The sequence below is a fragment of the Pleurodeles waltl genome, chromosome 8 (assembly GCF_031143425.1).
Source record: "Pleurodeles waltl isolate 20211129_DDA chromosome 8, aPleWal1.hap1.20221129, whole genome shotgun sequence".
NCBI lineage: Eukaryota > Metazoa > Chordata > Amphibia > Caudata > Salamandridae > Pleurodeles > Pleurodeles waltl.
In genome coordinates this window covers 11704926-11828979 of record NC_090447.1, presented here as the reverse complement: position 1 = coordinate 11828979, position 124054 = coordinate 11704926, and the positions used below count along the sequence as shown (strand labels likewise).

Sequence of the window (124054 nt, the reverse complement as noted above, 5' to 3'; positions counted from 1 at the left end):
CCGTTTTCTTCTCCTGTTTCCCCACCACTGCGTCCCCTGCAGCCCCTCCCGCCTCCGCCTCCTTCTCACTGTCCTTTCTGCCTTTTTTCACAGCCGCTGCATCCCCTGCAGCCCCTCCTGCCTCCCCCCCTCCTTCTCACTGTCCTTTCTGACTTTTTTCCCCGCCGCTGCATCCCCTGCACCCCTTCTGCCTCCCCCTCCTTCTCACCGTCCTTTCTGCCTTTTTTCCCCACCGCTGCGTCCCCTGCGGCCCCTCCCGCCTCCCCCTCCTTCTCACCATCCTTTCTGCCTTTTTTCCTGCCGCTGCGTCCCCTGCGGCCCCTCCCGCCTCCCTCCACCCCACCAGCCCTCTCATTCATCAAGCCCTCCCTCCTCCCAGTTGGCACTCCCACCCTCCCCTCCTCTCATGGCAGCCGCGCGCAGCAGGTGTGCCGCTGGCGCGCCAAAGGCAAGCCCGTACGCACCCGTCTGTGCCAAGACCGTGCCCAGCGCCAGTCCCCCTAGCCCCCTCAGACACACCTACTCCCCCCTCACCCTCTACTCTCTCAACCCAGGACCCCGCCCCACATGCACCCCATCTAGCTCCACACACACTCATGGCCCCTTCACCTGCCACACCTGTCACTTCTCCTGCTCCTCATCCCTCACACCACACACCAACCATAGCGACCCCACCTTCAACAAACACAACATTCCCAACACAAGTCTCACCCACCCTGCACCCACCAACCAACCCCGCAGCACACCAGCCCACAACCAGAACACACCCCACAACAACACCCTCACGCACCACACCAGCGCCACCCACCACAACTACCTCAACTGCCTGCTCCTCAACATCCGCTCCCTTCACAAACATGCCATAGAACTCTGGGACCTCATCACATAACAATACCTGACATCGCCTTCCTCACGGAAACCTGGACCAACCCCTCCTCAGAACCGACATAGCCATAGCCAATCCCAAGGGATACAAACTCCAATGCAAAGACCGCCCCAACAGGCCAGGCAATGGCATCACCATCCTACACCGAGACACCATCAAAGTCACCACCAGCTCCCAAGACACTATCGACAACACTGAACACATGCACTTCCTCATCCACATTAACAACAACTCCACCCTCGGAGGTACACTAATCTACAGACCACCCAGACCACGCCCCACCTTCTGCGACACCGTCGCAGACTGCATCAGCTTGCACGCTCTCACCTCCACAGACTACATCATCCTCGGTGACTTCAACTTTCACTTAGAAAACCTACAAGACCACAACACTACCTCCCTCATAGACAACCTCACCAACCTCGGACTCAAACAACTGGTCACCGCACCCACCCACTCAGCAGGACACACGCTCGACGCAATTTTCACCACAAGCCAACACATAGCCTACACCCACACCACCAAACTCTTCTGGACTGACCACCACTGCGTCCAATTCTCCTTCACCAAACCCCCCACACACTACCATCAACACACCTCACCCTACCGCATGTGGGACAAGATCCACACAGAACGACTAAACTCCCAACTGGCCCATAACCCCCCCCCACACCAACGACCCCAACACAGGAGCACACAACCTCTCCAAGTAGATCACTACCTCCGCAGACACACTAGCTACCCTCAGAAAACAAATCGCCACCCGCAACATCAAGAACGCCTCATGGTTCACCCCTGAACTCCAAGACTCTAAGCGCAAATGCCGCCAAACTGAGAAAATATGGCGACTAGAAACTTCCACAACCAACTTCTCCACCCTCAAAACCACCATTCGCACCCATCACCAACTCATACGCACCGCCAAAAGAGATCACTACAAGTCATGCCTTGACAACAACTCTCAAAACAGCAAAGAGCTCATCACCATCATCAATGAACTTGCCAAACCCAAAGCCAGCAACATAGACCCCCCACACACACAGCCCCTATGTGATGCCCTTTCCAACCACTTCCTCCACAAAATCCTGGACATCCACAACAGCTTCATACCACACACACCCACCACACACACCCCTCACTCACCCAACCCAACCCCCACTCATGACCCCCACCACACTCTCCACATAGACCCCCACCACATACGAAGAAACCGAAAAAACCATGAACTCCATCCACTCCGGCTCCCCCTCTGACCCCTGCCCACACCGCATCTACAACAAAGCTAGCCCAACCATCGCCCCCATACTCTACAACATAGTCAACTCCTCTTTTGACTCCACCACCTACCCAGATCTCTGGAAGCACACGGAAATCACCACTCTCCTAAAAAAAAACAAGCCGACCTGGAGTTCCTCTCCAACTACCTCACCATCTCCCTCCTCCCTTTCCCTGCCACGGTTGCAGAGAAATGAGTCAACGCCCGCCTATCCCAATTCCTCGAAGCAAACAACACTCTTGACCCCTCACAATCCGGGTTTCGCAAAAACCACAGCACGGAAACCGCCCTCATTGCATGCACTGACGACATCAGGACCAAAGTCGACAAAGGCGAGACCGTTTCACTCATCCTCCTAGACCTCTCTGCAGCCTTTGACACCGTCTGCCACCACACACTCCGCACACGCCTCCACAAGATAGGAATTCGTCACAAAGCCTTAGACTGGCTCACCTCCTTCCTCACCGACCGGACCCAGAGAGTCCGCCTTCCACCCTTCCACTCCAACACTACCAAGATCACCTGCGGAGTCCCCCAAGGGTCCTCCTTCAGCCCCACACTCTTCAACATCTACATGATCCCCCTAGCCAACATCCTCCGAGCACACGGAATCACTATCCTCTCCTATGCAGATGACACCCAACTCATCCTCTCTCACCCGCAACCCCACCACCACCAAAACCAACCTACACGCCACTCTCCTCGACACCGCCAACTGGATGACCACTAACCACCTCAAGCTCAACTCAAATAAAACCGAGATCATCATCTTCGGCCCCAACAAAACTACATGGGACGACTCTAGGTGGCCCACCGCCCTAGGCCCGCACCCACCCCGCAAACCACGCACGCAACCTCGGCATCATCCTTGACCCCTCCCTCTCCCTGACACAGCAAATCAATGCTCTAACCTCCTCCTGCTTCCACACACTCCGCACTCTAAAAAAATCCTTCAAATGGATTCCCCCAGAAACCAGAAAGACAGCCACCCACGCACTCATCGGCAGCACACTGGACTATGGTAACACTCTCTAAGCCGGCACCACACTCAAACTCAAACGCAAACTCCAGAGAATCCAGAACACAGCCGCACGCCTTGTCCTTGGCCTCCCCTGCCACGAACGAATCTCACCACACCTCAAATCCTTTCACTGGCTCCCCATAGACAAGAAAATCACATTCAAGATCCTCACCACGCACACAAATCCCTCTACAACACCGGCCCAACCTACCTCAACTAAAGAGTTAACTTCCATACTCCCACACACAACCTCCGATCAGCCGATCTCACCCTAGCCACAGTCCCCTGCATCCAACGCACCCTCACAGGAGGCAGGTCTTTCTCCTACCTCGCCCCCAAAACCTGGAACTCCCTCCCCACTGACCTTCGCAAAACCAAAGACCTCCTGGTCTTCAGAAAGAACCTCAAGACATGGTTGTTCGATCAGTGACCCTACCTGCCCCCTCCTGATCTCCCCTCCCCCTCCCCCCAGCACCTTGCGACCCTCACGTGTGAGTAGCGCGCTCTAAAAAAATTTTGATTGATTGATTGATTGATTGAGGTGAAAACCATTTTGAAAACATGACATGGTACACACCATGTATGCAATGGCCATACCCCTGCATATCATATATGTAAGTCACCCCTATAGCAGTCCTTAGGAGCCCTAAGGCAGGGTGCATTAATTCCATGTGAAGGTACATCTGCGTGAGCAGAGATGCCTCTGTAATGTCTAGTTCCATTACTAAATATTGCAAGTTACCAGGCAACCATCTTAAGGACATCTAGTGGGCACTCGTCCACAAGAATTACTCAGCTACATCTTGGCTGAATGGAAACCATTGGAGTTTGGTATCAAACACCTCGTCTTAATAAATGCATACTGATTCCAATACTGTTATTATTATGGCATCCACCTTAGAGGTGTCCCCTGAAACCTACTAGTCTTCTAGTGTGCAGACTGACTGGTATCATCCATCCTGCCACCACAGACAAGTTGTTGACCCCCTGCAGGTAAGAGCCAGCGCTCTTGGAGGTCACCACCCCCACTACCATTCACACGTCCCCTGTGTCCTCTCCCAGTGTGTCTGTGACGCCATCTCCCAAGATAGACAAACTACAGGCACACACCCACCCAACAGCCATCCACCTCACGACAGCCTCCAGCGCATGCACCTTCACCCAAAGTCAGCAAACGAACACCTCCTACAACCACAACTTCTTCCTCCACTCCCAAACCCCCTCCAGCTACCCATCCCAGTGTCTCCAAAAAACGTTTCCTGTCCAACCTTGACCTCTTTCCCACACCTCCCCCACCCCGTCCGTCTCCTAGGTCCCGAACTAGCACCTCAGCCACAACATCTCCGGGACCAGTGGTGCCTGTAGTCACCGGAATCTGGAGTGCACCGGCCACCAGGGCAGCCAGTGTGGCACGGAGCCACAGCACGGACAGACCCCCACCTGCCAAGCATCAAAAGTTGGCCAGTGCCCGGCGGGAGAGGGGGAAGACTCCAGCCACCAAAGCCGCTCCCAGGGTTCCCGGTGGGAGTGTGGAGTCAGCTGCGACACCTTCCAAGGTGGGGAAGGGCCACAAGAAACCAGGAAAGTCTGGGAAGAGCAGCAGGGCGGAGGAGACAGCCGTCATCCCCGCTGGCCAGGAGGCCACAGCCGTCATCCCCGCTGGCCAGGAGGCCACCGCCATCATCCCCACTGCCCAGGAGGCCACCGCCATCATACCCGCTGGGCCAGAGAGGAGCGCCAGCACAAGCCCCGCTGGGCTAGAGAGGACTGCCAGCACAAGCCCCGCTGGGCTAGAGAGGACCGCCAGCCCAAGCCCCGCTGGGCTAGAGAGGACCGCCAGCACAAGCCCCGCTGGGACAGAGAGGACCGTCAGCAGCTGAGTCACTGCAAAGGAGCCCGCCACTCCAAGCACCGCTGAACAGGGCACCGCCGCCTCAAGCACCGCTGAACAGGGCACTGCTGCTCCAAGCACCGCTGAACAGGGCACCGCCGCCTCACGTACCGCTGAACAGGGCACTGCCACCTCAAGCACCGCTGAACAGGGCACCGCTGACTCAAGCACCGCTGAACAGGGCACCGTCGCTCCAAGCACTGCTGAACAGGGCACCGTCGCTCCAAGCACCGCTGAACAGGGCACCACCGCCTCAAGCACCGCTGAACAGGGCACCGCCGCTCCAAGCACCGCTGAACAGGGCACCGCCACCTCAAGCACCGCTGGCCCATGAGCGCCAAGCGCACTGACGCTACTGAGTCCGTCACGATGAAGCACTCTGGGCACCATGCCCCCTCCAGAACCAGTGGAGAGATACATGCACTACCTCTGTCCTTAGCAGGATGAAGCACACTGGGCACAATGCCCCCTCCAGAACCAGTGGAGGGATACATCCACTACCTCTGTCCTTAGCAGGATGAAGCACTATGGACACAATGCCCTCTCCAGAACCAGTAGAGAGATACATCCACTACCTCTGTCCTTAGCAGGATGAATCACTCTGGGCACAATGCCCCCTCCAGAACCAGTGGAGAGATACATCCACTACCTCTGTCCTTAGCAGGATGAAGCACTCTGGGCACAGAGCCCCCTCCAGAACCAGTGGAGAAAGGCATCCACTACCTATGTCCTTGGCAGGATGAAGCACTCTGGGCATAAAGCCCCCTCCAGAACCAGTGGAGACTGTTATTCACTTGAGAGACTGTGGCTTTGCACTCCCCAGGATTGAACAGTGGGCAAACCACCCACTGTAGAGACTTGAGAGACTGTGGCTTTGCACTCCCCAGGATGGAACAGTGGGCAACCCACCCACTGTAGAGACTTGAGAGACTGTGGCTTTGCACTCCCCAGGATGGAACAGTGGGCAACCCACCCACTGTATAGACTTGAGAGACTGTGGCTTTGCACTCCCCAGGATGAAGCAGTGGGCAACCCACCCACTGTATAGACTTGAGAGACTGTAGCTTTCCACTACCCAGGATTGGACAGTGGGCATGTGGCCCTCTCGTGGATTTGGCATCGTGCACTCAACCGGCTGAGGTGCCCCCCCTTTCCCACCCCCTGAGGTGCCTGTTTTCTTGCTCTCTGATGCCCCTGCAGTGTTCTCTCCATCATGGTCGGGGATCTTGTGTGGGCCTCGCCCATACCGTGTGGGCCCAGTGTTCCACGGACTTAATTGGAGCACTACCTGGACTACTATGCTTGGTGTTTATTTTGTTTATGGTGTATATATATATATATATATTTGCCTACTTGATTTTAATATATTACAATGGTTACACTCATTTTCTTTTGTCTTTGCATTCTTCCTGGGGTGTTGGGGGGTGTAACAATCATGTATAAATATGTATTAGTGTGTGTGTTGTAGTGGGTGAGGGTGGGGGTGGGGGTGTTGCATGTGTGTGTCCCTGTTCTTTCCCTCCCTCCTCCCCTGTGTCGTATGTGCAGTACTCACCGTGGTCTTCGCTGCCGGCGTTCGTGCTCCTGGTAGAGGAGCAGGAAGACTATTGCAGGGAGAATTTGGAGTTCCTGCTCCATGGTGTCCTGGTTCCTCTTGGGGCGTGTAGAGGTGAGCGTTTTCCCTTTGAAATCCTGTTTCCGTCATGTTTTATCCACGGTGAATGCGCCCCGGAAAAGGTGGCGGATTGGCCTGTTGTGATACTGTGGGCGTTACTTTGTCTTCCGCCTGTCTGTTGGCCGTGACCGCTAAGCTGTTTGTTTGTACCGCCGTGGCGGTCGGAGTGTTAAAGTGGCTGTCTTTGTTGGCGGTTTCCGCCATAGTCGGAATTGCAAATTTTTTACCGCAGGCCTGTTGGCGGTCTTACCGCCGCTTTAACACCGACCGCCAGGGTTGCAATGACCGCCAAAGTGTCTTAAGGCTTTTAAAAACAAGTAATTGGGGGTCATTACGACCTCAGTGGTCTTTTTGCAAGACCGCCGAGGGACCGCCGTGCGGAAGACCGCCTGTGCAGGAGGTTTGCCGCTCAGCGTATTATGACTGTAGGCTGCTCTCCGTCGTTATTCCGACGGAGAGCCGCCAACAGCCATACTTGCGGGCGGCGGGGAAGTGGAGGTTGCTCCACCTCCACCGCCACGCCAACAGAACACCGCCCAGCGAATCACGTACTGTGATTCGCCGTGGCGGTGTTCTGTTGGTGGTGTGGTGTCGGCGGAGCTGCCCCCATGGCTCCCGTCCCCCCCCGGAGGATCGACGGACCAGGTAAGTCGATCGTCCGTTAGGGGAGGGGGTTGGGGGGGTGTTGTGTGTTGTGTGCGTGCATGGGGGTGTGCGTGTGTGTAAGTAGAGGGGGTGTGTGAGTGCGTGTATGCTTGTGGGGGTGTTGTGTGTATGGGAATGAGTGCGTGTATGGCTGTGGGTACGTCTGTATGTATGTGTGCGTGTATGTTTGAATGTGGGTGTGCGTGTCTGACTGTGTGTGTGGATGTAGGCATGTATGTCGGGGTGTGTGCGTGTGTGTGTTGGTGGTGCCTGCATGCGTGTCGGTGTGCGTGAGAAATATTATGTTGGGGGTCGGGGTGGGGAGGGGGGCCTTGCCACCTTTGGGGGGTGGCAGGGGTGGTAGGGGGTGTAGGGGAGGGAGTCGGGTGGGGGGTGGGGGAGACCCCTATCAGTGCCAGGGAAGGAATTCCCTGGCACTGATATTGCTTACCGCCATGGATTTCATGGCGGTTGAAACCGCTGGAAATCCACGGCGGTAAGCCGGGTCCAAATACCGCTGGCGGTATACTGACAGCCTCCGGGCTGGAGACCCAGGTCTCCAGCCCGGCGGTCGTCTCCGGCCTGGCGGGCGGGACGGAGAACCGGCGGGTCATAATACACCAAGGTAAGACCGCCAGCCTGTTGGCGGTCTTACCGCCAGTTCTCCATCATCCGCCAGGGTTGTAATGACACCCATTGTCTCTTAAAAACAATAAAGGTCTCTTGCAAGCACAAAGTACCTGGTTCGTGTGCAAAATCTCCACAAGTGACTGCAGAGGAGGCAATGCGTAGAAAAAGGGGAGGTGTGCATCAGTTTCACCCCTTCGTACACTGACTTCGTCGTTATTTTCCTCGCAGGGGAAGGCTTTACGTCGTTTTCTGGCACGTGGACTTGTTTCCTCTTCGGGTTGTGGGGGTTTCTGGTGCCCCAGGGACTGTGTGTGGAATCCTGGGCGTGCGGCGAGAAGTCAGAAGCGCGGCATTGAACCAGTGGGCGTTGCGTGGAAATTTCTCCCGCACAGCAGGCATTGCGTCGAGTCCTCTCTGGAAGTCAGGCTGCGTTGTCCCGGTTTGGCTGTGAATCGATCCGGTGGGCTGTGTGTCGAAGTTCCGGTCGCAACGCAGGTTCTGCGTCGATCTTTTCCTTGCAAAGTCACGCTGCGTCATTCCGGTTTGGCATGCAGTGAATTTCTCACCGCGGGGCAGGCTGTGCGTCGTTCTTAGCAGGCTGTGCGTCGAATTTTCACCGCACATGGAGTGCAGTTGCAGGAGTGAAGTCTTTTTGGTCCTGAGACTTCAGGGAACAGGAGGCAAGCTCTATCCAAGCCCTTGGAGAGCACTTCTCAGCACAGCCAGGGAGCAGCAACGCAGCAGGACAACAGCAAGGCAGCAGTCCTTCACAGAAAGCAGTCAGGTGAGTCCTTTAGGCAGCCAGGCAGTTCTTCTTGGCAGGATGCGGGTTCTGGTTACAAGTTTCTTCTACAGGAAGTGTCTGTGAGGTAGAGTGTCTGCCCCAAGAAGTGTCTAAAGTCTGTGGTTTTCGTTCCTCTTCTTAAACCCATTTCGGCCTTTGAAGTAGGCTTACTTCAAAGGAAAATCTCATTTGATTCTGAAATCCTGCCTTGCCCAGGCACGGCCTCAGATACATACCAGGGGGTATGAGTCTGCATTGTGTGAGGGCAGGCACAAGCAAAGCAAAACACAAACACTGTGGGATATCGTAACTGGATGGACGGAATGCGGAACCAATCAAACATTCACCCCCAGTCACAGATCTGGGTTTAATCCATCTATTATTTTGCTCACCATGCCACCCCAGTTTGAACCCAGCCATATGCAAATCAGTCTTGACCCTGTTCCTCATGGGAACAGTCCAGCCCGAACTGCCAGGCCAGGTTCTCCCTGGACCGGAAACAAGCATCCTGGGACCGGTTTCGGGGTTTCACCCCTCATCAGCCAGGCTAGCTTGAATCCAGTGGCACAGTGAGCCCGGGACCCACATCTGGGCATACCCGGCGCACTTAGGGCGGCAAAAGCAAAGCAAAACACAAACGCTGTGGGATAGCGTAACTGGATGGACAGAATGCGGAACCAATCAAACATTCACCCCCAGTCACAGATCTGGGTTTAATCCATCCATTATTTTGCTCACCATGCCACCCCAGTTTGAACCCAGCCATATGCAAATCAGTCTTGACCCTGTTCCTCATGGGAACAGTCCAGCCCAAACTGCCAGGCCAGGTTCTCCCTGGACCGGAAACAAGCATTCTGGGACCTTTTTTTTTTTAATGTTTCAAAACCTTTATTCAACCATTAAAAGACAGAATACATGGTAGCCAATCCATGTTTCAGGTGGCACGACATTTGACCAGGTGAAAAACCGCACACAGTGCCAAGGCCAACACCAGGTTAACATCTAGATGTTAATGCATTCCGAAGTAAAAGAAACTAAAAGCAGGAATGTTTAAAAGCAATGGGATAAAAGAAAAAAACAAAACAAAAAAAAACAAAGATCAATCCCAAGAAACACAGCAACTCTTGTGTTAGAAAAAAGCCCAAACTAAAAAATAAACAATCCATCACCCATGACCACTCCGACACCATTCCAAATAGGTAGGCACCTTACCCTTCAGACATATATCTTTACACAAGTAATCAGGGACCAAGGAACAACCAAGAGCATAGACCACTTGTGGGGAGAGATCAACACCTTTGAAAAGTAGAAGATTTCTAGCCCTCCACAAACCATCCTTCAAGCAATTCACCACTATCCAATACTTCTGACATGGGGATCTGGAAACGAACAGGCCAAAGATCACACCCTCTCTAGACAAAACCACATCAGAATTCAGGGAAGAAAGCCATACTTCCGCCAAAGCCCACACCTGTTGTGCCATGGGGCAGTACCAAAAGAGGTGGTCACAAGATTCTTCTGCCAAACAACCCTTCCTGACACAAAAGGGTGCCCTAGAACATCGTCTCCTAAACAAAAAAAGGCGGAGAGGCAGGCAACCATGTTCTGTGGACCATGCCAGGTCACAATGAATATTTCGAAGGTACCGTACAGAAACATTTGCCCAAATAGCCTTAGAAGCCAGGTCTGAAAACCCCCTGACTGGTACCTGCTGCTGGTCCCCAGTAACCGATTTGCGAATGAGCCTAGGTGAGATCAAGCCCAAAGGAATTGCGTCTAAATTGTGAGTCCTAATGAATTTCCTGGCATAAAAGTAAGCAAATGGGCAGGATTCTGAATGAGGCATGCTATTTGAGACAACCATGCCCCATGTTCTGCACACCAGAAAATTCAGCCAGAAACTGGCAAAAAAAGACCACTTCCTCTCTTCCTTATCCAGAAAAATACTCCCTCTGATCATGGTGCAAATAAACAAAGATTGCAAAGCGCGACCAATGTTTGGAGCACTCTTGCCACCCAAAACCACAGGCTTTAACATGGTCACGCGAGCCACTCGTTCTTGCTTTCCTCCCCAAATGAACTGAAAAACCCACCTCTGTAGTAGTGTAAGGCAGTGTCGGGGGACGGGGTAAACCACTGCAATATACAGAAGGCACAATAGAAAATCTGCCTTTGCAACAAGTATTTTACCAGACATAGTAAGTGACTGCAAACCCCAAAGTGCAATCTTCTGCTTTACCTTGGACATGCATTCTGACCAGCTCTGCAAGCTACCACCCTCACCAAAAAACAGACCAAGAACTTTGACGCGATCTTGCACTACCTTAAGGCCCCAGTCCATCTTATCTTCCTTCCACTTGACGTACAAACACTCACTCTTTGACAGGTTAATCCTCGATGACGAAGCAAAGGAAAACCTACTACAATGCTATAAAACCTGGCGGATGGAAATATTATCTGTACAAAAAACAGATACATCGTCCATATAAGCAGAGGCAATGACAGAAACCCCCCTACCTCCAGGGTCAAAGATCCCTTTAATCAGTTTATCAGCCCTCAGAGTTGCAAGAAAAGGTTCGATGGCCAAAATGAACAAGAGGGGGGACAAAGGACATCCCTGCCGTACCCCTGACAAAACAGGAAAAGAGGCAGTCAACGTGCCATTGACCATGACCCTGCTGTAACAATTGGTATACAATAAAGAAATCCAGGACCTAAAAGTTGGACCAAAATTCAAATGTTTAAAAACCTGAAACTTAAAAGAGTGGTTTAGCCGATCGAAAGCCTTTTCCTGATCCAGGTTCAGCAAACACATAGATAACCCACGGTCTTTGACATACGATAACACATCCCTAACCAAACATAAATTGTCAGATATCTTACGCCCAGGTATGCCACCCGTTTGGTCCGATTCAACGACTGTGGAAACAACAGGCCGCAACCGAAGGAACAAAGTTTTAGACAATATTTTAAAGTCTACATTGAGAAGGCTGATTGGACGCCAGTTCTTTACATCGGCTCTATCACCTTTCTTCTTGTAGATAAGTCTTATGCAACCACCTCTCAAGGAATTGGGGAGCAATCCTTCCCTCATAGAACAACGAAAGACTTCAAGCAAGTCGGAGCCCACTAAGTCCCAAAATGTAGCATAGAACTCTACAGGTATGCCATCAGAACCGGGGGATCTCCCCTTAGGCAAGCTGAGCATGGCCCTTTTGAGGTCTGCAAGCACCAAGTCCCCTTCAAGAACTTCCTTATCCTCTTCAGACAAAGACAACTGCAGATGTTGCATGAAAAAATTCCCAGTTGCGTTGTCTGAAACTTTGGGCCCATATAAGTCGCTATAAAAAGCATGCACACTGTCTTGGATTCCCTCAGTAGTGGTATGAGTGGTACCGTTGTAGTCCATCATGGCATCTATAATTCTCCCAGTAGCCCTCGCTTTTAGAAAGAAAAACCTAGAGCACGTCTCATTGTTCTCCAGGAACTGAACCCTACTGCGGAGAATCAACCCTTTAGTAAATTCATGGTACAAGGAGGATAACTCCTGCTTGCACAATAGAATGTCTGCCTGTACATCAAAACCGTGCTCCAATTGCTTTGACAAATTCTGGAGCCGGATTTGCAAATGGTTGATTCTACACCGCCTGTCTCTAGCCACTCTAGTTCCCTCCCGAATAAAGAAGGACCGTATACAGATCATAATGTCCTCCCACCATTCACTGACTGAGGGGAAAATAATTTTCAAGGACTGCCAATTTTGGTAATGGTAACTAAACTTATCCTGGGTAGCCTTGTCATTGAGCAAAAGAATATTGAGTCTCCACAGACCCTTCCCTCTAAGAGGTATATCTGCTATGGAGACGTCAACTGAAATGAGGTGATGATTGGAAAAGAAAACCGGAATGAGAGTGGCTGAAACTATCTTCTCTGAGGGACTTGCAAAGATAAAATCTATGCGTGACTTAGTGGGAGAGTTGGAACTAACCCAAGTGTAACCTGGATCATTAGGATGCAACAATCTGTAAGAATCCTGCAATTGAAAATCAGAAATAATACTTTTCAGTGAGGTAGAGCTACCGTCCAGGTGTACTGCAGAAGAAGAGGCTCTGTCTTCCACAGCAAATAAACAGTTGAAATCACCACCTAGAAAAACATTCCTGTTGCATAAAAGGAGCTGAGGCAGGAAGCTCAAAACATTATTTCTGCAGGACAATGATGTAGGGCAGTACACATTAATAAGGCGTAAATCATGGCCATTCCAAGTAACATCCACACATAGTAATCGCCCTTTAACCACATGTTGAATGTTCTGAACAACAAAGTCATTACTACAAAATAAAATGCCTATCCCCGCATTTCGGTCAGAATTACAGCCTGACCAGATGGAAGGGCCACAAGTCCACATTTGTTGCAATTTTGTGTCCTTAGATAGTTCCTGGATAGCACATTCCTGTAAGAAAATCATGTCCAATTTTTGCAAGCTCAAAAAGTCAAAAATTGATGAGCTTTTCACATCATCACCCAAGCACCTAACATTAATACTCCCCAAGAGAAGCATCAGGAAATATCTGAAAAACATAGACATTGTAAAATGGTACTTTCAGTCCAATTTCCTATTCCTCTTCTTAGTCTTCCGCTTTATCACAGGGGTAAAAGCATCCTCCCCTGTCACCGCCTGGGAATTACGCCTTACATCCTGTGTGCACAAATCTCTAGAGTCATTGCTCTCAAACTCAGTCTCTTCTGTGTCATCACCCTTTTTCTCCTTCCTTTTTAATGAGGTTGAGACATCCATGGCAGATTCAACCTCTTCCTCACCAAAAATGTCATCCTTGCCCCACTCAACTACCTCACCAGCAACCGCAGTGTCAGAGAAAGAAGAGTGTTCCAGGGCTGTACAGGCATACTCAATCTGACTGCAAGAGTCTGTAGAGTAAATTGTAGACACTGTATCCTGAGTACCAACCGCATTTGCAGTACCAGATGAAGCAGGTTCTAGGGAGTGCTGGCTTGGAGTGGAAAATACCTTAGGCGTAACATACAGACTGTCATCCATAACAGTGCCATGTGGCTGTGGAGCAGAAAGTGGAACAGGTTGCACCTGGGGTGCGTCAAGAGCTGCACCTGTGGTGGAAATCAGAGAAGAGCCTCCAGCACTGATGATACCATTCCTTTCAGTAGCACCCAGGTGATGTTGGGCACCACCCCCCCCAGTGGTTTTGGAGGACGTCTGCTGTGATTGGACAGCCAAATTTAAATCCAGTGTGGGAGCCATGATTGGTTGATCAGGGGCACCTGGTGAATCACCCTCATTAGGTTCCATGCAGTTCCCAGCCTCATCAACTGCACCTGCTTGTTTTCCCGCTTAAACTGAAGCACCTTCCCCAGAGGAGTCTTGCTTCACAGTTAAATCCACCTTTGCCTCAGACAAGGATAAACCAGGTTGGAGAACCAATCTTTCCTCCTCCACACCAAGCCTGGTTAATTCTTCCTCCTCCACATCTTCCCTTGACCTCCCTCCACTCTGGTGGGGAGTGAAAGGTGGCTCCAGTCGCGCAGCTTTGATTTTAAAGGCATAGGAGGAGGGGCAGCTTCTAAACTCATGCTCAGTTGAGTCACAAAGATTGCACGTTTTTTCAGCCACACAATCCTCAGCTTCATGTCCAGTGTTTCTACACTTAGTGCAGAAAGGTGCAGTACAGTCCTTAGCCAAGTGCCCCTCCAAATTACATTTCCTGCATCTCCTAGGCTGACCCACATAGAAGAAAACTTGTGTTATTTTTCTGAATTGGTCTGGGATCTCTCATTGAGTTTGTGTCTCATTTATTGACTGACAGTGCACAACAAATGCTAAACTCTGCCGTCTAATAAGCCTAAACTGCTCAACCATACTACCACATGTAGAGCTCTTGGGATTAGCAAAGTAAGCCCCTGCAAACCAATAAGAGTCGCCTGGACTATTTGCATACTGTTCCTCTACATTTGTACACTACATAAACAGCCAGCTTCCTACACATCGCTAGCACAAAAAGATAAGAGGAGAGAGGGCAACATTGTCTGGTGTCTCTCCCAACCAGAATGGCTGGGGAGCTTCAACCCCCAGAGCAGACTTTGACATTGGGGTTGGCGTACAACAATGGATCAACTTAATAGTGCGAGATCCAAATCTCAGCCAACGGAGTCAACTGCGTTCTCCAAATCTAAAATGAGGGTAGCAGCTCGAGGCCAGTGAGCCTATGTAGCTTCCATAGTTCTATAGAATCATCACATATTTGAGGAGTTATTGCGGCCAGGGACAAACAAGCATTGGTCACTGTGCGGATCAACTGAGGAAGTACTTACTGGACGCGACTGGCCAAAATCTTACTCAAAATTGTATAGTCTTCATTCACAATAGCAATAGGGAGGTAGGATGCTGGGTTCATGGGATCCCTTCTGGCTTTTAGAAAGAAGACCAATAAGGCTTCATGGAGAGTGGTGGGCAGGCGTCTAGTGTCAAGTGTAGCTTTGTGTAGTTTGACTAGCTTCAGAGTCAAAGAGCTTGGGAAAGTGTAATATTCTGCTGAAAGGCCATCAGTTCCAGGGATATCCCCAGCGGCCAGCCCAGAAATAACTTCTGTGACATTTTGGACAGTGATAAGCGCATAATCTTCCGCATGTTCCAATGAGTTTAATTTAGGAAGAGGGATGATGTCCAGGAAAGCCTTGATCTTATTTAAGAACACAGAAGCATCCGGGGGGTGAAGTGATAGAACTGGGGCCTATGAGACTCCTTTTCTGACCAACCAGGCCAGGTGGTGGCCAGATTTAGTACCCCCCGAATGTGCTCCGACAGCATAGGCTGATTAAACTTGGCAATGTCTTTGTTCCATCAGCCAGGCCATCTCTTTGCGTAACTGAGATGAGTAGGGTGCTAATGTTTGGTTACCAACAGTTTGTCTTTCAGTGTCTAAAAAGGCCTCTTCTTCCCTGTCTAGCGCCTGGGGGAGGGCTTTCCACTCCCAAATACATGACTTACTGATGACCATTTTGAAGGCTTCTGTTTCTGTAGCTGGGGTAGTGGCAGATCCCTCATTGTGCTAAAAACAAAGTAGAAATATGGTAGGCCCATGTGTCCTGAGGAGTCCTCCAAAGCTAAGGGTTGTGGGCGCCAGGTGGGAGATGGGGGTGTATGGCCTGGGAGACCTACCCCATGACAGACCCATCAGTATGGGGTTGTGGCCCCACAGTTTCCTACCCAGGTAGCCAGGGAAGGAAACAGGGGACATAGCACATTTACGCATACACTCTATCTAACTGGACATACAAATTGGGGACTGGGGAGTAAAAGGAGTAGAGTTTAACTCAGGGATTATGGTATCTCCAAGCATCTTGTAGGGACCGTTGATGAAGCCACAAGATCAGGCTGCAGGCATTAAGCATGGGGGAGAACTGGAATGAGGGTGTGTGAGAGGTCAGAGAGACATCCATAACACAATTGAAATTACACCCAATAATCCAATGAATACGCACCCATTTGGGCATGAGATGTGATGTAGGAAGTGGGGCTGGTCCATGTTAGGGGCATATATACTGTCTATGATAAGAGTGGAGCTGTCCAACCGAGTCTCAAGGAAAACAAACTAACCTTCAGGGTTGACCTAATGTGATAGGACACTGAGAGGAGTTCTCATCCTCACCCACATCAAGGTCTAAGTAGCATAATCCCAGTCATTGGTGGTATAACCCTGACCTAAACATGACCTCACCACCTCTTCTGGAGTCTATCTCCTTTAGGCTTATTGATGTGAAATTCCTTCAGTCCCAATATGAACCTGTTTGAGAACACAGTGGATTTTATAAAGTTTGGATGGTGTCTGCATTGCTCTAATATTCCAGACCTCTGGGAGATCCACAACCTCTATTTTGCTGCATTGGAAGTCTAAAAGATTTCCTTAAGTCATTTATTTCAGCACTTTTAACACCTGCTCAGAGCAGGTGTTAAAAGGAGGCATGTCATTGTTTTCAATAGGCCTCAAATGGGATTAGCTTCAACATTTTTGACACTAATCATGCAAAGCTCTGAACTACCATCAAAAATCTTGATGCTAGTTCCCCTAACTACTGCCATGGTGCACCATATCTTAGATACGGTGCGCACATGGTGGCATTTGGGGAGCGCTAAGGGGTGAAAGAAAGTGGTTCTGCACTGGGTGCAGAGCAACTTTTCCCAAAGCAGGGCCAGACTCTCAGTAAGGTCTCCAAGGTGCCTCTAGAGGTTAGTCATTTTGGGTCTAAGCCTCCAAGGTCTTTCCTCAAAGGAAGTTTGTACAGGGTATCTTAGAAAACGAAAACTCTGGAGACACAAGTCTGGTGTCCCCCTGGAGGCCAAGGGCCATGTAAAACAGGCAGCCAGGAGCTCAGTGGCAGATGCAGTGAGTTCAGGTGAGTTATGGGGGGCACCGACTATCCTTGCTAGGCTCTCCAGGGGGCCAGAGTAAGGCATGAACACAGGCCACAACTGTGAGCCGAGTGTCAGCCGAGCTGTTATCCAACAGTCACAAACCAGCAACAGTGAGGCAGGGCCATGGGACCATTGCTGTGAGGGAGAGGAGGGCGAGACCCCCGGCTGATATCAGGCGGCAGTATCAGGGAGCAGGACCCCAGGCCAACAGCAGGTTCCACCGCTCACCTATCCAGCTGTCGATGCTGTCCTGGTCTGATATCAGGCCCACAGTGGCCAGGAAAGTGTCCAGCCTGCATCTGGGCACACCCACATGGCCTGCAGGCCCTGCTCCTAAGGGAACACAAGCTGGGAGACAGCCCACGCAGAGCAGCCTCCTGCTGTCACACAACAGTTTCCCCCCTCCACTGAGTGATGATTATGTGACAAGCTCCCAATGCAGGAAGACAGAGGTAGATTTGAGAACAGCAGGCCAGAAGAGCTCAGCTCACACGTCTGCCATTGTGGCTATCCAAGCCATGCCCCCATTTTCATTTAGTGTCTTCCTAACATCAGTGTGATTGGTGCTTACGGATCAGTCCTTAAGTAATGAGGCTTGCAGAGGCTGCTTGCCTGTAGTTCTGTTTAGGAAACTTACCTCTAGTTTTAATGATGCTCACCAGCTGCATTGTCTTGGTCCCTTACACCAGACTCCAACACATCTCAGCAGCCACACATAGTGCATTCTTCAGATCTCTAGTATATAGTCAAAAGACTGACAACAGAACTCCGCAAACGCAACAGAAACCACACCCTTTGTTGACCCCACCAACCTAAAAAATGACCGACCTTCTTCCTGCTCCCCTACCCGGTAAAAGTACTAGAGAAAGCCATAAACCAACAGCTTGCCACATGCCTCAAAATAAAATACCTCCTTGACTCCACACAATCAGGATTTTGGGCCAACCACAGTAATTAAACCGCTCTGATTGCTGCCACGGACGACACCAGGATCCTTCTAGACCGATGAGAAACAGCGCCTCTCACCCTCCTAGACCTCTCCACTGCGTTCGACACAGTCTCCCACCACACTCTCCTCAACAGACTCCACAACATAGGCATTTAACAGAACAACCTCAAACGGATCTTCTCTTTCCTCACTGCAGAACCTAGAGCACTCGCCTCCTCCCTTTCACCTCTGTACCCAAGAGCACCACTTGCAGCGTACCCCAAGGATCTTCCCTCAGCCTCACCCTCTTTAACATCTACATGACCCCCTTGCGGACATCGTCAGATCCCAGGTACCCAACATAGTCTCCTATGCAGATGACACTCAACTCATCCTCCGTATTTCCAAGGACCCCCACAATGCAACTTCCGCAACGCCATGACCAACATAGCAACATAGATAAAACACAGCTGCCTCAAACTGAACACAGACAATATGGAAGACCTGGTCTTTGGGACAAATGCCTCAGTATGGAATCATAGCTGGTAGCCAACTGAACTCATACCTCATCAGACCATGCACGAAACCTCGCCATCAATCTCAACAGTCAACTGGCCATGAACCAACAAGTTAACTAAATCACCTAATCCTGCTTCCACATCCTCAGAATGCTCCACTGAATTTTCAAATGGATACCTTCTGACACCAGGAAAATCGGCACACACACACACTGATCACCAGCCACCTAGTATACTCAAAAGACTCCAAACACTATAGAACACCAGAGCCAATCTAATAGTAAACCTCCCCAAAAGCTCCAGCATCACCACACACCTCAAAAGCCTCCACTGGCTCCCGAATCAGAAAAGCTGCCAGTTTAAGATCCTCTAACTTGCATGCAAAGCCCTGCACAATCTAGGACCATCCTACATCAACCACTGTCTCAGATTCCATCTCCCCTCAAGACTCCTGTGCTCCTCCATTCTCAACCTCGCCCTCACCCCCACATCCACTCACCAGCAGCAGGGGCCCCTCCTTTGCTCTTTTCCTTACACTGCTGCCAAGTCCTGGAACGCACTGCCCCTTCATCTCCGAACATCTCCATCCCTGGCAGATTTCAGAAGCAAACTCAAGACACAGCTGTTTGATGGAGACACAGCACAAGGCAGCACCCAAATACCTTTAGGAGTGATAGTGTTGTGCTTTATGATTAACATGATTGATTGATTGATTGAACGCTCTTCTCCCACTGGTTATCCTTGGTACAGATGCCTCCCTCCCCCCAAATGAAGAGAATGGACAGGTCTGGTTTCACAAAGATTCTTTATTCACCATACATTGCTACATTTACCATGCCCTAAAAAGGCACACTCCAGCATTGGCATATTCCATTTATATCTAAAAATGTTGCAAAATCATGTGTTGATTAGAGGTAAACATTGTGAACTGGTCATCTTCACGCAATGGGAGCAAGGCCGAGCTGATTGTTTGCTCTGTCGAACACAACGTAATATTCCCGGATGAAGACGTCACCCAGGATCCAGAGACCAGGGGAGGACGCCTGTAGGTTGCTGGTGCAGGAGGCCTAAAGAAAGGTAAAAATAAAAGAAGGACTCAGCATGGCTCCAGGTGCATCTTTCACTGACCTTTTATTTAGCCATAATTAAAGGCTTTCAAGGTGGATTTCCCAGAAATCAAATGCCAAGTGGGCAAACCCCAGTGCTGCTCAGGCACATTTCCCTCATGTCTGTAATATAAGTGAAGATTAGCACTAGGTCAAGAAGGACTGTATTTAGAGTTTGGCAGACTGGTTACTCCATCTTAACTTGACAGATATCACATCTGCCTTATTACACGTGGATTATATTCTAATCCACTTCTAAAAGGGTGGGTAGAGAATCCACCACCGGGGTGGTAGCTACCACTGGTGAAGCGGGTGAGGTGGCACAGAGGCTCAGAGCTCTGAGGGGCCCATTGAACGCTGACAATGCTCTATTTTACTTCCCCAACGGCAGCCAAAAAGGCAGTTTTCCTTGCTTGTACAACGGCCCATGGCATCCTTCCTATGCTGCTGATGCTCACTTTGTGACGGTGTACCTTTCTGCCAAACTATATATCAGACGCTCAGATCCTGATTCCCAAGCCCTCTTGTAGAAAACCCTGAGCACTACTACTGCCCTATGAATGAATTATACTTGATCTGCAAGTGAGGCGTTGTGTCATACTACAGCTTATCCGAGACCTACACATGGAGCAGTTGGCAATGCCAGAACCTTGAGAGCCTCACAGGTGATTGGCAGTGCTTATCTACTAGAGTAAGGCTGACCGCTTGAGTACAGTGTACCTCCTCATAGGAGAAAACTCACAGCAGAAGAATTAGGCCCATCACCCTTACTGGTTGGCACTCTGGGTCCATGTGCATGGACTGTGGGTGACTCTGTACATACTACTAATGTGTAGAAGGTGTATCTCACCTGGGCGATGTAGGCCTTCTCAGAGAGTGGGTACTGCACCCCGTTGATGGTGAAGATGATCTCTGGTAGGGAACCCATCGTTTTACTGTTCACAGCGTACTAGGAGGACAACAAGGGAGGGTTATTAGAGCCGGCAAAAACCTTTGGCAACCAAGAGGCTATCCCAAAGCAGCTATTCAACATTGTGTATTATTTATCATAATATACATTACAAATCATTGTATCTACGAAACTGTATATATGGTCAACCAGTAGGAGGCTCATGCCCTGTGGGAATGTAGGTGTTGAGATCAAGAGAGCAGAATTTACATCAGGGTAACCTAGTTTCTGAAAATAAAATGGATACAAGGAGGCTGAAGAAGAGCAGTATGTAGCAAATCTGGAAGTTATGGTTGCTAGTGAGCCAATCAATTTAATAAGAGGTCCTTTTCCTTATCATACCGAAGGATCTGGTATGGTGTAGTCAATCATCCATCACCAAAGTAAGCAGATGGTGGGGACCCCATCTATGTGCTCTGCTAATGGTGACTTACCTCGCTGTCTCACCTCTGCCATGATCCGGCTCCTGTCCATGAAGGCAGATGCTGCTGTGATCCTTGGGAAGCTAGGTGAATAGTCACATTCTCCATCTGATGGGTGACATTAGGCAAAGAAGCAGAAACTGCACCTGTCTCACTGCCTAGTGTCACACATTCAAGTTCAACACAAGTCTGGAGAGCACTGCAGCCTGCTGGCTCACTACAACCCCTTTTCAGCCTCCCCTTATGGGAAGGGACTACTAGCTGAGGTTGGGGGTGTGAAACACATATGGGTCCCTCCTCATGTAAATGTTACAAACTGATACCTTGCAATGGCCCTTAGTACCCCTCCCATATCTTTGCACTGTTCCTAAGTGGCTGTTTGTACCTGGGTGTGTTTTTTTTATCTCTTGAGTCAACCTCCTGACCCTCACTTGCAATGGTGGAAGACACTGGTAAACTGTTTTGTTGGTTTTGCCCCTGGCATGTTGCCTGAACTCTCTGGTGCCCTCTTATGGCAATGCTTGACTGATGTTTGCTTGTTGTGACACCTGTCCTTTCAGCACTGCTCTTGTAGAAGTGCTGTGTCCATAAGTACCCCTCCCAGAGCTCCACTACTGAAGCCTCTGCCACTTCAAACTCTGCTTACCCGTAAACCACCTGACAAATGCTTTGATGTGGTCTACACTGGTCATGCTGTTTCAGGTACCTGACCATGTCAGGTATTGCCATCACTCCCCATCCGCTCCCCTGTAGCAACCTCTCTCATTACAACCATATATCTTAGCCTGCAGTGGTCCTCTGCACCACACATTATGACTATCAACCCAAGTTCTGTTTCCTTCATGAAAATCTGGCTGCATTAGAAAATAACCTTCTTGGAAAAGAATCACAGACATGGTGCCCTCCTGACCCCTGCAGACCTCAATCACTGTGATTGTTGCCAATCCGACTGAGTCACAATTTGTAACTTACCTAATGAATTTTAGTTAGGTAGGTCAGATTACAACTCAATCCAATTCAGTTTTTTACGAAAGAACCTAATGTTACATAGGTCAGTTCATAAAAAATGCTTACTGGTTGCAAAATACTCATCGTAAATGGTAACCAGTATTTTCTGACCACTAAATATTCATTTTTGGCACCGTCCACAACTTTGTTGCACACTTAAGTGGGGTAATTCCAACGTCATATGGTGCATATGGAAGATTTGCAATATTTGCAAGTCTACTATCAATGGTTGATGGTGAGTGTGATGTTAGAGCGGCACTGGTGAACTTCCAAAAACTCAGAACATTTTGGGTTTGACTTCGAAAGTAGGCACTTTGGAGGTGAGAAAATGGAACATCTCCTCCCACCAGTGGGCAGTGGCATTGCAGCAAAAGAAGTTTCTCCAGAGGGATAATATCCCACCTGCCAATAACCAGATTATTTATCAGAAATCACTGAGGTTTCTCAAATCCTTTGAATCCTTACTCAGCTTGAAGTGATTTGTCCTCTTAAAAACTTCCTACATCATCAGTCATCCTCTGCAGGCCCCAGGTTTGAGTTCAGCAAGGCAGACTCTGCCTTCATCACTTCGAGGTCAAGAAACAGAGTATCATTAATTTAAACAATAGTGAGATATATTACTTCCAGTGCTTGGAAAAAGCAGAAGTGTGATATAAAATATAGCATAAGAGAACAAATGTTACTGGGCTTCACAGCTACCTAGTTTCTCTTTTGGTCAGGCCTTTGTAGGTCTGGGCTCTATATGGCGCGCATGTACTGTCTGGAACTGAGACATGCAGTACCTACTTTGTGAGCTTACAGCACACCCATAGGCTTCCTATTTGCTGACACCATTGTTGCACCATTTTTCATTCTCCTCATTTGTCAAGGACATGCATAAGTCATGCCTCTTCTGCTATGTAGCAGGCATTTTAATCCATTGTTTCTGGACTACTTTTTTATTTTTCTTAAATGGGTGACTACGTGTGCATCTTGAAGCTCGTGCCGTGGACGCAGGACTCGCTAGCTTTCTCTTGACTTTAAATATTGAGGTTTATTTGAGTAGTGCAGTGACAGGTGAAATGAGCTTATCCTTGCAAATAGTCGTGTTATGGAAGTGTTAATACAGTGCAGCATTGCCAGGTATTGGAATTTGTGGTGCTCATTAGTCTTAATTACAAGCCTCTAACTGTTCATGCGAAGAGTGTGCCCTGTTTGGTATGTGGTGGTATTTGAGGGTCTGATTCATTACTCCCTCGCTCTTGCGCCCAGGGTCAGGGCGTGCCGCTAGCTCTAGGAGTTCCACTCCTGGTCCTCCCCTCCTAAGATGGTAGGCCCCATCGTCTCAAGTACCTTTTGCTTCCTTATTTGGTGCAGAAGGACGCAGCCCTGGTGGGGTTTGAGCATTCCTTTCTGGGAGAGAGGGCCCACACAGGTGGGGGTGCCCCTCCTGCACAGGCCTGTTTCTGCCCTACCTGTCTGTCATTAGCATTGACAATACCTATAGCTCTCTGATTGCTAAGACCTATTTGCTTCGCCAATGTTTGTCTTCTACTGTTTTTACAACTGGGAAACTTTTGGGGTGATGGGAATAAAATGGGAGGAAGAAGGCTGCGCTCCCGCAAGACACAACGTTGGGACTAATTTCAGATCATGTGACACTTACTCCTACACAGGCTTTTGTGGACAACTTCAATGCCAGGGGAGATGCCTATCCCTACACTACCTAAAGCAGTCACATAGAGGGGCAGGTTCACAAAGGTAATCTTAGACCTGTGGAGGATGTTTGACTCTTCCCCCAGAGCATTCTCTTTCTTTGACATCTGTATTCATGAACTTGTTCCATGTTACGTGAGGCCTTCTACAGGGCAGTGGTCAGTGCTATGCGGGTTATAGTAGAAGAATGTCACCTCTCACCAGTCAGAACTAACACCTCTTAGTTCACTTGTTAGCTACCCTAAAAAGACTGCATTCTGTGATTAAGGGTTCTTTTAGTTCATGTGTGTCAGTCCAGCACGGCTCTTTATATGTATGACAAATGTAATTGTGTGGTTTTGACTAACAAAACAATCAAGATTGTTTTTAATTTCTAATAGCCCATCTTGGTTTTATCAAAAGCACATTGAGCCTGATGTATCATGGCCAGATCGAAAACTAGGACATGCAAACTGCACACCTGTTGGTTGCCACATGTGACTGATGTGCTAAACTGGATATTCACAGGATGCTGCAGAACCCGCTGTCTCATGAATTATAGTGAGGCAGTAGGTAATTTTCAAGCAGCAGCATACCTCGAGCCCTGCATGTATGTTATGTCAATGTGAATCCTTCACACTGAAGGAGAGACATTGGGGGGCACACAGTGGGAACACCTTAGATATTACTGATGAATGGATTTCAACCTCAACCACAAATGCCATCAAGAACCATTATTAAAACACATTCTGACTAAAAATTGAAGGGGGTTGCCCCTCTCAGTTGTTATCTGCAGTGGTCACAGAACACTTTTACAAACCAGAAGATATTGTTTATCCACAAAATAGCTTTTGTACATCACACAGACTTGTTTGGAAGTAAAATGTCCTGTATTGCCTTCAAATTGCAGGCTTTGGGACAACAAAACACCTTTCTACATTGGCCCCTTGTTCCTAACTGACAACACATGCATGTAATAGTATCTCAGGCATTGTTTGAACTTGAGGTTTTCCCTTTTCAACCTTCATGGGGACAGCACTTTATTTCAGAGACCTGTAGTCTTCAAAGATAAAAGCACAACTACCGAACTGTGCCCTCCTCTGCCATGACACAAACAGCACACCTGCATCAGATGTTTGATGGGCTCCCTCCCCATCCTGCCAGTGATGGCCCATCCAGGTAGACCTAATCCCTCTACTGGATACAGCATACAGTCTCAGCTCTATGCAATTTGACATTCTTTTCTAATGACAGGCAATGAATATTCTTTATTTGACCCTTTCATGCAGGATCAGTTAGAAGCTACAGATTACATACGAGAAAGATCAACGAACATGTGGGATGAAATAGCTTCTTCCATATACTAAAAAGATATTGTAAGTCTCAGAGGAGTTGTGTGACCATATACAGGAATGTGGCTCAAAGCAGAGGTATTTTAAAAGATTATGACAATCCGAGCCAGCTTGCCATAAGCTTTTAAATATACAGCAGAGGGTATTTTGGGCTTCATGTATAAAGCTATTGAGCGATTGCAAAGCGTGCAATTTCCAAAATCTTAAGGTTTATAACCCCATCGTTCTGATACTGACACCTAAAATGGGGTGGTATCTGATTCGTAAAGGGGGAGGCGTCCCTTTCGGAGATCTTTCTCTAAATGGACCCCTTCCCCTTGGTCCTGAAAAACTTTCAGAGATGATGACCAACTCTCAGTGAAGCTTCTCAAAAAAAGAAAGTTTTTTTTTCAATGCAATCCTCTTTCCTTTAAGTTTTCTTTATTAAACACAATCGCAGACATGGTGGTCTGCTGAGCCTTGATGACACCATCCATGTGATTGGGGCCGCAAATCAAAAACATCCATTTTGATATTAGTTAAGCATGCTTCTCTGCAAACCTCCTGCGATCTAGCATTCTGTGACCTGATCTATTTGTGCACAGGCCAATTAGCGAATACTCTTTTTGAAAATGGAATAATAGCACATGAGGCCCTTTATTTCTTAAAATTCTCAGATCATCAAAACTCCACCAACCAATTTAAATCCTAAATTGCTTGCTCCTCATGGGGGAAAATATAGGGCCTGATCACGACTTCGGCGGAGGGGATTATTCCGTCCAAGTGTGACGGATATACCACCCATTGAATTACAAGTCCATTATATCCTATGGAACTTGTAATGTGGCGGGCGGGTCACGACTTCGGCGGAGGGGATTACTCCATCCCAAGTGTGACGGATATACCGCCCATTGAATTACAAATCCATTATATCCTATGGAATTTGTAATGTGGCGGGCGGGTCACGACTTCGGCGGAGGGGATTACTCCATCCCAAGTGTGACGGATATACCGCCCATTGAATTACAAATCCATTATATCCTATGGAACTTGTAATGTGGCGGGCGGGTCACGACTTCGGCGGAGGGGATTACTCCATCCCAAGTGTGACAGATATACCGCCCATTGAATTACAAGTCCATTATATCCTATGGAACTTGTAATGTGGCGGGCGGGTCACGACTTCGGCGGAGGGGATTACTCCATTCCAAGTGTGACGGATATACCGCCCATTGAATTACAAATCCATTATATCCTATGGAATTTGTAATGTGGCGGGCGGGTCACGACTTCGGCGGAGGGGATTATTCCGCCCAAGTGTGACGGATATACCGCCCATTGAATTACAAGCCCATTATATCCTATGGAACTTGTAATGTGGCGGGCGGGTCACGACTTCTGCGGAGGGGATTATTCCATCCCAAGTGTGACGGATATACCGCCCATTGAATTACAAGTCCATTATATCCTATGGAACTTGTAATGTGGCGGGCGGGTCACGACTTCGGCGGAGGGGATTACTCCATCCCAAGTGTGACGGATATACCGCCCACTGAATTACAAGTCCATTATATCCTATGGAACTTGTAATGTGGCGGGCGGGTCACGACTTCGGCGGAGGGGATTACTCCATCCCAAGTGTGACGGATATACCGCCCACTGAATTACAAGTCCATTATCTCCTATGGAACTTGTAATATGGCGGGCGGGTCACGACTTCGGCGGAGGGGATTACTCCATTCCAAGTGTGACGGATATACCGCCCATTGAATTACAAATCCATTATATCCTATGGAATTTGTAATGTGGCGGGCGGGTCACGACTTCGGCGGAGGGGATTATTCCGCCCAAGTGTGACGGATATACCGCCCATTGAATTACAAGCCCATTATATCCTATGGAACTTGTAATGTGGCGGGCGGGTCACGACTTCTGCGGAGGGGATTATTCCATCCCAAGTGTGACGGATATACCGCCCATTGAATTACAAGTCCATTATATCCTATGGAACTTGTAATGTGGCGGGCGGGTCACGACTTCGGCGGAGGGGATTACTCCATCCCAAGTGTGACGGATATACCGCCCACTGAATTACAAGTCCATTATATCCTATGGAACTTGTAATGTGGCGGGCGGGTCACGACTTCGGCGGAGGGGATTACTCCATCCCAAGTGTGACGGATATACCGCCCACTGAATTACAAGTCCATTATCTCCTATGGAACTTGTAATATGGCGGGCGGGTCACAACTTCGGCGGAGGGGATTACTCCATCCCAAGTGTGACGGATATACCGCCCACTGAATTACAAGTCCATTATATCCTATGGAACTTGTAATGTGGCGGGCGGGATATCCGTCACATTTGGGACGGAGTGATCCCCTCCGTAGAACTCCTAGTCAGGCCCATAATAATAATGTAACTGTGCAGAATGCACGATTTATGTGCAGAGAAGCAACTTGTTGCAATATTATGTAAAACATTGTCATGTTATCTCTTTAAAGACTGTAAATCAGGGTAAGTGGCAACCTGTAAGTAGAAACAAAGCAATAGAAATAAAAGCTCTGCTATAAATCTCTCTGAGTCTACCAAGGTCTACTCACTTTCATGGAGAATCATTCAGAAGAGTCAGAAAACTAGTTTAATTGTGTTAGCAGCAGTTGTTATTCAGCTTTGTGACCTACATTTCACACTGTCACACTAGGATGTCATAAACCAATATTAATACATTATTACAATTGAGAAGTTTCTTCATTTCATATTACTGGTGACTAGTGAAACCATATCTGCATGACAATCAGAAAGGTAGAGATAGGTTTATGTATGTGTACTGCAGATGTAGTTGTATGTCAGAATATCATTGGTACAAACATAGGCCCTCATTTTAACCCTGCCTGTCTTTTGACCGCCAGGGTTAGTGTGGCAGTATCACCGCCAACAGGCTGACAGTGTATACCACCACATTATGAGTGTGTCGGGTTGGTGCTGCCAACCCGCCACATTACCACTCATACCACCATGGCGGTATGAACCGCCGGGCCAGAGATGTTCATCTCCGACCTGGCGGCCCAGAGAGTACCGCCAGCGGTATTATGAGCCTGCCTACCACCATGGTTTCTGCGGCAGTAGCCATGCCACCAAAACCATGGTGGTAGGGCCTACCAGTGACAGGGAATTCCTTCCCTGTCACTGGTAGACAGCTCCCCCCCAGCAAGCACCTAACACCCCCCACCTACCCCCTTGCAAACTCACCCTCCCTCGATCAATTCACACCCACTCCCTTCAATCCATCTCACCCCCTCTGATCCATTCACATCCCCCCTGATCCATTCTCACACAACCCCATTCACGCACACACTCGTAGACACGCATATACTCATTCTCATCCATACACGCATTCACTCATACATACTCACATGTATTCAGGCATGCATACACACAGACATCCAAACATACATACTCACAGGCATACATACGGACATGCAGACACGCACTCACTTCACATTCAGACATGCATTGACACACACATACAACTACGCATATACCTTAACACTCACATTCATACACGCACACACATTCATACACACACGCAGACACCACACACTTACAAAGAACACCTTCCCACCCGCCTCCCCTGTCAGACGATCACCTTACCTGTTCCAGGGAGAAGGTCGTCCAGCAGGGAACGGGAAGGGGCGCTGCTACCGCCAGCAGCGTCCCACCAGCACTACACTGCCAGGCTGTATTAAAGGTCTTAATACGGCTGGCGGCGTCCAACTGATGGGGCAGTGCAGGTGGTAGCACCGCCAGGACACCACCTCCGCCAGCATGGCTACTGCCAGATTTCCATCCTAAGTGTGGCAGAAGTCGGGCAGTGTCCATAATCCTGCGAACGGATGGCCGCAGTGGTATGTTGGCACCCGTGGCATCCCGATGTCATAATGAGGACCGTTGTGTCCTAAATATTGGGTGTAGATTTTCCATTTTTAAGTGAAATGGGGTGGTGTATTTAGGACATGATATTTATGCCAGGTGACATCCTGACAATGTCATTCTAGTGCCACACCAATGCACTAATCTTGATGTGTTTGTGAATATCTTTTCACTGGGGATTATTCATGTACTAACTAATGTTATGGTGAAAAGCAGTGTCTTCCTGGATGACTATTGTCAATACTTGAGAAGATATTAGTCACATTCTTTGGGTGGGCCTCTTTGACCCTTGCAGTGGGAATTAGATGAGGTTATATATGGGAAATATTGTATCCTAACTATGGTTTACAAATGTATTACCCCATTGACAGTGCATTTTATTTTATTAACTAATACGTGGCAATCTTTTTGTAAACAATATTTGAGATAAAATATTCTATCAGTCGTTATTTTGGTACAATGTTCTGGTTAAATCTCTATGGGGGATTATACAGATGAAGTATGAGACAGAGTTAATGAGGCCTCTGTTGAGTCATAGAATATTATTCACAACCTACAGTCACCCACTCTCTGCTGTAATTTACAATATCACACAGAGAAGCTTAACATACATACCTCCCCATCAGCATTCAGGGTTGCTCCAATATCTTTCTGGATGTTTGCAATGTCCGTGTCGGGTCCAGCAATCAGAGACGTCCCTGTGTCCACTATGGCCTGGCAGCCCCCACTGCAGGCAACAACATTTCCATTTATGGTGATACTGAGGAAGAGAGAGAGAGGGGAGAGAGATAAAGAGAGAGAGTGGGGAGATGTCAGCCTCTACCTTCAGTGATACAAGCATCCTGTAGGACCTGTAATCAAGGCATCTCTTACTGTCACTGATTCAAGCATCCTGTGGGAACTGTGATGCAAGCATCTCTCAGCTTCAGTGATACAAGCATCATTCAGGACCAGTGATGCAAGCATCTCTCACCTTCAGTAATACAAACATCCTACAGGGCCTACGGGACAAGCATCTCTCAGCTTCAGCGATACAGCAATCCTGTAGAACCTCTGATGCAAGCATCTCTCAGCTTCAGCGATGCAAGCTAGGACCTGACATGCAATCATCTTTCAGTTTCAACAATACTAGAATCCGGCAGGACCTATGGTGCAAGTATCTCTCAACATCAGCGATACAAGTCGGAACCTGTGATGCAAGCATCTCTCAGCTTCAGTAATACAAACATCCTGCAGGGCCTGCGATATAAGCATCTCTCAGCTTCAGTGATACAAGCCAGGACCTGCGATGCAATTATCTTTCAGCTTCAGTAATACAAACATCCTGAAGGGCCTGCTATGTAAGCATCTCTCAGCTTCAGTGACACCCCCAAGACCTGTGAAACAAGTATTTCTCAACTTCAGTGACAGCCAAGACCTGCGATGCGAGCATCTCTCAGCTTCAGTGATACAAGCATCATGCAGGACCTGCGATACAAGCTTCGCTCAGCTTCAGTAATACAAGCGTTCTACAGGACCTGTGATGCAAGCATCTCTATGCTTCAGTGATACAGGCAAGGACCTGCAATGCAAGTATCTCAAAGCCTCAGTAATACAAGCATCCTATAGGACCTGTGATGCAAGTATCTCTTACCGTCAGAGATAAAAGCATCCTGAAGGACCTGTGATGCAATAATCTCTAAACTTCAGTAATACAAGCATCCTACAAGACCCATGATGCAAGCATCTCTAAACTACAGTAATTCTAGCATCCTGTGGAACCTGTGATGCAAGCATCTCTCAGCTTCAGTGATACAAGCATCCGCCAGAACCTGTGATTCAAACATCTCTCCGCTTCAACGACACAAGCATCCTGTAGAACCTGTGATGCAAGCAGCTCTCAGCTTCAGCGATGCAAGAATCCGGCAGGACCTGTGATGCAAGCATCTCTCAACATTTTTCAGCTTCAGTGACACCAGCTAGGCCCTGCGATCCAAGCATCTCTAAGCTTTAGTAATATAAGTATCCTGCAGGACCTGTGATGCAAGCATCTTTCAGCTTCAGCGATACAAGCCAGGACCTGCGATGCAAGCATCTCTCAGCTTCTGCAGTTACAGTCAGGACCTGTGATGCAAGTATCTCTCAGCTTCAGCGACACAGCCAGGATCTGCGATGCAAGCATCTGTCAGCTTCAGTTATACAAGTATCCTGAGGGGACTGTAACGCAAGCATCTCTCAGCTTCTGCAGTTACAGTCAGGACCTGCGATGCAAGTATCTCTCAGCTTCAGCGACACAGCCAGGATCTGCGATGCAAGCATCTGTCAGCTTCAGTAATACAAGTATCCTGAGGGGACTGTAATGCAAGCATCTCTCAGCTCTAGTGACACAGCCAACACCTGAGATGCAGGAATCTCTCAGGTTCAGTGTTACAAGCATCAGGAACATTTCACAAAGGTGATGAGACTTAGTGGTCTGTATGGAAACACAATATCTGTCCAGGTGTATCTACCAGTATGGGCTGGATGTAAGCACAGCACCTGACTAGGCTGCCCTGCCAATATGGGCTGGGTGGGAACACAATATCTGTTCTGTCAGTATGAGCTGGATGGAAACACAATACTTGTCCAGGCAGCTTTGTCAGTATGGTCGATAGAAACACAATGCTGTTCTAGGTTGATTTCTCAGTGTGGGATGATAAAGACACATTACCTGTTCAGCTTGATTTGTCAGTGTGAGATGATAGAAACCGAGCACTTGTCCAGGTTGTTCTGTTAGTATGGGAATGATAGAAACACAACACCTGCCCGGGTTGATTTGTCAGTGTGGGATGATAGAAACACAATACCTGTCTAGGTTGATTTGTCAGTGTGGGATAACAGAAACATACCTGCCCAGGTTGAATTGCCGGTATGGGATGATAGACACACAATACCTGTCCAGGTTGATTTGGCGGTATGGGATGATAGAAACACAACACCTGTCCAGGTTGATTTTTCAGTGTGGGATGATAGAAACACAATACCTGTCCAGGGTGATTGTCATTGGGGGATGATAGAAACACAACACTTGCCCAGGTTGATTTGTCAGTTTGGGATGATAGAAACACAATACCTGTCTAGGTTGATTTGTCAGTGTGGGATAACAGAAACACACCTGCCCAGGTTGAAATGACGGTATGGAATGATAGACACACAATGCCTGTCCAGGTTGATTTGCCGGTATGGGATGATAGACACACAATACCTGTCCAGGTTGATTTGGCGGTATGGAATGATAGAAACACAATACCTGTCCAGGTTGATTTTTCAGTGTAGGACGATAGAAGCACAATACCTGTCCAGGGTGAATGTCATTGTGGGATGATAGAAACACAATACCTGTCTAGGCTGATTTGGCGGTATGGGATGATAGAAATACAACACCTGTCCAGATTAGTTTGTCAGTATGGAATGATACAAACACAACACCTGTCCAGGTTCATTTGTCACTGTGGAACAATAGAAACATACTACCTGTCCAGGTTCATTTGTCAACATGGAATGATAAAAACCCAACACCTGTCTAGGTATATTTACCAGTATGGTACAATAGAAACACAATACCTGTCCTGATTGATCTGTCAGTACCAGCTAGATAGAAACACAACACCTATCCAAGCTGATTTGTCAGTATGGGGTGATAGAAACACAGTACCTGCTCAGGTTGTTCTGTCAGTACTGGCTACATGCAAACACACTACTTGTCCTGAATGGTCAGTCACCAGGGATTGGATAGAAACACCTGTCCAGGTTCATTTGTCAGTATAAGAAGCATGGAAACACAATACCTGTCCAGGTTGATTTGTTAGTATGGCTGAATGGGAACACAACACCTGTCCAGGTTGATTCGTCAGTATGGCTGAATGGGAACACAACACCTGTCCAGGTTGATTTGTCAGTATGGCTGAATGGGAACACAATACCTACCCATGTTGATTTGTCAGTATGGCTGAATGGGAACACAATACCTGTCCAGGTTGATCTGCCAGTATCCTTCGTCAGAGACCGGAACCCAGTTCAGGCTTCCAGAGTAGTATGAAGATTCGTATCCTCCAAATGTCACCACACTTCCAACAGCTGAATTCCTGAGTAAGTAAAAGAGGGAGTATTACTTGGGTATTCCAAGGCCAGTGGATAGCCGGGGATGGACGGAAATGCAAAGGGGCAGAAAAAAACACTTGGTTTCCAGGGAGCACTTACTTCTGTGCAGCTCATAGATCGAGTCAATGATTCAGCTAAAGTCATCCAGTTTCTGATTGTGAGCTGACCTTTGAGGGTCAGATATATGACTGTGGTCACCATCTTTTCTGTTCATCTATCCTTAGAATAACACTGTGGAGTATCTCAGTTGGTTATTAACTGGGAACCTCCTGCCACTGCTTACACTGTCACTAGACACTGATTCAGTTCAACTATCTTTTTCAAGGCGACTGTTCAGACTCTGATGCGAGGGGTGTAAGCAACAGGGTAGTCAATATTAGGCTCCCTTCAGAGGTCCCTTACACCAAACTGGGAATTATTTTAACTTACAACCCCAAAATCAGATTTGGAAAAACATTAGTTGAGAAATTAAGTATTGTAACTCTCGGTGGAAGCCAAGAAGGTTCTTTATATTTCTCTAATTATGATAAATGCTGCAGATGCTGGGGCCTTGCGAAGAACTAGGAGACTGTCTTAGATTTCGGTGGGCAGGCTACTCCATCACCACAGTGATGGATATCTTTTCAGCTGAAACATAAATCCAATAGGAAACAATGGGATTTATATTTTGGTGGTCGGGATATCCATCATTGTTGCGACAGAATAACCCGTCCGCCAAAATCTAAATCAGGCCCTAGGGCTTTGAGATTCATAGTCAGGGCCAGGATCTCTAGAAGGTCCCAGCCTCCTAGAGTGCCAGAGAAAGTAGCCTTCCTTCATGCTCGAGACGTAGAAGGTCTGGCACAATGGCATGAGAGCTTGACCAACACTCTCCAGAACTATATCCACTCTCGAGGTCACCCTGAACTGAATATCGAACCAATCACATTAGTAAGATGGGCCCACACTATGAGTTACATTAGTGGTGGTACAAACCTCTCCTAACTGATACATGAGAAGCTAGTGATCGATAGTGGTGAACACTGTCTGCATTTGTCTACACAATGTAGGAACGAAGGAATCACTGCAAGCCTCCTGAAGAGACAATACAAAACTCAGCTACAAGACTCATCCTTGTGTTCCCCAGATGGACTCTCATCACCCACCACACCTCAAGAAGCTACACTGGCTCCAGATCCAGAGGAGATGCCAGTTCAAGACATTGACACAAACATACAAAGTCCTGCACAAAAAAGGGCCAGCAAATGAATGACCTTCCACCAAGCGACCAGAGAGGTGCAATCTGCCTTCTTCCTCGCAGACACCTCCTGGACCCACCAATCCAACAGTAGAGGATGCTCCTTCCCTTACCTAGCGGCCAACACCTGTAACAACCTTCTCCTGCACCCCAGGAATGCTACATCGCTCTGCAAATTCAGGAAAGGACTCAAGACATGACTGTTTGAATGAACAGGGCACCACGAAGCAGCAAGCAACTCCAGTGCCTTGAGTCCCTAACAGGTGATTTGCCATGCTTTATAAATCCTGATTGATTGACAAAAGAAAACAAACTCCTGGAGACTGTAATTTTCACCTGTGGTTTCTGACGTAGCTCTGCCCTCACTAACAGGTGATTTGCCGTGCTTTATAAATCCTGATTGACTGATTGACAAAAGAAAGCAAACTCCCGGAGACTGTCATTTTCACTTGTGGTTTCTGGCGTAGCTCTTCCCTCCTGCCTGTGGAACAGGAATCTCAGTTCCATACATTCATTTACAAGTGGTGAGATTCAGTTTTGGGAACAATGAATCTGTTATCCAACGATCACTTCATTCTCTCTCAATAACACACCAATTTGCTGATATCACAGGAGAATTAAGGTGACTTACGAACTGAGGAAGACAGAGAAGAGGTTCTGGGGGATCAGCTGCTCGCTCCACATGTTGTCAAAGACTGGGGTGACTCCATCTGATGAAATGCTGGGGTACCCCAGACCCAAGATCCCATCAAACTGCATGTAGTAGAAGAAGTCGGCTTCTGTCTCACTGAGGCCGAAGACCTGGTTAGTAACTGTAATGCCCTCAACCTGCAGGAAGGAGAGAGATGAGAAGTGGGCACAGTCCAGGCAATGACACAGGGCTTGAGTCATGAACAAGGGAACTGTTTCAAATGTGATGTTAACAGGGAGAGAAAGAACAGAGTTTTGAGAAGGGCTTAAAGTTTAATGTTGCCTTTAAGTTGGCTGCAAATGACTATCTGTGCAAACACAGTATGGGGCTGCTTCATAAAGGTACACTTTAGTTTTGTGTAACCTTACAATTGTTTGCTGTTCACAAAAGCACTTTACTAGAAGTATCTTTATGAGTGTGGAGTCTCTGAACATAAAAATGTAGGACTATCCTATCTTTCTACGTGTGGAGAGTCCGCCCTCATTAAAATACTACTCATAAATCCCTTTGGGAATTTACAAAAAGGCTTACGAAAATAATCTTAATTTTAGCTAAAAGGGTGACTTTACCTTTGTGAATCAGGTCCTACGAGTGCCACCTTCCACAACAATCAGAGAAATGTGGTTAAATGTGGAGGTAGTAGTAGCAGTAGCAGCTGACTTTAATACAAAAACATTCTTAGACTAAATATATTATTACAAATGCCTACCAGCATGGAGATCAGTATTCTCATCAATCAATCAATTTGTAAAGTGCTTATCATCCCGGGGGATATCCAAGTGCTAAGGGATGTCCCTGTGATTAGGTTGCTAACCTCGACGAGGTATAGCTTAAGTTTCCACCTGAAGTCGAGGAGGGTGTGCGAGGTGCGTAGGTGGAGAGGGGGGTCATTCCAGATCTTGGCCACGAGGTAGGAAAACGAGCAACCTCTGATGCGGCTGCATCAAATTCTAGCAACTCTGTGCGAGGGAGCGGGTAGTTGAGCGGAGCTCCCTGGTAGGCTGGTGGAAGGTGAGTTTCTGGTTGATTAGATTGGGTCTGATGTTGTTTAGCGCCTTGTATGCAATAGTGAAGGCCTTGAATTTGCACCTCTTGTGCACCGGTGACCAGTGGAGATCTCTGTGAAGGGGGATGGTGTGGGACTGTCTTGGGAGCTCCAGGATGCGTCTTGCTGCACCATTCTGAATAGTATGGAGGCGGTGTAGTAGCTGAGAGGTGAGTCCGATGTAGAGGGCATTTCTGTAGTCAATTCTGCTCATGATGATGTCTTGGGTGACCGTCTTTCTGGTTTGAATGAGGATCCATCTGAAGATCTTCCATAGTATGTGAAGGTTTTGCAAGCAGGAGGAGGCTACCGCATTTATCTGCTGTTTGAAAGTGAGCTTGCAGTCGATAATGATACAGAGATTGTGGGTGTGGTCAACTGGGGTCGGGGGTTGTCTGAAAGTGGGGGGGCCAGGGGAAGGGGTTGCATCCGAAGATGATCACCTCAGTCTTGCCCTTGTTTAGTTTCAAGCATTAAGATTTCATCCATTTCTCAACGTGTCATGGAACTGCTGAAGTTGTCACTGGGGGTGGTGTTGTCTTCTGAGAAGAAGAGTATGAATTGGGTGTTGTCAGCGAATGAGATGATGTTGAGTCCATGGGAATGAATGATCTCGGGCAGCGGTGTAACATAGATGTTGAAAAGGGTGGGGCTGACAGAGGATACCTGGGGGATGCCGCATATGATGCTCTTAGGTTCTGAGATGAAGGGAGGGAGGTGGATCCTCTAGGTGTGGCCTGTGATGAAGGTGTGGATCCATTTGAGGGCATTGCTTTGAATCCCGATGTGGCGGAGCCTGGAGGTAAGGGTGTATTGGGAGATTGTGTGAAACATGGCAGAAAGGTCATGGAGGATCAAGGGCGCTTTCTTACTGTGGTCGAGAAGGGATCTGATGTCATCTTTTTCTGTGATCAGGGCTGTCTCAGTGCTGTGTTTGGAGCAGAAACCACATTTGGAGGAGTCAAGTAGGTTGTCTTTCCAGATGTTCAAAGAGTTGCTTGTTGATGACTTTTTTCAGGACTTTGGCAGGGAATGGGAGCAGAGAGATGGGGTGGTAATTTTTGAGTTGGCTGAGGTTGGCAGAAGATTTCTTCAAGAGTGGCTTGATCTCTGCTTGTTTCCATGTTTCGGGGTTGGTGTCAGTCGTGATGAAGGTGTTGAGGATGGGAGAGAGGATACTGCTTATTTTCTTCCGGCCCAAGTTGAAGATGTGATGTGGGCATGGGTCGTTGGGTGAGCCAGAGTGGGTCGTATTCATGAGGGTGGCTGTTTCCTGGATGGATAGTGGTTTCCAGTCGGTGATGAAGTGGCTAGGTGAGTCCTCAGAAGGAGTCAGTAGGTGTACGCTGCTGGCGGGTTGGGGGTGGAAGTTCCTGTAGATGGCTTTAATTTTGTTGTGGAAGTAGTCAGCTATTTAGTCTCCAGGCTCTGGGTGGGTTGGAGTCTGGGGGAGGGGGAGTGCTAGACAGCTCCTGTTTGCTGGTTATGGTGAAGTGTACCAGGTGGTGGTCTGTCCATGCAAGCTCTGTTGTGTGGCCAAACTTGACTTTTTCGGTGGCTTCTGGGCAGGAGAACTCTTTGACGTTCTTGAAGAGTTCCTTCAGGCAGTTGGTGCTCTCCTTTATGCGGCTGAGTAGAGGTCGAGATGGTATTTGTTCAGTGCAACTTTGAAGGTGGTTCGGTCTGCCGGGTTCCTGCTACCTTGCCACTTCCATTCTAGCCTTTTGCATTCTCTCTTGAGTGTGTGTAGTTAGGGGGTGAACAGCCATGCAGGCTTCCTAGCTCTTCTGGGGGCTGAGCTTCTTGCTGGGTCCACTTTGTTGGCACTGTTGATGGTCCACTCAGAGAGGTTGCAGTCGTGTTGCACAAGGTTGGCGGAAAGGATGGGTTTGCTGGCCTCCAGGGCGGTGGTCCATTGGGTTTCTGTGACTTTTCCCCATATGTGGAGAGGGGGAGGATTGGTAGTGTTGGACAGCTCCGGTCTGGTGGACTTTTTCGCAGGCTGTGAAGATGGGGTCCAGGGTGTGGCCCACAGGGTGTGTGGGGCTGGTGACTAGTTGTTGGGTTCATCTAAATGGAAATTCAGGTCTCCTAAGAGTAAGTAGTCTGTTGAGTCAATGGCTAGGGGGCGATGAGGTTGGGGATGACAGTCTTGCAGAACATGGAGAAGGGTTTAGGGGTCTGTACGGGAGGATTCCTCTAATAGTTGTTTTGGCATCAGTTTGGATTCTGATGTTTAGGCGTTCCAGGAGGTGGGACACCTCTCCTTCGAAGGTGGTGCACAGGAGATTGTACTAATGCATGATGGCAATGCCTCATCCATGCTTTTGTGGCTGTCTTTGTGGAGCAGTTTGTATCCTTGTAGGGTGGTGCCGGTAATGTCAGGAGCCGAGGCGGGCATGAGCCACGTCTCGGTGATGAACATCCGGTCTGGTCTGAGTGTGGGTATTGTGTCCCAGATTTCCATGGAGTGTATGCAGAGGGATCATGCATTGAGCAGCAGGCATTGGAGTTGGTGCATAGGCCAGAGAAACCAAAAAGAAAGGCAGCAACTTTTCTGGGGCAGAGAGCAGTAACAGGCAGCAAAAATACCCTGCACCTACCCAGAGGAGTGGACAGAGGCTGGCAGAGGCTACGGGCAGCAGGGGGAGCTGGCCCAGGACCTGCTCAGAGGGGTTGCGCAGGGGCGCAGAGGGAGGAGCACAGTGCGCAGGCTAGAGAGGCCAAAAAGATAGGCATCTACTCTTGTGGGGTCACGCTGCTACTGCTATTAAGTAGGTCCTGAGGTGGGAGAGGGCAGTGGGAGGTGAGCGGGCAGGGAAATCGCTGGAAGAGAAATGGCGGAAAAGGCAGCAGGGGTGGGGGAGCAAGAGAACGGTGCACAGGACAGAGAGGCCAAAAAGAAAGGCAGCAAGTCGTCTGGGGCAGACAGCAGCAACAGGCAGGCAGCAAAAATGCCCTGCAGCATCCCTGCACCTACTCAGAGGAGGGTGGCAGAGGGTGAAAGAGGCTCCGGGCAGCGGGGGAGAGCTGGCAGAGGACCTGCTCAGTCAGTGGGGTTGATCTGCAACCACCATTAAGTTGGTCCTGGGGTGGGATGGGGCAGTGGGAGGTGGGTGGGGGCGGTCAGGTGCATGGTGCACAGGCCAGAGGGGCCAAAAAGAAGGGGAGCAAGTCTTTTGGGGAAGAGAGCATCAATAGACAGGCAACAAAAATGCCCTGCACCTACTCAGAAGTGTGGGCAGAGGCTGGCAGAGGCTGCGGGCAGCAAGAGGAGCCCATAGATGATGTATGATTAATCTCTACGCTACACATATTTTACTTGTCCAGGAAACAGACCTTTAGAATGGAAGGCACAAATACGTAAACACATCTCTGCTTAGGCTCCTGGAACCAACCAAGCCACATATAAATCCCTGTGTCTGGTCTTTAAGACACAAATACTAAGCACATCTCTGCTTAGGGCTTCTGGGACCAATGAAGCCACATAAAAATCCCTGTGTCTGGTTTTTTAATACCACAAAGTCATTGGGCAGATTTCTTTTCAGACATTTGAGATTAGCTTCTCCAGCTCTCTTTCAAATTTGCAGAATCCCCCTTAGCCAACTCAGAGGAGGACCATTCTCCTAACTGATTGGAAATGTCTCCCATCCTCCCTACAAAAAGTAGTTACTTGAGTGTGCAGGTTTCGTGAAGAGTTTAAAGACATTGGTGCAGATTTAAGAGCCTTAAACGCCTCCTTGGCATCATTTATTTTTACCCTAATGTGGCCCAACAAGGCCAAAATCGACCCAGCAAATTTACAAAGAGACGCGATGTATGCATTGCACCATTTTGAATCCATTTGGGGCTACATTATGCCTGCATCTAAGAGATTTCATTGCGACATTTTTTTTGTCACTTTTAAAGCCTACTTGGATCTTTGACCCTAATCCTGCAAAGCTCCGAACTAGCGCGAAAAATGTTGATGCTAGTTCCCCTAACTACTGACAGGGTGCCCCCACACTCATGGTGGCGTTAGGGGATGCAAAGGAGCGCAAGAAAAGTGGGCCACTTTTCATAAATCAGGACCATTGATTCTCCGCACATAGGCTATCTGTTGTGCTTAATGACTGGCTGTATGTTTAGAGCTAGGAAACTGGTTTTATTTGGTTCCTAGAAAACAATTCAAAAGCATGTGATTGGAAGTGGGATATTACCAATGCAATCAATATTGAAATAATATATTATGGGCGATTAATTATGGGTGAGTCAAAACATCCGCCTACTACTAAACCTAGGTCTTCTACAGGGTCTACGTTGGAGGATGTTGGCCCACCTTGAGTTTTCATCAGGCATTGCCCCTCCCTGTGACAGGCTCACACCCTCTTACCTGGACGGTGTCGGAGGCCAGGACCCCAGTCATACTCCCGGTGCCATAGGCAATGGAGAGGCTCTCGTTGATTGACTTGAAGGTGGAAGATGCCGCAGGGTTGAACATGTTGTGATTTGCTGTGGGTAGAAGACATATCCCCATGAAGCAGAGCACTAAACAAGTCACATCATTCCATGGCATCCTTAGGGTGAACTGGACCAGACTCATTAGAAAGATGTACCCATACAATGTGATGGAACATAGGATGCTTATGTGTCTAGGCTTTTAAAGCAGCACCTTTCTGTAAGATGTGCCAGCAACACCATGAACACTGCGCATGGTTTCCTGCTTGAGTGCTTGGGAGGAGAATATGAGACATGTAATGCTGTGTAAACAGGATTTCTGAAGTGAGCATCCTCTCAAAGTGACATATGATGGCTTATATCTTAGTGTCTTATACACCCCCTGTGATAAATGCAAACGATTTCTAACATATTATCAGTAACTGAAATAATCTTTCAACATTTTGAAATGTATAATGTGTTGGCTGCTATAGGCAGTGTTTTTGTTCTTTTTTATTAAACTCATTTTTATTGTAGTTTGTTCCTCAACTGACACTGTTGCTAATAATATTATCTGATTAAAAGTTAATTGCACAACTGTCAGGACAAAGCGGTTCACAAGGTGTAGGCAACAGTGCCTCCTGGCCCTTTAGATATGTTTAACTGACCCTGTGTGTGTTGATCTTTGGTCCCAGTATCTTAAATCTCAATGCTGTTGGGGTTGTTTGCCCTGCACATCACTCTGCTGAGGAAGCTCCACAATTACATATGGTCCCCACTTTGTGGAGATTGGTGCTGGTGTCCATTGATTGGATGAGGGGGCACAGGACTTTTCATTTGCAACTTGATATCCTTGGAAGAGGTGTCTACTGATCATCTTAAATTGTGTAAAAGGTGTTCCGCCCCTCATCACGGAGGTCCCCCATTCGCCAGTGAGTGTCTGGAGTGTGTCTGTATTACATGGGGCATGTATGAGACCTGTGGAGTGTATGTAGGGTCCTCTTTAAGGACCCGCTGCACGTAACACAAGATGAAGGCCATCTGCATGGAGGGTTAAAGCCAGCCTGTCTACCCTGGCGTTTGAGCAAAGACTGTCCTGTGTACATCAGTGGTGTTAGCAGTACCAGGTTTCGGGGATGCAATGCATGTGCACTTTACACATCTGTTCAGTAAACACAACTGGATAAAAGTGATTTGGCTTACCCCCTCTACAACCTTTATCTTCCCAGCAACATTTTCCCATAGTTGGAGAAGCATGACCTGTGATTTGGAAATGCATGTGGCTGTGAATATTACTATCCCCAACTTGAGGTGGGCAGTCTGGGGGGAGGTATGCAAAGCTTTCTTTAATGGTTCTCTGGGTAACACAAATGTCTGATTGGGCCCCAGCTTCCCAGCGGTGCCCCCAGTTTGCATGAATACTGGCTGAGAGGCGATGCCTCTTTTTGCATTATCCCCCCACATTTTCGGATTGATGCTCCTGGTTTTTCAACTCTGTAAGTGCACTGAGTTCTGCCAACCAGGCTTCATTGCCAGTGCTCTGACCCTTTCAAAGTATATGTATGATTAGTCCATGCATAAGTGGCATAAGATAAGCTACTTATATGTCCATAGTATCTGGTACCCGGAGTACTCAGGGTCTGTATTAAAAATTGTTCCTTGCAGACGGCACCTCTGATTGTGCCACCACCAGTGTGACAAAGCAAAGCACAAATCCCAGTCCGCCAATGCCGGCTAGCAAAGCAGACTTTAGGGTTCGTTTAGAGTTTGGCAGAGAGGTTACTCTGTCACAACTGTGGGGGATATCCTGTCCGCTGAAATATAAATCCTATAGGATACAATGGGATTTTTACTTTGGAAGGCAGGATATCCGTCACTGTTGGGATGGAGTAACCCTCCACCAAACTTTAAATCAGGCTGTTAGCCTTTTAAACTGATGACAAAGACCAAACCTTTCTTTTTAATCTTTATAAGTCACCCCTAAGGTATGCCTTTTGGGCCCTGAAGGCTGTGCTCATTACATTTAAAAGATGGACATGTGTTTTAGAACCTTTACGTGTCCGGACAGTAAAAACCCTGCATTGTCATTTTTACTGTGGTAAAGCTAGTAACACCATTGGGGAGTACATAGTTACACACGATCCCCTTAGAAATGCTGTCTTCTGAATGAGATACTCAGGGACATATTTACACATAAGTGGTGCAGTGTGAGGATGCGCCAAAATTGGCAGCACCGCGCCACTCCAGAAATGCGGGGATGCACCATATTTACACAAATACAGAGCACCCCTGTGTTTCTGCTAGTCGTGACGCTAAAGTTAGCTGTCAGCACCAACGCAGGCATCCTTGCACCATCGTGCAAGGGTGTCTGCGTTGAAGGGAACGATTGTTTATGTGCAGGAAGGTGTCCATTCTCAAGCATTAACAATTTACAATGGCAATTCGGCACTTCTATGTGTGCAGCTGAATGCAGCACACATAGCAGTAGCGAATCGTCATTATTGAATGATTGTTTATGTGCAAGAAGGAACACCTTCCTGCACATAAACAATCAATCGTGGTGGTTTGCTCCTTCTAGGTGTGCTGCAGGATCCCCAAGTGAAGAGATTCTGCACCGAGAGTGGACATAAAGATAATACTCCTAACTTACCTTTGTGAATACGGAAAAGTAGTAAAGTAGACTTTTGGTCTAAACTTACACCAAAAGTCTAACTTTATCTTCATAAATTCAGGCCTTACTATTCAAATTAGGCAGACACGTACTGTCTGTGATTATGGGAGTTTAGGATTAAGAATGTGTCATTCGGCATCCCTTTTATACGGTATTGCTGTTGACACAGTTGTGCAAATACTGATTAATAGAACAGGTGTGATGACTGATAAGGTACTTACAGCAGGAATCGCTGTTGCAGGTGTTTGACGGGACCCACAGGTTGGACGAACCTGTGTCGAAGATGACGTTGAATTGCTGGGCTGGGGTCCCAATAGAAATAGCTCCGTAGTATGATGCCTGTGGATAGGGAAGACAAATGTAGACAAGATATTGTATTCAGCTACTTGTTCGAGTGGTATAAGGAGATGCCTACATGTGAGCACTCAAAGGATATCCCTATAGCTACTCCCTTATCTAACTGGGGTGGAAGTAAGACGTCTTTCCAGCTGTAGGTAACACAAGGGCGAAGGGACTACATTCAAACACTAGAACCCAGCAGCTGTGAGGATGTTGTCCTGCTACGGCTCTCAACATCCGATGAGGGAGATCGGCTAGATTTATCAATAAGGATATTTAGATTAAGGTCCTTGCTTCAATAAATCGATCAGGATTTAGACAGCGCTGTTAATCGCCCTTGAGGGTATCCAGGTGCTAAGGGTTGTGCCGTTTTGGTGGGTTCAGTTGAACATCCAGGCCTTGAGTACCTTCCAGAATCCTGGGAGCGAGTTGGAGGTCCGGAGGTGAAAGGGGAGGTCATTCCAGGATTCAGCCATGAGGTAGTGTCCTCCGCTGTTGCTTTGGTGTACGCAAGGGGTGTGCATGAGGCAGTGAGGCCTTAGAGCTATATATTGGACAGTCTTGAAAACTATTCTTAGGTTGGGTCCTCGTCTTATGGAAAGCAGAGGTTTCATCTTCTGATGGTTATTAGAACCGCCAGAGATGGGATCAAATTTTCTAAAAGTACCTTTAAGAATCTGAGGCAAGAAGAGTAGGAAGCAAACAATTGACGTTCCACTATGGACCGGCCTGAGCAATGGCAACATCTGGGAGGCAGGCTAATTGCTAACTTTTACATCTGTGTTGATGCATTTCTTAAAGAACTATTCAAACATGGGAGCCTTTATGTTTACTATGCTCAAAGTCAATAACAACATTAATTGTATTCAAATATATTTAACAGAAAGCAGAGAAGTACAGCTTTGGGGCATTTGTACAGATTTTATGGATATTGATTTCCTAATTGCGATTCTCTGTGAATCACAATTAGGAAATTGCCATCCCTATTGTATGAAACTCTTGTTTCTTTTAGCGACTCCTAGTGGTCGCAAATCGACCTACCTCATAAATATTAATGGGTTAGGTTGCAGTTTGCGACCCATTAGGAATCACAGCCATCACAGGGATGGTGGCCTGCAGACCACCATGTCTGTGATTGTTTTTTTAAAAAGCTATTTTTTTTAAACACAGCTCGTTTTCCTTAAAGGAAAATGTCATGCATTTAAAAAGAAAAAAATGAAACTTTGAAGTTTCATTTTTTAAAATTTGAACATGGTCTGAAGGACCACTGCCCGCTCTCAAAAAATATTATTATTTACATTCTCAAAGTAGAAGGGGTCCCTTGGGGACCGCATTTCATATGCAACTGGGTGGCCATCTCCTTCAACAAGTCAGTAAAATATTAATGTTTTTCATTCAGTCGCAAAACATGTATACATCCCATTCACATTCAGTATTTGGTAGGGACGCCCTAAACACAGCCCTTCCGAATAGCAACTCACAAACATAAATTGCGATTCGGTAACATGTTACTGAATCACAATGTGTGTTTTGTACATATGTAAACACATTTTTGCAGTGTTTCCTACCACAGAAATGGTTCACAAATATGGTCCTTCGTTCCAAGAACAAAGAAGTGTTTTCATTGTTCTGTACTTGACACTGCTGTGGCTGCCCTCAGCTAGGATCACACCTTCATTCTTCAGGTTTCTGATCTGAAGGGGTGAAGCAGAAACCAGCCATGTGGAATCGAAGCCTGCCCCGGTGTACATATGAGCACGAAAGAGCCAATCACCTTCAGGCAGCACTGCAACTGGAACCACAGCCGAGCGCGCGCTACTGGGGGGCGGGCACTGTGGGTCATGTAATGACGTCAGTAGACACATCATGCAGACTGTGCACTGCAGTATCAGGTCCAGCCTGTGGCCACCAATGGCTGCTCCACCTGGACTGTGTTGGAGTGGAGTCCTTGAATTGGAAATCAGCAGTGATCAGCGATGGCTCTCAGCCTTCCAAAGGGTATTGTGGGTATATGTACAGCCTTATAGCGCATTGCCCAGGGTTATACCGGTTGTTAAAGACCCTTAACTCGAGTTACAGCCCCGAGCCTCAGGCGAGGACCTATAAAAAGGGACAGGGCCTTTAACAACCGGTATAGCCAGAGGCTGACAGGCTATAAGGCCATTAGAACATTCCACCTACTGAGGACTGAGTGCATAAAGACAAACATAAGCCATTATAAGCCCAAAGCCACTCCATTGTCCCCAGGGGAGCTCTCAACATTTCAATGTTTTAATACAGGGTAGAGGTGGGCAAGCAGAGAACTTAACAATGGTCTGTCCACATTCCAAGAGCCCATGCACAAGTAGAGCCATGAAAATATTCGGCTTGTAACTCATGCAATTAAAATCGTGCAAAAACATGAGGAAATCTCTTCAAAATTCAAACAACTACATTTCTTTAACCTTAGTACTTTAGATTATATCACTCGAGTGTGAGTGATTTAGTAAAAGTGATGGTTTTTAAATGTGAGAGGAAAAACATTAATGTGCCCCTCCTGGCTACTATACCACTAGGGCACAAGCAGGTGCGGTGGGTAAGGTAAAGAATGCCAGCTCACTGTCCTCACCTTTCAAGTGCCAAGAAACTTTAAAATATCAAAAAAGTTACTATTTAGCACTCAGAAAAAGCAAACTGCAGAACTTGCGCTATAATGAGACAAGTTATTATCAACTGCTGAGAGAAAGGGAGAACAAAAAAAGTTTAATTCCCTTTGCCTTTGAGACCTCTGAAGAACAGAGTTCAAAGTAAATGACTTCGACAACAGTAATGGAGTGTAGGAAGGTGGATGATTAGTAGCTGTAGGTAGGTAACTTCAGGTAGTACTAATGCCACAATCACTAATAAGGTCCAGCCAAGTCTCAATACATCATCCTTGCTCAACCCTCGGTACCTTGGCAATGAGAAGTCAGACTTAACTCAGGAGACAGGTAAGTGTAAAGCATCTAAGATCACCAAAACAGTGAATACGTAAAAGGCAAAACCCAAAAAAAGTCAACACCAATTTATAAAATAGAGAATACGTTTATTTTAAAAAAGACACCAAAATGACAAAATTCCAATGAAGAGACCTGGAGATACTCATTTTTAAAGATGAAATAGTCGTGCTGGAATGGGACAATGTCAACATTTTCGGCTGACTGCAGTGGGGCCAGGGCGGATAGGGGAAGCGGTAGGTCCCGGTCAAGATTTTACCTGTGCACTTAGTCACTGTCATGGAGCTTTTCCTCTTGTCGTGGAGAGATCAGGTCCTCAGATCTGGATTTCGATTAGACATTTCTCTTCTTTTTATTACAAGGCTCCCCACCTTTGGGCCACCTAGGGCAGTTCTTAGAGGAGACACATGCAATAAAAAGGTAGTTTTGGACTTTGGAAGTACTTTTAACTCCAAAATTGAATGTGGACATAGTTTTATTTTTGCCTTCAAAACACTAGACACGACAGCAGTGCAGACTTAAGTGCATTAAGTCCCCTCGGTCTTTAAACCTCCCTGCCCTATTATATAAAGTAGAGTGTCTTGGCCAATTGTAATTATAGCAAACACCATATACCTTTAGGCACTGTCACTGGGCCTTGTTAGCAGAGTCTTGGGCACTTTCAGAGTCAGTAACCACCAGTATCACTCAAACAAATGGGGGTGAACAGAGCAAAAAGGATGACTTTCCTACATGGAGTTTTATCCTTGACACCATGTTGGTGCAGTGCTCCTGCCAAAGACGCGCTGTGTGGGTTTTGCAGAGTGACCGCTCTAGTACAGGGATTAAAAAAATGTGCCCTCTATTAGTCCCCAGGGTCTATGTTTACAAAAATACAGCTCTGTAGATGACTTCTCACCTAGGCCCAGGATGCTAGCTTCTGAGGGGCACCCAGGGACTTCTGCTTTTAATTCTTTATTTTTACTTCACCACACTGGCACATGTTTGGTATTTCCAGTCGCTGCGTACTTGATCTTGCTGTCCCTTCACTTAATCTTCCTTCGTTTCCTTCACCCTATTTCTGTTGCTTCCCTTTGCTGCCCCTTCACCTCTGATTTAGCACCTGAACAGGTGATTCAGGTGAGTGGGAGAAAGGGACCTGACCTGTGACACAGAATGCCCCACCAAACTTGCCACACTTTAATATAGCCCATGCCGCAATTTGAACACAGGACAGCCCTGCATGTAATCGCCCAGTACTCGGTGTACCATACCTGATGCCACACACTGGCACAGTCCAAAGATAAGTATGAGGGAAGCAACTGCAGCAAGGTGCGCACATGCTGCAGCATTTATTTTATTACTGGACACCATGCTTCTGTACTAATAAACAATAGGGCAGACAGCACCACCTTTTGGTGGTCTCTTGTAAATAACTGCTAAAGTCGTCAGGAAATAACTAATGGAACTGAGCACCTGCAAACACCGGTACAAATTAAGGACTGTCAGGAAGGCCTCAATTGCCCTGCACTGACCTAAGACCTGCAAGTAAGCTTCTGAAGCAAAGACCATTGGGGTAGGGGGCTGAGGCTGCATGTTTGCCTATGGTTCTCTAATCATATATTCAATGTTTGCACAGTTAACCTCTACTGTTTCCATAAGGCCTTTTGGTAGGCCTGCTCTTAATGCATAAAATAAATAACTAGATTTAACAACTTCTTCAATCAATAGAGCATCATCACCTCCATCTGCTGCCCCTGTGCCAAAACCATTGGAGTCACAGGTTATTGCGACCACTCCCAGGTGTAAACTCACACCATTCTCTCAGAGTAGCACACACAGCATTACCCATCATGCACTGTGGTCCTCGGTTCTGCTGGAAAGGTACTCACGTCCATGTAGTTTGTCATTGGCTCACTGGACACCTGCGCAGCCAGGATAGCAGAGTACTTGCTAGCTGGATTAATCGTGTGCTTCTTCAGGAAGTCGCCCAGCTTGCCTTGTTCCCTGAGGCTCTCCCTCAGAGACTTTTTTTTCTGAAGAGTGACCCTGAAGGAGAGAGTAAAAGAGAAAGGTAAGAGGTAAAGGGAAGGGAGAAAAAGTACAGATAGGAGAATAACTGCACAAAATGGAGGAGGGAAACAGGAGTATGGGGGAGAAAGGCAAAATGTGAGATGGAAAGTGGAACAGAAAGGCAAACTGGGTTAGATAGACTGGAATGTGCAGACAAATACAAAGAAAAAGAAAAAACAGACAAAAGTGTAGCATGCGAGAAAGGCTGTGACACTTAGAGAGAGAACTTTTGAATTTGTGTGCAGTAAAGAAAAATATATTGGTGGAGAGACATAGACAAGGAAAACAGAAAGAGAGGGGAGAGCTAGAAACCAGGGAGAGGCAAGCCAAGAGGGAGACATACATAGGCTGAAATAATAGGACTCAAGATTGACAAACAGGGAAAACACATACAAAAAGAGAGATGTGGAGAGTAAGAGAGAGCGAGAAGGTGTGTGAGAGACAGACAACATCCAAACATAGAGGCAGAACAAGAGAAAGAGAGAAAGAGAGTGAATGACAGCGACAGGCAGAAAGACTGAAACAAACAGCCACACATAGGGAGGAGAACAGCGAGAAAAGGAGGGAGTGTGTGATGGGCTCAAAGAGAAGCAAAAAGAGACACAGACAAACAAGCAATGGAGAGGGGGCGAGGAAGCAAGACACGTGGAGACAGAAAGAAAAAGAAAGAGAAAAAAGAGCAGTAATATTCAGGCCGTGGTGCTGGAACACTCGTCGGAGTGGGGTGCGGCCACCAATGTGGGGTCACTGAAGTCAATCCAAGCATCACACTAAGAACGAGTGCAACACATGAGCCACGCCCATTCTGCAGAAGAGTGCTGCGGGTGTGGTGTATAACTGTTAGGGTGGTGTGGAGCACATGGTCACCCATGTATTACTGAAGTACTGCGTTGTAACACACAATCAGTTTTACCGATAAACACAATACAGCACACAAACAGCAATATCCATCACTGAATAAACTGTTTTGATTTACATTGATCCCCCTATAATGTATGTTTCCATCATATTAAGGAATTACAAAAAAGTGCCTAATGTGTGCTTGCCTAGCCTCTGATATAATTTGAATAATCTGTACAGTTTGTTTACAGGTATTTAATGTGTTAGAAACAAATTGATATCCCACAGCCTTTCCTTTCTTGCTCCCTGTATCCCAAGGTTGTTACATAGTTCGCTTTACAAAATACTCTCATTTTAGAGTCAGAAAGATTTAACTATCAATCTCCATGTTAAAAGAATAAGCAGCAACTTGACAGAAGACACAGCCTGACATTCAAACTCTGTATTTGAACAGACAATAGATGTGACAAGATGAAAACAAAATGTAAAGGCATCTTTATCGCTCATTCACCTCCTGAACTCCAGCATGATTATTCTGGGGTGCTGCAGCATTCCCCACACTGAATCTGAGTGTCTTTCACGGGACTCTGTATAGCACCTTCTGGGCCCCGAGCACTACGAGCCAGGCTTGTACACAGCCGCCACTTCAGCATCTCTTCCCCTAGGACATGTGACTTATGAATGGCAAAACCATTGTAGTTCCTGATGGACTTCATAGAACTGTGACGTATGTGTTAGAGTGTGATGAAGTGAATGCAGAATATAATGCGGAGTTCACAGCTACACGGAGATGAATAAAGACATGTAATACCCAGCTCTGTGTGTGGTGTAGACATTGGCTGGTACCCAGGCCGGGAAGACACTAGAGACCTCCTACAGGCACTTTACATCAATGGATCATGCAGCATCTCGAGGACAGAATCAGAACCACTTTTGAGGCCTCTGGGACCTTGAAGGCAGGTCTAGCCACTTCATGGCACGCAGGGTCGCAAAACAACAGCCATTCGTATTCAAGGGTACAATAGCAGGAGTCTTGGGGCTCAGAGTATGCGGAGTCGCTCCCCCTAAATGTGGATCACAGCAGAGTCCTGGATACCAGATAAAGGAGGGTCCTCTACCGAGCTCACACACAAGAGGGAACCCAAAAACAGGAGGGCGGATACATCAGAGACTGCAGTGGAGACCTTGCAACGGTAGATGAACCAGATACTCTCTGGAGTGAATGGATGCCAGGGGTGGGTTCAGGGTGATGGAGACCTAGAATTACATAATGGCAAACATAAGTGTGAGGGTGACAGAGGGCTGGCCTGACCTGATACAGACCAGCAACATGGGGGTTCATGTCTGAAGACAAGCGGGTAGATGGCTCACTAGAGGAGAAGGCAAGCTGGAAGATGGCTCACTAGGGGGGAACGCAAGATTGAAGATGGCACACTGGGCGAGAGGGCAGCTGGTATATGGTACACTGGGGGAGTAGGAAAGCTGGAAAATGGCACACTAGGGGGGAAGGCAAGATGGAATATGACAGACTAGGGGAGAAGGCAACCTGGAACTTGGCACACTAGGGTACAAGGCAACCTGGAAAATGGCATATTAGGGTAGAAGGCAAGTCGTAAAATGACACACTAGCGGAGAAGGCTGCCTGGAAAATGGCACACTAAGAGAGAAGGCAATAAGGAAAATGTCACGCTATGAGAGGAGGCAACCAGAAAAATGCTGCACTAGGGGAGAAAGCAACCTGGAAAATGGCACACTAGGGGAGAAGGCAACCTGGGAAATGGCACACTAGGGAAGAAGGCAACCTGGAAAATGGCACACTGGGGGAGAAAGCAAGCTGAAGCCAACCTGGGAAATGGCACACTAGGGGAGAAGGCAACCTGGAAAATGCCATACTAGGGGAGAAGGCAACCTGGGAAATGGCACACTAGGGGAGAAGGCAACCTGGAAAATGGCACACTAGGGGAGAAGGCAACCTGGGAAATGGCACACTAGGGGAGAAGGCAACCTGGAAATGGCATACTAGGGGAGAAGGCCAGCTGAAGGATGACACAATAGGGGAGAAGGCAACCTGGGAATTTGCACACTAGGGGAGAAGGCAAATTGGAAAATGGTACGCTAGGATAGAAGGCAACCTGGAAAATGGCATACTAGGGGAGACTGCAAATTGGAAGATGACACACTAGGGGAGAAGGCTACCTGGAAAATGACACACTAGGGGAGAAGGCAGGCTGGAAAATGGCACACTAGGGAGACGGCAATCTGGAAAAGGGCACATTAGGAGAAAAGGCAGTCTGGAAAATCGCACACTAGGGGAGAAGGCAGGCTGGAAAATGGCACACTAGGGGAGAAGGCAATCTGGAAGATTGCACACTCGTGGAGAAAGAAAGCTGGAAGATGACACTGGTGGAGAAGGCAAGCTGGAAGATGGCACACTTGGGGCTAAGGCAAGTTGGAAAATGACACACTAGTGGGATAAGGCAACCTGGAAAATAGCACACAAGAGAGAAGTCAACCTGGAAAATGGCACACTAGGAGAGAAGGCAAGCTAGAAGATGGCACACTTGGGGAGACAACAGCCTGGAAAATGGCACACTAGGGCAGAAGGCAATCTGGAAGATGACACACTAGGGGAGAGAGCAAGCTAGAAGATGACACACTATGTGAGAAGGAAGCTGGAAGATGGCTCGCTGGGGGAGAAGGCAGCCTGGAAAATGGCACACTAGTTGAGAAGGCAAACTGGAAGATGACACACTGGGGGAGAAGGCAGCCTGGAAAATGGCACACTAGGAGAGAAGGTAATCTGGAAGGTGACACACTAGGGGAGAGTGCAAGCTGGAAGATGACCCACTATGTGAGAAGGGAAGCTGGAAGATGGCTGGCTGGGGGAGAAGGTGAAATCAGAGTTCATCTCTTTGAGGTACTTATAACTGGGTGGTGTGGTCTGCTGACATCCCTCCTCTGTTCCCCGAGTACCCTGAGTGATTGATTGGAGAGTGGACCTGTGTTTACATTGAAAACAGCTTTAAAATGTGCATGTGTGTTACACAAGGGCCAGTGATTAATTTGTGAAAGAATGAGTGCCAGTGCTTGAAGCTCTGTGCAGATGTCTGCGGCCGGGGCACATAAACTTTGGCCCTACATATACCAGAGCTAGTTATTTTAAGACCACCGCATACCACTTTAATTCACTAATGAGACATCCCTTGCCCCCTTTTCTCATTCTTGCAGGTTTCTGCTTTCTCTCTTTGTGACGGGTTTCTGTCTTTCTCTTCCTCTTCCTGTGTTTTCCCGATCAGTGTGTTTTCCCTCTCTTGATCTCAGTAAATGTCTGATGTGGGGAAATAAGTGTCAGTGGCACCAGGGCTTTCGGTGTGCCAGGTCTGTCCGGGACTCAGACCCAGCAGTGATTCCAAATGAACATTGAAGCGGGTCCCTTTGGAGCCCTGCATTCACGCCTGTTACTTCACAGGGAAAACAACTGATTGATTTCTGAGCTATGAATGTAAAAATGGTAAAATAATCCATGGCATTCCTGTTCACATTTCACATCCTTCACTCGATCTTGCATTTCCTAGGCATGTTTGCTTTTCTCAGGATGTTGTGTGAGCAGCATGTCACTCTTGTATAGTGCAAAGTTTGAACTGAGCCGCCACCAGGTGTTTATAAAGGGCCATGATTGAGAGCTCTGGATCTCAGGCAAAAGGTGGCGCGAGTTCCTCTCAGTGCAGTCAGTGGGCCACAATGGTGTTCAGAAAACATGGCCATCAATCCCTGACCCTCTGCAGAGTGCACAGATCAATGGTTACATACACCAGTTGCAGCTTTGAGACACATGTGCCTGAAGGAAGTACACAGGTGGCAAAATACTGAAAAAGCTAAATTTTAATGAAATGCAGCGCGCACTGGTGAGTGTGTGCGTTGTGTGTTTGTAGGTGGTGAAGTGGAGGAGAGGCGAGGAAGTTCATGCCAGACAGAGTTAAAACAGAGTGCTGAAGAGGGAAGAGATGAGATGTGAGATCGGCAGATGAAGGATTTCAGAAAGATGTGGAGAGAAAAAGGGCGTCCACGTCTAACACAGACTGCTGAGGAAGGCGGTGTGAAGGGACCAATAGGGGTGACTGAGACTCTGAAGATCACTACCCATTCCACAGACCCTAGTAACGTGTCATTCACAGGCTCATCATTTTAGAAATGAAACCATTTTGACATTATTTCATTTACAACAACATCATTGTTGTTACTCCTTCATCTCCAACAGCTAACAACCACCTGCAAAGCCAAAACTCCTGCCTTGTTTTAAGTGGGTGTCATTCAGGTTATACATCTGGATGAAATAACAGAAAGTTCAGAAAGGCATCAAAATACCGGTTGGTAGCACTCCAAGGGAAGCCCTGAATTTTAGTTGACATTTTTATTTACATAAGCCACGCCCCTTCTAGCCCCCCCCTTTAAAAAAAAATCCACTTAAAGGCCTAGGTGGCCCCCACACACAACTATCGGCTCAAATTAAGCACTGCCAGGGATTGTTACTAAGCAGCCTGAGTGTGAGCAAACACAGCACTGGGCGGGTTATCAGTTGACACCAGGATCACGTGCAGAAGTCCGGTTTCCAGGCACTAGTTCCTGCAGAGGCTAGTGGCCACGCACTGGCCAGGAGCCATAGACTGGTATCTTCTAGCCCAAGACATGGGACCAGGAAGCCCTGGACTATCTCTGTGCTCATCTGCCACCAGAGAGGCTGGATAACAATCCTGAAGTCTAGAAAATATTTAAAAAGTATTACTTCATTACTCCAGAAAACATGATCTTTTCTGCAGTTTCAGAGAGCTCATCCTTGATCCGAGGGCATTGCAGCTCCAGATTACATTGCACAACGTCAGATTGTGTTTTTTGATTTTGAAAAGGGCAAATTAAGGACCTGATGGAGATCTCGGTGGACGGAATACTTCGTCACAAACGTGACAGATTTCCATCCGCTGCATTACAATGTCCATAGGATATAATGGGATCCTAATATCGCTGGCAGGATATCTGTCACGCTTCTGATAGAGTATCCCTTCCGCCAAGATCTAAATCAGGTCCGAAGTGATCTGCCCAGAAAACAAGGAAATTGAAACAACACCAGGACCCAAACTCAAGGCCCCAGTTTCCAAGCCGACAGCTCCTACCAGTAGCCAGGGGTGTGGAGGTACCACGATCCTTCCATATCTCTGGGCGCCACAGACACAGCTCGGAATTTGTGTTTAGGTTTGTTTGTGGGTGAGAGAGACAGAAAGCGAGAGGGAGAGAGGGAAGAGAAGCAGAGAGGAGAGAGAGGCAGCAGGAGAGGGAGACAAAGGAAGAGAGGGCAAAGAAGGGGGGCCATGGTGTTGTGTACACCGTGTGTGAGAGAGAGAGAAAGTGGGAGAGAGAGAGTGTGAGAAGGAGAAAGAGGGAGAAGAGAAACAGAGAGAGAGAGAGAGAGAGAGAGAGAGAGAGAGAGTGGAACATGGTGGGAGACGGAGAATGGGGAGTGGGATAGAGGGAAAAAGGAAGAGGGAGAGAGGGCAAAGAAGGGGGGAGCCATGGTGTTGTGTACACCGTGTGCGAGAGAGAGAGAGACAGAGAGAGAGTGTGAGAGGGAGTGAGAGGGAGAAGAAAAACAGAGAGAGAGAGTGGAAGAGGGTGAGAGACAGAGTATGGGGAAGAGGGAGAGGGAGAGATGGAAAAAAGAAGAGGGAGAGAGAGTGCGAGAGAGAGAGCAGGAGAGGGAGACAAAGGATGAGGGAGTAAAGAAGAGAGAGGGGTCATGGTGTTGTGTACATTGTGTGAGAGAGAGAGAAAGTGAGAGGGAGAAAGAGGTGAAGAGAGAGAGCAGAAGAGGATGAGAGCAGGTAAGGAAGAAGAGAAAAAGAGAGGGTCAGAGAGATCAGTAGAGTGAGGCGAAGCAAGAGGAAGACTGAGTGCGAAAGAGAGAGAACAGAAGAGGAGGGAGAGAGAGGGGGTTTGTGGTGTTCAGTACACCATGTGTGAGAGAGAAAGAGAGAGGGAGAGAGAGGAGAGAGAAGATGGGGAGAGAGCGACAGAGAGAGACAAGAAGAGGGAGGGAGAGAGAGGAAGGCAGAGACAGAGCGTGAGAGAGGGGGAGTGAGGAGAGTACAAGTGGGCGAGAGAAGGAGAGAGAGGGGAGCATGGCCTTCAGAACCTTGGCCCAGATTTACGAGCCCCCAGCGCCTCCTTGCCCCACTGCAGCGACATTTATTACGCTAATGTGGCCCAACGAGACTAAAATCGCTGCGTCAGATTTACAGAGTGGGGCAATGTATGCATTTTCGCCACTTTATAATCCCTGCGCCACAGTATACCTGCACCAGGCATAATGTATTCGAGGGGGGGTTACCCTGTTAGGGGGGGCCCAAACAATGGCGCAAACAAATCTAAAAGGTTTCTTTGCACCATTTCTTTCAGCATTTCTAATGACTGCTCAAAACATGTGTTAAAAGGGGCACCCCATTATTTACAATGGGCCCCCATGTACTGTTACAAGTTAGCACCAAAATGTTGGCGCTAACCCCGAACAGTACATCAAATGCCCCCCATCGGTCGCCATGGTGCGTCGTCATGGGAGGCGTTAGGGGTGCATGGAAAGTGGTGCTGCTCACTTTTCCTAAATCTGCCCCACTGTGTGCCAGCCTGTGTGTGACGTTTGGAAACCATTGCTGTGGCTCGAGGCTGGAAGCGTGCGGGCTGCTTTTGGTACTTGGGGCCGGTTTTATAGCAGCGCAGCAGTTTTAAAAGCACTGCAGAGTTCCTTGTATATCCAGCGGTTTTCTGGCAACAATAACAGCGACAGAATAACTCTGGTGATTAATGTACCGGCTGGAGAGAGATCGGGGTGTTGTCTAGTAGCAGGTTTGGCTCACCTAAGGTAGCAGAAAGGGTTAATACGCCTGCTGCAAAGAACGTGTACTGTGCAGATCACAGAACAGTATTTTATGCGCAATGCCCAGCGGGATGCTGCTTTTGTCACAGAGATCATTGTGTTACTGTGCAGTTCATAAGTTACAATCACAGTCTAGCACAGTGAGCTATGAGCTGCCACCAAGGAGCTGCAAGGAAACTGCAAGGCACAGGCTACAAAGTTATGTTTTTTCGAGTCTTTGATTATCCTAATTTAGCTAAAAAGGGTTTGTTTGATAGAAATAAATTATTAGTAAACTCAACCCTAACCACTGTGTTAGGTTCTGATCTTGATTTTGTGCTTCCCAAGCATTCCCTTTCCTAATGTAACATTTTCTATAAACTAATGTACTCACCTACGAGTCATTGTCTCTGTAAGTGTGCGGGATTTAAAGTGCTCCAAGACCCTACGCTGGTAAGTGAGGCGCTATAAAACAAATGGAATACACGTGAGAGGAGCTATGGATAGATGAGGGGCCCTTTTAGAGGGTGATGTTGAGGGAATCATTGAAGAACCCCAATAAAGATTGCTGTATCCTGGTGCTCTGTGACGTCATCGTTTACTATGCTTTAAAACCGAATACAATCGAATATATAATGACAAATGCGTGTGGAATGTACCCCATTTGCCATTTTCCCCAGATGTTCTTGGATGGGCCCGAGCATGCCACGTGTGCCCCTGGTTCCCCGCAGATGACCTGTCACGGGACATCTGGAGCCGGAAGAGGGAATACCAGGTGTTTAGTCACGAATGATGGTAAATACTCACTTGACCAGGGCCTCGGTCGCCGCCACCAGCGCCAGAAGAAGGAACCACCTCATGTTTCTTGTGCTTGGCTCAAGGTCCAGGAGATGAAGGGAGGTGGTGTCAGGGGCTCCTTGTATACCATAGCGCCCTGACGTCCCTCACAGCGCTTACAAAGCCACAGAGAAGGCAAACAGGGGAGACACACACCCAGCCCCTTTGTCAGGGCCCGCGCCTAGACGCTTATCAGCTCGAAGTTCGTGTGATGCTGAGAAACGCACACTTACCTCTATAGTCCTAGCTCCACGCTCGTGACCTCTGACCTAGGGTGTGCTTGAGTGCACGAAAGACCTCACCTAGTGCTGTGTGTGCACACAGAGAAACCAAACGTGTCATTGGCTGCGGCGGGAGTGCTTTGTGGCGGGACCTCATTAATTCTCACTTTTAGGTTTAAGTAAATCTAGCTGGGTGTCTTGCTAAGTCCAGGGAGGATTATCTCTGCTGGGTTCTTTATAATGTGCATTGCTTTGATGTTCGCATGTTTGTCTCACACAAACTCACGTCACTCTCCGGTGCCCAGCCTGGGGGTTATTCACCCTTATCGGCGGATGTGACCACTCCAGGCCGAAGCATCTTTGAAAGGCCTTTAATGCACCATCCCATTGTGTGGTCCTTCCATGAGCTTCCAGCTTCAGAGACCAGCCCTTCCCAGCGGGCTCTCTGCCCCCCTTGAGGGACCAGGGTGCCAAGGATGTGCCCTGCCCGAGCCCTCACCACGTGTGGAGACCACTCAGGCAGAGGACCAGAACACAGGCCTCACGGGGCAGCACCAGGCCTTTCACGATCCCAGCTCTTCAAGCCGGCCACGAGGTGACCTGGCGCAGGACAACATATTCATCTGAATGACACGTGTGCCAATCTGTGTTCTCATTGGCTGTGCCCTCTCTTGGGCTCCGAGAGCAGTCTGGTGCTTCCATTGTTATTGCCAATGTAGTGTGGCGTGGTCTTCATCTGCCTTGATTTTAGGTGTGTATGTATGTATGCATGCATGTATGTATCCACACACGTATGTTTATGTATATATGGGTGTATGTATGTATGTAAGTGGTATTTAGGTTTCACTATCCCAGACATTGGGCACTGGAGCCATCTGTAAGGTCAAAGGCAATGATGACGTCAATGAGGTGCTAAAGAGGTAGTTATGCTTCAAGACTGGGCCCACCCCATCTCTTCAGATCTCGGTTGTGAAAACTGCTTCCACTTCATCTCTCCGGTTCTGAGACTGGTTCCACGTCATCTTTCAGATTCTGCGTTCTGAGACTGGTTCCACTGCATCTTTTCATGTGTCGCTTCTGAGACTGGTTCCAGGTCATCTCTTCAGGTGTCGCTTCTGAGACTGGTTCCACGTCATCTTTCAGCTTCTGCGTTCTGAGACGGGTTCCATGACATCTCCTCAGGTGTTGCTTCTGAGACTGGTTCCTGGTCATCTCTTCAGGTCTCAGTTCTGAGACTGGTTCCATGTCATCTCTTCTGGCCTTGAACTTCAGGCTGATTTCACATCATCTTTCTGGATCTGTGTACTGAGACAGTTCCACGTATCTCACAGCTTCTGGGTTCAGAGACTGGTTCCAGGTCATCTCTCCAGGGCTGGGTTCTGAGACTGGTTCCATATTATCGCTCAGGTTCTGGGTTCTGAGACTGGTTTCACATCATCTCTCCGGGTCTGTGTTCTGAGACAGTGCCATGTATTTCACAGGTTCTGGATTCTGAGACTGGTTCCATGTCATCTCTCAGGTTACTGGTCCTGAGACTGGTTCCATGTCATCTCTCAGGTTCTCGGTCCTGAGACTGGTTCCATGGCATCTCTTGTGCTCTGTGTTCTGAGAATGGTTCAGCATCATCTCTTCAGGTCTCAGTACCCACACTGGTTCCTTGTCAACCCTCCAGGTCAGTACCAAGACTGGTTGCATGCCAGCCCTCCAGGGCTGAGTTCTGAGACTGGTTCCACATCAATCTTCAGCTCTCAGTTCTGAGACTGGTTCCATGTCATCTCTTCAGGTTTCAGTTCTGAGACTGGTTCCACGTCATCTCTCAGGTTCTGAGACTGGTTCCAGGTCACATCTCCAGGTCTGAGTTCTGAGAATGGTTCCACATCATCTCTTCAGGTCTGGGTTCTGAGACGAGTTCCACATCACCTCTTCAGGTGTGGGTTCTGAGACTGCTTCCATGTCATCTCTCACATTCTGGGTTCTGAAACTGGTTCTGCATCATCTCTCTGGGACTGAGTTCTGAGTCTGTTTCCACGTCATCTCTTGAGGTCTTAGTTCTGAGACTGGTTCCACATGCCATCCCTCCAACTATGAGTTCTGAGATTTTCTACATCATCTCTCCGGGTGTGAGTTCTGAAACTGGTTCCACACCAAGTACCTGGTATATGCCCAGCATCTCTGTAGGGCACAGCCATCAGCCATTAACACAATCCTCTGCTGTTTTGGTCCACCTGGAGGTATGTGTATGAATAGTGATGTGGTTTTATCATGGCCAAGAGTGTGGATTATGTAGGGTGGTTGTGTCTAGTGTGATTGGAGTGTCCCTTGTGTGCAGTGTGGTCTTGTAAACAGGTGCCTAATGCATCCTGGTGGTGATCCATACACATGTCACGCTTGATGGATGGTCTGCATTGCTTCATAGTTGACTCAATGAGAGACTTTGTGTTGCCTTCCATGTTTGAGCTTAAGACGTGAACTCATGTGCTTGAGGCTTCTTGGTGTGTGATTGTATAGAGTAGGCTCCTTGCTGATGCATGAGATTAGAGAGGGAGCCTGTGGATCTTCTTATCAGAATACATGTTTCTTGCATCAAGACTTGCTCTTTCTTTTCAGTGTACTGCTTGTAGGCTGTGGAAATTGTTACTTTTTTGAAGTCTTGGTGATCACTAGTGGCATAGAAAAGATGTGAACTCGAGTTCCAAATTCTGGGGACCTGAATTAAAAAAAAGATTTTACTGAGGGGTGACTGGATGCCTGTGAATGAATCTGACACGCTAGGATGGGAAGCCGCTGATAAGTGTAGATTTTATAGGTCCTTGACCTGTATTTGTTCATTGTTCAGAAGGGATTTCGGTGGAGAGTGAGTAAGCACTGTAGAGTGTTTAGTGTGTGGTGGTGATATGGATCCTTCGACTAGGTGTGTAGATGTTATTGTACATGTAGATATAGTAATGTCCCTTGATACAAAAGTCAGTTTTGAATGCACTGAAGTCTTTGTGGGGGGAGGGTACAAGGCCTACCTAGAGATGCTCTTTCTAGTAAAACGGGACCAGGATAGGAAGACAGGTTATAATGTTCTGACATGTCAAGGGCAGCATCAATATATATGCGTCCATGTGTTGGGATGTTGAACGAGCACCATAGGCTGAGGTAAGTGTGAGAGTATCAAGGCGGTCTTGTCACACAGCTTCATACAAGTGTTATCCTAAGGTATTTGGACAATACTTGAGGTGTCAAGACGTCCGCTATGAGTGGGGGTGGCCTCACAGTGTGTATATGAAAGGAGGGCCGCTTGATGATATTGATGACTCTTTTCTTTGGTCAACTCAGTAGTTGGCTTGTCCGGAATAGCAGAATATTGATGGGAACAACAGCATTACGAGAGATACCTGCATGACGCAGACCCCTACTTATCACTCTTTCCGGGCATTCTCCATCTCCCCGAGACAAATGTCACTCCTTCGTTGTATTTCCTGTCAATTACTTTCAGAAACAGGAAGGCTATCTTGAATATTGATATAATTTCTCTTGCGAGGGCTTGTCTGCTTTCAATCTCTCTATTTTCAAAGTTCCTCCGTTAAAAGAATACATCCCTGAAATGATCTCATGTCCACAAATGCATCACCAACGGGGACATATATATATCTCTGAAGAGCTGAGGGAGGAATTTCATGTCTTCAAAGCCATGCTAGAGAAGAACCTTCTCGTTTGAATCTGACCCGTGGATCCATAGTTGTGAGTCCAGAAGCAAAGAGCAGCTGGTTCAATGTCAGCAATGATGTTGAGTGTGGATAAACCCCAGACATGCCCCAGTGACCCCTCGCTCCATCTGCTTTAAGGTAGATATTGACGTGCTTGGCCATAGTGTCCAGATACAGTACTTGGGATCCTTCAGAGGGCCAGGATTGCACCTGTCACAGGTCAGCCACTACTCCTGTTTGTTTCATGTGTTTGACGACTACTGCATGGCCAGTGCTGTCCAGGGTATCTGTGAAATCAGGCACACTTAAACAATAGGTTCATATGTGCACTTTATGTGAAAAGTCTCAATTTTTCACTGCTGAGTAAAAATGCTGCAGCTTCATCAGGACTAAAGACAGCTTTTTCACCAAAACCTAGTGACATTCTCGCTGCTCCTTCAGTGAGTTCTAATGGTTTGTCTAAGACTTTACACAGTCCATCATCAACACCACATGTTTATCCAACCAGTGTAATGATATTGGTAGATAACTTTCTCAAGTGGCTGAAGGAAATGTTGTGGCCCAGACCGGCTTGTACATTTCTCATACAACTACTTGTGTAGTAAAAATCACAAACATCAGACCGGTTCAGGCAACATCTCAAGAGACAGAATCCTACCTGGCAATTTACATTACTGTGGATATTGTTCAAGTTTTGCTCACTCACCAGCACTATACCAGAGTAGTCACTGGCCATACTCCGTTTTATTAAAATCATATCATCTTTTATCATGCCATTGATATCTGAGGTAGGGGCACCAATAGCTACACCAGAATGAGGTAATCACAGGTAACATAAATGTCTCTTGGGGCCTGGTCAGCAAGTGACCACAAAGAGGGAGGCATTACACTGCACAGACTGGACTTGCTTAGTGCACAGCACAGCTATACTCCAGCTGCACACAAACAGTGTCTTGGTCAGAAGACAGCCATGTGTGTTGTTCAACCCCTGCCAAGGACTGACACACTTGACATCAGTAAACCTGAGCCCAGATCCAGTGAAGATCTTGGTAGATCCATAATGCAGAGCAGAGGCTTTATTAGAAGACCTTAGCTGCTGGCTGCAGGCTATGCCCCAGGCTTTGCTGAAGAGAAGGTGTTGAGTTATAGAGATGCCATGTAGACAACTCGTCAGATGACTGCCACGAGTAGGTATGGACTACTGGACCACAATGGTGGTGGTTGTTTTTTTTTGCTTCTGGTGTCCTGGCAGCTGAAGGCCTTTCCTCTGCAAACCCTGATGTAGTTGACTATCATGGCATAAAGGATGAGCAAAGACTAAGAACCCAATGATCAAACAACCGAATCAATAAATCACCATCCTGCTCACTGTTTGTCTTCTTTTGTAGAAAAAAAACAGTTTTAATAACACAGAGTTATGATATACTTTACAATCACATAGATATCAGGTTAACTTTAAAATATTTCTCTCAAAGACCTGTAATAAAACGCTGCACCAGCTCTAGCACCGTCCTACCTACTTGACACTGTCCTCCAGGTCTAGGGCTGTTCTTACTGCAACTCAAATTCAGGGTATTTTTTGGCATAGGTGCAAGTTTCACAAAGGGGTCACCTGTAGGCAACCAGTAGATCAGTTCATACAGTTCTTTATCTAAAGAGTTTAACTTAGTTACAGTCTCTCAGTACAGTCATGTCTTGCATGTTATCTACTCAGCTAAGGATGCAGCTTGGCAGGTGCTGGAGGTGTGCATGCTGGCAAACAACTTTAGAGACATGTGTGGTGTCACTTCAACAGCAGCATCAGTACTGCTCCTCTTTATCCCGGATCACTTCAGGTGTCCTCTGGACAGGCTGCTCCTGTGAGTGCTTGCCTTCATCCGTTGTAGCCCCAGGAAGGTCAGCCTGGGCAATTGCATCCCCTGAGCCAGGGCAGTTTTTCTCACTTTGGAAGTAGGGGGGCCTCTGAATATTTGCAGCACACTGGCAGTGGGTATTAAGATGCGGTTCTTTTTCATTTCACCAATAGAACTGCACGGTAAGACTGCAAGGCAACTCGTAACACAGGGGTATCCCTTCAACAAAGCCACTAGCTAGTCGGCTTCTTTTGAGTTTTCCACTCACTGGGGACACAGCTGGGTTCCTGCACCTGGACAGACACTATTCCTCCTGGGCCAGCACTTTCCTTTTCTTCTGAGGAGACAGGCAGGGTTCTAGGTCCCAGGCAGAACCACAGCTTCTTCCCCATGCTGTTAACGTCAGATGACATCCCCTCACCTCTGAGAGAATGGCTGTCAGACTGTCACCAGCCCTGGCTGCCCAGCAGATCTTTATGTAATATAATGAACACACCCAACAAGGGTGGTTTGGGTCCCACTTTTATATTTGTTTTTCAGACAGGGAGCGTGGATCCATTGTCTATTATCTGAAGACAATGGACAATGGTGGTTACTTTTCAAATGTTATTTTCCGGCTGCAGTGTAGACACAGTCTTTGTGCAAGGTGATGGCTCTCACATCAGATTGTGAAGATCCAGGCTCCAAGCAGGAGTGTCTAAACATGGGCAAAATAAAGTGTGAAAACTCTACAAATGGCTGTTTTCAGCCTTCCTGAAGTAGTAATCAGGGGCAGTCAAAAGGGCAGGTCCTTTCTAGATTTCACACCTTTAACAAGAGAATTAGCAGTTAAAACCTCTCGCCCCCACCATCAACAAAATGGCAATGCTCAGGAGTATCTAATCAACAACAGTTTTCTCAAAGGTTCTTACAGAACTTCTATTAATAGCCCTAACTCCATTGTCCCTCTTTCCCATGTTTGGGTCTGTACAGTCTGCCTCAAGGACAGAAGCAATACACCCCCATTGTTTGTGCACATCCTCCATCTTGAGCCATGCAAACCAGACCCAATGCAAAAAGGATCCAACTGGTTCCAGCTACCATATCCACACTGCACACAGTTTCACTGCCATGTAAGTGCCACATACTATAGACATGCACCTGATGTACACACAGGATGTCAATGCAAGGGTCTGGGTGCTACACTGAAGTGGACATTTTAACCAGGAGGGGCCAGTAGCACACACAACCACCTGACACACAAAAAGGGTTTTACAAGGACTATTACGTCACAGAACAGGCACAGAAAACTGCTGCTCCAGCTTCGTTTCAACAACTCAAGACATGGAGAGTAGCCCCATTTCTTCAAAAAGAGGACATGCTTGGTGTGTCCCTTCAGGTCACAGAAGCATTTCTGTACCTTGGCATTACCAGGGGCAGACCTAGTTCTCAGCACACGTCTGGACTTACATGATAACTGAGCCAGAAAGAATCAGGATAGCAGATTCATATAATAGTGGGTCACTCAGGGCAAGGGCATTGTATACATCTGTATGAGCTTGCGGAGAACATTTATATCCCAACAGAGCTATATCAAGATGGTGTTCTATCAAACGATCCAGATTTTTATATCTATTTGCATTCAAGTCAACATCATACTATTGAACACCAACAAAGTGTCAAGCTAAGTAGATATGGAGTTAGAATAGTAAATGCTTACTTCTAAATGTATGCCTACTTGGCTGATATGCTAGAAGTTGAAATTGTAGAGTCACTATAAATGTGCTTCAATAATCAAGCTCAATATTTTGACATATAACCACATGACTAATCAGGGCATTGGAGGATTGAAAGTTATTGACATGCTAAAGGGAAAACAGTTGTTCCGAACAAGCTCTAGTCAGCGCCATATGAGGATGTTTAAAAAGAAAGTGTCTTTGAAGGAGCTCTGTTCGCTGAGGGAGGGCAGAAAATCTTAACCACCAAATATGACCTGACATGAGTTATAGAGGAATTAGGTCACATTCCTTTAATCTTGGCCAAATGGGAAAAAAGGTGGTTATTCTGTGGGATTTTGCATTGGTAAGGACTGACTCCTCATAAAACAATGAATTCTGCAGGTGTTGTGGGCAGAGATCTTCCCCAAGGCAGCTCCCTGTGAAGGAACCAAAGAGTCATAGGAACCATCCACTGTGGGAGACTACAAAGCCCCAGCTGTGCATCAGTGCATAGATATGTGTCTGTTGAGGCTTTAGCCACATAGTCACCGAAGGGTGCCCTGACCACTATATCTGCCATTGTGTTGTGTTTATAGAACAGACTGGGACACAGAAAGAAGTTGATGCAGGGACTATGATACAAGGAACTCATAACACAATGGGGTACTCAAGAGGTAGCACTCTACAATGTAAACAGCTGCTTGGTAAGGTCAAGACTAGGGGTGAGCAGAGCTCGTGGAGTTTTACTCTGCAGAATTCCCTAGAGTTACATAAAAACTCTGCAAGATTCTTCGGAGTTCTACGAGTGGGTGCAATTCTGCATGTCGAGCTGTTCACACTGAGTTTCAGCACCGGAAGCTTGCTCTGTGCTGTAAAATCAGTGCTAATGGTGCTGAGCGGTGCGCCAGAGGTCGCTACTTCTTTTTGCCACTCGAGTAGATTTTCATCACATGCAACAGCTTTCTCAATGCGAATGGTCGCGACCTGCAGCAACCACCCGTGCTGCGAAAATGTCCCCAGGTGGCGTTCTAGCCCTTGCAAATTGCGCTAGGGGATGCAAATTCACACTTGCCAACTTAAGTTTGGCAAGCTGGGCATGGGAAGATATTCCGTCATGTGGTGCTTGGTGGAAATTTGCAGGAGCTCTGCGATACTCGCTTATCGTGAAGTGGGCAAAATTGTGCTAACACCCGTTGCCTGATCGAAGTTTTCCACTCACCCTTAGTCAAGACCCAAGCTAGATCAAGCTCCTTGGAAATGTCCACAGATAGAGGCCAGCAGCATGTATCAAGCTATGGTGGAGCAAAGGAACTGGAGCTGGTAGAGAATAATCTGGTTCCTCCTCAGATCTACTGTTCCACTGTCAGCGAGAGCTCTTAGCTGAGCTCACAAATGACTGACTTGTTGAGATCAAGTGGCCTCAGCTACTCATCAAGGGTGACACCTAAGGTAATCGCTAAAGAATTGTACCTTAGAATCTTTAGAAAGTTGGCATGTTCTTATCCCAGCTATTTGGTTTCTACGGCCTGTATCCTGAGTCACATGACTTGGTGCAGCTGGCACTTGATCTTTGTGTGTTACTCAGAGAAGGTGAGACAAAGGAGAAATAGGTGTTAGCAGGATGGGCCATCTCTGACTTGGTAGGGGATGGACCTGTCACCTACCACACCTGCACATCACAAAGACTCTGCTCCAGCATCCTTACAAGGGTTCCACACCAGTCTTTTGAGCCCCAGACAAGCTAGGGTCATACCATAGCATGGAGGAAGAAAATTAAAAACACCGCTAGGGCTGGAAACCTATAGAAACATCTCCTACTTTAAAGCTGGCACCAAGGACAAAGAGTGGACATTCAGACCCAACTCTTCAGTAGAGCTCTTGACCTGATGGACACTAACAAGGACTGTTGTGTTTCTCTGCTGCAAGAATAACTATAACTGCTGCTCTGCTGCCCTGCTTCTCTGCTGAGTGAGTGAGAAGGACTCAACCTGTATCTTGAACCTAAGACAACCAGAGCGACTCCAAGGGCTGATAAGAGCCACTAGGAGAGAAAACCTTCCAACCACCTTGAACCCTGCACTTGGACTCTATCTGCTGTGAGTCCCACCCCCCAAGTAGTGTCACCCAAGTACTGAACTCTTAGAAGTGGACCTGAAGGTGCTTTGCCATCCAGCACTGGTCTTTGAAGCAGAACCAACGCAGCTCTAAATTGGCCGCTGCGCAATGCACCTTGTACGCAGGACCCTGCAGTTCTTCAGAACCTCTGGTGCACAAAGTCTCCTCAATTCTGGACCTCTCATTCAGTCCCCACAACTCCTCAGAAGCTCTTCTGCGTAACACATCATCAATGCAGGACCTTGCATCGCAGCCAGCAGCTCGTCGGAACTGCTGCTGTGTGATGCATCCACAAAGCGGGATCTTGCAACAGTCTGCAAGCAGGATTTTAAGATACTTGGTTTATCAGGCCTACCTTGGTCCTTGAAAAGGGGCCCCACTCCATCACGTTCGTCCTGAACTTGTGACTTTGTCTTGGTCCGGGGTGACCTGATAACCACAGTTGGGGCTTTTTGCTTATAAACACTATTTTCTTCTAAATCTTCTAAATTGCACATCCCTGGTTTGACTGGTTGGATTTTTGTTGTTTTGGTGTGGAATAATTGATTAAATTGTAATCTATTTTGACAAATTGCGATTTTTCTTGTGTTGTGTTTTACTTCATTACAGTTTGAAGTGCTGTATAAATACTTTACACATTGCCTCTAAATTAAGCTTGACTGCTCTGTGCTAAGCTACCAGAGGATTGAACACAGATTAGTTGGGGGTTTGCTTGTGTTTCACCCTGACAAGAACTCTGGCTGCTGCTTGAGTAGGGTTTCTCTACCCTCAACCAGTGACCCTTCTCATACATTGCCAGCAAAGGTTTCATGTGTTCCATTCAGATAGCAGTGTCTTGTATTTACATCTACTCTGTGCTAGGGCCCTGCTGCTCCCACAGCGGCTGCTTGGGTGAAAGTATCAATGTGGGCTCAGTGTTGTTTACTCTCCATTAGCTTTAACAGCACTCATTGTAAAGACCCTTTGAAATGTGTTAGCTTGTGTAAATCCAAGGATTTGTGAGTTTACCATTCTTTACAAAGGAGTTCACAGCACAGGCTGAGAGTCATCTGAACAGCAGGCACTGTGGAGATCTGTCCCCAGAGCCAGCTTGGAGCACTCCATCACAAAATCACCAGTCAGAGAGGGCATTTTGCCAGATCATCCGAGCAATTTTCATAGAACACTTTTGGACAGAGGGGTCATCATTAAGGTTGTTTCAATCAATTTCACAGCTGACCAAAGGGATTGGAGAGCAGACATTGCCAAAAGAAAGACAATAGGTCTGGCAAGTTTTAGTTAAATGGGCTCAGATATATGTCACTGGTTTGCAACCAGTATTTTTGTCACCATTGTGGTAATTTGCCAACCAACCTATGTACTTAAAGGGTGGTTCACAATTTACCACTTCCAATGTGTTGCAGTTCAACCTACCGCATGAGTATTCACAATTTAGAAATTGAGACCCACCAGGTATCGCATCAGAAAAGATGGTGACCTGCTGGAGTCAGAAGACCACCATGCATCACAATAGTGAAAACAGGTTCTAAATATTCACTAGAAGTATCAGGTTTTCTTCTCCTGAAATATCTATCGGGTAACAGAACCTTTCACTTATAATGACTGTCTCTCACACCCTTTTACTTGTAGTGCTGATCAAGTGTAAGTTCCTACCTTTCAACAAGCATAGGTGATGTGCGTCCATATTGTGTCCCTAGAGAGCCAGCAGAAGAACTTGATGACCACTACATGTAAAAGGGTGCGACAGGCTGTCATTTTATGTGACTGGATCTGTCACCTAATAGAAATATCAAAGGAAAAAACTTGATTCTTCTAGTGAATATTTAGAACCTGTCTTCACTTCTATTAGGCATTAGATAGGCAGATACCAGAGGATTTGGTAATATTTAGGATACAATTCATTACTGTGCCATTTGCATTTCAACCATTATATTGAGGTTATGATTTTTCAAAGATCTGCTATAATAGGTTTTATACCTTGCCTAGTCCTGATGATGGTCCCATGCAGACTCGAAGGAGACCGAAACGTTGGCTTGTTATAACATCAAATAATTTTACGCCAACAGGTACAAAATCCAAGGGTATTTTTCTCCTTGAAGGTCTCTGAGGAAAGGCCAATTTTCATGGTGTATCCCTTTTTCCTTTTCTTTTTGCTTTCACAATAATCCTTTAGTATTGATGTATATATTTTTCCCTGCATGAATAATTGTTTATTTAATCGTTCAGGGGCGGAGTCTTCTGAGAAGGTTAAATACTAAAATGAATGCGTATAAAACTTATATTCTTTTTTTTAAAATAATTTACAAAATATAGAAGTATCTTGTGAATATTCTCTTGCTAAAATTATTTAAACAGATTATATATGCAGAGAGGATTTTTTTTGTATATAATTACGTGTTGCCCAAAGGGCACATGTTGTAAGTTTCGTGTGCTTGTTACCCCAGCCCCTTGTGCTGGTTAAAGGTTACATCCTAATTTGTTGTTGTGATTTGTAGGAAAAGTTGCTTAATTGAACATAAATTCATTTTTTCCATTGGAGGCCAGTGGATGTCCTGAGTATTGCGTTGACAGGGTCACATTTATGGGGCATGGCTGGCAAGATAGCCATTAGTAGATAGTGTTGCAGAACTATCCATTAACCCAGATTGCTCCCCTTCTGAGAGGCTTTACAGCCTGGGAAGAAAAAAGAGGACAAAAAGTGTGAACTTTCTTTCCTTCCATGATGAAAATGTGCCTGAGGAACATGGTGATGGAACCAGAGGCCACCCTGAAGGATTATGGACTGCTGCCCCCTTGCTCTCCCTGGGGCCGGGGCGTAGCCCAGTCCAAGTAGTGGGTGGCATCAAATTGTCAGCTATGTCTCTTGATGTCTCCTTGCAGGGTCCTAGTGTGCTCTGGAGATATTGTGCTGTGTCCGAGTTGCTGCAGTGAGGGGCAGATAAGTCACTGCCTGCGTTACCTAGTTTGCTATGTCTTTCTGTGCACTGAGTAAGCAGTCCTCATTTTCTAAACTGTCCTCAGATTGGTTGCTGATCAGTAGAACTGCAGCAATTGTCCACCCAGTTGGCTAATTGCCTAGACATGGGTGACATGCTCACTATTCCATTTAATCAAACTATATCTCAGTAATGAGGCCTACAACCAGTCTGGGTTGCTGGAGGTCCCCACTGGCAGTGTGTATTGGACCATTCCTATTGGTGCTGGACCATGGCTGATTGGCGTATGGGTAGTCTAACTTGGCATGGAGAACAAACAAATGAAATGGAATGCTGCCTCAGTAATGTCTACTGGCTTATTTTGAGCCAAACATTCCACAATGACCTTGTGTTTCCCTGAGTTTGTGTGAGACCTGTAGACTCAGCAAAAAATTGACCTATTTAGTGAGCCACCTTCATGTGCTGTCTGTGTGACCGCACCAGGTAAACATATTACTGCAATGGTCTTAACTCTCACGGTATGTAACATTTTGGATATAAACACTAGTATATGAACTTATACTTTAATTTTTGATGAGCTGGTGATACATAACTCGTTCTGTATGGTTGGCGGCACCTGCTTTGCCTTCACGACTGCGTAGTTATATAGGCCAGTTGTTTCATTGTAAAGGTGTTTTTTGTGTTGCTAATACCTTTGCCTTTGTTTGATGATTCTCCACAAAACTTTCCAAAAAGCAGTCTCATCCACCTTAGTTCTTTCCTGCAACGTTTTGGGGTGATCGATCAAATAGGGACCAAAAAAATGTGGGGTTTCAAACCCTGTTTTCCCCACACAATTTTCCATAGGGAAATCGAACAGCGATACATGGAACAACACCAAACTTGGCAGAGTGCTAGATCTCAGTGAGGAAAGTGTTTTTTTTGATTTGTAGTAAATCTGTTCATTAGAGTTTGAGAAACTAAGGTTTAAAATGTATGTATATTTCATGCCGCAGAGGATCTGTGGAGCCGACAGATCTCAAGATAAGATTTGTTTGGCTGCCACCACATAAACAAAGATGTGCTGGTAGACATTTTAGAATTTGGGACACAATCCTGTAAACAGAGAAAAAAAGTAAAACACATACAGGGGTATGGTAGGGATACTCTGCCTACCTAACCTTGGGGTCATACAAGGATCCCACCCTCCCTGGGGCCAAAAATGTTTGTTTTATTTAGTACTGCACATTAACAGAGAATTTGTGGATCAGCAGTTCTGATGATAAAAAGGGGGTGAGGGCTGCTGCCTCTTTTAAAGTAAACCCCGAGGGGATAGGCACATTTTCTTTGGGGGTGGACCAGGGGTGTGATGTTTTATGGGCAGGGGCATGCAGCCCCTGTCCCTGAGCCTTTTTTAGGCCCCATGAACCCAATCCCCTGGGGTTGAGTATGTGCACCTTGCAGCTCCCCTCCCTGAGCCATTAGCAGACTTCGGGGCCCACCCAGGATACCCCCAGTAATATGAGCCTATGGGCCTGTGGGGGGGACCCCCAGGAACCGTATGGCCCTTACTGGCTTCCCAGCCAGCACTCACAGTGGGGCAGTGGGAATTGGCTGCAGTGGTTTGCTCTCGCCAGGCAGGAGCAACTTTTCTCTGCCCTGAACAGTTGGGAGTAAACCTGTGTTCCATACCTGCAAGAGTGTGGCCAGGAGTAGAAGTTATCCCTGCCCATGCCTTTGCAGACAGATAACAGCAGAGTGTCCTAAGAGATGGGGTCTCCGGGACACAGCTGTCACCGGGGGATGGGGTTCCTGTGGCTATTAGGTAGCCCATGGAGGGGGTACACATCTTTGCTCCAAAGAAAACAGTATCTGCCCTGGGTGATGGGGGCCCTGGGACCCTCATCTAGCCCAGGGAGTAGGGCCCCATAAACCCCTCCCATAAAAAACACACCAGGCCTGTGAGATGGGATACCTGAGGCCCTTAACCTGCAGTGGAAGGGGGTGCACGCCTCCTGTCCTGCAAATAGAACACATGAATGTGAAATGAGGGAACAGCCGCTCATTTCACATTTACTGCTTCAGCTCTGGAGTGCCCCATAATGCCCTGCAGTGGCTTTTAAAAAAAATGATTTTGGATCCTGATGTGCCCCTTGAAGGGGAAGGCACCACCAACCATTTTTATTAAAGTGGTGGAAGGCTGCAGGGAGTGTAGCAGTCCCCCAACAACATTACAAAACATAAAAACACAGTATGTCTCCTAGCGCACAGAATTCATAACCTGAGGAGAGCTTACCATATTTTTTCTTGCTCTCAGATCTGGAGCTGTATGCTGTTCAGCTGGAGTGCAGGGAGCTCTTGTCATTGGTTCTATGTCTTTATATTGTGGCCTGAAAACAAGGACTCAAAGACATGCAAATATTGTTTTAAAAGCTTTATTGAAAACATTTGAGGGGAGTCAATTTTATTAAACAATGTTATGACAGAATTTATAAAATATACATTTGATTATGGTGAGTGGGGACAATTTGACAAAGACAAGATGTCCGCTTTATACATGTTGATGTGCTGACCTCTTGATGAACCCAATATGCCTGTTTTATGCATTTTAGTATTCTGACCCTTTGACAAAGCCAGTAGTTTTGCCTTGCCTAAAATGACACCCTTTATATTGTTACATGACATTGTCAGCTGTGCACACCCATAGGGGTTGGGTGCATGGCTTGGCCTTAGGCAAGGTGCCCATCCCCCTGCCTCTCAGGGCTAAAGACTGTGCATGGCAGGTGGTAGGTTGTCCAACCCCCACACCGCTCATAGCCACAGGCTAGTAGCAGCGGGGTGGTAGGGCACCAAACCCAAAGCTGTGCACGATTAAAGGCAGTGCGAGAAGTCGGATGGGGAGTTTGACAGCAGGTCATGCACGGTGATGGACAACTTACTTCATGTTTAAAAAAATATATATAGAAATTAACTGAAAAATAAAAGTTAAAATGACATTATAGTTAGGAATTGTAATAATATTTTACTTTATATTTAAAAAAATCACTGAAAAAACAAAGGGGATGTTACAGTTAGGTGAAAATGTCAGTTAAAACATGGCATTTTAAATGAACAAAACCACTGAAATTCGCCATTTAGAGAAGGTATAGTTATCTCAAGTAACTGGAACTTGTGCCTTAAAGTATCTATAATTCTTGCCCTCACCAAGCACTGCTAATTACCTCACATATTACATCATTCGTCACATATTCTACGACATCATTGATAATATCACTGCAACCTAATTGATGACAACACTGGGTGTTAGGTCTTCGCGTAGTCTCTGGAGGTGAACAGCCTGAATGAACGGTAAGAGAATTACCTACTGTCTGCAGAATAGAAAACATGTCTAGAAAACAATTACCATTTCATCAGTTCCTGGAATCAAGTAGCTTTTTTGTTCTGTTGATAACTCACTTCTATTTGCATTTATGGATAGAAATATTATTTTATTTGCAGTAAGATTGGATTTTTCGCAATACTTTTCAGAAATCTATATTTATAAAGCTGAGGAGACGGGGGCACTATGATCTGAATGTTCTTTTCTGACAAACATTTACTGGAGGCTTGAAACCTGGCAAGGCAGACTGCCTTCGAGGTTAGTAAATTGAGTTCTTAGAAATTGAAGTAAGTTTGCACTTACAGAGTTTAGAAACAGTAGAAGTGAGGTATAAAGCGCTATATAAACAAGTAGTCCTTGTGAGGTAATGCCTCTATTCTGTGATCACCCCAAAAGTTTTGAACTGATGCTGCTGGGTTTTCGACTCTGAAAGTCCTGCCAAAGAGGCCTCAATGCCTGTGCTATGACACATATATGTCTGATTGGTTCACCAACAATTGGTATGTTGACTTACTTATAAGTCCCTAGTATATGTTACTGGGGTACCCAGGACCTGTAAGTTCAAAGCAAGACTCCGAGCCTGGCATTACTGGCTGGCAGAGCAGTTTTAAAACTGCTGACTCGACCTTGTAATTTAAAACAATGACAAAGTCCAGACCTTCATTTTTAAAATATATGTCACCACTAAGGCAGGCCTATCGAACCCAAAGTCAGGGTGCAGTATATGAAAAAGTAGAACACATGTTTTTGAATGTTCTGACAGTAAAAACCCCAAATTGTTTTTTTTGGTGTAGAAAGGCTAGCAGCCCCATCAGCGAGTACAGCTGTGCTCACCAGATGTGCTGTCTTCTGAATGGGACTAAAGTTGGTACTTCAATATCAAAAGCTTGCTTGCGTTAAACCTGGCTTGATGCCCTAGTCTAATGTAATGTATCTTTTAAGTAAATGGCAACTTTAGGAAGTTGCACTCGTTGCCCAGCATTTTCCAGAGACCGCTCACGCTTGCTGGCCATGTGACTGCCTTCTGTCTTTCCGGTGGGGGAGATGTGAATGATTCTCAGAAAGGAACACAGAAGAAAATGCCATTGGAAGAGTTGCTACCTCTCCCTGGCATGAAGGCCAAACAGGGTGTGAGCCCAAAAGGCAAGCATCAGAGGGGAAGCCGCATTTGAAGGGCAAATGTTGGACTCACACAAGAGGGGCTGCTCATTTGTTATGGTGGACAGATTGGCATCAGGGGCAGAGGGGGGGGAACAGTTGCTGCACCATTTTTTCTGTGGGTGTGTAGCCCTCAGATAGCCATACCTCAGGGTACGCTACCAAGCTACACACACCCAGAGGCAGGTTCTGCCATCTTGGGAGTAGGCAGATATAGAATGGAGCTGAACTGGAAACTGCTTTGAGTGCAAGGTAACTGCCCTACCAAGCCTTATTGGTCCTTGTGACTTGCTCCCTGATGGAATTGGCTGCCCTAAATGGGCCAGAGTATCCAAACATAACTTTAGAAATGTTTTAAAAAGTTTTCAAAGTAACCACTAACTGAAGTAGTAGCAAATGCTTATTTGTGATTTGAGTGAAAAGCAGTGATTTATGATTTGCTTAATAATTATACCTCCGGAACCTTCCAGTGGGTTTTGTTCATTTTGGTTATCAACAATTAATAAAAATAACATCTATTTTTATAGATTAGTGTTGGATTTCCTTTGTGTTGTGTTTCTTTCTCATTCAACTGTTTTGGCACTTCTAAATGCTTTGTACTTGTTCCTGTTAAAGAGCGACTGCTCAAAGCAACAGTTAACCAGGCTTGAGATAAGGATTAACAATGAGCCTGACTGGACCCAAGATGGATTTGTGAGTTTAATACACAGTGAGGTCTCATGAACACACCATATAATAAGCCGCTTCCCTCACAGGCCTTATTAAATACTTGGGGTAACTGAACAAACAATTTAATCATTGAAAGTCTGATGTTATCGATGGCATGTTTTTTCAGAGATTAGTGATCTGTAAATGTCCTGGAGAACTAAGTTGTGGAATGTGGTGACAGGAAAGCGAAGGAAAGCTTTGAGGTGGACACCTGCATGGAGGTTGGGTTAGGGCCCACAACGATGAACTCTTACACCTATGAATCTTACCTTCTTGCTGATTTATCCAAGGATGTTAAAGGTGATATGGATGCTGCAGATTAAGAAGAGGCTGGCAGGTGGGCATAAGGAGGTGTGTAATATTGGAGACGAGCAGGTTAATGCTGCCATGAGCTGGAATAGGTGAACAGTTGAGTGATTCTAGATTCTGGTTACTCCTGATTGCTCCAGAGTTGAGGGCATCACTAAGCCCAGAAGTTGAGGTCATTGGGGAGGATGTAGTCTTTGACATGCTATTTGGCCAGGTCCAGGATATCCAAGTGGATTTGTGTTGTGAATGGGAGGTCACTGGTTATGTAAAGCACAGTCCTCAGAATTCTAGGGTATTCCAATGACTCACTGTGCAGGTGGTGGCATCATGGTCTGTAGAAGCTACCCAGCCACCAAGCCTAGTTCTTCACGAAAGCAGTACTCTGTAGCTGCTTAGAACACCAGCAGCAGGGGTGCCATATGGTCTCCAGAGATGGCAGGTATGGTCCATATAGAATGAAATGGTACAAACTGGCACTTTGCAACGGTTGCAACAACCTTTGCCCTGACACATCGTGTTGCCTTTCTTCCAAACTGTAATCACTTATTAGAATGCCTGGGAGTACACGTCTTGCTGCTTTTGGGCCACGTTTGAGGAAGCACTAGGAGGCACCAGTGATGGTGTCTTGTGTCATTGAGAACAAAGGCCTGGCATTCAGGAGGGTGTCTTAGAAGGGGGTGGGTCTGGTAGAGAAGGTGAGGGGATGCAGGGAGTAGAGAGTGGTGTAGTGTGCTGAGGGGGATACTGGAGCTGGTTAAGAGGAGTGCCAGTGCATGGCAGAAGCTAGTGAGCACAGAGAGGGCATCAGGGTAGCTGCCATCAGGATGGTGACAGATTGAACCAGGTTTCCATTATCCTAACGGATGTGGGACTTCAGCAGTTCCTCCACCCCACCCCACAGCAAGCTAGATGAAGCACTCAAAGCATGTTTCTTTTGATGATAGGGGGTTTGTTTTTGATCTGAGTGACTGTCAGTGAAGGAGTGGTATTTAAATAAAATAAATAAATAAATCCAGGATTTGTAAAGTGCGGCGAATCACCGTTGAAGGTCTCAAGGCGCTGAATTGTAGGCACAGGAAGGTTAAGTGATTTCGCCAGACTCACAGGATGTTGAGCCGACACTCATCCTCAAGCTATCCATTTAATACTTTTAGACCAACGAATACTTGACAGAGAATAGATTTATTGCAGATGTAGTATCTGAAACAAGACCTGTGTGCCTAGAACAGTATTTTGGTTGAAGTCCAGTTAATACCAGATTGCTGGAATAAGGATGTGATAGAAAGCAGGATACGACCATGCAGGTGACACAGGACTGTTCAGCATTTTAAAAATGTTTTATTCTCACAATCAGTTATAGATTACACATGCTTACACTGCATAACAAGTGTTTAAAGATTTGAGGCACATGAAGATAAACCGATTTGTACAAGATCACATGGTCCGCGGTTGAGTGCCAAAATCAACATTATTACCCAGGCTCCTGGTTTGGTGGTAAGCAACCAAACCACTAACATAGCACTTCCCAAACTATTTAGAAACCACAGCCCAATTTTTAGAACAACAAACCTTTGTGAGTCACCAAGCTTGAATGCAAATAAAGTATTGTGTGGTAGCTCCCTGTCATTTTCACACAACACATTTTCAATTTAAATGGCCCCTACCTTTGCACAGACATACGGTTTTACTGATAAATCTATACTGCACACAAATAATAATGAGTGGAAATTGGATTTCAGTGAATATTATCATTTGTGCATCACCAAGTAAAGTGTCTTGATTTGTTTTTATTCTTTGTTTCCAGCACAAAATTAGAAAGCATGTGCTTCATTTGTACTTTTCTATCTGTTTAATGTACACAGTTCATTTACAGGTATTTACATTTTCTTGTGTTTTATAAAAAATGACATCCTATTGTCTTTCCTTTCACACTCCCTACACCCCAGCAGGATTGTCACATAATTTACTTTACTTTTTTTTTATCTGACTGCAAAGTGGGAGGAGTTGGTAAACACCAATTCTCGTGTTGAAAAAGAAGCAGCAATTTGTCAGAACATGCAGCCTGACTTTTGACCTCTGTCTTTCAGGCACAGCAAATGTGACAAGATAAATACAGAATTTAAAGGCATCTTTATTTATTGCTTAGACTTTCCCAACTCATCAAAAATCGTCTCGCGGCCCACAGTTTCAGAAATTTATATACTGCTCACTGCCCCTGGCAAGGCATCAACGCGCTTTTTGGTGATTAGCACGCTACTCCTGAACCCGGAAGGTATAGTGGTGGATTAATATAGGGAAAATTGAGTGAATTTCAGTGATGAACATAGTCTGTTATTTGGATTGGATAGAATAATGGAGGGATAGAGGAACAACGTTGTCCCTATCTAGCTTGGCATGGATAGCACTGTGCTGATCCGATGCTTAAAAACTTTGCTAGATAAACAGACATTTAAGGCGCACAAATCTAGAGTCTTGTTGGTGTTGCAGGGTGCTCCTTACTGGAGCTGCTCTCCCACTAAACTTGGGCACTACCCAGAGTTCTCTATTCTTTTTTGCATAATTTATGCTTGACTCTAACCCTGAAAGGGATTCGTTTTGATTTCTACTGGGTGCTCCCTTGTGTCTGGACAAAGCTAAACCTCTCTGTTGAGCTCTAATGAGAGCGAAACACGTCAGGGGTTGTGTTTACTCATTCCAGGTTGGTTTGGATGGTGTTTTACCAGTCTAAAGCTGTAATGTTGTGCCTGGAGTGGTAAATGGTTTTTGACATTTTACAGCTCTGCAAGGTTGACACTGTGTCAATCCTATGCTTAAAGCCTTTGCTGTACAAATGGCAAAAGACTTTGTCACTGTCTAGCTCAGTGTGGAGAGCACTGTACTGATCCAATGCTTAAAAACTTTGCTAGATAAACAGACATTTGAGGCGAGCAAATCTAGTGTTTGTTGCTGGTGTTGCAGGGTGCTCCTTACTAGAGCTGTTCTCCACCTACACTTGGGAACTACCCAGAGTTCTCTATTCTTTTTTGCATAATTTATGTGTCACTCTCACCCTGAAAGGGATTTGTTTTGATTTATACTGGGTGTTCTCTTGTGTCTGGACACAGCTAAACCTCTCTGATGAACTCTAATGAGAGTGAAACATCTACCAGGGGGTGTGTTTACTCATTCTAGGTTGGCTTGGATGGGATTTTATCAGTCCAAAGCTGAAATAGTGTACCTGGAGTGGTAAATGTTTTTTTTGTCATTTTACAGCTTGGCAAGGTTGACACTGCGTCAAACCTAGGTTTAAAGACTTTGCTCTACAAATGCTAAAAGGCTGTCCCTATCTAGCTTGGTGTAGATAGCACTGTGCTGATCCTGTGCTTAAAAACGTTGCTAGATAAACAGACATTTGAGGCGAGCAAATCTAGAGTGTTGCTGGTGTTGCAGGGTGTTCCTTACTGGAGCTGCTCTCCACCTAAACTTGGGAACTACCCAGAGTTCTCTATTCTTTTTGCATAGTTTATGCGTCACTCTAACCCTGAAAGAGATTTGTTTAGATTTATACTGGATGCTCCCTTGTGTCTGGACAAAGCTAAATCTCTTTGATGAGCTCTAATAAGAGCGAAAAATGTGTCAGGGGTTGCGTTTACTCATTCCAGGTTGGCTTGAATGGTATTTTACCAGTCCAAAGCTGTAATATTGTGCCTGGAGTAGTAAATGGCTTTTGTCATTTTACAGCTCGGCACGGTTGACACTGTGTCAAACCTATGCTCAAAGACTTTGCTGTACAAATGGCAAAAGACTTTGGACCTTATTTATAATTTTTGGTGCAAAACGGCACTAAAGCAGTTTTGCACCAAAACGTTTAGCACCGGCTTCCACCATTTCTGTGCACCAGCCTGGTACCATATTTATGGAATGGTGCAAGCCGGTGCAAAGGGTAGGGTAGAGTAAAAAAAAATTACTTTAGTCGGGGGGGGTTTGCGGTTTAGAAGAAGGGGGTTTAGCACCAAAAAATGACTTTAGGCAAGTTAGAGTAAAAAAAATGACTGTTCATGGTGTTCCACCATGGAAATAGGACACAGGTCCCCTAACGCCTGCCCTGACCCAGGAGTTAAAAAACGGGGCAAAGCAAGCTTTGCACAATTTTTTGATCCCTCCTCCCTCCCATGCACCATTTTTGTACGGGAGTATAAATATGGTGGTAAGGCCATAGAGTCATTGTTTTGCATGGGAACGCCTACCTTGCATCTCAATAAGGCAATTCGGTGCAAACAGAGTATAAATATGCCCCTTGGTACCTATCTAGCTTGGCTTGGATAACTCCGTGCTGATCCTATGCTTTAAAACTTTGCTAGATAAACAGACATTTGAGGCGAGCAAATCTAGAGTGTCGCTGGTGTTGCAGGGTGCTCCTTACTGGAGCTGCTCTCCACCTAAACTTGGGAACTACCCAGAGTTCTCTATTCTTTTTTGCATAGTTTATGCGTCACTCTAACCCTGAAAGAGATTTGTTTTGATTTGTACTGGGTGCTCCCTGTGTCTGGACAAAGCTAAACCTCTCTGATGATCTCTAATGAGAGTGAAACATGTGTCAGGGTCCAAAGCTGTAATATTGTTCCTGGAGTGGTAAATGGCTTTTGTTGTTTTACAGCTCGGCACGGTTGACACTGTGTCAAACCTATGCTCAAAGTCTTTGCTGTACAAATGACAAAAGACTTTGGACCTTATTTATAATTTTTGGTGCAAAACTGCACTAAAGCAGTTTTGCACCAAAACGCTTAGCACCGGCTTCCACCATTTCTGTGCACCACCCGGGTACCATATTTATGGAATGGTGCAAGCCGGTGCAAAGGGTAGGCTAGAGTAAAAAAAAATGACTTTAGACGGGTGGGGTTTGCGGTTTAGAAGAAGGGGGTTTACCACCAAAAAATGACTTTAGGCAGGTTAGAGTAAAAAAAAAATGACTCTAACCAGATTAGCGTCATTTTATGGTGCTACACCTACCATGCCACATGAATCTTGCCTTAGAAAAGGCAGAAGTCAAGCCCACCACCCCAATGGCCAGCACAGGGGACGAGAGTCCCCTGGGCATGGGCACTGCACCCTGTGCCATGCATGGGGGGCCCATTACAGGGCCTGCTATGGCACTTTAAAAAATAAAATGCAATACTTACCTGTACTTATCTGTACTTACCTGGGAGGGGGTCCCCCATCCTCCACAGTTCCTCTGGTATGGGTGGAGGTGCCCCTGGGGCCTGAGGAGGACACCTGCGGGTATATTCCATGGTGTTCCACCATGGAAATAGACCACAGGTCCCCTAACGCCTGCCCTGACCCAGGAGTTAAAAAACGGGGCAAAGCAAGCTTTGCACAATTTTTTGATCCCTCCTCCCTCCCATGCACCATTTTTGCACGGGAGTATAAATATGGCGGTAAGGCCATAGAGTAATTGTTTTGCAGGGGAACGCCTACCTTGCATCTCATTAAGGCAATTCGGTGTAAACAGAGATAAATATGCCCCTTTGTACCTAGCTAGCTTGGCTTGGATAACTCCGTGCTGATCCTATGCTTTAAAACTTTGCTAAATAAACAGACATTTGAGGCGAGCAAATCTAGAGTGCCGCTGGTGTTACAGGGTGCTCCTTACTGGAGCTGCTCTCCACCTAAACTTGGGAACTACCCAGAGTTCTCTATTCTTTTTTGCATAATTTATGCTTCACTCTCACCCTGAAAGGGATTTGTTTTGATTTATACTGGGTGCTCCCTTGTGTCTGGACAAAACAAAACCTCTCTGATGATCTCTCATGAGAAGGAAACACGTGTCAGCGGTTGCGTTTACTTGTTCTAGGTTGTCTTGAATGGTATTTTACCAGTCCAAAGCTTTAATATTGTTCCTGGAGTGATAAATGTCTTTTGTCATTTTATAGCTTGGCAAGGTTGACACTGTGTCAAACCTATACTTAAAGACTTTGCTGTACAAATAGCAAAAGACTTTGGCCCATATTTATACTCTGTTTGCGCTGGATTTACATCATTTATTTTGGCGCAAACCTAACTCCATATTTGTACTTTGGTGCTAGACCCGTCCAGCGCCAAAGTTATGGAATTTGAGTCATTTTATGTACGTGAAAACCTACCTTGTGCTAATGATGTGCAAGGTAGGCGTTCCCGCTCAAAAAATGACTATAAGGCATGTATGCCTTATTTATCCTCCGGTGTCAAAATGACACACATGAGGAGGTGGACCTTAAAACAAGGTGCCCAGCCGGATTTGTGCTGTTTTTTAACGCCTGGGTCAGGGCAGGCGTTAAGGGACCTGTGGGCTCATTTCCATGGTGGGAGACCACAGGTGCCCTTCCCTGCAACCAGGGACACCCCTTGCCACCCTCGCCCACCCCTGGAGGTCACCCATCCATGGTGAGTGCAGGTAAGTATAATTTTTTATTTTTATTAAGTGGCATAGGGGGGCCTAACTTGGGCCGCCCCACATGCCACTGTGCCCAATGGCCATGCCCAGGGGACAGAAGTCCCCTGGGCATGGCCATTGGGCAGAGGGGCATGACTCCTGTCTTTGCTAAGACAGGAGTCATTTCCATGGGGGGTTGTGTGTCAGAAAATTACGCTAGTCAGGTTAGAGACAATATTTTTGACTCTAACCTGACTTGCACCATTCTTTGGCGCACAACCCCCGTCTTCCCTTCGCCTTTGCTGCCCAAGTTAGACCCCCCATGCCACTTCTGTGTAAAAAAAATACTTACCTCTAGTTACCGTAGATGGGACCCCCCCATCCAGGGGTGTCCTCCAGGAGTGGGCAAGGGTGCCAGGGGCTGTCATTGGGGGCCTTTTTTATTCAGTCTGAATAGTACCTTTTTCAGATTTTTTATTTATTTTTTATTTGTATGTTCTGTTGAGTTTGCGTAGGTGAAGTTTGTCTTGATTGCTATTTGTTTTGAGCCAGTTTTTGCAGACTTCTAATTTGTTATGTTTTTTTTTAGCTCTGTATTTCTCCAAAGTGTTTGTTTTCCTGTTTTGTTGTTCTTAGTGGTATTAGGAGATCAAAACCATCCTGTAGCCACTTATCCAGTTTTTTAACGCACTTTTTGGTGTCTAGATCTGTGTTGGATGTTAGTTGTGTTTCTAAGTATAAAGGTGGATGCAGGTAAAGTGGTCTTAAGCGTGTTCATTTGTGGTGTTTTATGTTGGAAAGCTACCAAATGGTGATCCGATTATGTTAATGGATTAATTCTATGAAAGATAACTAGTTCTGGATTTACAAAAATGACATCTAAGATGTGTCCAACGATTTAAGTGGGTTTTGCGCACAATCTTTTGTATGTTCATTGTGACAAGGCCAGCGATGATAGTTTTTGGATGGGGCATATTGGGTTTGTCAAACCAAGGGGCATATTTATACTCTGTTTGCGCCAAATTTTGTGTCATTTTTTTACGCAAATTCGGCACAAACTTAACTCCATATTTATATTTTGATGCTAGGCCTGTTTAGTGTCAAAATATAGTAGTTAATGTCAATTTCTGGATGCGTGAAGCCACGTTGTGTCAATGAGATGCAAGGTAGGCCATGTTGTGTCAATGAGATGCAAGGTAGGCGTCCCTGTCCAAAAAATGACTCAGCCTGTAGCGCCTTATTTATCCTCCCGTGCAAAAAAGGTGCACGGGTGGGAGGCAGACCTAAATAATGATGCTAAGCCTGCTTAGCGCCAATATTTAATGCCTGGGTCAGACAAGGCCTTAGGGGACCTATTTCCATGGTCAAACACCATGAACGGGCCCACAGGTGCTCTCCCCAAGCCCCAGGAATACCCCTACCCGCACAAGAGGGACACCAGAGGATGGGGGACCCCATCCCAGGTACGTAGGGTAAGGATGGGTAAGTATTTTTTTAGAACTTTTTCAAGTGCCACTGGGGCCCCGAAATGGGGGCCCCTGCATGGCACTGGGTGCAATGGCTATGCCCAGGTGACACTGGTCCCCTGTGCTGGCCTTTGGGGTGGTGGGCATGACTCCTGTCTTTTATAAGACAGGAGTCATGTGGTATGGATAGTTATGCTTCAGGAAATTACGCTAGGCTGGTTAATGGCATTTCTTTTGCCTCTGACTGTCCTAGCATAATTTTTTGAAGCAAAACCCCTTCACCTGTACCCCCACCCGGCTAACGTCATTTTTCTGAAGCTAGCCCAACATTAGTGCCGGCTTGCAGCATTCCATAAATTTGTAGCCCAGCTGGCGCTTTGGAATGACGCAAGCCAGCGCTATACTTTTTGCCCCAAAACTGCGTTTGTGCAGTTTTGCAGCAAAATGTAGAAATCTGGGCCAAAATGTTTAGGTGACCAAGAATGCATAGGTTGGAATGTAGTGTTATAAGGTCGTGTCTGGGAATGTTGCATCGCTAGGTAGTTGTCTGTAAAAGAGAAGGAAGATACAGGAGGACGTTAGAGTAGGGTTGCATCTGTTGATGAAGGCCTTCCAGCTGTGTATGGAAATGTCATTAGTTTTGGTCACCAGTTTTGGTAAGATCTATTGTTTGCTGGAATATAACATCTAGCCCACCACCTCTTTTGCCTATACAATTTTGTGTGATAGTTACTAGTTGAGTGCTACTTTGTTCAACTGGAGACATGTCATCTCCCAACCATGATTCAGTTATGAAGAGTAAGTCAGGTTGTGTGTCACTGAGTAGGTTGTAGATAGATGTGGAGCTTGCTTTAGATAGTGACTGAGCAAGTTATACGCTAGAACAATTCTCCCAAAGTGCGGAGAATGGTTAGACCTGGATAGTGGGCTAGATAGGAATCACAACCCCTGCAATTAGTTTTTCTGGCTTTTGGAGGTCATTGTGAGGTTGTGCTGAAACCCAGAGCACACAGAAGAACTTTCTATTGCAAGAGCATGTATGATTGGGGTATAGGAAGCCAGGTGGGGCTTGCACCAATGGGGTTCAGGGCGACTGCATATCTGTTCAAATCCACCATGTCCAGTGTAACAGCTGCGGACATCTCTGGCTTTTCACTCAAAAGCACTATTCATGATGGGATTTTTGAATCCATACTTGCAATGTTAAAAGTGAAACCACAAATTTCAGAATGCACTGTTGGGTAAAAAAAAAAAAAGAATAGGCTCAAGGTACCACACTTTACAATTACTGATAAAGTTACTGGTTGCTGGATGTCGCTTTCTTTGAAGGTCTGACTTATCCCCTTGTTTTCTTGTCAAAATCATTACCTTCCTCTTCTCTCTCCCTCCTTTTATCCCAGCTTAAACTGTCTCTAGCTATTCTCTAGCACTAGTGATCCTTATCATCGCTTATAATCGTTTCTCTCCACTCAACTATACCATTTACAGGTGTGTGCCTACTAAGGCCTAGATTACAAGCTGATGTTGTAAAGATATTTTTTGTAAGAAATTGGCAGAAGCCCTATTCAGGCAACAACCAAAATCCTTGTCAAGTGAATCACAAAAGTCATTAAATTAACCTGTGCATAGCCCCTGGTAACTTGGCACAAAAGCACTCAGCACACAAACAGTAATGAAGTGAAAACACAAAAGAAGATATATCTCAAACCAATTTGGACCAAATTGAGAAAATTGTAATAAATAAAATTACACCAAAACAAATTAAATCCAATCAGTAGAAATGGATATATTATTTTTTAAAGTTTTTAGTGAAATCTAACATCTAAAAGATCATAGCGCTAACTGCAGGCATCTGGGTGCACAAGACCAGGCCAAAGTAAAATGTTAAGGACAACGCAATGGAGTGGAGAGGCAAGGCAGCAGGCTGTGTCTGGGTTCGAGGCTTCGATGCCAAGGAGCCACTGGATGAAGTCTCAGGGAAGCCATCGACAATGGTGGGAAAAGCTCTGAACAGGAAAGGCTGGATTTCCAGGCCAAGGAGGTCATCTTCATCAATGGGGAGCTGATTGGCTTCCAGCCCGATGAAGATTTCTACCTTCAAACTTAAAAGTATTTCTGGAGCTTGGAATCACCCAGGGGGACGAGGCTGCAGACTGTGAGCGAAGAGAGTTCCATGAGGCTGGATACCTTCATCGACAGGTCCCACTGAAGAGGATTTGCTGCTGTGAAAAAGAACAAAGCGGGAGCTACAGCAAAGTCAGTCTGACCTGCGATGCACCTTCGGAGGATCAGCTGGCAGGTAGTTCCTGCTCTTCTGTTGGTTCTACAGCTTGCTTTGTTGAAAAATGTAATAAGTCCAATGTTTTAGGGTTAGGCAGGAGCAAAACTACCAACACCACTTCCAAGGGTCTAGGGTCTGGGGGGCACCACTTGGGGGGGTTATGGCTCACCCATCCCAGCGGAGGTCAGGTGCAGGGTTCAAGGCCTCAGGAACCTGTTCTATCCCTGTAGTACACACAGAAGGTCCACTAACTAGCCCTTGGAGTCAATCTTGTGGTCCTGGTTTGAAGAAGCTGGTCTAGTTCTTCAAACAGCAAGGCGGTTCTTAAACAAGCAAGGCAGTTCTGCTGGTAGCATGACAGCCCTTCTGAAGTGTGCCACAGCTCCAGGAGTGTACTGAAGAGTGGTTCTGGGGGTCCAATATCTATACCTGGTGTGTAGGGAAAAGCCCTGTCCTATCCCCACATCTTGTTCTGGAAGATTCTTTCCTTCCCCCATCAAGGCTCCAAGAAGTCTGAGGTGACAAAAGTGTCAGGTTCCTTTGTGTGTGCTCTGCCCTCAGCCATCCTGTGAGGATTGCTCATCCTGCCCACACTTAGTCCACTTTGTCTCACTGTCCGAAAGGAATACACATACCCCAACAGCAGAGCCATTCACAGTCATATGACCCAGGACACTGGCAAGAGGCACAAATGGTTAGGAGAAGAAAATGCCATCTTTCTAAAGTTGGCAGTTTCAGAATTGTGAATTTACCATAAAAGAGTAGTTCAAATTGCAACTTGTTTGAGTCTAAACAACATATCTCTAGCTTCTTCCTCTCGAAAATTAGAACACATTAGAGGTAACAAGGTAACCTCTTGTTAGTCAATGGGAGAGATAGGTCTTGCAGTAGTGAAAAGCAACTTTATAGGTTTTCACTCCCAGGATATGTAAAACTTAAATATATATGACCTACCTTTTAGGTCAACACTGAGTCTCTAAACTAACCTATCCTTAACCCTCTGATTGGTACAAAAGTACTCAGGCTTATCGTAGAGGCAATTTGTAAATAAAGAATGCAGCACACAAACATTAATAAAGTGACAACACAGCATAAGAAATTTTTTACAACAACTTATTACAAATAGGGTAAAATTGAAATAAAAATATGACACCAAAACAGCAAATATCCAATCAGTAGAATCAATCAATCAATCAGTAGATTTGAAGAATGCTTCTTGTCACATGTGAGGGTATCTATGTGCTGGCAGGGTCCAGTTAATTATCCAAATAGCCAGGTCTTCAGAGACTTTCGGAACTCTGGAAGATATGGGGAGGTCCGGAGATGAAAGAGTACCTTGTTCCATGTCTTTTCTGCTAGGGAGGAAAAAGAATGACCTCTGCATCTACTACAATGGATGTGGGTGGGGGGGTTAGAGAAAGGGAAGCAAAGCGGAAGTGTCTAGTGGACTGATGGAAGTTCAGGAGGTGGTCCAAGTAGGCGGGTCCGAAGTGGTGTGGGGTCTTGTATGCTTGTATCAACAGCTTGAACTGGCATCTTTTCCGCACAGGTGGCGAGTGGAGTTCCCTTATGTAGAGGGGGGATCTGTGTTCATCTATGGACATCCAGGGCAAGTATGGCTGCAGAGTTGTCTATGGTCTATAGTCGTCAGAGGAGGTGAGCTGCTATCCCCGCTTAGAGGAAGCAAGCAGGGATCCCTGCTTAGAGAGTGTTGCCATAGGTCAGTAGGCTAGAGATGAGGGCTTGGGTGATGGTGCATCTTGAGGTTTAGGGTAGCCATGTGCATATATCATGGAGCTTGCAGAGGATGAAGAGCAGGAGGATGAGAAGGAGTTGAACTGAGTTGTCATGGTTAGCTTGTTGTCCAGAATGATGGCTAGGTTTCCAGTGTGGTCAGTGGGGGTAGGAGTAGGACCGAGTTCTGAGTGCCACCAGGATGCATCTCATGGGGAGCTATTGTTTCTGAAGATCTGTACCTCTGTATGTTCTGTGTTAGCTTCAGGCAGTTGCCCTTCATCCAGTTGGCAATGTCTGTCATGCAGTTCTGGAAGTTGGTCTTGATATTGGTGGTGTCTTTAGAGAGGGAGAGGATTAGTTGTGTGTCACCGGCTTAGTATATGATGTTGAGTCTGTGTGTTGTTGACGATGCTGGCCACAGGTGTCATATAAGTGTTGAAGAGGGCTGGTGAGGATCCCTGATGTGCTCCACAGATGGTTTGGAGGTGAATAGGAAAGGTGGACTTTTAGCATTCTTCCAGTGAGGAAAGAGACAATCTATCAGAGAGCAGCTCCTTGGATGTCTATGTTGTGGAGCCTTGTGTTGATTACGTGGTGGGAGACCGTATGGAAGACTGCTGAGAGGTCTAGGAGGTCAGAGCTGCAGTCTCTCCCCAGTTGAGTAGGGCTTGGATGTCATCAGTAGCCACAATGAGGGCTGTCTCAGCAGAGTTTCATTTAGTATTATTCTGCAGAATCACGTTACAATTCTGCAGACAGTGGTAGGAAGTATGACTCAGTGATCATAAAATACCTTCTCCCAGATGCAATGCACTAAATTTTGATGCTCCATACTGAAGCACCACATTGTGGTACGCTTTAATCCACAGTGCTGTGACAACACCACCTGAACTGTGCAGCTCTTTAATAAGCACAGTCTGCAGCCCCAACCAGTGCACATTGTACTTAGAGTTGTGTCCGCCACGTCTGCATTCCACTTCTGCCACCGGCCCTCTGGAAAAGCTGCTCACCAGTCCCTGCAATCTTTTAAAGAACCCACTTCCTAAAACAAAAAGGGACATAGCTGTGCCCGCCATAGGGGCTGCACTTGAGAGACCTAGTACTTTGAATCAAAGGGAAGACTGACAAATGCTCTGATTGCCAGCCAAGCCCCTTGTTTGCAAGATTACTTTTGTCTTAATTATATTGCCCTAAGCACAAGCAACCTCGCGTTGAATATCATAGTTAAAAATATTTTATGGCATTGCACTTATTTAGTGAGCCCGGGCATAGTGTGCTTTGTTCCTTCTTTTCATTCATATTGTACACCTCATTCTCGATAGATTAGATTGTGAACTGAGTCATGGAGAAGGAATTTGCCATTAAATTTCCTGGCAAGGAGGGCTAGTTCTGCATACCACTGTTGTCTCGTCAGAGCACATGGTGGGAAAGGATGAAAACAGATGCACCAGTGCTCCCCAGGCTGTCGATGACCTCTGAGTTCTTGTCCTCTGCCTCTCTGAGCTGGACGTGCTTTAAGAGCTCATTGTCCTGGTTCTTGAGTTGCTGTGCTAAGAGGCAGCTAGCTAGCAGGGCCTTTGTACACAAAGGCCAACTGCCAACTGCACCTAATCATGTGGCCCGGAATACAGGTTGCAGGCACCAAATGGTTAGGACAAGAATATGCCACATTTCTAAAAGTAGCCTTTTCGGAATTGTGACTTAAAATCCAACTATAGCATTAAAGAGAGTTTCAAATTACAATTTATGTGAGGCCAAACATGACATTTCTACCTGTTCCCAAACAAAAGTTATTACTTATTAAATGGAGCAAGGTAACCCAATGTTCTCCTATGAGATAGGTAGGCCTTACAGTAGTGAAAACAAATTTAGGAGTTTTTCACTACCAGGGCATTTCAAAATTAAAAGTACATGTCCTACTTTTTAAATACCCTGCATCCAGCCCCATGTGCTGTTTTGGCATACCCTAGGGGTGACATATGTTTTAAAAAGGAAGGATTAGGCCTGGCAAAAGGTTTATTATGCCAGACTGAAATGTCCGTTTAAACTGCACACAGGCTTCAATAGCAGACCTGAGATATGTTTTAAAGAGCTACTTAAGTGGGTGGCACAATAAGTGCTGCTGGCCCTGTGTGCATGTATTACCACTTTAATAGAGACATATAAGTAAATTGGATGTGCTAATTGAATGTAAGTCAATTTTATCTTGTTTGGAGGAGTGAGCACAGGCACTTTAACACTGGTTAGCAGTGGTAAACTGTGTAGAGTTCTAAGGTCAACAACAAATTCAGCAAAACAGGTTTCAGGGAAAATCACGCAAGGATGTCAATGGCTTTGTCAGGGTGTCACCCCATTAGTAAAAGCAGAAATATGGCATGGTAAAACAATACATCATTGAGAACCACAGGGGCGGTACCATCTTACAATGACATTCATTACGACCTGTCATGAGTCACTGTTAAACTTGGGGTTGTCAATGAAACATTTAAAACATTTGTGAGTGACCATCCATGAAACATGCATGGCTGTTAACTTTATGCTTATAAATAAACCGTTTCATTACCTTAATTAAAGCATATAACATGGCATGGTCAATATTATCAATATAAATAAAACAGTATCAATTCAATGTGTACATGAGGCTTTTTTCTATTTTTAGCATGCTGCCTCTGTATCTTTAGAATCAACCAAGAGGGATCTCCGCACTCTAGAGCATATATACAGGAGTGCTTGAAACAATAGAAAACCTCTTGTGGGATCATCAATATAACCTACAAGGAGGCTTAGGACAACTTTCATGGGTACCTTCTAAAGGGTCTGCTGTACCAGTGACAGCTTCCCAAACACTCTGAAACACAGATGGTACCATGCCGCTCCTGGGGCACTACAAAGGCCAACATGCACTTTTTTAGGGACTTGCCTAGGTCTATAGGGAGATCCCTATAGACCTAGCTTGTGCTTGTGTGATTGGCAGATTCGCTGCTCCTAACTCTCATAGGATTTCTGTTGATTTGGTGTCATTTTGTTCATTAAAATGTACTCTATTTTTCTAATTCAGTTTGGGATTTATATTGTTTGTTATGTTGGTACTGCATAATTACTTTACACATAGCCCTAAGGAGGGCCTTCCTGCTCTGTGCCATGGCCACCATGGGGTTAAGCTTAGAGTAATTTAGTGACTTTGGGGTTTACCTTGAGAAGTTACCGCCATTATTCCTTGAGGTGTGTGACCACCCACCAATAATTATAATCCACTGTCTTTCACCAAGGTGAGCGGTTAATCCAGTGTTAATTGCTTATTGGTTGATAATTAGTTATTGGTTATTATTTGTCATTTGGATTATTCTTGCACTCTCTATGAAATCACTCAAAGCATTTACTGCAGTTTCTTTGTGCTAGACTAAATGAATAGGAGTTAGATGTAAAAATCAGAGGGGGTTATGTGAGTTCACATGAATCCATGCAAGCTGCTGGTGAGGACAATGGACAGGCGGGAGGGGACCTGGTATTGATAGGTTTCAGAGATATGGTTTCAAAGAAGGATGTTGTGATGTCTCATGCAAGGAGTGGTACTTTGTAGCAATACAATAATAGAGAGTAGGCAGACAGGTGTGCAGCTTAGAGTAGGCTAAACCCAGGAAGAAGAGGGTGTGTATCGGACGGAGTGGAAGGAGAGGGTCCTTTGATAGAGAGGGATGAGAGAGGACAGGCACCATATTAAGACATGGTCAATGTTTGGGACTGCCATTATCCAAGAACTTTTCACCAAAATAATATACAGCATGGCACAATGGGTTAAGATACATAGGCCCTCATTACAACCCTGGCGGTCGGTGGTAAAGCAGCGGTAACACCGCCAACAGGCCGGCGGTAAAAAAAATGGAATCATGACTACGGCGGAAACCGCCAACACAGACAGCCACTTTAACACTCTGACCGCCATGCTGGTAGCAACAAACACTGTAGGGGTAACCGCCAACAGTCAGGTGGAAGACAAGGTTCTGCCCACTGTATTACAAGAGGCCTATCTGCCACCTTTTCCAGGGCGGTACGAACACCATCAAAAGCATGGCAGAAACAGTGTTCTGAAGGGAAACCACTTACCTCTCGACACTCAAGGAAGACCCAGGACGTCATGGAGCCCGAGCTGCACGTCTTTCCCATGCTGGTGTATCTGCTCATATACCAGGAGTACCAACGCCGGCGATGACGACCAGGGTGAGTACTGCACCTAGCAAACAGGGGAGGTGGGGAGGAAAAAGAGAGTGACATAAACACGCAACACACAACACTGCCACCCCCACCCCCACCACCATACACACAAACACATGCAACAACATGACATATACACCTCGTAACCATCAGGAATAATGCAAGGACAAAAGGAATTGAGTCTAATAAGTGTTATATTAGAAAAAGTTTTAAATACGTTTAGAACTCAAAAACAGTATTTACAAAATATACAATATTTACAAAACGCGTGACAATGTCCACTCAAAATGTCCGTGGCCCACTGGGCCAAAACACATAGGCCAAGCCCACATATGACTCCTGCCTCAATAGGGAGAGAACACTGCAGGGGCATCAGGTCGAAAACACACAGGCACCTCAGGGGGATGGGGAAGGGGAGGCACCCCAGCCAGAAGATGGGACAACGCCACTGCTCTTGGAGGGGGCTCCATGCCCACTGGTTGGTCCTTGGGAGTGCAAAGCCACAGTTTCTCAAGTGGGTGGTTTGCCCACTGCTTGATCCTGGGGAATGCACAGCCACAGTCTCTCAAGTGGGCGGTTTGCCCACTGCTTGATCCTGTGGAGTGCAAAGCCACAGTCTCTCAAGCCTCTCAAGTGGGTGGTTTGCCCACTGCTTGGTCCTGGGGTGTACAAAGCCACATTCTCTTTAGTGGGCGTTTTGCCCACTGCTTGGTCCTGGGGAGTGCAAAGCCACAGTCTCTTTAGTGGGTGGCTCCTACACTGGTTCTGGAGGGGGCTTTGTGCCCAGTGTGTTTCATCCTGCCAAGGATAGGGTGAGTGGATGCCGTCTTCCACTGGTTCTGGAGGGGGTTTTGTGCAAGTGTGCTTCAAAGTGCCAAGGATAGGGTGAGTGGATGCCTTCTTCCACTGGTTCTGGAGGGGGCTGTGTGCCCAGTGTGCTTCATCCTGCCAAGCATAGGGTGAGTGGATGCCTTCTTCCACTGGTTCTGGAGAAGGCTTGGTGCCCAGTGATGCAGCACTTGAGGGGTGCTAGGTCACAGTCCCTCACCTGGGTGTCAGAGCCACACGATTTGCAGTGGCCAGGATGCATGATACTCTATGGAGGCGGGACTACAGTCCATCCCCCGGCAGCTACAGCTGTACAGTGGTGGTGCTTGCGGCGGTGGGGGTGGCGGTGCTTGCAGCGGTGCTTGTGGCGGTGCTGGTGGCGGTGCAGGCCGCGGTGCAGGAGCTGGTGCTGCCAGTGGTGAGGGGAGGCTCCAGCTTTTCCCCTGCAGCCTCAGATGGCTGGCCACTGGGGCTGCTGCTGTTGACAGTAGTGGTGCTTGCGGCTGTGCAGGTGGCGGTGCTGGTGGTTGTGCTGCTAGCCACCAGGCCTTCACCTGCAGGCTTGGATGGCTGAAGTGCTTTGGCTGGTGTTCTGTGCCCTTTCCTGCCCTTGGCAGAAGGTGGTGTCACCTTGGGTCTGCCAGCGGGAGCCTTTGATGTGGCCTTGCTGGGTGGTTGTGGCTCCTTCACCTTGCTGGATGCTGTCCCCTTCTTGGCCTTTCCAGGTGGCGGAATCTTCTTGGCCTTGGCAGGGGTTGGTGGCACCCTGGCTGGCATGATGGGTGCCCCCTTAGAGCCTCTGACAGCTGCAGAAACCACAGCGGACGTGGACTTGGTGGCTGAGGTGCTGGGCTGGGTTCTGGCCACATTGGCCCGAGGTGAAGGAGAAGGGGAGGGGTAAGGAACAGGTCAATGTTGGCTAGGAAATGCTTCTTAGGGACATTGGGGCGGGGAGTGGGTAAAGGCTTGGGAGTGGAGGATGAGGAAGTGCTTGTAGGAGGTGTCAGTCTGCTGTGTTTGGGTGCAGGTGTATGAGCTGGATGCTGTTGTGAGGTGGATGGCTATTGGGTGGGTGTGTGCTTGCGTTTGTGTACTTTGGGAGGAGGAGTCACAGACACAGTGGGGGAGGACACAGGGGGCGTGTGTATGGATGTGGGGGTGGTGACTGCCAGTAAGGGGTGTGTAGTGATAGGCGTGCTGGTGCTGGAGGTAGTGGATGAGGATGTAGTGCATGCAGGTGTGGGTGGAGAAGCTACTGGGAGGGAGGTGGACGAGGAGGAGGAAGGGGACACAGTGGAGGCAGTGGATATTGGTGTGTCTGCATGGGGATGGTGCTTGTGTGAGTGCCTGTGAGAAGAAGTGTGGTGCTTTTGTTTGCATGAGCCACTTCTGTGTGTTGATTTGGGTGGTAGCTGGTCTGAAGGTGTGCTTGGGATAGGCTGGGGTTGAGGGGATTGGGACAGGGTAGAGGAAGTTGGAGGGGGAGGCTGGAGACAGGGACAATGGCTGCCATCAGGGTGGAGGCCAGAGCCTGAAATGCTATCTGTTGGCCGCCACGCCAGAGTGAATGCCCTCCAGTTATGCAATTGTTTGTTGCAAATGCCTCTCGACACTCTGGATGGCATTCCGTATGGTTGACTGCCCAACAGTGAGGGATCTCAGGAGGTCAATAGCCTCCTCACTGAGGGCCCGAGGTGCCTGGGGCAAAGGAGATGCCCACCCTCCTGGGTGAGCGGGCATGGGAAACATCCTGAGGGGCTGCTGGGAGGGCAGTACTGGTATGGGGGTGGCGGCTGTATGAGTTGTTGGGGTGGGCACAGAGTGGTCCGCCACCGCCAGGGATCTTCCATCGGAGGAGGAGGCGCTGTCTGTAGTGTCCCCTCCTGTTTCTGTCGTGGTGCTCCCCTCGCCCTCCGTCCCACTGGTGCCCTCAGGGTCAGAGGATTTGGCCTCCAGGCCCATGTGGGATAAAGCTCCCTCCGTCGCCAGTGCCTCTGCTCCTCCACCAGGTGATGCTAATGCACACAAGGACCGGGTGACAAAACAAAAAAGTGAGGGGGAGACAGAGAATACACTTGAACAATGCCAGCAACACCACTACCGTTGGCGTACACAACACACAGGGAGCTGCCCTATGCACTAGGCCATGCACTACCAGTTACACAGTTAGTCACCAGCCCATGGGGTACAATGCCTAACGCCATTAGCTGCACATCTGAAACCCACAGGACCCTGCCCAGTAGTAGATGCCCACTAACACTATTGGGGATGGAGTGCTTCAGAGCCTGCCCAACAAGGGACCTACCCTGCCATGTTCGCACCTGGCCTAGGGGCACACACAGCCCACATTCCCCACCCAGGTAAAACCTTAGCGTGCGAAACGTCATGAATCTGGATCTGTACACACCCCCTTGTGGCTGCTGTGATGCCTTCAGGCGTCCATCCAGCTCCGGATAGGCCACTGCCAGGATGCGGAACATCAGGGGGGTCAGGGTACGACGGGCACCCCTTCCTCGTTGGGAGGCCAGCCCCAGCTGGGCCTCTGCCGTCTTCCTTGCCCAGCGGCGCAGGTCCTCTCACCGTTTGCGGCAGTGGGTGCTCCGCCTGTCAAAGACCCCCAGGGTCTGCACCTCCTTGGCGATGGCACACCATGCTTTGCGTGGTCAAGCCCTGTCAATCCTAGTGTGCAGCTTTCAGCCACATAATGACGAAGGCGCAGTGGGTCTTTTCAAAGTGCATAACTTTCACTTGGAAAATGTTGTGCAGAAAATATTTTACTTTCATCATGTAATTAAATATATGCTTCACTAGAGAGGCCAGAAAAGGCTAGGGGCGCAGCCCCTCAGCCCTTGAACACCAGCCGCGTCCGAAGGCTGCTAAAGAAAGTGACCCGTACCTAAATTAGGTACAGTGACCGCGCTCTAACAACACGGATACAATCCAGGAATTCCTCATTGCACACTGATTTTAGAATTAGAAAAGCACTTGTTAGGCTCCCTTGTGAGAATGAGAACAGGTCGTCCCTACATCTAATAGCCTTCTCTTCCATCATCTTTTTAACGAGGGCAGCATCCCTTCTCTTAAGGGATTGTGAGTCTGTCCAGCCCCAACTAACATCAACACTTTTTTAAGTGCACCCAACCATTTGATTTCCCTCCCACCATTGGCAGAGATGAATTCCTGCACGCCCTCTCTTAAGAGGCGCAGTTCATCTGTGCCCCAAATCCTAATCCCATAAAATAGGGGTTTTAACACCACCAAAGATGAGATTTGCTGAATCCCCAGGTCCAGACAAAGTGGGACAAGTGGGGTGTCCTTCCCTAGGCTCACCTAGCTTCTGACAAAATTATTCTCTGCTACGCTCAGGGTGCTAGTATTGCAGTGCCCCGATAATTCTGCCCCGTAGAGGGCTGCCCCTTGCTTGGGCCTTAATAATTTCCACTGCTGGCCATACAGGAAACCAAGAGGCCTTTTTAGCCAGCTTGAGTATGGCTTCTGCCCACTGCTTGACAATTAGGGTACTTTTAAGATCCTGACTTGTCTAACCTGATACCCAGGTAATCAAATTCCTGCACCCTTTCGAGCACTTCCGGCCCCACCTTAATGACCCCATTCACCTTGCACTTCTTGTTGAAAGTCATATATTTGGTATTTGAGGTACATATTTAAAACTAAAATCACTGCAGAACTGGTTGAAGCTGTCAATCAGCCTTTCCAGACCCCTCCTGGTTTTGGACAACAAGAACATGTTATCCGCAAAGAGGATGGCCGGAAGTTTTACTCCTGCCAACAAGGGGACACAGTTGGTCAAGTAGGAAATGCAATTGGTAATGTGGAGGCGAAAGAGGATGGGGTCAAGCACACAGTCGTTCCTAACACTTTGATTAACTAGAATTGCCCCTGTTAATTCTCCTTTGACTTCACACAGTACTTTAGCAAAGTTCCCCTCATGCAATAACCTGATTACATGTAAGAGATGGGGTGGAATCCCCATTCCCGAGAGTAACTCCGTTAGTATACTTCTGAGCACCGGGTCAAATACACCAGGTCAAATCAATGAATGCCACAAACAGGTTGCCCCTGGCTAGGTCAACCTCCTTCCATTTATCCAAAATGAACCGGAAGACGTGGTCGACGGCACTAACCTTGTGCCTGGATCTGGCCTAGATCCCTGACAATAGCTGTTGTCCTCAACCCATCCCAAGAGATGCTTAAGGACCTGCTTACCAAACATGTTTTTGAAATTGTCTATTACTGATAATTAGAAGGCTTTCCAGAGTCTCCCTTTTTTCCATTAAAGGGGGGATTGCTCCTACTGCTGCAATGGTGTTTGAGGCCACATTGATGTCGGGGACCCACACCCCAAGTTCTGCTTTACAAATGTCAGCAGGTATTTTGTTAAGACCCAGTGCCATCCTAGGTTTCGACAAAGCCACCACACGTTTGGTTTTCTGGAGGGAAAATGTTACTGTGGGATGGATCTGGCTCTTCACACTATAGGGGTTCTGAAAATCGTGTGGTCCCTCAGTTGCAGGGTTGGAGGCATACAGACTCTTGAAATGCGCAACCCACTCCTAGGGCAAAATAGAGGATACTGCAGGGTGTCCTGAGCGTCCTTCGCTCCTGCTGACTATGGACCAGAACTTCTTCTGTTCCTTCTCAGCAGAGTCTTGCAAATCAGCCCACATATCTTTCTCCCAAGGTACTTTTGCTGCTTTTAGACATGCCCGATAGATCGCCCCTTATAGATTGTATGTCTCCTCTTTTTATAGCTAGCAATAGGTGTGCCTTACCTGTTTTACACTGGTCATCAAACCATCCCTGTGGCTGTTTTTTATGGTTCCCAGCCTCTCTAGTTAGAACGCTGCTCAGCTTGGAAAATAAAATGTGGTGTTCAACAAGGATCTGATCATTTTACCCCGAATTGGCTTGTATACTCTCTATATGAGAAGCCAGAATATATGAGGACCTTCCGAAAAGAGGCTAATGTTTCCCACCTCAAATTCCTCATGTTATTTAGGAGGAACAACTGACCATCTAAATGTCCAGCAGATAAGGAAGGGTCATTGGAACTCTCAGCTTCAGTGACAGGGGATTGTGGTTGCTCTTCTCTCTCTCAATTACAACCATATCGACCATCTTGCTCCGTAATCTTACATCCAAGGATGTAGTTGATTCTACTGCAGTAAAGACCTCCCCTAAAGGTTGGTACAAGCACTTTATCTGACAATGATCACCCATTACAAGCACCTATGCCCCATGTAATTGTAGGGTCCATGTTAGAAATGGGGTCTCTATTTGGCAGAGGTACACACCCTTGTCCTGGTAGAAACCACAATCCTAGTCAGGGTAAGTCACACACAATCCAAATTATTTTGTGCCACCCTCTGGTAGCTTGGCCCTGAGCAGTCAGGATTAACTTAGAAGGCAATCTGTAAAGTATATGTGCAATAGATTATGCAATAACACAGTGAAAACACCACAAAAATACACCACACATGTTTAGAAAGATATAAGATAGTTATCTGAGTAAATTAAGGTCAAAACAATCAAGATATGATAAGCACAATTTGAAATATCACTTTTGATTGACTTGAAGAGTCTTAAGTCTTTAGAAAATAACAAAAGTCTCTTGTGTGCACAAAGGACCTGGCATGCAGCAAAATTACACGCACAAAGACCTCAGAGGAGCAGATGTGGGGAAAAAGGAAGGTTTGCGTCAGAGTTCCTGACGCTCACAGACAATGCGTTGATTCTTCCCACATTTGTGGTTGTCTGGGTGAAATGCACAAGGGAGCTGTCACCCAGCCCAGCCCAGCCCAGACTAGGATTGGAGACAGGCTGTAAGGCACAGATGGATTTCAAGTGCAGAGAAATGCTCTGTTTCTAAAACTGGCATTTCGAAAATAGTAATATAAAATCCAAACTCACCAGTCAGCGGGATTTTGTATTACCATTCTGGCTATACTAAATATGACCTGTCTACTCCTTTCTGAACATAATCTACCACTCAAACAGTATATGAGGGTAGCCCTAATGCTGTCCTATGAAAGGAGGAGGCTTCACAGAAGTGGAAAACGAATTTAGGAGTTTTCCACCACCAGGACATAAAAACACACAGATATATGTCCTGCCTTTTACCTATACAGCGCCCTGCCATATGGATTACCTAGGACCTACTTTAGGGGTGACTTATATGTAGGAAAAGGGGAGTTAAAGCCTTGGCAAGTACTTTTAAACGCCAAGTCACAGTCGCAGTGGCAGTGAAACTACACACACAGGCCTTGAAATGGCAGGCCTCAGACATGGTTAAGGGGTGACATATGAGGGTGGCACAATCAGTGGGGCAGGCCGATTAGTAGCATTCAATCAACAGGCCCTGGGCACATGTAGTCCACTTTACTAGGGACATACAAGTAGATTAAATATGCCAATTGGTTTTGAACCAATATTACCATGTTTTTAGGGAGAGATAATATGCACTTTAGCACTGATTTGCAGTGATAAAGTGTGTAGAGTCCTAAAGCGAACAAAAATTAGGTCAGAAAAAGAGAAGGAGGAAGGCAAAAGGTTTGGGGTGACCCTCCAGAGCGGCCATTTCCAACAATCCACAACTTGCATGACTGCTCTTGACAGGGACTGGTTTTTAGAGGGGACAAGATCTGGAATACCCCACGCCTAGTTCTCGTCTCTATATAAATCACTAGCCAGACTACTCAGCTCGAAGGTAAGGTTAAAGTCCTCTGCTATAGGCACATAGGGAGAACTAACATACTCCTCAACAACATAGGTCAGCAATTGGAGCATTCTGGACTCCTAATTTATAGCTACTGGACCTATTATATATATTGATAGTCAAAAGGGGTTGTAAGTTCTAGGATGTCAGGGGAGTCCAAATAAAGGGGCACAGTTGAATAAGACATAGTAGCTCTTGCCAGTACTAGTAGACCACCCGCAGGGTGCCCCACACTAGACTTAGGGCCTGATTATGACCCTGGCGGACGGCGGAGGCCGTCCGCCAAGGTACCGCCGCTGAATGACCGCACCACGGTCAAAAGACCGCGGCGGCCATTTAGACATTTCCTCTGGGCCAGCGGGCGCTCTCCAAGAGAGCGCCCGCCGGCCCAGAGGAAATGCCCCTGCAACGAGGACGCCGGCTCAGAATTGAGCCGGGGGAGTTGCAGGGGTGCGACGGGTGCAGTTGCACCCGTCGCGTATTTCATTGTCTGCTTAGCAGACACTGAAATACTTTGCGGGGCCCTCTTACGGGGGCCCCTGCCGTGCCCATGCCATTGGCATGGGCACGGCAGGGGCCCCCAGGGGCCCCGCGGCACCCACTACCGCCATCCTGTTCCTGGCGGGTGAACCGCCAGGAACAGGATGGCGGTAGGGGGTGTCAGAATCCCCCATGGCGGCGCAGCAAGCTGCGCCGCCATGGGGGATTCTAAGGGCAGCGGTAAACCGGCGGGAGACCGCCGGTTTGCCTCTTCTGACCGCGGCCGAACCGCCGCGGTCAGAATGCCCTGCGGGGCACCGCCGGCCTGTCGGCGGTGCTCCCGCCCACCCTGGCCCCGGCGGTCTTAGACCGCCGGGGTCAGAATGACCCCCTTAGTTGCTGGAAAACTAAAGCGTTTGAAACTTCACCTATTAACATGGTCAAGTGCCCATGTTTCCTGAAACAGACATATATCATAAGTTGCCACAAAATTGCCCCAGTCAGTGTCCCCCAATTTGCTCTTAATTCCAGCATGTCAGGAGGGTTTGTGGTGGTAGGTGTTCTGAATCATGGAGTGGATTCTCCACATTATCATCCCCCTGTGGGCATACTGCAGCTCCAAAAGGTACAATATATGAATCTATTCTAAAACTTTTCAAATAATCCATAGATCTTATATCTCCTATCTGGGGTCCAGAACATCATGCTCTAAAAGCCCAGGGTTCTCTTTTCTACCACAATCTATTCCCATGGTTGTTCTCACTAACTCAACGCTGGTCGTATCATTAGCAGGTCCCTTATGAGAGGAAATGAGCCAATCCACCTCGGTTAGCAGGGTGGAAGGCTTAGATGGTACAGTCTTTCCCAATTTACCAGGCTCTGCTCTCCGCACCCTGCTTGAATGAAAATCATCTACATGGTGCGCTTCTGGCCCACTCCTACCACTCAGTGGCAGTACAAAATACTCAAAGGATGGAGAAAAATGCTAGAGGATGGCTGGGAAGTGAAGGGTAAGTAGATGGTAAACCAGAGCGGGATCGCTAAAGTTCACAACAATACAGTCCCCCTGTATAATTTGGGTAGTGGCCCTACCCATACCACTCTCCTGACCATCAGCATGTGCCAAGTATCTTGGTAGGAAAGGCCAGCATAAGTGCATAGCCAATGCAATGTTTTATTCTTTAATTACACAAACGTTTCCTCTGTTCCCTCAGCTAGACAAGGCACATTAGACAAAATGATAACCTTGGGGCAAGCGTCCATGGGTTGATTCAAGGAGTCTGTTGATCTGGGGGACTGGGTGGGCAAAGTGCATCTCTATCCCAACCCTCCCTCCACAAAACCCTTGCTATGGTCTAATCAACACTGGTTAGCTCTTTCCAGCTCAGCCGAAGGAGGGTGAATGTTTGTAATAGGGGATTGCACAGTAAGAATCAGCTTAATAGGGGGTGGAGGGTTCACCTTGTTAGTTAATGGCACTTTGGATAGATCTGGTGTATCCTGGTTAACACTCGCTGCACTCTTCAAGCTTCTTAACATAGACTCAAACAGACACAATCTCTTGTTGATGGACTCTAAGCTTTCCCTAATCAGAGCAGTGAGTTTGTCGCATAGATCTTGAGAGCCATCAAGCGATATGACCGGGAGCCCATCCCCCAGTGATCCCACTGGCAAACATATTTTTTTGGGTTTGGGAATTGGAGCCACCCTTTTTCCTCTTGCTCCTTGCATCTTTTGCTGATACGGGGCTTCCGTGGTCTGATAACAGACTCCCTATGAGCGCTAGCCCCTCTTCTAGTTGCCCAGTTAGAGCTGCGCTTACATTATGTATGACACTTGGCTCGTTACTTGAGTTGGGGTAGGGGGCATCAACACCCACTCAATGCCCCAGCTCAGGGCTGGTCGGTGACCAAGCCTCTCAAGGTGCAGGTCCAGAGTGGGATGGGGTCAGAGAAAGTCGACATTCCACCAAGTTGATTTCTTTGTTTACTAAAACCACTGCTCTCTTAATGAACCCCTACTGAGTACTATCTGGTACACTTTGACCACCAGGCTCTGCCAACTTCCATCTCAGCCTAAGTTGCAAAAATAAAGAAAAAACCTTCTGACCCAAGGATAAAAAAGGAAATCCTAGGGAACAGTATGTTCATGATAGGTTGGTTGATGAAATGTAGGAGGCTCTTCTGGAGGATCCAGGGGTCAAGGGAGAGGCCCTGCCCTGCCCTGGTGCTGACACAGGATGGGCCCACCATTGGTCTGGGCTTTACCCGAGCATGGCCCGTGGGTGTCCCAAGCAGCAGATGAAACATTGGAGCTTTGTAGCGCCTGAGAGGGTTGAGAGTTCCTCCCCTTGTCAACTGGAGCAGCACCTCCTGGCGCGAGTGGTTGTGGGGCCTGGAGCCCCCTGTGAGGCCTGAACCTTTATTCAAAGGCAATCTCCCCAGCAGGCCACCATCCCTGTGATGCAGACATGTCCATGGGTCGCAAACTGCAACCTACCTCATTAATATTAATAAATGAGGCAGGTCGATTTGGAACCCACTAGGAATCGCAAGTATGAAATGACAAATTTCATACATAAGGAATAGTGATTTCCAAATAGAGATTCAGATAAATTTCTATTTGGAAATCGCTATTTATACTCTTTGTACATCTGGCCCTAGGTTTTTGATGGAAGGGGTTAAAATCCCTTCTCAAGCAACAGCCTCAGTCCTAGTTAGGATGAAACACAAAAGTCACTAAATTAACCTGTGCTTAACCTTCTAGTATCTTTGCACAAAATCAGTCATCTGTAGGGAAATCCAATAGCATATGCTTAAGGTCCAGGATACTCTTGCCTATTCCTCTGCTGAATTCTGTCTCCCAGGTATACCTCAAGTGTAGCAATGAGATTTGTACGTGAGTAACGAGTGCCTCGATAACCATGTAACTAGCTGTCTTTCGTTCCTCAGCAGATGTAAGGAAAATCTCAAAGGATGCAACGCATCAGGCCATATATGAGAAACTGACCTCCATGAAGAACAAATTGTTCCATAAGAGCTTTAAAGGATAAGAGCTAGCCACCATGAAATAGGTCACCCATTGTAGAAAATCTGTCCCAGTCCCAAGGCCATAGATCATGCTCAGTGAGGCAATCTGGCCTTTGGGAAGGCCTAGAAGAGGTATAATGGGGGTGTAGGGAGGAAGATTCCTAGTATAGCTAGGCCTTTTAGATCCACCTGAATCAGGCAGGTTGGCCACTCATAGGGTAGGCAACTGAAGCGGTCAAGGCCAAGACAGCAGTCTGACTGAGGGAGGATGAAGAATGCACATGTCTTCCAGGAGATGTCCAGCGAACCACAGGATAGCCATTGCAGTTTGGCTGCCAAATAGTAGAACTCATAACTGGGAGCTCCCAATCCTCCCTGAGAAGGAGGAAGCTGCAATTTAGGTATCCCCACTCAACTGCAGCATGTGTGCAAGATGAAGTTGCCAAGTAAAGTATCAAGGTCCCAGAAGAATTTTCAATAGGGTATCACCAGAAAATTGACAAAATGGTAAAGGAGCTCTGGGAGCATCACCATCTTATAGATGGAGATTCAGCTCATACCTGATAAGGGAAGGGATCACCACAACGTACTTGAGCCTGTAGGGATGCAACTCAGAGGTAAGGTTACCATCTAGATACAGTCCTGTTCAGTATGGAATATATGAATTCACAAGTATTGGAATGAACTGGCCTCCCACCTCACTGGGCCCTCCCCTAGATGTAATTGTGCTGCAGCCAGACCTTATTCCAGCTACCTTGAATACCTGAGTGTCTCCCAAATGTGGTTAAGAGATGGGCAATGCTGGAAAGGTTGGTATGCAAATCTTTAAGATAAAACAGCACATCATACGCAAACAGTGAAATTACATGAATCCTGTCAGGTAAGGAGATTCCCTCATCTCTTCCACTGAAGCATATGTGGGTTGCTAGTGGTTCAATTGTGTAGAAAAGTGACCTTTTTGACATTGTCACCCACACTTATTGCCCCACTATTGACAGATTTTTGCCTTAAGTGGAACTGAGTCCCTGCTAACCAGGTCCCCAGTGCCAGTGTTTTCCCCTAAAACTAGGTAATGCTCAATTGTAACCCAACTGGTAAGGACTTTAGCACCCTTGTAAGTCCTTAGTAAATGGTACCACTGGCACCCAGGGCATGTGAACTTAAGAGGGTCCCTAAGGGCTGCAGAATGTATTATGCCACACTAGGGTACCCCCACTCAAACACATGCAGACTGCCATCACAAAATGTGAGGTGAAAACCATTTTGAAAATATGACATGGTACACACCATTTTTGCAATGGCCATACCCCTGCATATAATATATGTACGTCACCCATATAGCAGTCCTTAGGAGCCCTAAGGCAGGGTGCATTAATTCCATGTGAAGGTACATCTGCGTGAGCAGATATGCCCCTGTAATGTCTAGTTCCATTACTAAATATTGCAAGTGACCAGGCAGCCATCTTAAGGACATCTAGTGGGCACTCGTCAACAAGAATTACTCAGCTACATCTTTGCTGAATGGAAACCATTGGAGTTTGGTATCAAACACCTCGTCTTAATAAATGCATACTGATGCCAATATTGGTATTATTATGACATCCACCTTAGAGTTGTCCCCTGAAACCTACTAGTCTTCTAGTATGCAGACTGACTGGTATCATCCATCCTGCCACCACAGACACGTTGGTGAGCCCCTGCAGGTAAGAGCCAGTGCTCTTGGAGGTCAAGAAACAATGCCTGCTCAGAAGAAGGTGTCATCACCTCCTGCAGCAAGATGGCTAAAGAATCTGCATACCAAGGCCAGGGGATGTGCGACCCAAGCTTCCTCCAGACCTGGAGAATGCCACCCCCTGCCTTGAGGCCTATTTGGCACCAGGACAGGTGTGAAATTAGCTATGCAGTAGGGTTATTGCACCTCCAGGCTAGTCACACCCTTCAGGCAGTCTATCTGATATGCTCCATGAAAGAAGGCTTCCACCATCTTACTTTGGTGGAACTAGGAACTCTGGGTAAGGGAAATGCCCAGGAAGTATTCATATAGGGGGTGTAGTCATCCCAGGGTAAGTAGCTCATTGGCTACTACGCTACACTCTCTTTAACACCCCTACATTCCATATTTAGGTGGCCCCCTGACACCAGGAACTCAGATTGGTTTGTCTAAATGAGGAAGAAGGACAGAGAAGAGCCAAAGATGTAAGACCTGTCGACACGCACCAAACTTGGCATAAAACCCTGACTAGCTGCTGTAGTCTCGTCAATCACAAAGACCTCCTCGTCTAAAAGCGGAAAAGCCTTCCCAAACCTTTGGATGTCTGCCCAGCACTTCATCAATTCAGCAACATCTCCCTTGCAGTGGAAGACCACTGCCCTGCACCAGCAAGCACAAAATCCAACTGCCTGGTCCCCTGTTTTGCTGACTGTTAGAAATGGGGTCTTTGGTTGGCAGCCAGGTTACCCCCTGTCTAAGCAAGGACCCTCACTCTAGTCAGGGTAAGTCACACACAATCCAAATTATCCTCTGCCTACCCTCTGGTGGTTTGGCACTGAGCAGTCAGGTTTAACTTAGAAGGCAATGTGTAAAGTATTTGTGCAATAAATCATAAAATAACACCATAAAGGAACACAAAAATACATCACAGTGTTTAGAAAAATATATAATATTTATCTGATAAGATGAAGGTCAAAACAATTAAAATGCAATAAGTAGAAGTTGAGATATCACTGTAAAAGTGATATAAAGGGGGTCATTACAACCCTGGCGGGCGGTGTTAAACCGGCGGTAAGACCGCCAACAGGCTGGCGGTCTTACTTTGTGGAATCATGACCATGGCGGTTACCGCCATGGTCATCCGTCGGTTCTCCGTTCCGCCTGCCAGGGCGGAGACGACCGCTGGGCTGGAGACCTGGGTCTCCAGCCCGGCCGCCGTCACAATACTGCCGGCGGTATTTTGACCCGGCTTACCGCCGTGGATTTCCAGCGGTAGGAACCGCCATGAAATCCATGGCGGTAAGCACTATCAGTGCCAGGGGGATAGGGGTCTCCCACACACCCCACCCCCACCCTGACTCCCTCCCCTACACCCCCCACCACCCCTGCCACCCCCCAAAGGTGGCAGGGCCCCCCTCCCCACCTCAACCCCGACATTACCTTACACATACACACCCGATACACACGCAGGCACCACCAACACACATACACACGCACACACCGACATACATGCCAACATCCACACACACAGTCTGACACGTACACCCACATTCAAACATACATGCACACATCCATACAGACATACCCACAGACATACACGCACTAATTCCCAAAACACGCAACACCCCCACAAGCATACACGCACTCATACAACCCTCTACATACACAGACACACACCCCCATGCACCCACCCAACACCCAACACCCCCAACCCCCTCCCCTAACAGACGATTGACTTACCTGTTCCGTCGATCCGCCGGGAGGGGACGGGAGCCATGGGGGCAGCTCCGCCAACACCACACCGCCACCAAAACACCGCTACGCAGAATCACAGGGCGTGATTAGCTGGGAGGTGTTCTGTTGGCGTGGTGGTGGAGGAGGAGCAACCTCCACTTCCCCGCCGCCCGCAAGTATGGCTGTTGGCGGCTCTCCGTCGGAAAAACGACAGAGGGCAGCCAACGGTCATAATACGCTGAGCGGCAAACCACCCCTACTGGCGGTCTTCCGCACGGCAGTCCTTCAGCGGTCTTGTTAAAGGACCGCCGAGGTTGTAATGACCCCCTAAGTGTCTTAAGTCTTTTGAAAACAAGTAATTGTCTCTTAAAAACAATAAAGGTCTCTTGCAAGCACAAAGTACCTGGTTCGCGTGCAAAATCTCCACAAGGGACGCAGAGGAGGCAATGCGTAGAAAAAGGGGAGGTGTGCATCGGTTTTGCCCCTTCGCACACTGACTTACATCGTTATTTTCCACGCAGGGAAAGGCTTTGCGTCATTTTCTGGCACGTGGACTTGGTTCCTCTTCGGGTTGTGGGGGTTTCTGGTGCACCAGGGACTGTGCGTGGAATCCTGGGCTTGCGGAGCGAAGTCACAAGTGCAGCGTCGATCCAGTGGGCGTTGCGTGGAAATGTCTCCCGCACGGCATGCATTGCAACGAGTCCTCACTGGAAGTCGGGCTGCGTCGCCCCAGTTCGGCTGTGCGTCAATCCGGTGGGCTGTGTGTCAAAGTTCCGGTTGCAACGCCGGTTGCAACGCAGGTGCTGCGTCGATCTTCTCCTTGCGAAGTCACGCTGCGTCGTTCCGGTTCGGCATGCAGTGAATTTCTCACCGCGGGGCAGACTGTGCATCGTTCTTACCAGGCTGTGCGTCGAATTTTCACAGCACACGGAGTCCAGTTGCAGGAGTGAAGTCTTTTTGGTACTGAGACTTCCGGGAACAGGAGGCAAGCTCTATCCAAGCCGTTGGAGAGCACTTCTCAGCACAGCCAGGGAGCAGCAAGGCAGCAGGGAAACAGCAAGGCAGCAGACCTTCACAGAAAGCAGTCAGATGAGTCTTTTGGGCAGCCAGCAGTTCTTCTTGGCAGGATGCATGTTCTGGTTACAAGTTTCTTCTACAGGAATTGTCTGTGAGGTAGAGTGTCTGCCCCAAGAAGTGTCTAAAGTCTGTGGTTTTGGGTCCTCTTCTTATACCCATTTCGGCCTTTGAAGTAGGCTTACTTCAAAGGAAAGTCTCATTTGATTGTGAAATCCTGCCTTGCCCAGGCAAGGCCTCAGATACATACCAGGGGGTAGGAGTCTGCATTGTGTGAGGGCAGGCACAGCCCTTTCAGGTGCGAGTGACCACTCCTCCCCTCACTCCTAGCACAGATGGCTCAGAATATGCAGGTTACACCCCAGCCCCCTTTGTGTCACTGTCTGGAGAGAGGTGCCAATAGCCCAACTGTCAAACTAACCCAGACAGGGAATCCACAAAACGTCACAAAAATGGTTCAAGCAAGAAAACACCCACTTTCTAAAAGTGGCATTTTTAAACACACAATCTTTAAACCAAGTTTATTAACCGCTTGGGTGCCTTGGACGAGATGATCTCGTCCAAGGCTACAGTTCCCCTGTGCCTTGGACGAGATCATCTCGTCCTAGGCACAGGGGAACTTGAGGGCGCGCTAGCGCGCCCCCCGTGCACCCCCCCTCCCCCCCCAGGTGGGGATGGAAGGGGAAGACCTTCCCCTTCCACCCCCGCCCCCCCCCACGGCAATCCGATGACGTCAGCGCGCGCACAGCGCGCTGACGTCATCTACTGTTGCCGGGCGCGCTGGAAGCCATTTGCTTCCAGCGCGTCTACCGAGGAGGACGCAAAAAGTAAGTCCTCTTCGTTTTTGGGGGTCGGGGGGTGGTGGAAACAGACACGGGGGAAAGGAAAGGGTTTTTCCTTTCCCCCGGTGCCTGTTTGCATTAGATTCCTGCTCCACGATCGCGGGCAGAGCCCGCGATCGTGGAGCAGGAATCTCCACTAGCCACCAGGGATTTACTGTGTTCAATATTTTGGGGGCGACCCCTTGGGCAAGGGTCGCCCCCCCCGGGGGCAATTATTTTTAGTATTTCGCCCCCCCCCCTGGGGGCAGATCTGCAGTTTTTTCGGCGGATCTGCCCCCGGGGGGGGCGAAAACCACTAGACATCAGGGATAGTGTTATTTTGCCATTATTTTGGGGGTGACCCCTTGGGCAAGGGTCGCCCCCCCCCGGGGGCAATTTTTTTTTGTATTTCCCCCCCCCTGGGGGCAGATCCGCCGATTTTTCGGCGGATCTGCCCCCAGGGGGGGGCGAAAACCACTAGACACCAGGGAAAATTTATTATATTGATTATTTTGGGGGCGACCCCTTGGGCAAGGGTCGCCCTCCCCCGGGGGCATTTTTTTTTTGTATTTCGCCCCCCCCTAGGGGCAGATCTGCCGATTTTTCGGCGGATCTGCCCCCAGGGGGGGGGCGAAAACCACTAGACACCAGGGATTTTATATTTTGTGTATATTTTGGGGGCGACCCCTTGGGCCAGGGTGGCCCCCCGGGGAATTTTTATTTGTATTTAGCCCCCCCCCCGGGGCAGATTGCCAATTTTTGGGCTGATCTGCCGCCGGGGGGGGGTGCGGGGGGGCAAAATCCACTAGACACCAGGGATTTTGTTTTTGTTGTTTATTTTGGGGGGCAACCCCTTGGGCAAGGGTCTCTCCCCTGGGGGGGTGGAAGCACACTAGGCGCCAGGGATTGTGTGGTGTGTGTGTAATTTTGTAGGCCCATCTGCCCCCAAGGAGGGCAGAAACCACCAATACGGCAGGGATTTTTTTGTTTTGTGCTGGGGGTGCCCCCTTTGGGAAGGGTTGCCCCCTAAAAGGGGGCACAGAGGTGTTGCCCATTTCGGCTAATTTGTTTACGCCCATCTACCCCCGAGGGGGGGCAGGATCCACTTAGGTACCAGGGACAACTTCTAAGTTCTTGGTGGTGGGGTGTTTGTCAACTGGCAAAGTATTTGTATTTGTGATTATAACAATTTATTTCTTCTTTTTCTTCTAGTTCAACGCTTTTGCTTCCTTTGCTGTGGATCTTAGCGGTTTTGGCAGTAGTTGTCCAGTGGTTTGCATAGCTGCATGTTTTAGGTAAGTGAAAGCAATTTACTCCAAAGGAGTATTGTTGACATGCATGAATGACATGTTTGTAGGTGGTGTACTAAATGCAGTATTGTGTGTTTGACATTGTCCTTAGATTTGAGCACAGTGATGTTTGTGTTGTCATATGTCTAATTTGCTTTTTTCTTTTTTCTTTTTAGTGGGATATCATTGGTGATTGCTGTGTCTGTGCAGAGTAGTTGCTTGGTGAGTAGCTATTTCAGGCAACTGAGTGGTATAGTTTTTTGTAGTACATAACTCTTTGTGATAAAGCTACACTTTGTTTATTACTTATTTTAGTGCTAGTTGTTGTTGGCAATCCATTTGTTGTTAGGATCATGGCTAGCCGCAAAGTGACCGCTCAGCAGGTTGTTTGCATGCTCTTTGAGTCGTCTTCAGACCATGATTACGACACTGACTCTGCATCTGAGGCAGAGGAGGAAGCAGGAGATTCTGGAAGTGAGTTTTCTGTCCAAGAGTATTCTTCTGATGAGGAAGCTACTCTCAGTGCAGATGAAGGGCCTGAGTTAGAGGAGGACATTGATGTGCCAAGAGTGCAGCAGCCTGGGGCTGAAGGGTTTCCCATTAGAAGACCTGACACCTGGATTGCCCCAAACATGGAGCAGCCACAGTTACCTGCATTTACTAGTCTCCCAGGGTGTAGAGTTAATACGGAAAACTTTCTGCCTGTCCATTTCTTTCACTTGTTTATGGACGATGTATTTTTGGAAGAGATTGTGGAGCAGACAAATGTGTTTGCAGAGCAATATTTGCGGGACAACGCTGCCAGACTTAAGCCTCAGTCTAGAGCTACTCATTGGGTTCCCACATATCTGGAAGAGATGAAAAGGTTTTTAGGTTTGTCTTTTTTGATGGGGTTGATCAGGAAGCCGTCACTGGCTTCTTATTGGTCTACTAGTCCCTTGATGGCAACTGCTATATTTCCTGCAACTATGACACGTAATCGGTATTTGCTTCTTCTTCGTATGCTGCATTTTGTAGACAATGCTTTAGCCTTGCCACGAGATCACCCAGATTGTGACCGCCTTTTTAAGATTAGGCCTGTCCTTGATCATTTTGTGGATCGGTTTTCAGAGGTCTATGTTCCAGGCAAAGAGATAAGTGTGGACGAGTCTTTGGTCCTTTTCAAGGGGCGTTTAGTTTTTAAGCAGTACATCCCTAGTAAGAGGGCACGGTATGGGATTAAATTGTATCTGCTGTCAGAAAGCAGTACAGGATATGTTTATAATTTCCGGGTCTACACTGGTAGGGATTCCAGTATTGACCCTCCTGGTTGTCCGGCCACTTTTGGAGTTAGCGAAAAAATTGTGTGGGAACTTGCTAGACGGCTGTTTAACAAAGGTCACCATTTGTACGTAGATAATTTCTACACTGGAGTGCAGTTGTTCAAGGAGTTGTTTAGGGTGGACACTGTTGCTTGTGGCACAATCCGTTCTAACCGCAAAGGCTATCCAAGGGAGCTTGTCTGTAAAAAACTTGAGAGGGGACAGTGCAGTGCCTTGCGAAATAATGAGCTCTTAGCTATGAAATTTTCAGACAGGAGGGATGTGTACATGCTATCGACCATCCATGATGAGAGCACTTCCCCTGTGGCTGTTTGGGGTCAGGTTGCGGAAGTGCGCAAACCTGCGTGCATTTTGGACTACAATAGGCACATGGGTGGTATTGATAGAGTAGATCAGAGGTTGGAACCTTACACTGCTCTTCGTAAGTCGTATGTGTGGTATAAAAAGTTGGCCCTACATTTATTTCATTTGGCAACTTTTAATGCCTTTATTGTATACAAGGATTGTTCACCTGAGTCAAGGATGACTTTTGTTAAATTTCAGGAGTCGGTGATAGAAAGCCTTATTGTGGTGGAACCGGCAAGAGTTCCTAGAGTAGAAGTGGTGGAGGATGTGGCTAGATTGAAAGATCGGCACTTTCCAGATCACATTCCTCCCACTCCCAAAAAAGACATGCCCACAAAGAAATGTAGAGTATGTGCCCGGAGATCAATCCGGAGGGAGAGCCGGATGTACTGCCCCGAATGCCCTTCAAAGCCTGGGCTGTGTGTGCCCAGCTGTTTTAGAAGTTACCAGACAAGGAAAAACTTTTGGGAAATACCGTGAGCGTAAGCTGTCTGTTTTATATTTTCATATGTTTCACGGTTGGCATCTGTCGTGTATTTAGTTTGAGGTTTTGTGTTTGTAGTTTTGTGCCTATTTTATAATTAGTAGTTTATTTGTTGTTTATAAATAAAAAAAAGTGATTGCGGTGTGCGTGGGGTGGCGCTTGGCTGGCGGTGTGCGTGGGGTGGCGCTTGGCTGGCGGTGTGCGTGGGGTGGCGCTTGGCTGGCGGTGTGCGTGGGGTGGCGCTTGGCTGGCGGTGTGCATGGGGTGGCGCTTGGCTGGCGGTGTGCGTGGGGTGGCGCTTGGCTGGCGGTGTGCGTGGGGTGGCGCTTGGCTGGCGGTGTGCGTGGGGTGGCGCTTGGCTGGCGGTGCCAGCCAAACGGCAGTCCACACTCCCATCAGCTGGTGTGATTCTTGTATCAGGCATGTGGCGTATGTAAGTGATGGGCCCTTGAGTGGCGCGGTCTGTCGATGTGAGTGTTGTAATGTGCTGGGCCCGTGGCTGGCGGTGTGAATGGTCTTGTGCGTGTCATGTATGAAAGGTGTGTGAATGGACTGTAAAGCGGTTGGTGCCTTGTCGCGGCTTTACAGCTCACGAGCTGTGAGTCATTGGTTCACTTTTTTGCCTTTCAGTTATTAGCAGTGCATTTCATTTTTGTGAAATCTCTTGTTAATAAAATTTGATCCACTGAACCATCACTCACCCTCGTGCCAAATCCAACCAGTATGTGTTGTAAAAAATGACAAAACCTGCTCCGCTGTAATCAGGCGTCGCAGCACACCTGTGACACGCTAGGTGCCTCGGGTGGGACCCCGATGATGAAGCATGCCACCAACTTGGTTGGTGGGTGAGGGGTCTTCTTCACATAACCTAAGTGAGTTTCTTTTCACTATTTTAGTGTTTGGCACATCACGGACGTATGTGCACACATCAAAATGATATATTGCAAAAATACCTATCCCTTCTATCTCTTCAGGTTTTGGGCCTTATTCTGTTGCAGGCACCTGGCCCACCCACACAAGTGAGGTATCATTTTTATCGGGAGACTTGGGGGAATGCTGGGTGGAAGGAAATTTGTGGCTCCTCTCAGATTCCAGAACTTTCTGCCACAGAAATGAGAGGAAAAAGTGTTTTTTTGGCCAAATTTTGAGGTTTGCAAAGGATTCTGGGTAACAGAACCTAGTCCGAGCCCCGCAAGTCACCCCTCCTTGGATTCCCCTAGGTCTCTAGTTTTCAGAAATGCACAGGTTTGGTAGGTTTCCCTAGGTGCCTGGTGAGCTACAGGCCAAAATCCACAGGTAGGCACTGTTTTCTTCCAAAATTTTGGTTGTGTCCACGTTGCGCTTTGGGGCGTTTCCTGTCGCGGGCGCTAGGCCTACCCACGCAAGTGAGGTATCATTTTTATCGGGAGACGTGGGGGAACGCTGGGTGGAAGGAAATTTGTGGCTCCTCTCAGATTCGAGAACTTTCTGCCACAGAAATGTGAGGAACATGTGTTTTTTTAGCCAAATTTTGAGGTTTGCAAAGCATTCTGGGTAACAGAACCTGGTCCGAGCCACACAAGTCACCCCTCCTTGGATTCCCCTAGGTCTCTAGTTTTCAGAAATGCACAGGTTTGGTAGGTTTCCCTAGGTGGCGGCTGAGCTAGAGGCCAAAATCTACAGTTAGTCACTTTGCTAAAAACAGCTCTGTTTTCTGTGATATGTCCACGTTGTGTTTTGGGGCATATCCTGTCGCGGGCGCTAGGCCTACCCACACAAGTGAGGTATCATTTTTATCGGGAGACGTGGGGGAACGCTGGGTGGAAGGAAATTTGTGGCTCCTCTCAGATTCCAGAACTTTCTGCCACAGAAATGTGAGGAACATGTGTTTTTTTAGCCAAATTTTGAGGTTTGCAAAGGATTCTGGGTAACAGAACCTGGTCCGAGCCACACAAGTCACCCCTCCTTGGATTTCCCTAGGTCTCTAGTTTTCAGAAATGCACAGGTTTGGTAGGTTCCCCTAGGTGGCGGCTGAGCTAGAGGCCAAAATCTACAGGTAGTCACTTTGCTAAAAACAGCTCTGTTTTCTGTGATATGTCCACGTTGTGTTTTGGGGCATATCCTGTCGCGGGCGCTAGGCCTACCCACACAAGTGAGGTATCATTTTTATCGGGAGACGTGGGGGAATGCTGGGTTGAAGGAAATTTGTGGCTCCTCTCAGATTCCAGAACTTTCTGCCACAGAAATGTGAGGAACATGTGTTTTTTTAGCCAAATTTTGAGGTTTGCAAAGGATTCTGGGTAACAGAACCTGGTCCGAGCCACACAAGTCACCCCTCCTTGGATTCCCCTAGGTCTCTAGTTTTCAGAAATGCACAGGTTTGGTAGGTTTCCCTAGGTGCCGGACGAGCTAGAGGCCAAAATCTACAGGTAGGCACTTTGCAAAAAACATCTCTGTTTTCTTTCAAAAGATGTGATTTGTCCACGTTGCGTTTTGGGGCGTTTCCTGTCACGGGCGCTAGGCCTACCCACAGAAGTGAGGTATCATTTTTATCGGGAGACTTGGGAGAACGCTGGGTGGAAGGAAATTTGTGGCTCCTCTCAGATTCCAGAACTTTCTGTCACCGAAATGTGAGGAAAACTTGTTTTTTTAGCCAAATTTTGAGGTTTGCAAAGGATTCTGGGTAACAGAACCTGGTCAGAGCCCCACAAGTCACCCCATCTTGGATTCCCCTAGGTCTCTGGTTTTCAAAAATGCACAGGTTTGGTAGGTTTCCCTAGGTGCCGGCTGAACTAGAGGCCAAAATCTACAGGTAGGCACTTTGCAAAAAACACCTTTGTTTTCTTTCAAAAAATGTGATGTGTCCACGTTGTGTTTTGGGGTGTTTCCTGTCACGGGCGCTAGCCCTACCCACACAAGTGAGGTATAATTTTTATCAGGAGACTTGGGGGAACGCTGGGTGGAAGGAAATTTGTGGCTCCTCTCAGATTCCAGAACTTTCTGCCACAGAAATGTGAGGAACATGTGTTTTTTTAGCCAACTTTTGAGGTTTGCAAAGGATTCTGGGTAACAGAACCTGGTCCGAGCCACACAAGTCACCCCTCCTTGGATTCCCCATCGTCTCTAGTTTTCAGAAAAGCACAGGTTTGGTAGGTTTCCCAAGGTGGCGGCTGAGCTAGAGGCCAAAATCTACAGGTAGTCACTTTGCTAAAAACAGCTCTGTTTTCTGTGATGTGTCCACGTTGTGTTTTGGGGCATATCCTGTCGCGGGTGCTAGGCCTACCCACACAAGTGAGGTATCATTTTTATCGGATGACGTGGGGGAACGCTGGGTGGAAGGAAATTTGTGGCTCCTCTCAGATTCCAGAACTTTCTGCCACAGAAATGTGAGGAACATGTGTTTTTTTAGCCAAATTTTGAGGTTTGCAAAGGATTCTGGGTAACAGAACCTGGTCCGAGCCACACAAGTCACCCCTCCTTGGATTCCCCTAGGTCTCTAGTTTTCAGAAAAGCACAGGTTTGGTAGGTTTCCCTAGGTGGCGGCTGAGCTAGAGGCCAAAATCTACAGGTAGTCACTTTGCTAAAAACAGCTCTGTTTTCTGTGATATGTCCACGTTGTGTTTTGGGGCATATCCTGTCGCGGGTGCTAGGCCTACCCACACAAGTGAGGTATCATTTTTATCGGGAGACATGGGGGAACGCTGGGTGGAAGGAAATTTGTGGCTCCTCTCAGATTCCAGAACTTTCTGCCACAGAAATGTGAGGAACATGTGTTTTTTTAGCCAAATTTTGAGGTTTGCAAAGGATTCTGGGTAACAGAACCTGGTCCGAGCCACACAAGTCATCCCTCCTTGGATTCCCCTAGGTCTCTAGTTTTCAGAAATGCATAGGTTTGGTAGGTTTCCCTAGGTGGCGGCTGAGCTAGAGGCCAAAATCTACAGGTAGTCACTTTGCTAAAAACAGCTCTGTTTTCTGTGATATGTCCACGTTGTGTTTTGGGGCATATCCTGTCACGGGCGCTAGGCCTACCCACACAAGTGAGGTATAATTTTTATCGGGAGACGTGGGGGAACGCTGGGTGGAAGGAAATTTGTGGCTCCTCTGAGATTCCAGAACTTTCTGCCACAGAAATGTGAGGAACATGTGTTTTTTTTAGGCAAATTTTGAGGTTTGCAAAGGATTCTGGGTAACAGAACCTGGTCCGAGCCACACAAGTCACCCCTCCTTGGATTCCCCTAGGTCTCTAGTTTTCAGAAATGCATAGGTTTGGTAGGTTTCCCTAGGTGGCGGCTGAGCTAGAGGCCAAAATCTACAGGTAGTCACTTTGCTAAAAACAGCTCTGTTTTCTGTGATATGTCTACGTTGTGTTTTGGGGCATATCCTGTCGCGGGCGCTAGGCCTACCCACACAAGTGAGGTATCATTTTTATCGGGAGACGTGGGGGAACGCTGGGTGGAAGGAAATTTGTGGCTCCTCTCAGATTCCAGAACTTTCTGCCACAGAAATGTGAGGAACATGTGTTTTTTTAGCCAAATTTTGAGGTTTGCAAAGGATTCTGGGTAACAGAACCTGGTCCGAGCCACACAAGTCACCCCTCCTTGGATTCCCCTAGGTCTCTAGTTTTCAGAAATGCATAGTTTGGTAGGTTTCCCTAGGTGGCGGCTGAGCTAGAGGCCAAAATCTACAGGTAGTCACTTTGCTAAAAACAGCTCTGTTTTCTGTGATATGTCCACGTTGTGTTTTGGGGCATATCCTGTCGCAGGTGCTAGGCCTACCCACACAAGTGAGGTATCATTTTTATCGGATGACGTGGGGGAACGCTGGGTGGAAGGAAATTTGTGGCTCCTCTCAGATTCCAGAACTTTCTGCCACAGAAATGTGAGAAACATGTGTTTTTTTAGCCAAATTTTGAGGTTTGCAAAGGATTCTGGGTAACAGAACCTGGTCCGAGCCACACAAGTCACCCCTCCTTGGATTCCCCTAGGTCTTTAGTTTTCAGAAATGCACAGGTTTGGTAGGTTTCCCTAGGTGGCGGCTGAGCTAGAGGCCAAAATCTACAGGTAGTCACTTTGCTAAAAACAGCTCTGTTTTCTGTGATATGTCCACGTTGTGTTTTGGGGCATATCCTGTCGCAGGTGCTAGGCCTACCCACACAAGTGAGGTATCATTTTTATCGGATGACGTGGGGGAACGCTGGGTGGGAGGACATTTGTGGCTCCTCTCAGATTCCAGAACTTTCTGCCACAGAAATGTGAGGAACATGTGTTTTTTTAGCCAAATTTTGAGGTTTGCAAAGGATTCTGGGTAACAGAACCTGGTCCGAGCCACACAAGTCACCCCTCCTTGGATTCCCCTAGGTCTTTAGTTTTCAGAAATGCACAGGTTTGGTAGGTTTCCCTAGGTGGCGGCTGAGCTAGAGGCCAAAATCTACAGGTAGTCACTTTGCTAAAGACAGCTCTGTTTTCTGTAATATGTCCACGTTGTGTTTTGGGGCATATCCTGTCGCGGGCGCTAGGCCTACCCACACAAGTGAGGTATCATTTTTATCGGTAGACATGGGGGAACGCTGGGTGGAAGGATATTTGTGGCTCCTCTCAGATTCCAGAACTTTCTGCCACAGAAATGTGAGGAACATGTGTTTTTTTAGCCAAATTTTGAGGTTTGCAAAGGATTCTGGGTAACAGAACCTGGTCCGAGCCACACAAGTCACCCCTCCTTGGATTCCCCTAGGTCTCTAGTTTTCATAAATGCACAGGTTTGGTAGGTTTCCCTAGGTGGCGGCTGAGCTAGAGGCCAAAATCTACAGGTAGTCACTTTGCTAAAAAAGAGCTCTGTTTTCTGTGATGTGTCCACGTTGTGTTTTGGGGCATATCCTGTCGCGGGTGCTAGGCCTACCCACACAAGTGAGGTATCATTTTTATCGGGAGACGTGGGGGAACGCTGGGTGGAAGGAAATTTGTGGCTCCTCTCAGATTCCAGAACTTTCTGCCACAGAAATGTGAGGAACATGTGTTTTTTTAGCCACATTTTGAGGTTTGCAAAGGATTCTGGGTAACAGAACCTGGTCCGAGCCACACAAGTCACCCCTCCTTAGATTCCCCTAGGTCTCTAGTTTTCAGAAATGCACAGGTTTGGTAGGTTTCCCTAGGTGGCGGCTGAGCTAGAGGCCAAAATCTACAGGTAGTCACTTTGCTAAAAACAGCTCTGTTTTCTGTGATATGTCCACGTTGTGTTTTGGGGCATATCCTGTCGCGGGCGCTAGGCCTACCCACACAAGTGAGGTATCATTTTTATAGGGAGACGTGGGGGAACCCTGGGTGGAAGGAAATTTGTGGCTCTTCTCAGATTCCAGAACTTTCTGCCACAGAAATGTGAGGAACATGTGTTTTTTTAGCCAAATTTTGAGGTTTGCAAAGGATTCTGGATAACAGAACCTGGTCCGAGCCACACAAGTCACCCCTCCTTGGATTCCCCTAGGTCTCTAGTTTTCAGAAATGCACAGGTTTGGTAGGTTTCCCTAGGTGGCGGCTGAGCTAGAGGCCAAAATCTACAGGTAGTCACTTTGCTAAAAACAGCTCTGTTTTCTGTGATATGTCCACGTTGTGTTTTGGGGCATATCCTGTCGCTGGCGCTAGGCCTACCCACACAAGTGAGGTATCATTTTTATCGGGAGACGTGGGGGAACGCTGGGTGGAAGGAAATTTGTGGCTCCTCTCAGATTCCAGAACTTTCTGCCACAGAAATGTGAGGAACATGTGTTTTTTTAGCCAAATTTTGAGGTTTGCAAAGGATTCTGGGTAACAGAACCTGGTCCGAGCCACACAAGTCACCCCTCCTTGGATTCCCCTAGGTCTCTAGTTTTCAGAAATGCACAGGTTTGGTAGGTTTCCCTAGGTGGCGGCTGAGCTAGAGGCCAAAATCTACAGGTAGTCACTTTGCTAAAAACAGCTCTGTTTTCTGTGATGTGTCCACGTTGTGTTTTGGGGCATATCCTGTCGCGGGTGCTAGGCCTACCCACACAAGTGAGGTATCATTTTTATCGGGAGACGTGGGGGAACGCTGGGTGGAAGGAAATTTGTGGCTCCTCTCAGATTCCAGAACTTTCTGCCACAGAAATGTGAGGAACATGTGTTTTTTTTAGCCAAATTTTGAGGTTTGCAAAGGATTCTGGGTAACAGAACCTGGTCCGAGCCACACAAGTCACCCCTCCTTGGATTCCCCATGGTCTCTAGTTTTCAGAAATGCACAGGTTTGGTAGGTTTCCCTAGGTGGCGGCTGAGCTAGAGGCCAAAATCTACAGGAAGTCACTATGCTAAAAACAGCTCTGTTTTCTGTGATATGTCCACGTTGTGTTTTGGGGCATATCCTGTCGCGGGTGCTAGGCCTACCCACACAAGTGAGGTATCATTTTTATCGGGAGACATGGGGGAACGCTGGGTGGAAGGAAATTTGTGGCTCCTCTCAGATTCCAGAACTTTCTGCCACAGAAATGTGAGGAACATGTGTTTTTTTAGCCAAATTTTGAGGTTTGCAAAGGATTCTGGGTAACAGAACCTGGTCCGAGCCACACAAGTCACCCCTCCTTGGATTCCCCTAGGTCTCTAGTTTTCAGAAATGCATAGGTTTGGTAGGTTTCCCTAGGTGGCGGCTGAGCTAGAGGCCAAAATCTACAGGTAGTCACTTTGCTAAAAACAGCTCTGTTTTCTGTGATATGTCCACGTTGTGTTTTGGGGCATATCCTGTCTCGGGCGCTAGGCCTACCCACACAAGTGAGGTATCATTTTTATCGGGAGACGTGGGGGAACGCTGGGTGGAAGGAAATTTGTGGCTCCTCTTAGATTCCAGAACTTACTGCCACAGAAATGTGAGGAACATGTGTTTTTTTAACCAAATTTTGAGGTTTGCAAAGGATTCTGGGTAACAGAACCTGGTCCGAGCCACACAAGTCACCCCTCCTTGGATTCCCCTAGGTCTCTAGTTTTCAGAAATGCATAGGTTTGGTAGGTTTCCCTAGGTGGCGGCTGAGCTAGAGGCCAAAATCTACAGGTAGTCACTTTGCGAAAAACAGCTCTGTTTTCTGTGATATGTCCACGTTGTGTTTTGGGGCATATCCTGTCGCGGGCGCTAGGCCTACCCACACAAGTGAGGTATCATTTTTATCGGGAGACGTGGGGGAACGCTGGGTGGAAGGAAATTTGTGGCTCCTCTCAGATTCCAGAACTTTCTGCCACAGAAATGTGAGGAACATGTGTTTTTTTAGGCAAATTTTGAGGTTTGCAAAGGATTCTGGGTAACAGAACCTGGTCCGAGCCCCGCAAGTCACCCCTCCTTGGATTCCCCTAGGTCTCTAGTTTTCAGAAATGCACAGGTTTGGTAGGTTTCCCTAGGTGGCGGCTGAGCTAGAGGCCAAAATCTACAGGTAGTCACTGTGCTAAAAACAGCTCTGTTTTCTGTGTTATGTCCACGTTGTGTTTTGGGGCATATCCTGTCGCGGGCGCTAGGCCTACCCACACAAGTGAGGTATCATTTTTATCGGGAGACGTGGGGGAACGCTGGGTGGAAGGAAATTTGTGGCTCCTCTCAGATTCCAGAACTTTCTGCCACAGAAATGTGAGGAACATGTATTTTTTTAGCCAAATTTTGAGGTTTGCAAAGGATTCTGGGTAACCGAACCTGGTCCGAGCCACACAAGTCACCCCTCCTTGGATTTCCCTAGGTCTCTAGGTTTCAGAAATGCACAGGTTTGGTAGGTTTCCCTAGGTGGCGGCTGAGCTAGAGGCCAAAATCTACAGGTAGTCACTTTGCTAAAAACAGCTCTGTTTTCTATGATGTGTCCACGTTGTGTTTTGGGGCATATCCTGTCGCGGGCGCTAGGCCTACCCACACAAGTGAGGTATCATTTTTATCGGGAGACTTGGGGGAACATAGAATAGCAAAACAAGTGTTATTGCCCCTTGTCTTTCTCTACATTTATTCCTTCCAAATATAGGGGTGTGTGTAAAAAAGACATCTATTTGAGAAATTCCCTGTAATTCACGTGCTACTATGGTCACCCCGGAATTCAGAGATGTGCAAATAACCACTGCTCCTCAACACCTTATCTTGTGCCCTTTTTGGAAATGCAAAGGTTTTCTTGATAGCTATTTTTTACTCCTTATATTTCAGCAAATGAATTACTGTATACCCGGTATAGAATGAAAACGCACTGCAGGGTGCAGCTCATTTATTGGCTCTGGGTTCCTCGGGTTCTTGATGAACCTACAAACCCTATATAGCCCCGTAACCAGAGGAGTCCAGCAGACGTAACGGTATATTGCTTTCGATAATCTGACATTGCAGGGAAAAGTTACAGAGTAAAAAGTAGTGAAAAATTGATGTTTTTTTCACCTCAATTTCAATATTTTTCTTTTTCAGCTATTATTTTCTGTAGGAAACCCTTGTAGGATCTACACAAATGACCCCTTGCTGAATTCAGAATTTTGTCTACTTTTCAGAAATGTTTAGGTTTCTGGGATCCAGCATTGGTTTCATGACCATTCCTGTCACTGACTGGAAGGAGGCTGAAAGCACAAAAAATTGCACAAATGGGGTATGCCCCAGTAAAATGCCAAAACTGTGTTGAAAAATTGGGTTTTCTGATTCAAGTCTGCCTGTTCCTGAAAGCTGGGAAGCTGCTGAGTTTAGCACCGCAAACCCTTTGTTGATGCCATTTTCAGGGGAAAAACCACAAGCCTTCTTCTGCAGCCCCTTTTTCCAATTTTTTTAAAAAAAAGAAATTTTCACTGTATTTTGGCCAATTTCTTGGCCTCCTTCAGGGGAACCCACAAAGTATGGGTACCTTTAGAATCCCTAGGATGTTGGAAAAAAAGGACGCAAATTTGGCTTGGTTAGCTTATGTGGACAAAAAGTTATGAGGGCCTAAGCGCAAACTGCCCCAAATAGGCAAAAAAAGGCCTGGCACAGGAGGGGGAAAAGGCCTGGCAGCGAAGGGGTTAAAAGATGTATTTTTAAACTGTGAGTTCAGAGGTCCCAAACGCCACATGTCGATCTGCTCCCAAAGGGAAGCTACACTTTAAACATGTTTAAAGGCAGCCCCCAGGTGAACCTCTGAGAGAGATAGGCCTTGCAACAGTGAATACCGAATCTGGCAGTATCTCCCTGTCAGGACATATAAAACACAATAGGATATGTCCTACCATAACCATACACTGCACCCTGCCCATGGGGCTACCTAGGGCCTACCTTAGGGGTGTCTTATATGTAGGAAAAGGGAAGGGTTAGGCCTGGCAAGTGGGGACACTTGCCAAGTCAAATTTACAGTTTAAAACTGCACACACAGACACTGCAGTGGCAGGTCTGAGACACGATTACAGTGCTACTTATGTGGGTGGCACAAGCAGTGCTGCAGGCCCTGGGCACCTATAGTGCACTTTACTAGGGACTTACTAGTAAATCAAATATGCCAATCATGGATAAACCAATTAACAGTATAATTTACACAGAGAGCATATGCACTTTAGCACTGGTTAGCAGTTGTAAAGTGCTCAGAGTTCAAAAGCCAACAAAAAGAGGTCAGGAAAAATAGGAGGAAGGGTGCAAAAAGTTTGGGGATGACCCTACAAAAAGGTCCAGGTCCAACACTGACCATCCAGTTCACTGAGGCAGCAACTTATCAGGAAGAGGATACAGAGTGTCCAAGAGTTCACCCCCATAGATCCATCTAGGTTTCGAGATGCTGAGCCTGCCCGGAGCCTCCCTGCACAAATATCTGAGGTACCATAGCCAGTTGCAAGCAAGAAGGCTTGTTTGTGTTCAGTGGGAACACCACTGCTGTCCAAACTTACCTGCATGTCGAGAGACTTCAAGAAGGATTGATTCGACACCAAAAGAGGCCCTGCTACGTTTCTTTTCCCTCTCCTGTAGGTACCCCAAGAACTGTGAGAGCCTATAAATCACCAACCACGCCGGACAAAACAACTCTACATCCAAGCTCCCCAGACTGGGCTCATATAAGTCAACAGTGTCTTTGAGGTCCTGGACCCTCAAGAGCCAGGCCCCCCACCCTGGGTTCTGACAGGCTGGTAACCTAGTCCCTGCTTGCAACCTTTTTCTTATATGTACTCTCCCCATTGACTCTAGCATTTAGCTTGCAAAGCTACCCTGCGTATATTACCTCCCTACCCAGAGTCCTGAGGCAGGTAATCTTCATCTGCTGGTGCTTTCCTTGACCTTGGCCCCTACTCACCTTTAGTCCAAAAGAGCAGTCCTGTAAGTCGTCTATAAGTCCGGTGAATGATTCTCCCATAGGAAAAGCATCCGAGGCTCATGCCTAAATCTGACAGTTCTGTATTTTCTTGCTATTTACTTGAAAATTCAATAATAAACAAAGAGCCAGATTTACAAGGCCCTAGCGCCACTGGAGCGGCACTTTCATTGATGCTCCGGTGGCACTTTTCAGTGCATCATATTTCTATTTTTGTGGCTTAATGCCTCTTTGTAAATATAGGCCCCTCCAACGCAGTTTTCTGTGTGAGAGGGGCATGCAGTGGGTGTTGCTGTGGGTGTTCCACCGAAAGAGCCATTGCTTTTGAGTCTGCCTTAGATTTCAAAGAAGGCGTAAATCTGAGGCAGAGCAAAAAACTAACGCCACCCCAGGGCACAACGAGAAGGAATACTTTTATTACCCCTCATTTTGTGCTCTTGCATTCTGCAGTACCCATAGAAGGAGCAAAAGATAATGAAAGATTATTTAGGTGCAGGAAATTGTCCCTTCCTGCACATAAACAATCATTTCAAAATTATGCTTTGATACTTCTGTCTGTCCTGCATTTTGCAGCACACAAAGTGGCAAATCGCCATTGTAGATTATTTCTGTGCAGGAAGGAACACCTTCCTGCACATAAACACTCTGTCCCCTCAATGCAGACACCCTTGAACTATGGTGCAAGGATGCCTTTGTTGGAGCAGGGGGAAACACAGGGGTGCGTGGTATTCCTGTAAATACGGCGCATCCCTGTGTTTCAAAAGTGACACCATGCTGCGCCACTTTGTCGTAAATTTGGACCAAAGTACGTTGACCTTGTTGTCAAAATATATATAAAAACTTGTGTTATTTTTCTGAATTGGTCTGGGATCTCTCATTGAGTTTGTGTCTCATTTATTGACTGACAGTGCACAACAAATGCTAAACTCTGCCGTCTAATAAGCCTAAACTGCTCAACCACACTACTGCATGTAGAGCTCTTGGTACTGCAAACCAATAAGAGTCGCCTGGACTATTTGCATAGTGTTCCTCTACATTTGTACACTACATAAACAGCCAGCTTCCTACACATCGCTAGCACTAAAAGATAAGAGGAGAGAGGGCAACATTGTCTGGTGTCTCTCCCAACCAGAATTGCTGGGGAGCTTAAACCCCCAGAGTAGACTTTGACATTGGGGTTGGCGTACAACAATTGGATCTGCTTAATAGTGTGAGATCCAAATCTCAGCCAACGGAGTCAACTGCGTTCTCCAAATATAAAATGAGGGTAGCAGCTCGAGGCCAGTGAGCCTATGTAGCTTCCATAGTTCTATAGAATCATCAGATATTTGAGGAGTTATTGCGGCCTGGGACAAATCTGCATTGGTCACTGTGCGGGTCAACTGAGGAAGTACATACTGGATGCGACTAGCCAAAATCTTACTCAAAATTGTATAGTCTTCATTCACAATAGCAATAGGGAGGTAGGATGCTGGGTTCATGGGATCCCTTCTGGCTTTTAGAAAGAAGACCAATAAGGCTTCATGAAGAGTGGTGGGCAGGCATCTAGTGTCAAGTGTAGCTTTTTGTAGTTTGA

General features: G+C 47.1%; 1 protein-coding gene across 1 annotated transcript; it reads right to left on the bottom strand.

Moving 5' to 3' along the window:
* Nucleotides 1-19528: 19528 nt before the first annotated feature.
* LOC138249031 (pepsin A-like) lies at nucleotides 19529-57335 on the bottom strand. Its single transcript, XM_069203090.1, has 9 exons — nucleotides 57217-57335; nucleotides 48488-48644; nucleotides 43524-43641; nucleotides 40588-40706; nucleotides 35111-35307; nucleotides 33110-33226; nucleotides 29739-29883; nucleotides 20657-20755; nucleotides 19529-19767 (listed from the first exon to the last, which is right to left on the bottom strand). The coding sequence occupies exons 1-9, from the start codon at nucleotides 57267-57269 to the stop codon at nucleotides 19639-19641; spliced, it is 1134 nt and encodes a 377-aa protein (XP_069059191.1). The 5' UTR covers nucleotides 57270-57335; the 3' UTR covers nucleotides 19529-19638.
* Nucleotides 57336-124054: the final 66719 nt, after the last annotated feature.

Bases quoted from the DNA above. Each gene is read 5' to 3' on its own strand.
- LOC138249031 (XM_069203090.1), bottom strand. From the start codon at position 57,269: ATGAGGTGGTTCCTTCTTCTGGCGCTGGTGGCGGCGACCGAGGCCCTG. The intron at 35,308-40,587 runs GTAAGAGGGTGT...TCCTTCCTGCAG, and splicing joins TGGCCTCCGACACCGTCCAG to GTTGAGGGCATTACAGTTAC. The intron at 29,884-33,109 runs GTATTGTGTTCC...TCTCTTCCTCAG, and splicing joins TGGCAGATCAACCTGGACAG to TATCACCATAAATGGAAATG.